This window comes from Lotus japonicus, chromosome 2, assembly GCF_012489685.1.
Source record: "Lotus japonicus ecotype B-129 chromosome 2, LjGifu_v1.2".
Lineage (NCBI taxonomy): Eukaryota > Viridiplantae > Streptophyta > Magnoliopsida > Fabales > Fabaceae > Lotus > Lotus japonicus.
The window spans coordinates 64,842,295-64,973,882 of record NC_080042.1 but is presented as its reverse complement, the minus strand read 5'-3'; the positions used below and the strand labels follow the sequence as shown (position 1 = coordinate 64,973,882).

Sequence of the window (131,588 nt, the reverse complement as noted above, 5' to 3'; positions counted from 1 at the left end):
TGTTACATTCTCGTGACACATAGTCAATATGAATATTCCAACCTCGGCCAAGACACGCCTGAACCCATGTAATAGCATTTCTCGTCTAGAAACGAGAAGAGTCAAGATTCTGATGACAAGATCGATCCAAGAGTAAAGCCGTCCAAGCAAGGGCTTTAGGCAAAAAAAAAAATCGGAGGCATTTTTTTTCCAAATATGATACAAAATGGAGCACACCAACTCTACAACATATGTAGGAGCTTGAAGAATGATTTGTACCAACCCCTCATTCATGTCACTCTTCCAAGAGAAGTCAGACTTAGAGAGAAACTAAACTCCTCTGCTCCATCAGCAATCAGGGAGCGAGCGGTCAAGCGTCTCATCCTCTACTTCACAATGTAGCCACCTTCAAGGACACACCACTCCTTTATTCTAAAATTAACATCACACCAGCACAACTCCCTTCAGAATTTTCCATATAAAATGAGCCTCCTGAGGTAGGATACACAAATTCCACATATAACTGGAGTCATTGGCTTTTTTCAAACTCTCATATGATCCACAAATTACAACTTGTTGATATTCTTTTAGAAAATTACTTTTCTATATTTGTTGAAAGATATTTTACCACTCTACTTTTGAATTCTTCAAGACTTAATTGTAGTATAGCATATGATTTTTTCATATTCACAGTGAATTACTAATACAAATGTCGTTCTTTAGTAAAATTACATTAAGCAATGAGTTCAAAAAATGTTGATTTGCTAACACATGGAAAAGTAAAACAAGCAAAATTAAAAACAAATTGAAATCAGATAGAGAAAGTTGTTGGATTAGAATTCACCGATTGACTCCAATCCATTCTAAGAATTTAAGTACAAATATTGTTCTATGGTTGGTTTCCTGAAATCATTTCCTATTTTACTACACGGTTACCCAGTGCGAAGATTATCAAATCACTAAATAAACCCTCAAACTCTTGATTGATTAAGAAAGCAAGAAGGATTAGACGTAGATGTTTCTTTGACTAATGATCTAACCCTATCTCTAGATCTTAGATTCATTAGATGATATTACCTAAGTCAGATTCAAATATCTAGTTCTCACTATACTATCAAACTCAAACGTATGTTCTAGGTGATCAAGCTAAAACAAGCATTAAGCACAAGGTATATCATTGAAACCATGCATAGAAATAAAAAAAATTATGTCGAGATCAAAGTTAATACATCAAGGTCAAAATGCTACAATCAATTCCAACAAGAAAAGTTTAGCTATCCATAGACGTGGATGCTATATAGGTTTACAAAGAGAACTAAGAAGAATTGACGAGTTCGTGTCATCCTCGGCGTGTCTCCCGCCCGATGGAAGGTCTTGGAACCCTAGGATTCTACCTTTCTAGCTCCTATTTGAGTTTGTATTTATTTTCTCAAGTTTCTCTCTCTATCCTCTCTTTTTAATTGCAAGAACTCTCTCAAAATATCATATTCGTACCTTTTTATAAGCTTGGTCGTCCTTAGTTCGCTCGAGCCAAGTTACGTACGCTCCAGCGAACCTGTCTTCAAGCTGGAGTAGTTTGAACCACCTTCAGTTCGCTCAAGCGAACTGAGCGAACTTTACTGAAAAGCTTACTGTAAAATGATCGCTTGAGCTAACTTTGGGCGAAGTTCTTTCCTTTTCTTTTATTGTTCGGCTTCTAGTCCGCTCAAACTAACTTTGAGCCAACTTCTTCACTTGCTTTTCTTGCTCAAGAATCAAGCCTTCTTCAAGTGATCAACTCATTTCTACATCAAAATTAGGATTAGAACCGATATTAACATACAATATAACCAAAACCTAGATATTTACTAAACTACTAAAATGAGGGTTAAAATGATACGAAATGGAAGCAAACAAGTAGGATAAGTGCATATATTGAAAAACACGTTAAATTAACACTTTTCTCTATCTAGCATAATTATATTAAACTTATTTTTTAACATAATTTTATCCAACCAAAATCAAACGACCAAAAACTCAAGATTTTTTTGGGTAAGAAATCGGGCTAAACGCCCGAACAACAAAACAAAGAACTGCCCACTCATCCAATAACATACAAAGGAGATGTCAGGTAATGTTTAAAGCAATAAAATCATGAATAACATCAAAAATCTTCAAGGAACAATTGAGCCCGAGGTCATGCTTTGTCAATCCATCTGCAACAGAGTTAATCTCTCCAACACTGTGTTTGGTTGGGTTGATTTTGTGTAAAAAGAGAAGTTTGTCATGAATTTTAAGAGGAAAACATTGTTTTCTAGTTGTTTGGATAGCAAAGAAAAGGAGAGGGCAAGGATTAAAATCCCGTGCATGTTACCACCAACTCCAAGCTTTTTTTTTTGGTTGAAAGGGGGGATTAAACCCAAGAAACATAGCTACACACGAGTAGAGCGCAGGAAGGTAACTCCCGAGACATCATACAAAAGTAAATGCGAAACCGTCGGAGGTGGGCTCTCCAACAAATGGTTACCCAGCTCCAAGCTATTTTAAACTACAAAGATGCTACATCATACTAAAGGTTGAGTGTGTACACTCGCAATGCACCCAGAAAATAGTTCAAATGTGAAATTTTAATTAATTGTTAACAATGAAGTGTTAGATTGATGAGTAAGTTGTACCAATTTTTCTTAAAATTTATCATATTATTACATTGAATTCTCCTTCATTATTTAACTAGATTTCACCCTTTTTTTTTTAGATTTCAGCGTTTTGTAAATAAAACAGTTTGATGTGAAAAAAAATTGAATTACTTAAATATTATCTCCAAATTTTGAAAAACTGAACGTATTACATTTTATTTAACATTTTTAAACTATATGTGACATTACATTACAAATGTAACAAAAAAAACATAACAAAAGGATGTCAGCCATGAATTTGAAAGTCAACATGGTATTGTCCACTAGCGTTCATACTTCATAGCCTCATACTCAACTGGGAAATATCATTGGACCTTCGTACATGTGGTGTGCGCGCATCCAACATGGTCAAAATCAATGGGCCAAATTAATTTTTATACCTACTCATCAACTTATATTTTAATGTTGACCAAAAATATTCAGCTTATCTTAAATGTGCTTATGAAATTCAAGATAACTCTCAAGTCTCAATATATTATTTGTAAAAAGCATAGGGACAATTTCTGCAATTATGTCATTCTTTCTTCGGCTCAAAATGTTTGACTTTGTCACACTCACGACTTTGTTCAACAACGTTAATTGACAATAAACTATCGTAAACAACAAGAATTGCGGATATGTTATTTGGTGAACATTATGAAGGGTAATGGACGAAAAGGGAAAAACTTTTTTTTCATAGCATTTCAACTAATTTAAAACTTATTTAAATAGTTTTTTAGAAGTACTTATTAAACTAGTTTAAGAGAAAATGACTTTTAAAAAAAATAGTTTAAGAGAATATTTTACACCCAGCTTCTCTAAATTTTATCATTATTGCATTGATTTTCTTTTCCAATTTGTAAAATGCATTGACATCTCATCATTCCTGTTAGTGCAGATGTGGTGTGTTATAATGATAAATCTTATATAGAACGTTAGTGCAATAATCATAAACAGAAGCGAAGTTCGTGCAAAATTCCAAATAAAATAAGGGTGGTTTGTGTCTTATTAAAAAATAGATGGGAAATCAATGCCACATTAATAAACCTATGAAGGTTAGTGCAATCTGTAAGTGTTTGGTAAATAAACTTATTTTAGTAGGTTAAAATTTTTGCAATAAGTTACCTGACGTAACCGTTTCAAGCTTAATGAATCTATTTTCATTTTTATCCTTATCATTTTATTAAAAATCCATCATTTCCTTTATTAATCATTTTTGTGCATCGGAAAACAAAAAGACAAATGACGGGGAAACTAAGGAACCGCAAGAGAGTCCTACAACAGAAATGTCTCAAGCTCAGAAGAAGGCGTGTCAAAATTCACAAGACTAGACGCGACGCGATTTATAAGCCCACCTTCTAGCAAGCCAATCCGCAACATCATTCCTTATCCGGCGGATCCAACCAAGACTAAACCTCCAATTCTTGTCAAGCAGGTCTCAAATGTCACGAAACCCTAAACCCTAATTATTTTTATTTTAAAATAATTACTATTCAATTTTGAATATGAAATTTTAAAATATATTTTTTCAGTCTAGAAAAATATAACCTAAAATCTTAATAATATATAAAGCCCATCCACCAAAGTGGGCTGCATTATTACTTAATATCCACATGTTTTCATTCTATTGGTTGTTGCTATTGAATTTCCAAATGTCATATTCTGATTGATCCACATTGTTTAATTTTCATTGGTCGAATTTAATGAGTCAATAAATAAATTAATAAATCAATACATAAAAAAGTTATTAAATCAATTGTTTCCTAATTTGATTTGTGATACATAACTTTTAAATTATTTTTTTTCCAATTAACCGGTAGGTGATACATGATTTTAATTTTTTTTCTAATTCACTGTTACAAAAATTAAAGTCTAAAAGAAGCATCTTTTTACTAATTCCTTCATTCAAAAAAAAGGATGACCAGTTCATAAAAAAAGAATGACCATGGTGATACCGATTGAATGGATACTATATTTTTTCCCATGCATTCATGGCCACATTGCATTGCAGATACATTATTTAATTTTTTTTTTTCCAATTAACCGTTACAAAAATTAAAGGTCTAAAAGAAGTATATTTTGACTAAATCTTTCGTTAAAAAAAAAGGATGACAATGAATGGATACTATACTTTTTGCCCATGCATTCATGGCCATTGCATTTTTGTTGTTGTTTATAATTGGTAATTTTGACAAAATATTTGTACCCTTTTCCAAAATTTTAAAATTGAGATTTTTTAGAAAAAAAACGAAATCAATGTTTACTATTTTAAAAATATTTAAATTTTTTAAAAATACCGTTTTTTTTTTCTTCATTCATTCAAGGCTATAAAAATCTACATTTTCATAACATTTCCAACAACAAAAAATACCCTGAACCCATTTTCCATATGTTTTCTGCATATATTGTTTTGGCTTAATACATATATAAGGCCCCTAGAATTGTAAAGGGAATCAGTTTCAGGGCCTGAAAATTTTTCGCATCAAATTGGGTCCCTAAGAAATTTTTTTTAATTCAATTAAGGCCAAAGTGTGCCAGACCTCACTTTTGTCCTAGTCATAATTTACACGTGGCTTTTATAACTTTTTTTAATTAAAAAAAATTAATTCCAACTCATCTCATTTATTTAAAGAGAAAAATTAAAAGTTAAAAAATTCCAATTTATTTAACTTTTATCCTAATTATATCTTTAATCTTATCTCCCTCAATCTCCATGGAATCAACAACAACAAATTCAGAAGAAAAAAAAATCCTCAGAATCATCAACAAATCTAACATCAACCACCATCTTCATCTTCATCCTCAAACCCAGAAACAACCACAAATTCAACATCACCCAAAAACAACTACAAATTCAACATCACCCATCATCTTCATCTTCAGCCCCAAACCACCAAAGAGTCAAATACTGATTTCAAATCAAGGTTTCTTCACATAAAAGTTCTAAATGTCAAGAAGCCACAATCTTCAAGCTGGACAACCCATCAAAATGAACATGTATGTTTTAAATCATAAACATGATATGTGAACCAAATCACAAAACTTCTAGCTCATTAAAAAATCACAAACCAGATTCAACCCCTCTTTTGTGTGCTGGCACGCAGTACAAAATCACAAACCATATTCCACCGTTGAGAAGCTCCACAACGCGATCCACCTCCTCGAGAACCAGCTCCGCTCCGAGGTGCTCTCCCGCCACGACAACCTCCTCTCCCATCTCTCCTCCCAACAACCACGCCGACCACGCCCTCTCCACCCTCCGATCCTCCCTCTCCTCCCTCCAATCCTCCCTACGCCGCCTCCGATCTGAACTCTCCTAACCTCACCGCTCAATCGCTACCAAAACCTCCCACCTCTCCAACCTCCACGGAACCACCGAGCTTCTCCAGCACTCCGTCCACGCCCTCCGCCTCTGCAAGAAGAGCCTCCGATCTGAACTCTCTTAACCTCACCGCTCAATCGCTACCAAAACCTCCCACCTCTCCAACCTCCACGGAACCACCGAGCTTCTCCAGCACTCCGTCCACGCCCTCCGCCTCAGCAAGAAGCTCCGAGACCTCATGGCAGTCGCCGATCCGGATAAGCTCGACCTCGCCAAGGCCGCGCATTTCCACTCCATGATCCTAAGCCTCTACGACGAGCACAACCTCGCCGGCATCGACGCCGTAGACGAGGAGCTCCGATGGGTGAGGGAGAGCGGCGAAAGGTTTAGGAGCGAAGCAATGAAGGTTCTGGAGAGGGGAATGGAAGGGTTGAACCAGGCAGAGGTTGGAACTGGGTTGTAGGTTTTCTATAATTTGGGTGAATTGAAGGGTAATTAGATTTAGGTTTTATTTTTTAGGAAATGAGTTGGAAAATAAAATAAAAATATTAAATGGTGTTTAAAAAAATTATAAAAGCCATGTGGAAAAAAAATTTAAGACATATCAGCAGCTGACACACTTTGGCCTTAATTGAATTAAAAAAAATTTCTTAGGGACCCAATTTGATGCAAAAATTTTACAGGTCCTGGAACTGATTCTCTTTACAATTTCAGAGGCCTTCTGATGTATTAAGCCTATTGTTTTTTATGTCTCCGCCTTTCTCTCAACCAATCAAATCACTTCACTCACTGATTTTTCCTCAATTATCTCTTCAACTCATAATAAATCTTATTCAATACACCAATTTGAATTTTAAATCCAGCTCTGTTTTTCATCCCAATTTTAACACAAAATTCTATCTACAATTTACTACGTGCAACACATTCTCTCTAAACTTTCAAAAAGTTTCAACCCCAATGAGAAATTCAATCTTCTCTGCTATGATTCATCTTCCTTCCCGGCGCCAAGACGCAACGTTATTTCACATTCTTCAATTTCACTTTTTTATCTTCTTTTTCTTTTACTTCTCCTTTTGTCATCCATGAATTGAACTGTGTTGTTTGCTGTGTATGATTTTCATAAGGGCAATGGCACGAAGCACTCCTTCTCAACCTTCTCAGCTAGGGTTTGCAATTTCTCTCTCAGAGCTCCCAATCAATCGACAAACCTTCCATAGTTTTACTTTCAGATAACTGCACGACATCAGGAGACTTCGAAGGCTCTGCGAGGTACGACACTATTTTTGTTCCTTTTCATGATACCGATTTAAAGATTCATTTTTTATCTCTTTTTTGCTACCATTCTATTTGGTTGTTCGGTTTTTTTTATCTCTTTTTAGAGTGTGTATATATATATATATAACTTATATTTTTTATGTTCATATTATTGGATGAAGTGATGGTGATAATATGAAATATAAGATTAGAAATTAATACTCTCTTGAGGAGAAATATTCTTACATGAAAATACATCATGTTAAAATAATAAAAAATTATTATCAAATAATTTAAGAGCAATAGCCTTTACACGCACGCGCGAGTAAATAAGTGCGAATTAAAGATTTTGGTCACTTAAGATGTAGCTTTACAAAACTAGAATCTTTTCTTACCTAGGACCTTTACACGCACGCGCGAGTAAATAAGTGCGAATTAAAGATTTTGGTCACTTAAGATGTAGCTTTACAAAACTAGAATCTTTTCTTACCTAGGATGTAGCTTTACACTGAGATTTGTTTTTCTTATCTAGACTAATATTTTTCTAATCATTTAGTTTTCATCATCTTCCTTGCAGGGAACTTATACTGAAGATCTATATTAATGTTGTTTATGACACTTTGCTATTAAGAGCTAATTCAAGTTTATGGTTATTGGTATTATAATAAGGTAATATTTTTTATGTTTTTGCTCTGGTCGATAGCAGGGGTTTCCTTGATTGTAACTCTTAGATGTTTGTTTCGCAGTTTTGTTAGTTCATAGATGATGGAGATGTCAAAACATGATTGTCATAGTTCTGCTCCCTTGTGTGACTATTCCTTTTGTTTTGCTTTCAAATTCCATTTGAGAACCATGTTTCCAGCCTTTAAAATTGATTTTTGGGAAATTAATAGTTTCCCTTAAAATTGTTATTCTGGCTAGGGAGAATTCTATGATTTTGGGTTGGGAGTTTATTAATGAACATTGGTACATAATTGATCCTTTTGGTGGCACTATTCAAGTAATAATCATAATTGTGTTTTAACTCATTAGATATCTACTGAAAAATGTACCCTAAGAGCCCTCCAATTTTGAAATTGTTCTAACACTCATTCTGATATGCACATACACTAGCAATACATCTGAAGGAAATCTTCAACTTGCCTTTAGTCAAGGCGTCATTGAGCATGATAGAAAAAATGAAGTTAAACCATTAATATTCATGCACTTGCTTCTGATGGTTTTCTTGCTAGATTTATTCCAAGCTTGCTCCAGATTGATGGTGTTGAAAAAGGAAACCCCATTTGATCTGAACATTCAGATGCAAAGAAATTGCAAGTGTTGGTGGGCACCAAGAAGAAGAATTGGAAGTCAGATCGAAGTACATAGAAAAAAGACCAAGACCAATTTTATCTCATGTATCTGTAATTATTTTTTTGCTACCTATTGATTTAATACACCACATTTATGAATTAAAAATATTGTGCATTACATTGAGGTTTATTTAGATTTTTTGAACTGCCTATGTTTTAAATGTGGAGTTGTGCATTCATATAGCAAGGGAAGCTATGGTTGCCTTAGAGAGGCCATAGATAACATTGGATATGATCCAATTTGAAAGACGCTCAATTGAGGGTTTGAGACTATAATTTAGGGTGCCGGTGTAAGATCTATCATAAATCATCATTGCACAATTCATTGGAGATATGTCATCTCTCAAAGGCAAGGGGCTTGATACTAGCGCACCCATGTCCTGCAAGGAGCTGTTGGTTTGCAATCATTTGATGTTAGACATCACTTATGATGTTGATGACAACATGAGGTTGTATTCTTTATGTTGATGGACGTAGAAAATATCAATGAGCTTGAATCAGAATTCTTGCATCCCATCATACTTATTCTTTTAACTTTATGCATAGAATTTCAAAGGGAGAAATGAGATGAGACAAAGGCTTGGACAAAATATGAGCCTTTTGAACCCTATAGCCTTTTGAGTCTATGAGCCTTTTTCAAGTCGAGAGAGTGATTGTCTTGCCATAGCAAAAAATCACACCAATAAATCTAATGTAAGAAACAACAATGATAATGGATATGATGAACACATTATTGAAATATTTTTAAGTTCGAATTTAAGTATGTTATGCCAAATTGATGGATTATAGTTGGATCACATGACATTACCTTTTTTCACTGTTCGTGGAAGCAGTTAAACAAATTTAGAGTATGCTATTTTAATAAATTCATTTGTAAAGTAATTTTGAAATTGTACGTAACACTCTCCTCTTTCTCTTCTTCACGGTCAGTTGTACGTAACACTCTCTAGAGTATGATCAAAGTGGGGTTCTTAAAATTTGTATACTCTTATTTTCTCTTCTTCATGGTCAGTTGTTCCTATCACTCTCTAGAATACAATCAAAGAGGGGTTTTTAAATTCGTATATTGTATGATGCAATAAACATACAAACTTCTACTTTGAATGTATTGTATAAGTAAGTTTTTGGTAAGGTTTGTTGTATTTTTTTTCTGTGCATTGAAAAATTAACGTTTGTTGTATTGAACAAACATGTATTTACTTATTTTTTATACTAAGTAAATTATCCAGTTTACATATTGAATTTTTTACTATAGAACAACATAACTAACATGTAAGATATATACTATCACGCTTTCTTCAACAACAAAAAAAGATACATACTATCACAATTTAAATAAATTTAAGTTAATTCATTCATATATAAAAAAATGAACAACCTAAAAATTTCCGTGCAACGCACGGGTCATCACACTAGTAAAATATAAGGTTATAACCTAATATTATTTATATTTTCATGTATTATTAAAAAAATATTATTAATGTAAACTTTTATCATTGGTATAAGTTGTGTCTTACATCATAACATAATGCTAGTAAAATTATTATAAAATAATTATAACAACACTATAAATAAATCTATCAAAAGAGATAACAGTAAAAAAAATGATATGTAAACTATTAATTTATTTTAATAAATTATAGAACTCATTCATATATCAATAATGATATATACAGACCTCATTTTTAAAACACTTCATTCCACATATTTTTATTTCTATCTCTTTTCTCTTATCATCTATCACATCTCATACTTTCTCTCTCTTACTTTTCATTTTCTTCCTATCTCTCTCTTCATTTCACCTCATTCCACCTTCAAGAGAGGTGTGAATGAAACATTATTCTTCATAAATTGTTTAATCTATTTTAACAAATTGTAGAATTTCCAATACTAGTTTGTTATAATTGTTGAGACTACACCGTGATGGCAATGTTGCGGCTGATTGGTTAGCAAAGAAAGCGTTCTCAACGACCCTCCTTGGAGTCCAGCTAGTAGAGAAACCGTCGCCGGAGTTAGAAGTCTTGATGTTGCAAGACTCATTAGCCTTGTCTTAGTTTTTGTTTCTTGTTTTGTTAGTTTTCCGAAGCACCAAAAGAACTGCATCATACAAAATTCTTTCATAACCTGCAAGTTCACAAACGAGCCAATTTCAATAACAATTAGAATTAATTGACAAGAGAGTAGTTGACCGGTGACCTACAAGTTCACAACCGCAAGGTAATCCATGAGTAACTCTCAACAAGCAATCGCATACGCCGCAGGCCTTCATTCTTTTCTGTTCAGCGTGAATGAGCTGCAGGCCCTTATTGGACACAAATCCTCTAATATTTGAGTAAAATGAGCACTTCAAAAGGTGATCGATTTTGTGAATACTGCGCTCGAAAGATGCTACTATTTCAATGTGTCGATTCATGGTCAACCTAAGCGACGCATCCCATGAAGTGGTCAGGTCACACATGCTGTCTCCTAGCATCCTCTTCAAGCTGGCATGTGCACATTCGGCCCTGCAAACAAACAATGCGTCTTATTACTTTCTAGTTTAAAACATATAACAATTAATAAAGCAAATCTATCAAATGAAAAACATATCACAAGTAATAAATTATGCGCATGAATATTTTGTACCTGTTACTTGTTGTTGTTCCAAAATACATCACATGATTTGTCCATGCCTTGACAAATTTCTCCTTGTAGACCAACTATGTAGTAGAAACGTAACTGTTAAACTCGTCGTATTTCTCCTTTCACATATGGAACATGTCCATCCAGTGACCATTAAATTGTTCAAATGTTTCAACATTTATCAAGGCGGCCCACTTCTCCATAACAAAATCAGAAAAATAATCCGTGCCAACAAACACTTTGCACTTTGCCTGAACACACTTGTTAATATGAAACATGTATAATAAATGGGTAGCGATGAAAATGCTTTGTTGACCAGCACTTGATAAGACCAGATCTCGGCTAATCACAATTACTTTAGGCAACCTTATATGGTCGGAAATAAGAGACTTCATACACTCCAATGCCCGGATGTAGGCATTTGGGCCCTCATTAGCCATGTAGCAGAATGCTACGAAGAATGACATATTTGTGGAAGTCAGGCCAACAATCTCGAGCAAGGGGATCTGGTATTTCTTTGTCTTGTAAGTGCAATTCATGATCACCACATAAGAGAATGTGTTGAACAGTTTGACAGCATCAGGATGAGCCCATAATACATCTTTAATGACGTCCAATCCGGGTTCCTGTTTTTCAAAGTGAACATACTCATCACCGTCCAACTTCTTCAGCAAGTGTTGCATTTCTGTCAATGGCCCACGAAGGGTTTTTCTATACCTCTTGCAAACACCATAAACTTGAGAGATGGTAGACAAGTTTGAAGGATTGTTTTCCTTCAAAGTCAATAGCATGTTTCTCGGTGAAACCCAACCCTTAGCCATTTTTCCACTTGCGTCTTCTCTTCGGAAGTTAGTTGACCAACGTAATTGTAGCCAAGTAGTGACCTAGCTGGTTCATGGTTGTGTATACTTCATCATTTTCAGCCACCAATCTCTACCTTTTTTCGTAGGTCTTCCTTTTAGTCTAAAAGGACAACTTGTCTTTATTGTTCTTGTTGCTTCAAGCTTGAATGTCTAAGGGTCTTTGTACGGAACATACTTATCGTGCTTCTCGCACCCCAACATAAAATATTCAATTCTTCCCATCCGACCACTGTCTAACTTTGTGATCACCACAACATATGCATTTTTAGTTGCAACTTTCTGAACCCAATGGAGAAGATCATCACGGGTAGGGAAAATATGTTCAATGATAAACAAGGCATCATATATAAAACATTTAAAAACAGACAAAAATCTGTTCAATGAATACCTGATCAGTTGCAAATAAATGCGAGACATCTATACTTATACACGGGGGTGCAAAAGGTGGTTGCACCTCTGTAGTTTGAGCATTGTCCAATTCAGCTTGAAGCAACTGTGATTCCCTAAATGAAAATGAATATGTCATCCCTGAAAGTAAATACGGATGTTAAAGTTTCGCATCCCATACGAAAATTTAAAATTTCGTATTCGATATGATATTTAAAATTTCGTATTAAATACGGTTTTTAAACTTTTGTAATGTTCACGAAGCAGAACCTAGAAACCACATTACCACCAATAATACACTAAACTAACTGAACTAAACTACTTAAACTAACTACTCTAACTACCTATACTAAAATAGACTAATCCAAAATAACAACACTTACCAACAATCTTGCATCCAATGGTGGAATGTTGGAGAGGTTGGCCAAGGAAAGAGATGGTAGTGGTGATGGGAAGAAGAAAAGTGAGGGAGAAGAGGTGTATTGGGCTGTGTAATGGAGTCATGGGGGCTGGTGGGGGTTGGTCGTGGAGGAGTAATGGTGGAGTGAGGGGAGTAATGGTGGAAAAGGTGGCAAACATGCTCAAATACAGTACGATATTTAAACTTTCGTATTTAAACTAGATACGGAACATTAAGTTCTGTAATGTAGTGTTCACGAAGCGGAACGTAGAAACCACATTACCACCAATAATACACTAAACTAACTAAACTAAACTACTTAGACTAACAACTCTAACTACCTACTAAAATACACTAACCAAAATATCAACACTTACCAATAATCTTGCATCAAATGGTGGAGAGGTTGGCCAAGGAAGGAGATGGTAGTGGTGGTGGGAAGAAGAAAAGTGAGCGAGAAGTATTGGGCTGTGTAATGGAGTCATGGGGGATGGTGGGGGGTTGATCGTGGAGGAGTAATGGTGGAGAGGTTGGTGGAGTGAGGAGAGTAATGGTGGAAAAGGTGGCAGACATGCTCAGATACAATACGATATTTAAATTACCGTATTTAGCCTCGATATAGAACTTAAAGTTTCGTAGGGTAGTTCGGGGTTTTTTTAAAAAAAGGTAGGGTGTCAAGCCCCATACCTAGGGTGGCAAACCCAAATCCCAAGATCTACCCATCGTTCATGTGCTTTTGTGGTAGTTCCTTGTCTTGCAAATCTGAGATTTATTTCTTATAATTTCATTCCTCTTTATATTAAATATTGAATGTTTCTCCACATCTTACCTCACTTATCTCACTAAAATTGTTTTTTGGGCTCATATTTTAATTGTACGTTCTTTTGTCTCATCTCGGAAACCAGAGTTACACTTACAAGATTTTCTGATAATTTCATTTCAAAGGTTGTAACTAGTCATTGGATTGAAATAGATTTTGTTCCTTGCTTACTAATGTTTCGTATTTTTAATTCCTAATTTATTAATGTAGCCAACAATGTCTCTTGCATGCTTATGTATTTTTCTGCAATTTTCTCTGTTTCATTCTTTTGTTCTTCAAACCATTATTTTCTTGAAATAATGATCCTGAAATATTAGATTTTTCTGTAATTTCCATTTTACTTCTTTATGTTGTTTTTTCCTTAATTCCCCTACTCATTGCTTCAAGTTTTTTCCTGAATTTTATAAGTGGGCCGGACCGTCGGTGCACCCTACTCTTTCTTTCACTGCATTTCCCCTTCATTTATAAATCGCTCTCTGTAGTATGACCATTTGTTTTTCATATTTCCTCTCTTTCTCTCATTTCGTTTTGCTTGCTCTTCGTTTCTTCAAACATGGCAGGGTCACCAAACGCCACTGAAGAACCACCTGAGCTACCTGTGATACTCACTGATGGCTATCGTGAGTTCCATATCTCTTTCTCTTCTTTGCATTTTAATTTCGAGATGTTTTTCTGATATTGCTGGCTAGATCTAGGATTTTATTATATTATTGTTTTCACTTCCTTGTCTTCTAATGTTAGGTTTTGTTTGTTAGGTTGCTTTTTTGCACATTTAATTTCAGATTGATGACTATTTGTTGTTCTTCCTTAATTTATGGTTTTATTTGTCACATTATTGATTTCACTTACTTTTTTATCGTTATGTTTTGATTGTTATGTCATTGATTTCGTTTCTAAAGGTTTCCAAATTTAACTTCAAATAGATGCTCATGAGATGCACTTGCCTTTTTAGGGTTTCACTTCCTTCCATTTTAGTTTTAGTTTTTGTTTTTCAGCTTATTAATTTCAAATTCTTCTTTTTTTATGTATGAAGGTTTAAAATGTTATTTGTTTCACATTTGGTAGTGTTCCTTGTTTTCTAGGTTCTGTATAGGTTTTGGATGTTTATGATTTCTTATTTGGTACTAGGACTTGTCTGTTGGAATTTGATTTTATGTTACTGATATCCGATTTTTCATATTCCATGTTTTGTGTGTTCCATGATTTGTATGCTATGATATAGATTATTCCTTTGGTTTTTCATAGTTCATGTTATATTTCATATTTTTATTTTGATTTCACATCACTATATTTTAACCAAGTGTGATTGAATTAACTTCATTTATTCTTATTTTTAAACTTGAAAACTAAAACATTGGATTTTTCTGCAATTTTTAGTACTGGTAATTGATTTTCTTACGAATGTAATCTTTCAATTGATGCCTTTGCTTGCATTAGGGTTTCGCTTCCTTCCTTTTCAGTATTTGCTTGTGAAGTTATTGATTTCAATTCTTCTTTTCCTATGGTATTAGTTTTATTTGTTATTGGTTTCACATTTTCGTTGCTCATTGTTTGCTAGGTTTTGTACTTGAAGTTGTTGATTTTGCTTTTAGGTTTCATATGTTACTGATTTCTCATTCATTTATTGCTTCTTTTATTTTGGAATTTATTATTTAGGTTACTACTATTGTTTCTTTTCTTTTGCTAGTTTTTGTGTGTTCCATGTTTTGTATGTTATAATATTGATTTTGCATATGGTTTTGCACAGTGCATGTAATCCTTCAATTGATTTGCGTGTACCAGGGTTTGGTATTAATAATAGTTTCTTTGTTGATGTAATTTAATTGCAGTTGTCAAAGATTACATTATGGGGCTGGTATCAACCGACCCTCAGATGATATTCCTTGATTTATCAGGCGACCTAACTTGATCTAACTCATCCTATATATCTCCAAGAACTGCTGAAATCTTAATACATGATATGATGTTATTGATTTTTATGTTGTCTATTGCTTGTTTTAGCCCAAAGTCGTATTTCGAGGAGACATCTCTTGTGGGAAGAGAACTTATGGAAATGTGACCATAACATCAGGTTAGGTTTGTAACCATTGTCATAAATTGTTCATATGATTGTTTAAGTTATATTTAATGTTACATTTTTTAATTGTAAAAGGGGCTGCAGCGGTGATGAACAAGCTTATGCTAGATATGTTGGCGATGGGCTTCTCACAGTAGCTATATGTGGGGATGGTCTCTTTGTTTCATATTAATATCATATATGTATAGATGTGTAAATAAAGAAATGTTAAATAGAAAAGAAATTATATAAGTATGTATTTCTTAAGGCTTATATATGTTTTAGGTCCCTGACTTTGTAAGAGGTATCAAATTGAGTCTCTGATATTTATATCCTCTGAATGTTATTTGTGACAATTTTTTTAATTAAACTAAGTCCAATTTCCTATGTGTCATTAATTTTGACTAGTCAACAGTTCACTTGGCGAACCTAATCAACTAAGGAGTGAGCATATGGATTTTTAGCATAAATTTGGTATCTTTAAAATATTTTAATCACTTCAACTCCCACCTCTTCTTCTTCTCCATTCTTTCTCTTCTTCTTCCTCTATCACTCAAGTCCTCAAAGGCTCAAACCCAACAATTTATCCAAAATCTCAATCTTCTTGCTGCAACCCAGAAAATAGATCGGAAGAAATGAAGAACTACGTATCGCACGTTTCAAAATTGACGAAAGCACTCTCGCGGGTGCGTGTCAAAGTATTTTGCTTTTAAGTGTAGTACAAGGTGATGAACATCAGGATTGTTCTCACAAGGACTTGATGAAGTATTAATTGATATTAGAGTAAAACAAAAGCAAATAAAAAGGGAAGATTTTGTTGATTTGGTTGCAAGGTAACAAAGCTATAAATAAATATATTAAATTTAGAAGAGAGAAAGGGTTAGTCATCGGATTATAACATTCAAGTGCAACAAACCTTCATTGGTTACAAAATATTAATTCTTCCTTATTAATTCCCTAATTCGTGAGAACTAATTAACTAAGCGGAAATTAATTCACAGTTTCCTAAACTAAGCGATTAAGAAACAGTTACGAACTAACATGAACTAAGCGAACATGCATCAACTCTTATTTCTAAAACTACGGAATTAAGCAAACCCTAGATCAGAAACAGAGATGAAGATGATTAATATGAACGAATTTGCATGAAGAACATAACCTCAAGTTTGCAAATACAAGAATATTAAAAACCCTAAGACTAACTAAGGAGTTTAACAAAGCATACTAGAAAAGAGGGAGAGATAGGAGAGGTCTAACAAAAGCCCAAACCTCATTTATTTATACTAATAAATATACTTGTTCATCAAGTAACAATCCTTGTTATCTAAATCTTCACAAAATCTGGCCCACAAAAAGGAGTAAGCTGCTTAACACTCAGGCATTCACGGGTCCCACAAGAAGTCTGAAACTTTAATTGGGGTAAACATAAGAGTTGTATCTCTTTAAGTCAGCTTCACGGGCCTTCAATCGGATCCTAATTCAGATTTCAGTAGCCCAAGATATGATGATTTTAGTGCAGATTGTTCCAGACTCGCAAGGTTAGCGGCAACAACTTTGCAAGAAAATTATGACCAAGTCAGAGGCTGGTTCTCGAATTGTGCTGAACATGAAAGTTGTAGTTATTCGAGTTATCTTTCTAACGACATATTATTCAACCTATATATGTAGCTCCATATTCAACCTGTTCTAGCGTAAAGGGTCACAAAAGCCAAGAAGAAAGAATTAAACACTAATGGTCAAAACATGCTAAGTCATAACAATTAAGCACAACAATGTATATAATGAAGCTTAGAAAGACAGACATAAAGTGCATTAATTATGCGCTTATCAAACATATTTCTTTGTATTTAAAATTTATGTATACTTTTTAATTTTTTTTCTCAATATCCAATTGGTAATCCACAATCAAATAGTTTTTCCACTTCCACTTTTCAGCTAAGTTATTGATATAGACGTGTCGAACATAATTTGTGTTTTTGTATCTTACCATTTGGTATTTTCCTTCATAATATCACAAATTAAATGACCAAACATAATATCAAACACCTAAATTTAGGAATACCTAACCAAAAAAAAGTCTACCATAAAAAATATATATATTTAGGAATCAACGGTGGCTGATTCAAGTAATACATGTTTAATTTGCATTAAATAAGATATCTCATTTGAGTTATGTAGATTAAAAAAAATTGCTATCAACGAATCTAATACTTTTATGTTGTGAGCAATATATGTACATATAAAATTGTAAAGAGAAAAACATAATATATTGCTATTAGAATTTGAAAGAATATTATAGTTGTTCCCTACGTGTAACTATACAATTTTGAAAACTCGGCACCATTTTTTCATTCTCAACACTATCAAATACATCTTTTTCTATATAATTAGTAACTAAACAATCATCTAATTATTCATCTCTCATACGATTTCGCATTCTATTCTTGATGCTATCCATAGCGGAGAAGGTGCGCTCACAACCTGCCTTGAGCAACCTAGCTAGGGCGATTTTGCGTCTGAGAAGGTCCTCTGCTGCTTGATGAATGGAAGGAAAAAGAGAAAAGGTTGGTGTTCCCTTCCCTCGTGAATCTCGATGTTGCAAAATGAAAGAAAAGAGGGAAACTGGTGGGGATTTGAGGGTTATGTTATGAGCCAGAGCCATGGTATTGTAACTGGTAAACAACAGAACTAAGAGTGTGATGGAATGATCTGATGAACAATTGGACGTTATACATCGATAAAAAAAAATTAAAAAGATGCAGTATTTGGTTTAGCAAATGACGAGGTTCAGCTTTGCAGATTGATGCACTTCAACAACAACAAAAAACTTCGCAAATTGATGGGTGTGATTATATTTATAAGGAAATTTGTACGTGATGGGGGCAACATATAACACACAATATCACTACTTAAATACATGGTCAGAGTTTTTTTTCTATCGAAATCAAGTGAGGGAAGCTACTCCTATATAGTGTCTAACGTGTCCGTTTTTACCTGCTAATAGTTAATCTCACTATAATATCGTGTTAACAAATTGCTTAGTTCGTTGTGGATAAGCATGCACATGAATCATGATGTGTAAATGATAGATTTAAGTTTCAAGTTAGTGTGTGTTTGGTTTTTATTGGAAAATGTAAGAATCAGTTATGGTGGGGAAAATAAACGATTTCATGAACATAAATATTTCAGAGTCATTTTTGCCTTTTTGGAGAATTAATTAATTTCATTCTCAAAATTAATTTTGCTAAAAAGTTAGAAATTGTTGATGAGTTTAACCAAAATCAATTTTATTAAGTTTGTTTAGTGATAAAAAGAAGTTAGATTATAAATTAATACTAGTGTTTTTTTACCCGTGCGATGCACGGGAAATACATGTCGTATTTTATACGTAAATTAATACGTTAATTTTTTAAAATATAATAAACAAAGTTTAATATAAGAGTCTGAAATGCGATGTAAACGATTGCTTAACTAATAAAAAGATTGGTTAACGAAATATGAAATTCTCCAAAACATATAAGGGGACGGATTTGTCGTATTTGATACATCAATCAATACGTTTTTTTTATACGTGAGTCAATACGTTGATTATTTAAAATATATTAAACAACGGATGAAATTGAAGTGTCTGATACGCTGAGCATAGTGGCGGAAAAGTCTTAAATTGAATCACTTGTTTGAAACTCATGCAGTTAAATAACTAATAAACAAAGATGAAATAGAAGTGTCTGAAATGCGAAGCTAACGACTGATTAACTATTAAGAAGATTGGTTAACGAAACCTCAAATTCTCCAAAACATATAATGGGATTGTTTTACGGTGCATAATAAACAGTCGTCGAGTTACTCTGCAGTGAGCGCGATTACGCGCGTCAATTTCCGCTCACACGTTCTCAAAAACTTCTTTGTACACAACATTGCGCGTGGAGGTGGAAACCACCCCTTGCTCGACAACAATGAGCACCTTCAGTCCTTTTCTAGACTTCACCCTTGAGAGAGCGACATACAACTGTCCATGAGTAAACACAGGCCTCGGAAGGTACAAACCGACATGAGAAAGGGACTGGCCCTGACACTTGTTTATAGTCATCGCGAAGCATAAAGTCACCGGAAACTGCCTTCGAGAGAACTTGAATGGAAGACCAGAGTCAGAAGGCGTTAAGGTTATCCTCGGAATGTACTCAGTTTTCCCCAGCCTGATTCCTGATAAAACAGTCGCAACAATTATATACTGAGTAAGATGAGTGACCCTCAACCGGGTCCCATTACACAGACCTCCAGCTTGGTCTATGTTTCGTAGAAGCATGATCGGAACCCCTTCTTTCAATATCAGTCTGTGGTTTGGAATTCCCGAGCACTGAACGTCGTTTAAAAACTCAGAGGTGAACCACTCCGCGTGAACCTCAGAATCCTCATCTGACCTACACGGGGTATCGTAGCTCAAGTACTCTCTCTCGACACCAGGAAGCTTTGACAGGATGTAGTTGTTGACGTGCTCAATGCTCTCGAGTGTAGGGGCGAGAATCACCCTTTCCTGGAAGCACGATTCGCTTTCCAAGTTCGCCACTAAGTCCGGATAAGCAAAATTGACCAACTCAAGAAGAGGATCAGGACCCTGTCCGATCAACAAATCCGACGGAATCTCAATCGTGGTCTCATCCTCGTCGATGGTGTCAACAGTTCCGTTGCCCACCTTAAGAATCCACTGAGCGAACTATCTTATCTTTGCAGGAGACGCTGAGGATGAGGCGCTTTGTAATCTCATGTTCACCGTCAGTTTCATGACCTTGCAATATGTCCATAAGTAGGACGAAGTGACGGTCGACCCCACCATATCAGCCCTGCTTCCCTTTGAAATAATCGGAAGAATTTGCCTAAAGTCCCCTCCCAGTACGACAACCTTACCCCCGAAAGGCCTGTCGTTGCCGTAATTTGCTCTTGTTTTCATAACGTCATTCATTGACATGTCCAACGCTTCAAAGCAATGTTTATTCATCATTGGTGCCTCATCCCAAATAATAAGACTCACCTTTTGGAGCAATTCAGCTTTAGGCGACCCCTGACGAAGGTTGCACGTGGAGACTTCGTTTATTGAGATGAGTGTTGAGAATCTGGAATGGGCAGTTCTCCCTCCGGGCAACAGTAAAGAAGCTATCCCACTGGAGGCAACATTTAAAACAATTAAACCTTTAGATCGCACAGCGGCAGACAATGTGTTCTACACGAAAGTCTTACCGGTTCCACCAAAACCGTAAAGGAAAAAGAACCCTCCCTTATTAGACATGACGACATCCAACACCTTCTTATACGCAGCCTTCTGTTCGCCGGTAAGTGAACGGACCAACTCCTCATGAATTTTTCTCATCTCTTCCTTGTTGTAGTTGAGCTCGTCCGCAACGAACTTATTCTCAAAATTCATAATTTCCGCAAAAGTAGGATACGGCAAAGACGGGAAATCTTTTAGAGATCCGGCATTGCACTGCAGCTCCTTTTCAATTTCAATCAGGCACAGATTCATCAGCTCATCGTCGTCGATTTGGAGATCTGCATCACGCATGAAGTGAGGATTTAATAGCACGGTAAATTAAATTAATAAAAATAAGATTAAGGCAGGTAACGTAATTTTTAGGGATAAAGCACCTGAAATATTAAGAGCTTTCCTCCTTTCGTACATAATTCCATCACTCAGAATCCTCCATGTTTTTTCCCAAACTTCTTTCGGCCTGCTCATTGCGTTTGTGGTCAGGATTCTAGTAAACAAATTCCTCAAATAAGCTCCAGATCCCAGCACACTTACGTCACCAATTCCATCGATATACTCCTTGTCATCGTCCATTAACCCCATAGCTTCGCATGCATCGTGGAATGTGGGATAGGCAATTCATTTAACGGCCCTTATGCTCTCAAAGCTGTCACCACCTCTTTGACGCGTCAGCAGAACCCTTATGTAATACACCTCGCCCATGCCAGGAGCAATATATTGCACTCTTTCGAGCGAGAGGCCCCTTTTTCTAGGGACCCATTCATGGGCGCCTTCCCTGTATACAAATTTAGATGGGAACTCTGCATAAGTGAGATTCCTCCCCTCTGGGTATCGCTTGTTGGCTTTCATCCATGCCAGAAATTTGGTTTCCTTCTTGGAGAATTTTTGAACAACCTCTTCCAAGTCGTCGGATTCTTTGAATAGTACCCTTTGCTGGTTAGGGAGATGGAATCCTAACCTGACAACTGGCGGCCACCTATCGTGTATATCAAATTTGAAAGTCCTCCACGCCGCCTCACATGGAGTTAAGTACCTGCATTTCGCACCAACAATTTGGAATTATCATTTGATGTGCGATAAATTCAGTAGATCTATAACAGGACCAACGATTTAAAATTACCTGCTGTCGTAATACTGTTTTATCTCGTCTTGCACCTGTGACTTGTCTGGACCTCCACCATCTTTTGATATTTGGACATTGACCCTACCAGGTCCTTTGTTGATATACTTAAACAGATATTTGATAGCATTTGACTTGTTGCAGTACTCAACATTGATGTGACCCTGGTACTTCATTAAAAGTTTAGGATTGTACGGAACAACAAACCCATTGTCAAGAGGAACACCTTTTTTCGTGACGGTAATTTTAGTGGTCCTTCTCTTATATATTGGGAATCCATCGTCATCAATAGCGGTGCAGTTCTGGAATTTTTTCGGAAAATGCTTAGAGCACTTGCCGTCCACCATGCAAACAGATTTCGGATCAATTGGACCACACGGCCCGTGAATCATGTAAGACGAAACCGCCTCGTACAACTTCGGATATAGCTTGGGGTCAGGAAGCTCTGCTGATATGTGCTTGTCTATGTCATCTCCTGTTTTGATTTTATGTTGTGGTTTCAGCCACAGAAGGATATGCACGTGCGGCAAACCCCTCTTCTGGAACTCTATTGTGTGCATTCCTGCGGGAAAATATGAAATCTCAAATTCAGCTCGTTATGTACAAATCTCGGATGTTATTAGTGATGTTTTATATTGGAGATTCGAGGTATAAAAATCTTGGGCACGACATACCTGCATCAGTTTCTTAAATCAGACATGAGTCTATCAAGCTTCATTTTGAAAACACGGACACAAATGTCGGGTCGGTCCTCCGGCTTGAGATTCCTAGGTTGTAGAAACCTTTGTATTTCACACCAAGCTGAATTGCAAGTGAATGTTATGAAGAGGTCCGGGTAGACAAATTTCTTGCATATGGCCATTGCATCCTGGCAATTGTTAAACATATAGCGACGTCCCCCGGTAAAAAACGGTGGCAAAATAACTCGCTTTCCAACAGATGAGGGGTCTGTCTCCCCCTTGTCGATGGCTTCCGCAATACCATTTAAATAGTCTGTTCTAATCAATTCCTGATTCCGCTGAATGTAAGAGAGCCTGCTAGCTTCAATCATGGTAAGCGTGTCGACGAAAAACTGTTGAAACAACCTTTTAGCATTGACAACATTTCCGAACTCATTGTTCCTCTCCTTAAGGCGAAAAGAAATAAATTGCCTCATAGAAACGTTATGTCTCTTATAGCTTCCCATGTTCCTGAACAACTCACTGATGGGGATATCTTCTCGAAATCCGTCTTCACCATACGAGAAAAGAAGCGGGTACTGAAGAGGAATGAAAGCAGCATGTGTTTCGTGTATCTTTTTCAGGTTACCGTCATTCATCTTAACAACGACATCCCTCCCAACCTGCATATCGTCAAGGTCCCCCACAATCAAAGCTGCCACCTCATCCGCGGCAGGCATGTTATAAGTCCTAGGGTTTTTTCCTCTTGCCCTGAAAAGACGGATAGGCAGCTGCGTTGTTCCATTGGACTCTAAATAATCTCTGACGCGCCTGAAGGCACCGGCAAGCACATTATGCTTGTCTAACATCCGTTTGAGGTCTTCAACCAATGAGGCATCAAGTCCTGCCCCTCTCCCATTTGAGCTACACAACAGAGAAACATATAGTTACAAATATTGGAAGATATGTAATTTAAAAAGGGCGGATAAATAGACACGGGAAGGAAAAAAAAAAGACTTGAAGGCAATTCACACCTTAGATTTTTCACCCTATTTGTATTTTCATTTCGTGTGTCGTATATATAGAGTTGGGCAAATTTAGGTGTCTGGCCTTCCCGCGGAACCAAACTGCCGATCCTGTGATAATTTTGCCCGCTTAGAATAAATTGGGGCGGTCCACCGCCGTCATTTATAGAATTCTGGACCTTTCCGCCCATAGAAGTAAAAGCAAACATGCTGTTGTACGCCCTTATGTTGTCCTTAAAATTGTTGGACCTAGGATCTTCGTCTGTCCACAAATGACGAAGAAGTTTAGGCGGTTTTGGAAGATACGGAAGATCAACCTTGCCCTTCAGACAGCACAAAGAAAATGCAGCAGATCCGGTGCTTTTTACCTTGCCGGATTTCTCATCATCCCACATTAAAGCGTTGCAGTAGAAACAAACACATGTCGGATCGCCGAGGTCAAGAATCTCTGCAATTGGACTCAAATGTTTAACCCTATCTTAATAAACGTTGATCGATTATAAAGGCATATTAGTAATAAAAGAATAAATAGTTTTATCACAGTACATACCGGTATCATCTGCGATCTTGAGCAAAACAGCAATGTTAGCCGGGATCTCAGGAATTGGTTCTGAATCGGAGTCATTATCTTCAACCTCTGTACGGTCGTTATCTGAAATGAATCAAGTTGTAACCCAATTAGTTATGCAGTTAGATGAAAGAAGTTAACGCGTAATCATGGCTACCGAACGCAACGTAACATCGATTTATTAATTGATTATTAGAATAACTACGGATAGAACGTACCCGAAGCGGAATTGTTTTCATCCTCGCTGAGGGCACCAACTTCGCAAATGGAGTGTACTGGTGGACCATCGGGTTGTATATTTGCCGTGTTTTGGTTTTCCCTCTGCTCTCTTCTACGTTTCAAAATCATAAAAAATGAAAGTTCAATAAAAATACCATAAAAATTCATTTATACTCTAAAAAGAAATCTAAAATAAATAAAATATTTCTTGAAATTAAAATTAAATAAATAATGAGATAAATTAAAATAAAATTAAGAAATAAACAACCTAAATCTCAATCAAATCTAATATTAAAAAAAGATACTAAATAAAATAGATAAAAACTAACAAAATCTAGCAGATCACAATAAAAACTCATAAAATCCCGAATTAATAAAAAAATTCGAAAATTCAATAAAATTAATTAATATATTCTAAAAATAAATTTAAAATAAATTAAAAGACCAAATCTTATCTTTTAAAATAATATCAATCAATTATTTTAGAATATATAAAATTAAAACATATATCAATTGAAAATTATATCTTCTAAAATAATATCAATTAATTAGTTTAGAATATATAAAATTAAAACATATATCAATTGAAAATTATACCCTCTAACTAATTGACACGTGGAATAATTTTTATGAGAATTAATCTGGTGCTGACACGTAAACAAACTAAATCCTAATCAAACCTAAAATTTAAAAAGTAGTAAATAAAGAGAGATAAAAACTATTAAATCTAGCAAATCACAATAAAAACTCATAAAATCCTGAATTAATTAAAAATCCGAAAATTAAAAAAAAAATAATTAATATACTCTAAAAATAAATCTAAAATAAAATAAAATATTTCCTAGAATTAAAATTAAATAAATAATAAGATAAATTAAGATAAAATTAAGAAATAAACAACCTAAATTCCAATCAAATCTAATATTAAAAAATGTACTAATTAAAGATAGATAAAAACTAACAAAATCTAGCAAATCACAATAAAAACTCATAAAATCCCGAATTAATAAAAATTCGAAAATTCAATAAAAATTAATTAATATATTCTAAAAATACATTTAAAATAAATTAAAAGACCAAATCTTATCTTTTAAAATCTTTTAAAATAATATCAATCAATTATTTTAGAATATTTAAAATTAAAACATATATCAATTAAAAATTATATAATATTATACTCTCTAACAAATTGACACGTGGAATAAATTTTATGAGAATTAATCTGGTGCTGACACGTCACTAAGAATTAATCTGGTGCTGACACGTCACTATGGACATAGGGGAGGGGAGAGGGAGAGATAGACCTGTCGGCGACGGTTGCGGTAGACGGAGACGGAGACGAAGACGGCGACGGTGCAAGGAGTGAGCCTCAGAGAGTAGAAGGTTGATGTCGAAGTGAGTCCATCGGCGACCGCAAGGAGGGGCGGCGCTAGGAGAAAGGCAGTGGAACCCTAGCAGACTTTTTACCGAGATGCAATTGAAAAGATACAATGAGCTGTGCAATTGAAAAAATGTTAAAGGAGAAATAAGGTAAAGAAAAATCATGGCACATATGGCAAATAGGGCCAAGGTGGAAAAGCTGATGTGTAAATTATTAAATGAGAATTAGGCCCAGTTTGGAAGAGCTTATTTGAGCTTATCTGACAGCATAAGCTCTTATACCAGTGTTTGGGAGAGCTTATGCAAACAGCTTATGGTCTGCCATAAGCTATTTTCAGCTTATTTTCATAAGCTACTCAGGATAGCTTATGAAAAACAGCTTATACTTATACACAACTTATTTTTAATTTATTTCAATAAATTTTTAAAAATAACTTATGAATAAGCGCTTATGTCATAATCGCTTATGACCATAAGCGCTTAATTAAGCTGTTTATCCAAACGGGGCCTTAATAGGTGGAAAAGCTGACGTGTAAATAATTAAGTGAGAATTAATCTCGGAGCGACACGTCACTAACTTGGCCTGTGAGAGCGACACGTCATGCTAGAAGTTGTTCTTTTCTAATATATATAGATAGATAGATATTGTAACGTAGTCTAGTGGTAAGCAGAGTAAAAATTTATCTTCCCATGTATAAAAAATAAATAAATCAATACTACACTTTTATTTCTCTTTTTATGTAAACGTGATTCTCGGCATTTCATGTTCTGAAAAAACAACCTTAAAATTTTCTCCGGATGCGCCGCCACACCACATACAAAAACGCTTCTCTGATTAACACGTGCCCCTCCACCCTCAACTAATTCCCACCGTTTCGCACTTTCCCCCACCTCACCACTTCTTCTACTCAACGCAATTCCCAAACTACCCCTTCTCAATTCTCACCACACCAACGTGTCAAAACCCCATTGGCAAATACACTCACCCCCATAACAAAATTTGCACGTACCATGCAAAACCCATAAAACTAATCAATTTTATACAACACATTATTCAACCTTCCAAATCTGCTCAATCATCTCCACAAAGCCATAACAATATTGCAAAACCGTAATCTTTATTATTTTAGTTTCATTTTGTTTTCAAATTTTTGACCCATATATAAACTAGTTAATAACCAAACCTAATTTCATTCCTCTTTGTTGTGGATGATTGATTTATTGCCCTCATTTCAAAACCAAAATCATGAGTCCTTCACAATTCCAGGCAAAGAGAGAAATCACCACCACCACCACTACCACCACCGTCTTCAGGAATGGCAATGGTTTGTCGCCGCCATCCTTAAAAATTAATAAGGATTCACATTCCATTAAAAAATCACCATCATCATCGTCATCACCACCACCACCATCTTTATCTTCATCCTCATCATCAATATCATCCTCCCTTGTTAATAGCGTGGCGGGATCAAACAAGCCACCGCAGCAACGCCAGCCGGTGATAATCTACACGCATTCTCCCCGGGTCATACACACAGACCCTAAGAGTTTCATGGCATTGGTGCAAAAGCTCACCGGGCTCTCTCGCTCTCAAGATGATGGCGGGTGCAACAACAACCCGTCATCTCAATTAAAGCAAGAGCCCGGTGGTGGCATAACAGTGACATCAAGGGACAAGGAGAGCGACCGGAAGATGGTAGTTATGGCTAGGAGCGAGGACAATGAGGCATCTTCGGGGATCACCGATGAGAACAATTGTAGCAGCAGCATTGGTGAAAATCAGGTTAACTCTTGTTTTGTGGGGGCGGAGCCTCCGATCATGGAGCCTCCGCTGAACCCTTACATGACAAACTTTGCAATGTTGCCGCCAAACTCGGCTGATTTCATGTGCTCGAGTCAGCCATTTTTGAATTACTCGGATTCGTTATTCTTCTCTAATAACATGAGGGCCTCTATTCCAAACTCTGCCTCCTTGGAAGGGATTAAAGAGTTTCGTGACTATTGACAATAGTTGAAGTCTCTTTCCGGATTTAATTTTTGATGCCAATAAAAGTTCTAATTTTCCAGGATAGAACTTCAAATTGTTTTTGAGATTGTTGTTTTTTGTAGAAAAAGTGGTGGTTACAATGAATTATTCCATTTTTTTAATGCTTAGTTTCATAGATTAATTTGTAGTCCAGAATAATAAAGGAAGGTTTGGCTTTCTGTATATGTTGCTATGTGTCTATTTCTTTGTTTTATGTATGATTTCAGAGCTTTGACATGCTTTTCTGGGATATTTTCGTATGTGTTTCAATTTGTATAACAGTTTAGGATAAAAAACCAATTAGTTGTGTATCGAAGGAACCTTGCAAAAGTTTTCAAGAGATGCAATGTAATTATGGGTTGCAAAAGCATAAAATAATGAAAAGATAAAATTGTTGGAAGCATATATTTTCCATTTATAATTTCTGTGAGTGGTGATCGATTACAAGGAGGGTCTCTCTCTCTCTCTCTCTCTCTCTCTCTCTCTCTCTCTCTCTCTCTCTCTCCATTTTTTCCCCTTCAAATTAGTAGTTTCAAATCAGAAATGATAACTCAGAGTTACATGGATGGAAAAAAGAGATACATTAGACTAGGGAGCAATAAATTAGCTTGAATACAAATACACTTTTTAGTGTTTGCTTAAAAGTTGAAAAAAGTAAAAGCACATTCTCTCAATTCATCCATTTGGTTTCATCGTTTTTTTTGCATTGGAATGATGCAAATGTGCTTTTAGGATGAACTAACTGCAATATGCTTAATGTGCTGATGGCAGCTTTTTTTGCCTTGAAGAAAATTTACATTTATTTTCGGAAGGATGAAGAGTTATTAAGAACTTAAGTGGAGCTGGATCATAGTGAAAAAGCCTTGGGGGCCAAACAATAGATTATCAAAATTCTTTGACCCAACACATAGTTGGAACACAACAGAAATCCTTTCTCAATTCACCAATTGCATGTTAACATAGTGTGTGTTGGAAAACTCAGTTTAAGTGATCCTGGGAGAAGTTATCAAGAGTAACCCTTATGAGAGGGAGAAGTGATTATGAGGAGATTAAGGTCTTTGGAAAAACTTTTGATCTTATCTTATACCCAAGTGTTTGAGATAACATATTTAAATAGTTTATGGCCTACCTATAAGTTGTTTTAAGCTTATGTGCTTATTTTTCTAAATTGTTCAGAATAGCTTATAAATAAGAGTTTATACTTATTTATAACCTATTTTCAACTTATTTCAATAAATTCTCAAATTGGCTTATGAACAAGCACCAACGGCCATAAGTGCTTAATTAAGTTGTTTTCGCAAACGCCCTAAAAGTGGATCCAAACTTGCTTTGAAAAGGTTGTGTTGCTCTAATAAAATTGTAGACACCTCTAAGGGAAAGAGATTCATTTCATTTGCTAATTATTTTTCTTACACTGTTCAGTTTTACACTTTAAACATCTGTATACATAAGACAACAGACAACAAAGAAGTATTCAACATGAACATGTACACACCTCACAAAAGATTATACCATCACTTTTTCTTCTTTTCCTCTTTATCTCTTTCAAGTGTAACAGGAGCTGCTGGTATGCTAAACCACCATTCCCTCAGTCTCCTATTCCATCTCTCTGTGCTAGCTTTCCTTGGAGGTGAATACATTGTAAATACCGCCAAGAACACTAGCAGAACTAGGTATTTACAAGGCAAGAGAGCCAAAACCAAGGCTGCTGATAGAAGAGCAAAGGCTAACATCTCTGTCGCCTGATGATTATCATATGGAAGCAAGTATTATAATGTGACAGCAGTGCATAAACTTCTCAAAATAACTTTTTGTAGTCAAAAGCACAATTCAGCAGGAAGGGAATGCGACAACACCTGAGGAAAAATGGACAACAACAAGCCGCGGAGCTTGAGCAGAATTATGTTACCATCCTGTATGAGTTGTTCAGCTTGAGAGACAGCATTCTGAACAGCCAAAAGCTGTTCCATTGTGTTCATTGGCGGTGGGGCTATTACCTTAACTTCAATAACAGGCCTACCTTGGCTAAAACATCGGGTAATTATCATAAAAACTGCGGGTAACACAAGCCCTGCTGCCATTGCATAGCCAAGCCAACCCCTGCAATAATATGATGATCTGAGTTATCAAAAGAAGGCAAATATATCATCATTGTTGTCATCTAAACCTTTTGCTATTTGGTAGTTCGGCTACATGAGTCAGATGATAGAGACCTTAGAGTGGGCTTATTATTAGTGGGCTTAGTGTTAGTGGGCTTATAGCCTATAAATAAGGGATTGCTAGAAGAGTTTAGGTATCTTTTGGGATCATTTAGGAAATTGGGACTTGGGAGAGAGCAGAGCCTCTCGAATGCTCTGCAACTTTGTACATTCTCTCTAATTCTTATTTGGGAATTAGGGTTCATATTCCACAATATCATAGTTTCTATCTTCTTCTTGGCTGGGTTCTAACATCAGTCTAGACCATAATACTCTCAAATCTATCATCATAATAAGAACACAAAAAAGGTTAAAAATGAGAATTCAAATTATTCAGTAATTTTTTTTCTTACAGAATACTTGTTACCCAATATACTTTATCAACAATAGCAGAAACTAAAAATTACATTATACAGGAACATGTAGAAAAACACTGGATAATATAGAGAGACCAACTGGACTAAGAAAAATCTAAGAGACCAATTTTATACTTGCGAGCTTGTACATAAGACTATTGGAAAGAATTGAGAAGGATGTGCCAGGGCTGGGTTGATTTAGAGGGGAGGTGTATTGAGGTAGGGTAGGTAAAATTAACTTCCCAGATCTATTTACCAATTTTCAGAGAAGTTATCTTGATTAACAAAAGATTACTGTTTTATCATTCATAAAACTAGGATTGGAATTTTCAGGAATCTGGATATGAACCATGCAAGAATTTTTAAAAAAGATCTCATAATGTCATAAGTATCATAAAAGTTTTTTCAGTATCTTGTACTATATTCCTTAGGAGAGATTTTCATATTTCTTTAATTTCATGATTAGTTTCTTGAGTTAATTAGGACCAAGAGTCTACTATGCAAAATAAATAGGGGGTCTTTTGTATCATATAAATAGATATCAATTTCAAATTATTCAGCCATGTATTCTCTTTCCTCCTTCTCCAACTAAAAGACCATATAATTTCAACAAATCAAACATATCAATGCTTAGCAAGCTGCAAATTATGATCATGCGTTCTAGGTTCATTGAGTATTTCAGTTATCCCCAAAACTTTCCTTGTTTGATAGAACTGGTGCCAAAAAAAGTTAAGAAAACTGGTTTAATACTAAAAAACCCTAATTTCCAATCTGCCCCAATGTTTATACACACTGGGAATAGGACAAAGAATGTGTACAAGATCACTGTCTGGTCGAGAGACAGTTCTGCCAACCTCTAAAATAAAATTTGAATAACCCTCTCATTGGGTTTCCCTTCCCTTTTCTTCCACCAACCAATCCACCGGTTACTCTAACTGAATAACTAATCTACACTTAACTAGTTAGTATGCATTTATTACAAAAACAGACCAGTTAGGGGTTTTGACTTTTGATCCCCTCTAACACTCCTATTTCTAGACCCTTGTTACTGATGGTGTATTCCTATCATGATTACAATTTAGAAGAGTACCCATATTTCAGTTTTTCCCCTCAATTTTTTTTTGTTTTTAATTCCGATTAAAATTGCATAATATTTCAATTAAAGCTATCTCCATTTTCTTCCACCTCTTAACAACTAAAAGGTCAATAGAACACTGATCAGTCTATGAAAGTTTTACCTGCAGATGATGTAACTGAAGAACAGACAGAACCCAGAAGACTTCCACGGATCATCCCAATATGCCAAGGACTGAAGAGACTTCCTTAGTTCATCTAGAGGAGAAAGTAACTCCTGAAAGTAGAGATAAATGATAAGTGTCAGAGTCAAAATAGGATAAGTGATGGAAGCTGAGTTAGCTATTTTGAATTTGGAATAAATAAATGGGAACAGAGATTCAGTTGTGTGTGGTAGCAGCACTATAGGGCCGTTGGGTCATGGTAAACGGCCACTACAGGTGCTCAGTCGCTTACAGCCAGTGTCTCAGAAAAAGAGTAGTTTCAGCAGTCACTATGGTGAACAGGGCTGAAGACCCACATCTGGCCAGTATTTTTAAGTTTTAAAACCAATTTCTTTAATAGTCTCCTGATTTCTTGTGTTTTATGCTTCAGAAACATTAATATGGTATTAGAATTTGGGAGGCCTAACTCTACCCCAATGCTAGCTAAGAGGTGAGGATTCCCTTCTCATATATTAGGGCTAGCTAGGCCATATCTCTAGTCAATATGGGACCTCTCAATATATGGCTTGAACTTTGAAACCCTTCATCCTACTTGATCATTCGTTCAAAGAATTTACCACTTTTTCAAACTCAATTGTCTGACCCAGTGATTCACTGGTCACCGGTCTCTGTTTCCAGCCAACTGCATTTTTTTCTGATCAATGACCTGCTGTTTGAAGGACTTCTTCTTTTGGTATTCATGCATCAGAGTCAGATCACAATCTCTGTTTATGCTTCGCAACACACAGGTTTCTGTCTTCTGTTCTTTCTTATTCCTTCAAACTTCTTAGTTCACGTTCTTCTATGTTTCATCTAAATTGTTCTATTTTTTTCTATTTACTCAACCATCTTTGTATTTGACTTCATACTTATGGTCTTGTTGCTTCTAGATTGATGGTGAGTTGGTGACTGTGTTTAGACTTTTGACTATAATTTATGATTTAGTATGAATGTCTTTAACTTTGGATACTTTTATTTGCATATTTACGTGTCGTAGAAATTACATGGTTTGCATTATAATTTTGGTATAGAAGCCAACCCCTATCTCGCCATAGCCTTTTCGGATCCATCCTTTATTGTTACTATGTAGGATTGACTGCCGAGTAAAAGCCGTACAGCCTGGCATAGGATTCAAATAGCACACTACTCCAAGTGAGAGTGGTCATTCAACAATTTGGCTTAATTACATTATTACTACGTCATTTAGAAACAGAGAGAGAAGTTTGCAAAGCATTCACGTCACATGACCTACCCAAACAGTTGCAGTGCGGATTTTCCTATCAACCGTAAATAGGATCTGCAGTCCAGTACTCCAGTGTATCTTTACAAGTTACAACCAAGATGCAATACCTTTTGTTTAACTATAATTCATTATCAACAGTATAGTTGCAGCAAAACTGTAAAAGCTTGACTAAAAGGTAAAAGAAGATGATCAAATTAGTACCTTCATAACAGCCAAATTAGTGTCAAGACCATCAACTTTAACACCATCAACTGTTGCTTGTGCAGATATGACCTTTTTATAATTGCTCTTAGATTCTTTAACAGCTATTTCCAACGAAGTCATTTCTCCAACAGATATTTCACCCACAGTAATGCTGCTCACATTTGAGTTGCTTGAACTTGTTCCAAATCCAAATCCCAGGTTAGAAACCATGTCCGAGACTGAGATAGAATGCATTCCACTTACAGCCCTGAAATCATTGTTGTGACCTGACTCCCTTAAATTTGGCATATCTGCAAGGGTTTCTAATATCAAGTCTCCACCTGGAAGCTGATCGCATAAACTAAACATGAGCAGAGAGTCATTCTGTATAGGGATTGCAGAACTAATATCTTGGAGGGCTTGCAAACGCAAAATTCCTAAAACAGCCTTCCAGAGTGCTTCATCCCGTGCAACCCCTTGGATTCTGTATTTGCTTATGAATTTGTGAACAAAAAGAATCTCTCGGATGATAGCTAGCCAATAATCACGACGAGCATGACCTTTAAGCTCTGGAAATTCTAGTACAACTGGCTCTGATCTACAAAAGAATTACATTTAAAAGTTGATGGCAAGATAATCAGTCAGCAGTTATCCATTATCTATGAAAATAAATGTACAATTACTTACAGTGATACAGAGCTATAGAAGACTGCCTTGTCAAAAAGTCGAGTACCCCATGGTCCAGTCAATTCAGGTTTAACAACTTGATTTAGATCGTCTGATAAGTCATATTTTTTTGGTTTTTCATAAGATACAACACGATGCGCTTCAAAATAAAGTGCATGATCTGTCAGGACTAACCTTCCTGCATGCATGCCACAAAGACGTTAAGAAGATTCATATAAGTTCTTAAGAATAAACAATGCATACATCTACTTTATCATAATATATATATTACAAATTTTAAGGGAACACAGGCTTGATAAAGATGGTACGTAAATGTATTTTTTCATACACTTACCAGGCCAGGTGGATATTCCTACATGCTCAAGGACTGGCTGTGTTGTGACTGTTCCATCAACCTCAAGAACCTTCTCACCTCTAGAGGATCTTATAGCAGAAAGGAGAGAGGACTCTGAATTGCTCTTCATTTTTTTTATTGCTCTGTAAAGATTAAAAAATGTGGCATGAGTTTTTTGCACCTACCTCTGACCACATACTAAATAGTAAATATTTCAACAAAATTATTAACTCTGTTGAACCAGAAACAGAAGCAAATAAATAATACAAATGCTGCAACTTTGAAATTATCAAATAAACTGCACTGAAAACGTATCACCCTCGTTTAGTACTTAATTTTTTTTCATAATTTGGTCATTTCCGGATGTGATTAGAAGCAATGAACCTGGACTTTGGTCCACGAGCCTGTCTGGCAGAATTATGTACATACACCAACCTGAATTTTCAGTATAAACTACAAACTTAATAAGGTGTTCATGCACAAATACAGGGCAGTGTTGTTAAATAGCGGTTATAGCGCCGCTATGCCGCTATAACGTAGCGGAAATTCGCCGTGCCGCGATCGCGTCGCCGCGACGTAGCGGCAAACGCGATAAACGCAATAGCGCCACAAAACTGAATAGCGCCATGACGGGCAAAGCGAAAATAGCGGTGGAAGAGAAGATCACGTGTGATTTTAGGACTTTTTTTCAAAAAGGCACCGCTTGGGAGGTGGGAATCAGCCACCGACTGAATTAATTGTACCCAATTAATGGAAGAAAAGTTTTATAACTTAAAATCTTCACTCTATAAAAGCCTCAAAACCTTTCGGAGTTTTCCCTTCTCTCTTCCTCCTTCTACATCAAGCTTCTGACCCTCATCTCCGGCAACCCCAATAGCTTTTCTGATGACTTTTCCGGCGAGTTTCTGGCTCCCATCTCTTCACTCTGCCATGCTCTGTTTTTTTGTTTTTTTTTTATTTCTTTCTTTTTCTTTTACGTACTCTTCCGTTTTATGTTTTTAGCCTCTGTTTACTTTTTCCATACCCTGTTTTCTTTACTTTTCTTTTTCCCTTCCTTCTTTCTGCACATTTTCAGACTCTCTTTTTTTTTTTTTTTTTCACACTCTGTTTTCTGTTTTTTACCGTCCTGTTTTGTTTCTAATATCTGTTCTTCCTTTTTCTCCTCTCCCATCATGATCTGTTCTGTTTTTCTTCTTCCATTGTGAATGTGAACCTATGTTTCTAATATTTGTTCTTTCTTCACATCATCTTTTGTTTATTTTTGTCATTACATACAATGTTTTTTTATTTTCTGTTTTTTTTCCCCTGTTTTGTTTCTAAAATTTGTTCTATCATGATCATTTTATGCATTTCATTAGATGTCTTAATTTTATTTATTTTTTGCAACTGTTTTTTACTAGCACAAACAGCACAACAAGCTGTTTTTCTATATTTTTTTTTACTTATTTTAACCGCTATTTGCCTGCGACGCTATCCGCTAAATGAAGTAGCGGATTTTGGCCTCGCCGCGATATTCCGCGATCGCGATTTGATAACACTGATACAGGGTAAGGGTCTGCTAAATAATAAGTTTTCCTGTTGAGTATTTAAACTATACTGTCCCTTTTCCTATTGTTAAAGAATACTGGTAAAGCCAACCAAGTTCGAATGCTTTTTACAGGCCAATTCTTCTGTGTCATCAGCACAAACATTAATTCTCTAGGTTCAGTAAAGTTTTTGAAAACATTACAAATGAGTATATGAGCAGAAGATGTGCTACTAAAAACATGTAATAGGGTTTTTTCAATGCTACCTAAGCTATTAACATGATTAGAAAAGAAGAATCAAAGTACATGAGCAGAAGACGTGCTCCTTATAACTATTGACCCATAGTTTATCATAACTTGATTAGAAAAGTGTTACTGGTTAAGTGCATGTAGTTGCTTATAGTGCACCCATGTCAAAGGGTATAATTGAAGGTGTTATGTCAGTGTTTGAACATAATTTTACAAAGCTCTACTACTGAATTATATTTCATATTGTTGCCTCTCTATCCCTCTTTCCCTTTCCATGTTCTCAAAATTTCAACAGGTATTAGAGCAAAGCAGTACGATCTATATCTTTGTAAGCCAACTCTCCCAAAGTTTTACTCTTCTCAAATCAGAGATATTTGTTGCAGACTGCAGTAAAATTGACAAGTATTCCATCAAATTTTTTCAGAAAATATGGGATCATATTTGGCAAGTAAATATATAGGGAACTAAAAAAACATTTTGAAACTATTAGTACTAAAAAAGTTAAAATAAAGTTTGGATTTTGCAACAAAATTGCACTTCCATGTGCCAAATTTAAATGTCTTTTTCCTCTTTTCTTTTAACTAAGTAGAATTCTACGATCAATGAGAAAGGAGAGTAATCCGTCAAAGCAGATGTATATACAGTCAATTTCCCTTTTAAAGTACAGGGAAACGGTAAAAGAGACATACGTTCAGAACTCCTACTTACAAATATGCTCTATGCCTTCTCTAATACTTGAATGAAATATTCTGATTGATTATTTCATGAAGCTGAGTACATATATATATACAAGAGTTTAGGGATAGCTAAATAAGGAAAAGATCTATCCTAATAAAAGATAAAATATACTAAATATATTTATTCCCTATTTATTTAATCTACATATCTCAACACTCCCCCTCAAGTTGGAGCATATAAATCGTATGCATCCAGCTTGTCACATATATATTTTATTCGGGGACCTCGTAAAGACTTGGTAAAAATATCAGCCAGCTGATCTTGAGAGCAAACAGAAGAAGTCTTGATAGTACCACAAAGAATCTTCTCCCTAATAAAATGACAATCAACTTCTATATGTTTTGTTCGTTCATGAAAAACCGGATTAGAAGAAAGATGTAAAGCTGACTGATTGTCACATACTAAGTTCATAGGAGTAATCGCACAAAACTTCAACTCCTGAAGTAAGTGCTTCAACCACAAGAGCTCACACGTAGTATGAGCCATAGCACGATACTCAGCTTCGGTGCTTGATCTAGCAACAACACTTTGTTTCTTACTCTTCCAAGAGATGAGATTTCCACCAATAAAAACACAATAACCAGAGGTGGATCTCCTATCACCTGCATCACCTGCCTAATCCGCATCTGAATATCCAGTAATACTAGTATGACCTCTATCAGTATAAACAAGACCTTTTCCAGGCGACCCTTTTATGTATTGAAGTATCCGAATAACAGCCTGCCAATGACTCTTACAAGGAGAGTTTAAAAACTGACTAACAACACTAACAGAGAATGATATATCAGGCCTGGTCATTGTGAGATAATTCAACTTTCCTACTAACCTCCTATATCTTCCTGGATCAGAATAAGGCTCCCCCTGGTTAGGCAGAAGCTTCACATTAGGGTCCATAGGAGTTGTCAAACAACCACTTAATCCCAAAAGCTTAAGCTGTTGGGTAAGGGTCACTTTAATGGTTTTATATTATATTCTAACACGCCCCCTCACGCAAGAGCCCTTTGGGCTTGAAGTGTGGATAAATGCACAGACCCGCCTACCATGTGCTTAATTAAATTCCACTTTTAATTAGAAAGTGAGGGGAGCAAGGATCGAACTCTAGACCTCTCGGTCACAGAGACTCTGATACCAACTTGAATGAAATATTCTGATTGATTATTTCATGAAGCTGAGTACATATATATATATACAAGAGTTTAGGGATAGCTAAATAAGGAAAAGATCTATCCTAATAAAAGATAAAATATACTAAATATATTTATTCCCTATTTATTTAATCTACATATCTCAACACTAATGAAGAAGAAAAGGAAAAATAAATACTCAAATATACACAAGATCCAGGAAAGGTGGCTTGTATAAAAGAAACTTGGAAGTCAAAGGAATGTTGGACGAAGGGAAAGCAGTATATATTTCAAGTTATTACCTTTCTAGGCCAGAGAGGTACTTGTCGTACATGGGGAACTGAAGGCGACCACCAGTTGTCGAACTCAGCACTTCAAAAAGATTTTCACTAATAATGACATTGGCAATGATAGGAATTGCAGGAGCTATTCGACAGAAAGCTTCTAAACCAACAGATACATCCTCATCGACCTTCAAGAAAGTTGATGCCCATCAATAATACTAAAGACACCACAAACAAACCTATAGTATGTATATAAAATAGAATAGTGTGGATAATTAGGAGGATAGACACTTAACAATAGCAAATAATACCTATTTGATATGACCAATGGAAATTAACAAAATATCATGTTCAGAGAATAACCAAGGAGAAATTTTGAGTATAATTTGCATTCACTAATAGATATGAACAGAAATAATTAATATCGACAGAAACTTATTGTTCTTTTAAAGATATTACTCCAGTTACGTGTTTCTCGTGATATGCCACAGTTTATTGTAAAACGCCCGCCAATCGCAACAACAAAGGCATTAGATAAGAGAAGATTCTGTATATGATTTCCAAACTAATTCCTGATACATCAGTCTTCAACACATGACTTCAAAAAAAATCTCACTCGTACTCTGTAAACATACATTAATTAAAGGTTGGCTGGCAGTAGCTGGGGCTTCCCAAGCAATCATCATGTCATATGTCAAGCGCCGGAATGTTTTATCAAAGAGATGACCAGACATTTGTGTAGTCAAGGAAAGTGCTTTGAAACAGCAATATTCCAATAAGTTCCTCGCATATCGTGACGGATGCTTTATAGAATCAGAAGCCTCTTGATTGAAGCTTTCTTGAAGCTCACTTGAAGAGATCTTAAGGATTCTGCATTATTTGTTTCTTGTTACAGTTGAATTTTCAATCAAAATTCCAGGCACTTCTAACAAAAAATCATGTGAAGGGCCACAAACTAAATCTAACAAAAGTGAAAACTTGAAAGCAGATAATGAAGCAACATTGCCAGGTAAATGAGCTGAACAGAAATGCCACTTACTTTGAACATCTACGAACAACTAAGTTTGCAATTGGAGATAGCTCTTGTATCAAATTCCTCCCAGCCGAGGGTGATTTTTCCATCTCCTCAAACTCTTCACCAAAGTAGCTCTTTTTGCCGAGCAACCATTTAAATGATCCTTCTTTTACCAGACCTTCAAGCATATTTCTAGTTTTCTCAGCTACAGCCATCTCTTTTCTCGCCACTTTATCTTATCGAGTTGGAAAACAAGACAGCCAATATTCAGTTCTTAACTATACCGCATTTACTGAAACATAAAGGTTGCCAACGAAATATTAATGAAACTGCAAAAAGATCAACACATCAATCACATTAGCATGATATATTGATATATTACAATTGGAGCAGAATGAGCAAAATTACAAACTACAAAAAGTTCTTAAAATTTCTGAAACTTCTTTATTTATCAAAAATCCTACTAAACTTTGAATCAGCAACTTAATGAAACTACAAAAAGGCCAACACATCCAATCACATTAGCATGATATATTGATATTTTACAATTGGAGCAGAATGAGCAGACTTTAAAACTACAAAAAGTTATTACAATTTCTCAAACTTCTTTATTCATCAAAAATACTACTAAACTTAGATTCAGCAACAGGGGCAGTGTGCCATTAACCCACAAAACAAACATGTAAAAATTGAGGATAGATAAACACCAGGGTACTCAACTCAAAAAAACTTGTACACAACACAATCACACTTCCACTTGCACAAACACATCAAATAAACTCATCATGACCCCAAATTCATCCAAATAAACTAGAAAAAACAAAGAACAGACATTGTATTGCATCACCGACTAACCCCAGCAAGCAAGCAAAACCCAAGTGACCCACCTTGAAATGCAGCGAAAAAATCTCAACTTTGGCAAATGGGGTAGCTTAAAATCGTGAGATTTTCCGCTATGTCAGAGAGCGAAGTGAAATTCTAAGGATAACAACATAGACCCAGAACTGGGTAACTCTGGGTTAGAACATGTAAGGTGATGTGAAGAATCTGAATTTGATGAAGAAAAACAGTGATGAGTGTTGAAGAAGCATGAAGATTCGGTTTGTCAATGGGGGAAGAATTGGAGTTGTTACCTTGTTGGGATAGAATCACGAACTCGCAGGTGCAGGGAAATGGATTGCGTGTGTTTCTCTTTCCCATTGCAAGCAGGTTCTATTATTCTTTCTTCTTTTTTTTTAATTACAATTCCAATTTTTAAATTTGTGGTTACCTTTATATATCTCTTTATTTAAAAAATATAAAAAGAACCAAAATGAGAAGAACTAATGTCATGTTATTTTGAAATATGAAGAAATGAAATAAGATATTTTTATGTATAAGCTGTATTAATGGTAGCAAGCTAAATCCCGTAAAAGTTATGTCACAATATCAAATCTCAGAAAAATTATTTGTTGAGAGAGTCTGTCAGTCTGTGTTACTGTATCCATAACACCATTGAACATCTTTATCATTGGGGTTATTTAAGTTATTGTATCTCCATAATCCGATTGACTCATATATTTTAACAATTATTGGTCCACTTAGAATAAGACTACGTAACTTCATGAGATGAGATACACAATGCTTTATCTTTATCTTTATAAAAGAAGAAGGTTAAGCAATTTCCCCTTTCCTCAAATGAAGATTTTAAATGTAAACTACTAATTAAATTCGCGTAAATCATACATTAAGTTAGGAAAAAATCAAACAAAAAAAATCAACTCATTTTATAATTTGGGTTGAAGGTTTTTTATTCTTAGGAGAGAGTGTATGAATGTGAAAGGAGGAGGAGGAGAAAAAAGAGTTTTTTTTTTGTTATTTTTAATTTTAATTATTTTTACTTTAATAATTATTAATATGATGTGGTAATGGGTAAAGTAAAGGAAAAATAAAAAGAAAATCTAATTCAACCTCATTAAACAACACATGGTTGAACTTTCTACTGTACAAAAAAACACATGGTTATAACCATGTATGTTCGACGATACCATATCACAGTCATCGAAGCTCAAATTTTGACAAAATTAAAAGTGAGATATTTCCCTACACCGAAGATGCTCTCCAAATTTAGGGAGAACCTAATATGCACCATTTTTAAGTTGTGTAATTTTACATCACCTACTTTGACCGGGTATAGCAGGTCAACACATTATTTTTTTTAAGAAAAAATATCATTAAAAATTTGTCATATATTAAATTTCTTTAAAAAAGATGTGTTGACCTATTATAACAGGTTAAAAAAATGGTCTAAAATTAGACCACTTTAAAAGTGGTCCACGTTAGGGGACACCCCAAATTTAACTCCAACAAAAAACTAAAATCGAATCTCACATAAGGCCAAAAACATATTTAACTCGTCAAATAACCACATTGCATAGTATGACTATGGTGCTTTGCCCTACCATTTTGCCCCTCCTCTCTTTCTCCCTTCCCATATTGCATTAGTATGATGCCTTGTACTATTTCGGCCCTCTTCTTTGGGCCGTGTTTATGTTAAGCCTCTTCTTTGTAATCGTATTACAAAAAGAATCAAGAAAGAAAGGTTGACCAAAAAAAAGAAAGAAGCATAAGGACGTGTGAAGGAAAAACAGAGAAGCTTAAAAAAAACCAAAAATCCCCATCAACCATGAAGTAAGTGGGATATGCATTGTTTCATTATGTCTTCAATCAACAAATTTGATGTATGTACATAGGAATCTATGATGCCTTTCCCACTTACAAATATATTTCCAATTATGAAGGATCTTCATAGAAGTAAACACCTAAAATAATATATTGCTGCTCGTATGGAACTGCTTATTTCAACTGCTATAGTGTTTGCTTTTCATTACCCTCTCATGCCAAGTAGGGTCTCCCTGATCGCAGTTTTTTCAAAAAGACAAATATCTTAATCAGTTACAAAAAATTGTGAATGAGAAGAATCAAATTATGTGGTTAAAAGTTAATTAATTGTATTCTGTTTTTACCGATTAAGTTGATCCTAATAATGACCGATAGTGTGTTTGGATCGATAGCGGATAAACACTTTAAAGCACGACAATCCCATAAAATACACCTTATATCTCTAAAAGTTATTATAGGACTTCAAATGGAGTGATTATAGGACTTCAAACGTCCACTCTAAGTGTCTATGGGAGAGGCTAGAGCTATGAAAATGGGGATTGATGTGAAGTAGATACAATTACCATGAATCCAATAGCTGATTTCAAATTCAAAATCCCTCAGCAGTGGTAAGCAGAGACAACCATTTTAGTTTAGTACCAAACTTATCCCACCCATAGTCAACACCACTTGACCTTAATAGTGGGAGGTGAACATCTTGCTTTAACTAGACAAAAACAAAATGGGGGTGACAGTGCTTCAATTCTGGAATGATAAACTTTTATTTTGAATATTTAATCAAAAGTTCATACAAACAGATGCTGGTGGTTTTGGTTCCATTAGGCAAATTTGGTGGGGTTATTGTATACCTGACCAGCTAACAACTTCAACTTTCACTTCAGCAGCTGAATAGTGAGCCCATTGTATACTTGGGTCCTTGAACTTGCCCAAGTTAATTTCTGGTCTCCTCCCAACTACTACATGTATACATGTATGTGTTTGGTTTGAGATTGGGGCAAATGCTAATAATATGATTTCACATATTTTAATGTATCAACAGACAAGTTAGAAGTTATCACGTTGAGTTAATGTGAATTCGAGAAGTAAGATTTTATCACGTCGAGTTTAATATAAATATAAATTTACGTGTTGAGTTTAATGAAAATACAAACACACACTATACATGTCCCCAAATTTAAATCCATTTTGGAATATATGATATACCATCAACTTAACTTTAAGACCCTTTAAGTCCACATTCCTCTTCCTTGTTCATGCATATATGCTAGTTCTAAGAGACAAGGAAACACCATGGTCAAAAAGTGGGTCAAATAAGAAAGATTTTGAGTTGGAGTGAAGAGTGAAGAAGGAAAAGTGGCTTTAAAAGGCTCACAAGTTCTTATCATTTTGCAGTAAGTTGGAGAGCCCACATTGCCCATCCTCTTATGGCCCATTTGAGCTGTCCTCTTCTCCCAATTTCATGGATTGATGCAGTGCATCTAGCTCCTCATTCCCCTGAATTAAAGAATGACAAGAAATATGGTGTAATTTTATGAGCATTTTCTCTCCTCAATCATTCACTTAATGAATTGGCAACATCCACAAGATTTTATGAATTTTTTTAAGTGGGTTCCATGGCCACTATTTCTCTTGGATTTGGCTGGTGGTTTGTCATGTTACTATATTTTGTTGCATTCACGCCTCATTACACTGCCAAAATATATGGATTATCAGTTTCCTTGCTTTACCTACAAATTAGATTTTTATGCTACTTTTTGACAAAGCACAGGTCAAAGATGGATTTTTGTGACATGACATATCTAGTTACTTATAAATTAAAGGAAGTCTTTACTTTTGAAATCATGATTAAAAGAAGGTTGAAACGTTCTAAACATATATAATTGAAAGTTTGGATGATTCTGCCAACATTTTTTAACTGCCCAAGCACACCCCATTGCAAGCTGTGAATTCTGATTATGGCACAAAATTACAAAAATGGATTGTTGTTAGTGTTTGTGAGGAGACATACTTTTGAAGTTCCTGTTTGACAGAGGGCCCTTGATAGAGTAAGTGAAAGAGAATGTGAAATAAAGGAAAAATAAACTTTTTTAAATGGTTGATTGTGTATAATAAGTGAAAGGATTATGATGAGCTTACGCTCTCAATGAAGATTTTTTAATAAGCAAATTTTAATAATTCTGTTATGAAATAAAGCTTTATAAACTATATAATAACCCTTGATTTTTAAATATAATTCTTTATTTTCTTGAAAGTGTCGCGCATGTGAACTCCACAAAAACATATGATTTTCTAAGAATTTTTTCTATAGAAATAGAAATATTAGAAGTTATAAGATTTTTCCACAGAAAAATGTGTAGAAAATTCGCATTAACTTGTTTTCTTTCAATTTGTGACGATTTTAATTGTCATAAAAGAAAAATTTTAAGGTGTGACTAGGTGTTGTATAACTTACATTTGAAAACAAATGGTAAAATTTCCGTTCATAAACTCATGCATGTAGCTAGGGTCACGTCATCCAAAATTTTACATAGTGTTTGATTGGATGAGAAGGGAGGGAAGGGAAAGAGTTGTTTTAATACTATTATGTTTGATTGATTTTTTAGGAGTGAATGAGAGGGAATGGAGGGGCCAAAACCCCTCAACTCAATTTGGTCTCCCCTTATTTTAAATATTCATAATAGATTTTGCAAGTCAAATTTGCCAAGAGTTCTAGCAAAGATTAATATGGAATTAGATACGTTTGATTCATGTAAGAATTTTCAATATCAACCAAAAAAAAAGCTATACACACACACAAGCTTGCCAAATACACAATCAATACTTGAAGAGTCTCAAAGTTAAGAGTAGATATCAATGACAATTGACAAGTGAACTCTCACATTGGATTCAATTGCTAAAATTTAAAATTGAAGACCCGGGCTGTAGCATTTGATGTTTTTTTTTTTACGAATCGAAGCGACAAGGGCTGAATCTCAGTGTATCGTGGCAGCAAGGCCACTCTGCCACTCACAATACCCCGTCGCGTATTTAAGTCGACTGCAAAGGATTCTACCCGCCGTTCGATGAGAATTGCGCTTCAAGGCGTCCCGCAATGTGCATCCACCTAACGGGTGTCGCCAACGGCTCGTGCCTTTGGGGAGCATAAGCTCCCTACTACTGGTCGGCAAACAAACAGCGGACACATGCATCGCTCTAGCCCGGATTCTGACTTAAAGGCGTTCAATCATAATCCAACGCACGATAGCTGCAATTTGATATTACTAATATCATTGTTACCGCAACCATGATAAACTAAAGAAAAGGGAGATAGTGAATAGTGAAAAAGATTTGAAGAAATTCAATAATTTTTAGAACTTGATGGAATATGTGATGGAAATAGAAGACAGACACATGACAAGGTGTGACAAAACTAGGACAATCTTTTGTAATTTGTGTGATGATTATTGGCCTTTGTATATGTGCACATTCCACAGATATATATGAAATATATTGTAGGCTATTATTAACTTCCATTCATTTCTACACATGTTTGAAGCATTGTACAAGCAAGAATATGTCCACTTGTGCTGGTAGCATGGAGTGGAAACAAATTGTTCTTTTAAACTTGAAGTAAATAATTAATAGACGAGTCTTCATGTCATTGTATTGTTGAAGAGATCCAAAACTGAAGTCAAAGGGGCCAAGTTGGTTGAAAGCAAGAAATTCCCCCATATTCTTCTCTCTTATACCTGGCTAACTCTTTTGCCTCTGATGCCCTTGCTCTCTGCCACAAACCAAATAAATACATTAAATAATTTCTCTATTTTGATAATCAACTTGAAACTACTCATATCATACCTGTCTCAAGCATATTTTAAATTCACCAACTCTAGTAACTTTCATCTTATCTATCACAATAGTTTTTCATATAAATGAATTAAGAGGCTATCATGCACACTAACCATCACTAGCAGAATGAGCATATAAGTGCGTGTTTGGAAATCATTCTATAACTGATTCTAATTATTAATTAAGGTGAAAAAAGATTATGGGAAGAAGGTTCTGTAAGTAGCTTGTGGATACCAAAATTGATTTTGAGTAAGAACAAGTTGATCCAAACACGTTATAGTCTATTTTTCCCCAGTAAGGAAGACCATGGAATTTTTAGATATGTACCTGCATTGTTTCAATAGCATCTGTCTCAGAATTGAAGTCATAATAGGTACTTGCAGCTGTAAGCTTCAAAGAAAGGAACTGCAAGAAAAGCAAAACATAAGTTGATAATTAAGGCCATGTTAAAAGTATATTTTCTTGGGAATTAATCAACACTATCTTGTCCTTATCTTCTACTTTTGATCTCTTACCTCCACTTGATGCTGCAAAGACTGCACATAGTTTATGATTTCATCCAACATTACTGCCATGCCCATGGTCTGTAACCATTAATCAAAAAGAAAATGTGAGAGTTTGAACTTTGAATAATGAAGTTACACACTAATTGGTTTTTGGAAGGAAAATAACAAGACCTTGTAACATCCAGGAACAATGTTCTGTAAGCACCTTAGTTTCTCATTGATTTTCCCTCTTCTGACCTGAATAACAATAAATGTTGGTTAGTCCACATTTATCTGAACAAAGAGGCAAGAAAATTAGCTAAAGCCATTGAGTTTATTCATATTTGATTCTTTTATTTTTGTGCTGGATTTTGAAAATTTCTTTCTTGAAATGAGGTGAGGGGATTTAGTAATTATATACCCTTTCTGCTAAACTGTGACTATCAGTAGCTTGACCTCTTCTGGCTCTGACATGAACCACTTCCTTTTCTTTCTCCTCTTCTGTTACATTGCTTTTGGCCCTCTTTCCTCTTCCAGAATTCTAAAATTGTTCAGAGAAAGTAAACAAAAAGTCAATTTCTGAACAAAAACATGGTAGATGCCCAAAATAATAGAAAATTTAAAGGAAAAACAGCAGAAAAGATTTACATTTTTTATCCTGCTTCCACTCTCAGAAACTGCAGGAGTAGAGTTTGCTGAACTGGTCTCCTGAATATCCATTATCATCTTCCTCTTTTTACCTTCAATGATTTCATCTTCTGCTGGAAAAATGGGAAGTGAAACTGGAAATGCATTGTGACTTACATGATGAACAAGACCAGGGAAGGTTCCTTCTAAGTTTTCAGGAAACTCTGGCTCTTCAGGGCCCAAAATGCTGTCACAGGAGAAAGGCATCAAGTTCTGCATGTTCATGTTCATGTTTGAGTTGTCCATGACATGTTGTGGATTCATCCCCATGAATTGGCTTAGGAGTTCCATGCTTGGATCAATGTCTAAGAAAGGAAAAGAGGGTCTGATGCTCTGCAAATTCTCAGTGAATTCAGCCATGTGATTTTAAAATGACTGTTTTTCTAAGATGTTTATCTGGATAATGTGGGTTACACTTGTTCTATTTATACTGTGGAATTGGCAGCTATGTTGATGTTGATAAATAGATGAAGCCTGAGGTGGCCACGTGGCAGCTCAATTTTCTGAAGTTTTTGTTCCCTTGGTGGGACCCACATACATGGAAAAAATGTCCAGTATCAATAAGGGCCCTTGTTTTGTGAGAAAAGCACTGTCTATTTTTGGAGCTTTTAGACCTTTTAGTGTGTGTTTGTTTACGTGTGATAATCAACTCAAAGGTATTAATTGAGAAATTAGAATTTGTTATATTGAATTTAATGTAGATCGAAAAAATAAAATTTTAACATGTTAACTTTAACATGAATCCGTGTTAGGTTCAGAATGGTTCAGAATCGTAATAATTAGTTGTAGTAAGATTTAGAAAAAGTGCACTTGAGCATGGAAGCATAGTCTAGGTGCAAACTCTTCTTTTCCCATTCCTTGTTGTGTGAGTGTGACTCTGTGTGAGCATCAAAATTTTATTTATTTTTAATATCAGCTAGTAGAATGTAATTGAATGTGTAATTTTAACCATGCTTTTGAAGCCTTAGCACTAAGAATGCATGAAAATTGTTTCTCAAAACAGTCACACACTTTTATGTGCAGCACTAGATTGCCCATTATTGTAATAACCTGCAACTTTTAGTGAGATCTTTCTTCCAAGTTGTCCATAATTGAGGCCACAAAAGCATGGTCCTTTTATATTCATCTTTACTTTACTTGAAAATATACAGCCATATAATCAAATTGAACATGAATGTAAAATTTAAAAAGATGAAAATATGTATATAGTTTTCTTAGTGAGCAAGATGTATTAGCTGTTCAACATTTCAATTGCTAGTACTGTTTGCCACAACACAATTCACTCTCCTTTGTTTCCTCACCTTTGCCTTTGATTTGAACTGAAATATGAGAAGTGAATGCACCAAACTTTACAACATGCCTTCTGACATGTGGGGTGCGTGTTTGGCATACAGCAGTTTATTCAATTCTCATAAAAGGGTTACATTCCTTGGTCTCGCAGTCTAAAGAAAGCATATGGGCACTCAAAAGTAGGGGTTTCCCTATATACCTTATTATAGCCCTTAACCAAAGTGCATATGGTTTTAACTTTTGTTTCTAGTATTGACGGCTCACATACAAAGACAAAATGTTTACTTTGTGACAATGTTTCCTATTGCAGTAATATATATTTTATTAGTAGACTTTTAGACTATCCACAATGGTTTCAACTTTCAACACCACTTTTTCTCTTCCCAACACTCCACATCACCTTCTCTCTCCAGTTCAACACTTCATTCAACTTTTACCCACTCCAATGGTTTTTCATTCAACACCCTACCCCCTACCCCACCACTTTTATTTCATATTTTGATTTAATTTTATATTTTTCTTTTTATGATTTCATAAAATTAAAATTTACGATAAAAATTAAATTAAATAAACTATTATCGATTTAATTTAACTTAATTTTTTTTATTTATTTAAATTAAATTAAATTAACGTAATATTTTTTTAACATAATTTAAATTAAAACACTTAACAATTTAATATTTTTTAAAAAAAATATACACAATATTTTATTTTATTTTATTAACTTCAAATGGAAGAAAAGTAACAAAGCACACAATAATACATTTTATTTGCTTAACTTAAAATGCAAGACAACAAACTAAACACACAACACATAAATAACGTAATTAGTACGATACAAAGCATATTTAATCATCATACATTCCAAACTTTGCCCAGATGTGCTTCACTAGATCTGCTTGTAGTTGGTGATGGACATTTGGATCACGGAACTCGGATCTAGCACGCACGTGATCCGCAAAAGCGGGTAACACCTCGGTCGAGTATGGTTGCGGTGTACTAGATCCACTTCCCTCAGCTTGCTCAAAATCGGTCCATCGTTGAGCATATGTATCTCGTTCATCCTCAACAATCATATTATGTAATATGATGCATGACCTCATGATGATACCCAAATCAGTTATGTCCCAGAAGCGAGCTGGTTCACGGATGATTTTAAAACGAGCTTGAAGCACTCCAAATGCACGTTCGATGTCCTTCCGACATCCCTCCTGATGTTTTGCAAAGCACTTATCGGGTTCAGTTTGAGGAAGTCTAATAGACTTGACGAAAGTTGGATAAGAAGGGTAGATACCATCAGCTAGATAGTATGCCATATTATAGGGACGTTGGTTCACGATGAAATTCACACGTGGAGCGTTTCCCTGTTCCAATTCATCAAACACTGGTGACCGGTCTAGAACGTTTATATCGTTCAAGGTTCCCGGACATCCAAAAAAAGCATGCCAGATCCAAAGATCAGGAGATGCAACTGCTTCAAGAATAACTGTGGTAGTTCCCTTATCCCCTCTAGCAAATTGACCTTCCCATGCTTTAGGACAATTTTTCCACTCCCAGTGCATGCAGTCAATACTCCCGATCATGCCTGGGAACCCCCGCATTTCACTAACCTGTAGTATTCTTTGCAGGTCCTCTTGGGTTGGTGCTCTCATGTACTCTTGCTCATACAATCGTATGATTCCTTTACAGAATCTACGTACACACTCCAATGCTGTAGTCTCTCCTATTTTGATGTACTCGTCGACTGCATCTGCTGCCACACCATATGCTAACATTCGCATTGCTGTGGTGCATTTTGCTAAGGGCGATATACCTTCTTTCTTCGCTGCATCGACTCGCTGGGTGAAGTAGCTATCACTACTTGAAAGGTCCGCAACGATTCGAAGGAACAAATGTTTTTGCATCCGGTACCGGCGACGGAATATTCCATCGTCGTATGTAGGCTCATTGGCAAAGTAGTCGTCAATTAGCCTTTGGTTTGCCCCTGCATGATCTCTACTGAAATATTTTCTACCACGAGGTGCGCTACCCTCCAATATTATATTTCTACGCTCCCTAAAGTGGTTGAGTACATAAGTGTCTTCTCTCTTGCTTTTTTCAAGGTAAGCTTCGAGATCAAACTCTGGTGGATCCATTTTTTGTGAAATTTGAAGTAGATGGGAAGAGATGGGAAAAGATGGGAAGTAGATGGGAAGAGATGGGAAGTAGATGGGAAGTAGATGGGAAGAGATGGGAAGAGATACATTGAATGGTGGATCTATGAGTCCATATATATAGATAACTTGAATGGTGGACATTGACGGATTCGAAATAATATGAACTATAGTTAATTATCGGATAAGGACTAGATTCGAATTGAGTGATGCATATTCAAACTCGGTAACCCATACATTAAAGCCACTGACAACACCGACAAATTATTAAAGTAAACAGTACAGACTTGACAAAACACTGACAAATTATTAAAGCAAACACTACAAACTCGACAACACTGACAAATTATTAAAGCAAACACTACAGACTTGACACCACATGAAAAATAATAAAGCAAACACTACAGAAAATTAATTTCCAAAGAGCTCTTGGGACAACCGCTTCAACAGCTCTTTCTTGTGGTCACTGAGATGCTCCTCTTCACTTAACTTTAGAAATAATTCCATTTTCTTAGCTTCAGTCTCCTCTTTCCTCAATCTATTAGTCTCTTGTTGCATCGCCGCCATCTGCTTCAATTGTTCAACCTCTATCTCCTTGACTTGTTTGTATGCAGTCCAATCTTTCTCCATCGCCTCCAAGGCAGCTGTTGTGCTCTTCTTTTTACCCTTTTTTTTAGCTGCATCCCTACCCATTGGACGGGGAATCGATCCTATAGAGTTTGAGCCACATGCATCACTCTCGCGAGATCTCTTAGATCCACTACTTCCTGAGCCAACACTTCCTCCTGCTTGACTACTGTAACGTGGTTGATCGCGGAGAGCCTCCCATTCTGCCATCAAATTAAATTGACCCTTCTTCCCATCTGCGTATAATTCTTGCGCTTGGGTCAAAATATCATTCTCCGACCAACCGCTTCGTTGCATACGCTTAGCGCCTTCATAAGCGCCAATCCATTTATTTATTTGCTTGCTCATATAATTATAACGGTTTCGGCATGCATTTCCATCCCGCGGAGGATTGAATGAGCAATGTTGATTACAATACTCAGCAATTTGACCCCAAAATGTTTCTCCTTTTTGGTTTCTCCCGACAACACTGTTTGTTCCATATTTAAGCCACCCACTAATTAACACCTTATTTTGATCAGTGTTCCATGCTGGTAAGTGACTTCTCCTGCTCGTAGGAGTTGAATCCTCTTCATTTGGAGTGGCTTCATTACCAGCTGTCATGCCAGTAAGATTCATTTGTGTTGAAAACTCGGGAAATTCAGGTGCACCATCATTAGACGACGGTGTTGGAGATGGATATCTGAACATAGATCCATGATGGGGATGAGGACGTTGGTTGAGAAATTGAGTTGGATCTTGAAAATTGTTGTGATTTTGGTAGTTGGAAATTTGATTTGGATGTTGATAAATGTTGGGATTTTGGTAGTTGGGAAACTGATTTGGATGTTGATAATTGTTGGAAATTTGGTTGTTGGGAAACTGATTTGGATGTTGATAATTGTTGGGAAACTGATTTGGATGTTGATAATTGTTGGGAATTTGGTTAGAAGAATTCTGGGTGTTGAAATGGTAGTTGTTGGGATCCATTTCAAAGCAAAAGGGATAGTTGAAAGATAATAAGATGAATAAGATGATGGAAAACTTGGTTTTTTTTCTGTGTCCAAATCAAACGAACCAAGTCTCTATTTATAGAGAAAAAAAAATCATGAATTTTGGTAATTTTTTTATATTTTTTTAATTTTTTTTTTAATGAAATAATTGAGTTGGAAAGATTAGGATAAAAGAAAATCGCCCGGACGAATTAAAACGCGACACGTGTCAGCCATCAGAACATATCTCTCTCCTCTGACGCGTGGCACGCACGCGCCTGTCGGTGCCCAACCGACGCGTGCCACGCGTCCCACCACCGCAGTCCCTGGGTCCCACAGCCTGCCATTTCTGCAGGTCACGCGTCTTGTTGGCGCGTGTGTGGCACGCGCCTGGCATTCGCCAACCAGGCGCTGCCACGTGTCACCGCACTCAGGTTTAAGCTGTGTTGAAAATTTTCAACACCTCTCTCCTCCTTTCAACTTTCAACACCACATTTCAACACCATTAATCACCCATTTCAACATTCAACATTCAACATTACACACCATTGCTGATAGTCTCAGGTTTAAGCTGTGTTGAAAATTTTCAACACCTCTCTCCTCCTTTCAACTTTCAACACCACATTTCAACACCATTAATCACCCATTTCAACATTCAACATTCAACATTACACACCATTGCTGATAGTTTACAAAACCTTTTGGGTCTGGATAAACAACTTAATTAAAAAATTTCAGTAGAAATACTTATCGCTTTGATAGGCTAATTTAATAAAATAAACATAAAATAATTTGAGCACTTATGAAAATAAGTCGTGAGTTGAAATTAGCTTCCCGGTAGACTATATAAGCTAAATAAGTTCTCTTGAAAACTTATATAAGCACTTAAACTACAAGATAAGCTGAAATATGCTCTGACAATGGAATATGAGACCTGTTGAGATATCAAGTGTGAGTAAGAAGTCTCACGTTATGAAAAAATATATTCAATAGTTTATAAATGACATAGCTCATATATCAAATGTCTTTTGAGTGAAGATGTGAAGTCAAATCAACTTATGTTGATTGCTCTTGTAATTCAATGGTGAGATTTTCCTGAGTTTTAAGCATTTTGCTACACAACAAAACCTTGTTGGGTGTGGGTTCACTACAAGTGATTTTTGGTTGCATTGTCACACACCCCAATATCTTGCATGTTTTAAATGTTCACTAGTGAACTTGCCCATGCATATGCCTTTAAACCTTGGTATGATTCAAAGGTCTAGAACCAAACTAGTTAAAAGCTTGAAGAGGATGCCTTACAAACGCGGCCTACGGATTTCTACTAGGTAGGGCGGATTTACCTAACACATAACCACAATTGTTTTGACTTTTGACCATTGGCAGCTAATTTGATGCACTGTCTCATTCTCCCTAAATTGTCCTTTTTTTTTTTATCATGCCTTGAATTTTAAGGTAACAATTCTCATAACCACTAAAATGTTTTTCAAAGTTAGGAGAGTATATATTGTTGATCCTGGAATAATTTCAGGCATGGGGCGTGGGGTACTATGTGTTAGATAGTTGATAAGTTTTCTAAAAATATTTCTTTGACTTTTCCCTACTTTACTAACTTCTATAATTCCATTTGTATTTTTCAAAAATTGACATTCTATTAATGACTTATATACTCGAATTTAAAATTTTTTTAGTAAAAATAATTATAATTTTTAGTCTATAACTTATACACTTGAATTTATATTTAAATTTTTTTTAGTAAAAATAATTATAATTTTTAGTCTATAACTTATACACTTGAATCTTCTGAAACAAATAAACTAGTCTTGCAATAAGACCAATACCTAGAACTAGGAGGGTGCGGTGGGGAATGGGAAAAGGAGGGGGATGATGCGGTGGGGGGAAGGGGAGGAGGAAGGGAGGTCGCAGTAGGGAATGGAAAGGGGAGGGAGGATGCAATGGTGCGATGATGGTTCTTTGTTGGTTGTGACAATGGTTCTTCGTTTGGATGTGATGGTGGCCTGGCAATGGAGGTTGGTTGTAATGGTGGTATCGATCTAATGGGGCAAGATTCGAATGATGATGGTGGTAAAGGTGAAATTTATTTCCCTTTCTTTTCTCGTCTCTTTTTCTTCTATCTCACATTGTCTCTCCCCCATTCTTCATTCTCTTATTTTGTGGTGGTCAAAGGTACTAGATTGGAGGAGGAGTTTTGGTTGTTGAAAGTTTTGGGTTGGGGGTTGAGATATGTTTCTGGGTCGGCAGAGAAGATGAAGATGTTTAGGAGATGAAGATCATGAAGAACTTATGGGTTTAAGGGTAGGGGAAGAAAAGAAAGCGGTCAATAAGTCAATAAAATATAATATTATTGTCCATCTCACCTGCCAACACATTAAAATATTAACACATAAGCAAAAGCGTTAGTTTTTTGATAGAATATAGATGATATGGCTAAAACTGCAAGCGACAATAAATGTGAAGGATTACAACTATGATTTATAAATTTTAGGGATTCAATTTGCATATTCGCGTAAAGTGGATGAGTAAATCTTGCTTTATTTTATGTTTCCTCTAAGGAACTCCAAATAATGTATTGCTCAATTTCATTCCATTGTAGGTAATTACTTACACAAGCTTAGGCATAGGATTCCTTTACGGGTAATACATCAAGTTCTTAATTGCTAACATCTTTTATTTGTACTTTGATCCCAAACTATTACCATAAACGTGTCTTTTCCTAACAATGAGGAACTGGACTATGTTATCTTTTAAAAGAAAACAACAAATTACATTTTTTGAAAATATGTAATCCTAGTCCTACCATCATCATATCATACCAAAACAGTGTACCCCTATATTACTCATATGGGCTATTACGTGGCTCAACTGCATTCACATCAATGTAGTCCAAATATGACATCTACAGCCTAACCAAAATCATAGGATTCATCATTCATCTTATTAAATCAAATTTTCCTTAAACGTTAATTTATTAAAAAAACCATGATCCAATCATTCTTGATCTACCTTGGAAAGATGACAGATTAAGTGGCAAGAACCTGGTTAGTTTTGAACCAAAAGATAATTTGATAATTAGTGTGTTGCCCACTTCCTTATATTATGTCTAAATGCATCTATGTTTTTGTAAGTGGGTGTGTAGGAAATCAACTATAAACGGAAAAGAATGCAAGATCAATCTCTCAATATTCCATTGCTTGGTTGCAAAATCATTGATTTGTTAAATATAAAATAGTTATGATCTGGTTCACTGAATTGTTGGGATTTGAGGGAGTGGCTGCAAAGTGATGAATTGATACAACTATCTTTTGTAATAGTACAACAATTACACTCCAAGTTTTACATTTTTTTTAGCATATACTGTTTTAGACTTTTAGTTATGGCACAAATTTCTGCTATGTGGTTCCACTCACCATATATTATGGGTCCAACACTTCAACTTGCAAAGTCATCCTTAGGCAACATAGAGTGGATAGGACTTGAGAGCATGACTAGTATTTCAACTTGTAATAAAACCACCCTAATCTAACTTTTGCTGGGCCAAGAACTAGTTCATTACCTTAGTTCCAAATCCAGTTTGGTTCAGCAATCTCCAATCTGAATCACCAAAAAATATATCCACTACTTTTCAGAACCAAAACAGATTCAAACATACAAAAGTATCAAAAACTTTCTTTCAAAAGAAAATCCAAATCTTTAGAAAAATAAATTAGTGCCTATAATATCAGTGTTTAGTCCCTATAAAAAATTTATTTGTTTTTAGTCACTAGAAGATAGGAAAGCAATTGTTTTTAGTCCCTCTTAAAAATCAAAGTGTCTCAGTTTTACAAGACAAAAACATATTTTGCCCTTATCTTTATATATAGTGGCTACCAATGAGAAAGATTTAATCATATCATCATAGTCATCCTCTTTTGACCACATTCTCATTATCCTTGTTTTCATCTAATCTGAATTACTCATATCTAATGGCCCTGCATTGATTCTTGCTCTGACCTTTGCAAGCAAACTGCTAAGGTAATGGATCATACCAGCCCACTTGGCGATTTCACTGTACTAATTATGCCTACTTTTTTTTTGTCAGAATCACCATACTACAATTGCATCACGACAAACTAAAATGAAAAAGAAAACAGTGTGATAAGGTATGAGACTTGAGGCAAAAGAGGAATGGGCTGGGCTTGCTATTTTGGATCTTATAGAACAAAGATTGAATGGGTGCAAATAAGTTACTCCCAAGGAAAAATAGGCCTTATGACTAACTTTATCAAGAGGTACTTGTCCTACAACCACATTGATGCAATACTCGTAAATCGTAATTCATGGTGTTGAGTCTTTCCTTAGCTTATGCAGACTAAGACTATTACCAAGCTTTTTGATGTATGCAATGACATAATGCAGAACATGAGTAGATAGGTTGCTTAATGTTCCTAAATGAACAATCAGAACATAGATAGGCCCCAAACCCTAGCAAAAGTAGGGTGAGATAGTGACCTAACCGTTTTGTAATAAATGTCAAAAGTCCTCTTTCAAGGTACAAGAGTTTCCTTTTATAGGGGGTAAATAGAAACCTTAATGTCTAAACTAATTGGGCTAGTTAGATCTTGCTACCCTCGGTCCAACCGCCTTACATGCATTATCCCGCCCCTTGGAGGTCGTTTCGTATTCGTCAAGTGCTGGTTGAGGCATGTCATTCTCTGTCGCCTTTGACTTAGGGGCTTGTTCCTTTGTTGGACACCTTGGGGTGGGACCTCTTTAATGGCGAGAGGTCTCTCACAGTCCACTTAAGTCGTTTAACTTTTTTCTAGTTTCTAAACCATTATCTTGTAAAAAAAATATAGCATAAAACTTAGCACAAACTCAATGTAACTATTTGGTATTCAATTGATGAAATAGTAAATTTATGCTATTCACCTACAAAGCAGTACGGTTTGATCACAAGGGGATTGTTAGTGAGAGAAAAAAATAATTAAGAAACTCTCAATCTGAAAAAAATATATCTCAAGAGTTTATGGGAAGTGGTAGAAGATGACAAACTCATCCCTTTAACAAACTGCCTAAAAATAGGACTTGAGAGCATGACTAGTATTTCATCTTTTAATAAAACCCACCTATCCAACTTTTGCTCAGCCAAGAATAGTTAAGTGCTTTAGTTCCTGATTCAGTTTGGTTGAATAAGCTCCAATCTCAATCGAGTAATGATTTACTCACAGTCCATTTTATTTCACATATCTTTTTTCACACATCTTAACTTATTTATTTGCATTTTTTATCATAACATATATCATACATATAACTCTTTTTTCTTCTTATTCCTTTGAGGTGGAGGTGGAAAAGAGAGTAAACAAATATTTGATATGATAGAAAATACGGAAAAAAATAAGTAAAAAAATGTATGAAAAAGAGATATGAGAGAAAGTGGGATGTAAGTAAATCATTACTCTAAAACTCGAGGAATATATCCACTACCTTTTTAGAACCAAAACAGATTCAAGCACATAAAAGTTGAAGCCCCAAGCACATTAAAAATAAAAATAAAAATATATTAGTTTCAACGTTTACCCCTAATTTCTCCCAAATTAGGAATTCCACCCCAAATACTTTCATCATCCCCTTCCTCCACCCCATGCTTACCCAGAATGAAGAGCCTAAACCAAAACCACCACCACCGCGGACGAACAAGGTGGTTTGTTATGTTATGGCTTAAGTTTTTTGCTTTCAAATGGCATGATTTAGTTGGAATAGCTTGGAGAAAGAAACATTCATGTTGGCTTTGTGGCATTGGGTCCTAAAAAAATGATTTAATTGGCTAAACTTATGATAGAGGTCAAAAGGTGTTTTGTGCTTGGTAGAGGGCTCCAGTTGTTTGATTAGACTGCATTTCACATTATTATGATCACAAACGTCTTACTGGTGCACGGACCTAAGTCAAAAAGCGCGTGGTAAATAGTAAAAACAATAATTTTCATGAGTTGGTGAGTGAGTGTGCTTCTCATCTTGAACTGGAGTATGAGCTACACTGCCAGCAAGAAGGAGAAAGTGGATAACAAGCAGGTAATCCTCTCACTCACTTCTTATTTTGGTTTAATTTATATTCGTCATCATTTATTATTCCTAAGTTAATTGTTAAGCTCAAACAATTTGTTAGAAAACTCACGTTGACTAGAGATATTACATAGATAGTCTTTATAAAGGGAAATGAAGGAATTTGCATGGTGAAGGGTCAGAGTTTAAATCTTGACGAAGGAACTAATTTACTAACAATTAACATGGATAGCCTTTATAATGTGGAGAACAACCTTAAATCTTGAGTTAGACTTTCGGTTGAGTTAGGCCTCGCAAATTCTATTACAATACAATTTCTTGATTTAATTTGTTTATTGTTGATTTTGATTCACATGGTTTCAAATTTTGTTTATGGCACTTGTTTCAATCAGAGATTCGTCGACTAAGAACTGAAGTAAACTCATCATGACTGGACTTGGTTGCTTGGTGGCTTCTTCCTCATCTGCTCCGAAATCAAAGCATGATGTTTTTCTCAGCTTTAGAGGAGCAGATACACGCTGCACATTTACAAGCCATCTCTATGCTGCATTGTGTCGGAATCAAATCCAGACGTTCATTGACGACAAGGAAATTAACAGAGGAGACACACTGTCACCGACACTCCTTTCAGCTATTGAAACCTCAAAGATTGCAATAACAATCTTCTCTCAGAATTATGCTTCTTCTAAGTGGTGTTTGGATGAACTCCAGAAGATTATTGAATGTAAGGAGAGGAAACAACTTGTTGTGATACCTGTTTTCTATCACATTGATCCATCAGATGTGAGACACCAGAGGGGAAGTTATGAAGATGCATTTACCAAACATGAGGAGCATTTCAGGGACAATCTAATCAAGGTAAATAAGTGGAGAACTGCTCTGCGTACAGCAGCCAACTCAGCAGGATGGGATTCCTCAAATACCAGGTAATACACCCAGAAATGAGTTTTCACTTTTGGTATGTGAATGAAAATTTTCAAGTAAGTGCAGGTGGCATCCATTTATCATCTATCTAAGGTTTTGTGTTATAAGTTTATTTTGATACTTCTTGGATACCCTGTTTACGTGCTTATATATAAAATTATTTTGACAAGGGAATGTTTTTTGTTTTCTTTGGGAAATGTTTACCAATAGAAAAACTGTATTTGAAAGAAAAGTAATACATGATTACAATGATTATATTAAATTATTGATTTTTCGCTCCATTTGTTGGCTGTCTCCAATTTTCATCTATCTCTAAAGGGTTTTGTGATAGATACCTGCATCCCATAGTTTAGTTAGTTAGTTAGTTAGTTGAGGGAGTTTAACTTATTTGGAGATTAGTTAGAGAGTTAGATAGAGTATTATCTTATCTCTTGGATCATTTGATTTAGGGAGAGGTGCTGGTCAGCAATTTTGTAGATTTCTGTTTTCTTCTTATTCTTGGTTTGTTCTTATCACTTTTTTCGGTAGCAACTAAATTACAACCTGAATTACTTGCTTATATATAGAATTATAGTATTCACTAAGAAATGTTTTTTGTTTCTTGGGACCAATAAAATAATTGTTTTTGTAAAAAAAAACAATACGCTGATAACTATTTTTATGATGATTTCTCTCCCCTTTTGTTGGTTGTCTTCGATTTTCTTCAATCTCTAGGGCTTCATTTGGATTGGGGGAAGGGGATGGAATGGAGCGGAAGAGAGGGGATGGAGGAAGAGGTCCCTGCTGAATGGAACCTGGTGGTACACATTCCATCAGATACCACTCCATTCCCTCACTTTTGTTCCCTCCCAATTTGAGAGGAATGGGATGGAACAAAAAAGTGTTGAACCTTTACAATTATAAAATTACTCGTTTACTCTTAAAAAAGTGTCAATCTACTGCTTCAAACTGCTACCAATTTGTGACAGTTAAGTTCTCTTCTTTACTTGACTTTGAACCTGTTGAAACATTTATCTGTCCTCTCGTGTAAGTTTAGTTTTGTACTATTTAATAATTGACAATTGAGTTGCATGCTCTGGAATTTAGTCTTATTTTGTTGATAATAGACACCTTAGTTCGTAATATAAGTTAAATTCAGAGTTGCATATATGTCTTAAGTTAATTCAACCACTCTATACAGTGTTGTTCTTTTGTTTTTCCAAAGCATTGCAGTTTTGGACTGGATGAAGAACATTTCATTCTAGAGGATAGTCGCTGTTGACATTTATTCTACAACCCTATCATACGGTGGATATTTATATTACCTAACAAATTGAAGCTAAAAAAATGAATATAGATTACACTGTGTCATTCCCTGCTAAGAAGGGAAATTGTTTAAGCTGTCAAAATTAATTGGAAGGGAAATTGCAGTGCATGATATATGCTTTGCCTGCAACCTTTACGAGTCTTTTGTGTTGTTACAAAGCTGTTTAGATCTGATATGTTATGGAATTGGCAGTGTAAATAAGTGATATGTGGAGTGCAATTAATATTTCTATAATGAGGGTAATATAAGAATAAAAAAATTATAAATCATTTTATTTCGTTCATTATCCAAACACTAGAGTGGTAAATTTGTTCCGCTCCATCATAAAATACTCAAACAACATAAATGAATTTTCATTCCATTCCATTCCGTTCTATTATGTTCCATTTTATTCCACTCCATAATGTTCCATCAATCCAAACGAAGCCTAAAGGGGTTTGTTTTGTAGCAACTAGATTATAGCCTAACTTAGCCTAGTTTGGAAATAAGCTGTATGTGTTTCAAGTATAATCATACAAAGAAACTGTGATTATTTAATTGTCATGTGTGTGTCTATTAATTTGCAATTTTTTCCCTTTTCATCTAGACTGGAGTCCGAACTAGTTGAAAATATTGTTGAAGATATATTACAGAAGTTGGGTCGTATGAGCCCACATGTTTCAGAGGGGCTTGTTGGAATTGCTAGACACATTGCATGCGTGGAATCATTGTTGTGTTCAGGGTCAACTGATGTACGTATTGTTGGAATATGGGGTATGGGTGGCGTAGGTAAGACAACCATTGCAGATGCTCTGTGTGCAAAACTCTCTTCTCAATACCAGGGATGCTACTCCGTTGCCAATGTGAGGGAAGAATGGAAAAACCATGGAGAAGTTAATTTACGGAATAAACTTCTGTCTGGAATATTGGGGATCCAAAATTTACATGTTAGCAACCCTACTATGAGTTCCACGTTTATTGTAGAAAGGCTTCAACACAAAAAGGTCCTTGTTGTTCTTGATGATGTGAGCGATTCAAAACAAATAGAATATCTTGTTGGAGAGAAATATTGGTTTGGACCTGGGAGTAGAATCATAGTGACAACCAGATATAAAGATGTGTTTGACCAAGGGGTTGGAGTATACCAGGTGATGGAAATGAATTTTGATGAAGCACTAAAGCTTTTTAGCTTGAATGCATTTCAACAAGACCATCCAACGAGGGAATACATACACTTGTCAGAGAGGGCAGTAGAATATGCCAAGGGCATTCCTTTAGCTCTTAAAATTCTCGGTTCATATCTTCGTTCTAAACGACCTGAAGAATGGGAAAGTGCTTTGGAAAAACTGAAGAAAATTCCCAAAGCTGAAATTTATGATGCGTTAAGATTGAGTTATGACGGTTTAGACCATGAAGAGCAGGATATATTCTTAGATATTGCATGCTGTTTGAAAGGAGAGACAAAAAGCCGGATCACAAGAGTATTGGATGGATGTGGCTTTTATACAGATATTGGGATGAGAAGCCTTCAAGATAAGTCTCTTATAACTGTTTCTAAAGACAACACCGTACAAATGCATGATTTGATACAAGAAATGGGTTGGCAAATTGTTCGTGAAGAATCTATGAAGCAGCCTGGAAAACGAAGTCGGTTGTGGGATCCTAAAGAAATTTATGATGTTCTCAAGAATAACAGGGTATGGATCAATACACTTATAGTTCACATTTCTAAATACGGGAACAAGTTAGTAAAATATTATGTTCATAATCAGTCTATTCCGTTCTTAATTTCCTTGTTACTTCTGTTTTGCAGGGAACTGACAATATTGAAAGTATAGCGTTGGACACATCTCAAATCAAAGAAGTGACAATAAGCCCTCAAGCTTTTCACAGAATGTACAAGCTAAGGCTTTTGAATTTTCATATGCCCTCATGGGAAAAGAGAAGCAATGTGCTTATTTCTAGAGGTCTTGAATGTATGCCTGATGAATTAACTTACCTCCGATGGGACTGCTTTCCATTGAAATCCCTGCCACCATCGTTTTGTGCAGAGAAGCTTGTTGAACTTAATCTAAAACATAGCCTCGTTGAAGAACTTTGGGATGGAGTGCAGGTATCTTATTGAAACTTGTTAACTTCATATTTAAAAATATGATAAAATCCACAACTTCTCAATTAAGTTTAACTTTCTGATAATACAGGATCTTGCGAATTTGAAGTCATTATACCTTAGTGGTTGCAACCGCTTGATTGAGCTCCCAGATTTCTCTATGGCCCAAAAACTTGAAGAAGTACATCTTGATGACTGTACAAGTTTGTTGAAGGTTCCTTCATCCATTTTGTCACTTGATAATCTGTTTGCACTCAACCTGAGAGGCTGTAAACAGCTTCGTTACATTCAAAGTGAGAAGCAATCTAGATCTCTTCAATGGTTTACTCTGAGAGGGTGCTCAAGACTTGTAAAGTACGCATTTTGTTCAGAAAAACTGAAGTACCTGAGTTTAGATGGCACGGGAATTGAAGAACTGCCTTCATTAGTTGGACAGGTCAAGGACTCCTCAAGCATCTCTCATGATCATTGTGAAAGACTTCAAAATCTTCCAAATACCATCTATGAGATTGGTTTAGATTCTTCCACTCAGCTTCTTGACTGCCCAAAACTTGAGAAATTACCTCCAACATTTGACTCCTCATTTTCCATGACAACTCTTTATCTCGATAATTGCTCAAATCTGTCACGACTCCCTGACAACCTTGGCATCTTTTCTACACTAAATAAACTTTCATTAAGAGGAAGCAATATTGAGAACTTGCCCAACAGCATAAAACATCTTTCACAGCTGAGGGCCCTAAATTTAAGCAACTCGAGGAGGCTTCGCTCCTTGCCAGAGCTCCCATTTTTGCTACAAGACTTGAATGCAAGTAATTGTGTCTCCCTAGAAACAGTATCAAATTTAGGGATCACAGTGTTGAGAGATTCCTTTGGCAGATTGAAGAAGTTCTCTTTGCTTAGACAGATTCAAGAAGAAGAAAAGATGTCCATTCGTCAAGGTAATTACTTGGGAAGATTTGAGTTTTATAACTGCATAAACTTGGGCCTGATTGCACGCAAGACTCTTATGGAGGAAGCGCTCATTAGAATTCAGCTAGCCGCTTACCTGTCGTCAATGATTGAAGAGTGTTGGGATCCTTATTGTCAAACTGATGAACTTTCTAAGGTCGTTACCCCTGAAGATGTTCAATATATTTCTCGTCCAGTTTATACTAATTTTCCTGGAAATGAAGTGCCAGATTGGTTTATGCATAAAGGAACTGACAACTCAATCATAACCTTTAAACTTTCTGCATGGTGGCATCGTTATTTCAATTTCTTGGGCTTTGGTTTCTGCCTTGTATTAGGACCATCTTGCTCAAATAGGGAGAAAAAACATCATATTGGATTCGTGGCAGGGTGTAGATGCTACTTTGGTGGCAAATTTGCTGGAACTTCCATTATAAAGTCTTCTTGCAGTGATGCTAAATCAGATCAGGTGTGGCTTTGGTACGACAGATTGCTAACAGAAGAAAAAACACGCAAAATCAATCGACATGGTGTGGAGGTCTCCTTTGATTTTTTTGTTAGGCCTCATAGTTTAGGCGTTGTGAAACAGTGTGGGATTCGACCGTTGTATGCTCCGTTTCGTTGGGATTTAAATTCCGATTTGGGTCATATGATCCCACATCATGTTCAAGAGGGGCTTGTTGGAATTTCTCGACACATTGCACACGTGGAATCATTGTTGTGTGCTGCGTCAACTGATGATGTCTGTATTGTTGGAATTTGGGGTATGAGTGGCATAGGTAAGACAACCATTTCACATGCTTTATGTGCAAAACTCTCTTCCCAATATGAGGGATGCTACATCATTGCCGATGTGAAGGAAGGATGGGAAGATCATGCTATGAGTTCCACTTTTATTGTGGAAAGGCTTCAAGGGAAAAAGCTCCTCGTTGTTCTTGATGATGTGACTGATTCAAAACAAATAGAATATCTTGTAGGTGGGAAATATTGGTTTGGACCTGGCAGTAGAATCATAGTGACAACCAGATATAAAGATGTGTTTGACCAAGGGGTTGGAGTATACCAGGTGATGGAAATGAATTTTGATGAAGCACTAAAGCTTTTTAGCTTGAATGCATTTCAACAAGACCATCCAACGAGGGAATACGTACACTTGTCAGAGAGGGCAGTAGAATATGCCAAGGGCATTCCTTTAGCTCTTAAAATTCTCGGTTCATATCTTCATTCTAAACGACCTGAAGAATGGGAAAGTGCTTTGGAAAAACTGTAGAAAATTCCCAAAGCTAAAATTTATAATGCGTTAAGATTGAGTTATGATGGTTTAGACCATGAAGAGCAGGCTATATTCTTATATATTGCATGCTGTTTGAAAGGAGAGACAAAATGCCAGATCAAAGATATCTACGATTTGTTGCCATACGGGCAAAAATATTCCACCCATTCTACAGATATTATGATAAGAAGCCTTCAGGGTAAGTCTCTTATAACAGTTTCTGAAGATCACACTATCCAGATGCATGATTTGATAAAAGAAATGGATTGGCGAATAATGGACTAATGGAGTATTAAAATCTACATGCTATTTGGATGCGATGCTACTCTTGGTTGGGTTCCCCTCGAGTGTGCTTCTCATCTATTGCACCATGAGCTTTGGGGGAGGAATAAAAATCAAAGATTGCGGTGGAGAGCTATTTGGCTTGATTGCATTTGGAGTATTTGGCTGCATAAAAATGATGTTGTTTTCAAGGAAGAGCAGGTAAATCCAGAATCTGTGGTGGATTTGATTAAGTTAAGATCATGGGTTTTGCTCAAATCTATGCTAAAAAACTTCAAGTTTTCCTATTATGAATGGGAAACAGAGCCTTGGATTTGTATTGTGGGTGCATGATGGGATTGAACCTGGCTATTGTTTGTTGTTGGGTGCCGTTTTCAGTTGTTAGTTTTGTAGGGGCTTTGTTTATCTTGTCTAAGTGGGAGTGTTATACTGGTTATCTATTAGAAAGGGAGGGTTATATTGTTGGACTGCCAATCTTCTAGTTTTGAATCATTCATGTAATTGAATGTTATGTTTGTGCTGAAGCACCCCTTGTGCTTCCTATCAATTTAGGGAAAATAAGAAATTAGCCCCCCTGACGTTCTGTCACGTCATGTGAAATTTAGTCATTGACTTTTAAAATGGTATATTTAGAACCTTATACTTTATAAAGTGTGCAATTTAGTCATTGACTTTTGGGTTTAGGAAGAGCGTTGGGTCTCTCAATTTGGAGAGTGTTAGGTCTCTCTCTTATATCTTCTATGATCCCTGATTGGGAATTAGGGTTTTCATCAATCTAACTCCATAATATTCTGGGTTCTATCACTACATCACTGAAATTTTATTTGGATCTCACACTAAGAAGAAAAATAGAGCATGCTTGGAGTAGATGTCAGAAGGAACATGTGTAAATGTGATTTAACTAGAGGAATATCCAAGTATGACATTCTTGCCAAAATCTTTTGTGAAGGTCTGAATATCTCTTATAAATTATTATACTTTCTACAAGAGGAATTGCTTTGAGTGTGCTACATATGTTCTTTCACCAAATACTTTTACATGAAAACATAAGATACTTTAATATGATGCTTTTTACTTCTCCTTTGCAGGTTGACTTCTGTCAGATTTTTCCATAAACAAGCTGCTGGAGTTATGATTTCTCTATCTTGTGACTTTGTCTGAGACATCAGTTGTGCCTGTGAAAGAATCTCTTGATGAAGGAATTTATGAATTTAATTCATGCAATCCCTGGCAAGAGACTTTGTTGCTAGGCCTTTGAAGATCTTGGTGATGAGTCATTAACTAATAAAGGAGGGACATCCCTGCAACTTTAAGTCCAAAGCTATTCCAGAAAGAATAGTAGATAACTCCATAGTTTGCAAAATTCATTACAATGCTATGTATTTTCACATTGATACTTTCCATGATCAATATGAAATAAAAACTATTCAAGCTACTCTACTCCTGAAAGAAAGAATTAGGCAGTAAAGTTGCTGCAATGGTTGATAAGTGATAACTCAGCAAAAGGCATAAGACTGAGAAGGAAAATAGTAATGAGAACATAAAACCTGGTAGAAGGGCTATTTCTAGTATAAGCTCATCTTTTTTGTTATATGTTTTTCTGCTGGAAACCTGTATTTAATTTCAACTCTTGTTTCTTCTTCATAATTGTTTTCTCATATTCATTGTATTTACGTTGAACTAATGCGTTATTGTGGCGAAAAATAAAAAATAGCAACCATTGGAGGAGGAAATGGCGGAAGGGGGTGAGTGTGTGGGTGATAGGGATGTTTGTAATCAATAAAATCCAAACAAGATTAAAAAATCGAGATCCAATCAAACCAAAAAAATTGATTTTTTTATTGGATCGGATCGGATTTTAGATTTGATTTTCAAAACCGAACTAATTCAATCCAAATTGAACATTTGCAAATATATATATTTTTTTTGACAGTTATAATTTTATTTGTACCTATATCATATCATATATATTTTACATCCTTATATGTTATATATTTATTATATGACACATACATATTTATAAAAATATATTTCAATAAAAAGAGTTTCAAGTAATTATTTGAATAAATATGCATCAAAGTGAACAAATATAATTATAAATTTAGAAAAATATTGACTATATTATAATTTATAAATGTTGAGTTGATGCTATAAATTATATATTGTTGTATTTATTATTTATCATACATTTTTTCAGATTTATACTCTATATTATCAAAGGGTAAAAAGTTAAAAGAAAACCGAAAAGATTAAATCCAATCCAAACCACTATAAATTGGACTAGTTCGGATTTGAATTTTGAGACAAATACATTGGATGATTGCATCATCAAACCAATGATATTGGATTAGATGATTTTTTTCTCCAAAACCGAACCAATCCAATCTGCGAACACCCTTGGTGAGTGAGTGATTGAGGTCCTCAGATTAGTTGAAGGTTGAGGCTTCCCTACAAGGAAAACCATTGGAGGCTAGCCTATATGCTTGATGCTTCACCTTAAAAGGAGATGACATAGACCAAAGCCTCTTCCACGGGAAAAGGGACGATGGCAGAGCCATTGGCTGCATTGCTTGATTTAACCTATTGCAGATGGCAATACGTGGAACGAACACTGAAATCTATGTTCCAGCTACACCTCCAGTAATGTTTGTCGGCTAATGATCCCCAACTCAGCGGTATCATCTTTATAGCGCGTGCCTCCACGATTGAGAAAACTTGGTAAATGATCTAGGTCTTCCAAATCCTCAGATTCTCATTAAGTAGGCCCGAAACTATCCTATTTTCCGACATAGGGTCCGGGGGAGAAACAACCAAGCCATCACCAGTGTTAGGCAGCCAAAAGTCCCTTTGAATACCAATATTAATTGTCGCCCACTCTCTAGTGGTGGCCCTCCCTTATGGTTTGAAAAGTTTCCCATACACTCCTCCATGTATAGCTAGGTTGATACCCACTCCGACCTTAAGTAAGCCTCTTGGGAAATGTTTGACTTTCCAAATTTTGAAGTGCAAGGAGTCTTTATTAGATAACAACCTTCATGTTTGTTTACATAATAAAGCATGATTAAGGTCCTCTAGATCTCTAAAACTCAATTCCTCACTTGCCTTTAGGCTTACATAAATGTTTCCAACTGGCCCAATGGATCTTCTTTTCATTTTGCTTTTGCCCCCACCGGAAATTAGCCATTAAACTCTCTTATTTTTCGAAAAACCCCTGATGGTAACATTCCTTGGATAGACACATGTAAGTTGGGGCTGTTAGCAATTTTAAAAAAATTATAAAAATAAATTGAAAATAAACTATATATAAACTTAAACTAAGCTCAAAACAAGTTATGATAGGTCATAAACTATTTTGCATAAGTTCATCCAAATTGCACAAGCGCTTATGCTATCAGATAAGCTCAAATAAACTATCTCAAACTAGACCCATATTGGTGCAATTAAATCATGACCCGTGGAGATAACCAGAGCAAACCGACTCAAACTTTTATTCATTTTAAAAAAATGTTGGTGCAATTAAATATTATTTGCATTAAAATATATTCATAGTAAAAGGAAAAATGGAACCACATCTAATAAACAGAGTCTAATCGGACGGTCAGACACTCATTCCTTTTACTGAATCGTGATCGTCCATTTCTTCTTTATAAACCAAGATTAGGGTTTATACTCCGCCGTGGAATCAAACCTAGGACTCACACTTTGCAGCTGGTCTCTCAGGAGTTTGCAGATTCTTGAGGTGAGGTATGAATCTGAAACCCTTTTAGAATTTCATGCACACTGCGAATTCTCTTCCGAAATCAATGGTGAATTGAATTGAAGTTCTCTTTTTTTGAAATTCTCTGTGTAATTCAACTGCCATGGAAACTCGATTGATTGTTCTGTTTCGTTTTGTTAGGGTTATATAGAACTCACTCTAGAAAGGGAAAAAGAGGATCAGTTTTTTGTTTTTGTTTTATTTGTGTTCTTTCAATGGGATTCAGAGACATGGTAGTTATTGTAATCCTTGATGTTTTGATTTTGTTTGTCTGTAATCTGATATGAGTTACACGAATCTGGGTCTTAATCTGAGGTGGTTGGGTTAGGTTCCTCTGTTGTTTTTAGCATTGGTTTATTATGGTTGGGTTTTCATCTATGTATCCATGGTTTGGAATTGGATATGCTAAAATGCAAATTGATGTTTGAATTTTAAGATAAGGCAATAGGTTTTTGGGTAGAAGTTTTAAACTGTTGTATCATTACAATGCTGAAAATATTTGGCATTTTCATGCTGGAGTGTCCTGTAATCATGACAGTTGGTGATTATGATGGGAGATGTAACTAGGAATTGAAGATGCCATTAACTTTTTTCTTGAGTGTGGTATCTATGAATTTTCTGTGCTTGTTGATGTTTCTGTGGTGATTTTTTTTATATATAAACTAACTGTAGATTTCATCAAGTTATCTTCTTTTTGTACAGTTGTGAAGATGTTTACATCTAGGAAGAAAATCCACAAGGATAAGGATGTCGAGCCAACTGAGTTTGAGGAAACAGTTGGACAGGTTTTATTTTAATTATTATGAACTATTTCTGTTGCGTTATCAGCTAGTCAGTTTTCATTGGAATTCACAAATAATTTCTTTTGAAATTGGTTGTTGCAGGCATTGTTTGATCTGGAAAACACTAACCATGAGCTGAAAAGTGAGCTGAAAGATTTATACATTAATTCAGCAGTGTAAGGATGAGTATTGCTTTTTTTTTTTGTGTGTGAATGCATGGGGTTTCTCCTTCTCTCACTCTGGCATTTTTTATGACCTACAGCCAAATTGATGTTTCTGGCAACCGCAAGGCTGTGGTTATCCATATCCCCTACAGATTAAGGAAAGGCTTCCGGAAGATTCATCTCAAGCTTGTTAGGGAGCTTGAGAAGAAATTTAGCGGCAAGGTTAGCAGTGTTTTTAGACCTTCTGATGTAGATTCATTAGATTTCCAATTATTCACCTTCTGATGTCGATGAATTAGATTGCCAATTATTCTTTCTATCTTCACCTGTTATAGTGATCCTTTTCCTAGTTTTTTTGTGCCTTTTCCTTTGTCAGCTACTCGCATATTTACTCCTTAGTTGCTTGTTGAACTTTCTAGTCTTTTCAATCTTTGGCAATGTCCTTGGTTTTCTAAGTTGCTTTGTGTTTACATGGAACAGTTTTAGTCATCTATAAAAAGCTGAAATTAATCAAGCTGCTATGCAGTTACTGTAATGATTCAACAACATTAGTCAGCCTTGAATATTGCATTTTCCTTTCCACGTTTTTTGTTGTGATACTTAGTGTTATTATATGTTAACGAACTCTAAACTTATAGGATGTGATCCTGATTGCCACCCGGAGGATAGTGAGGCCACCAAAGAAAGGTTCTGCTGCTCAGCGTCCTCGCAGCCGCACACTCACAGCTGTGCATGAGGCAATGTTGGAGGATGTTGTGTTGCCTGCTGAGATTGTTGGGAAGCGTGTTAGGTACCGAGTTGATGGAACCAAGATTATGAAGGTATACCTATTTTAACTAAGTTTTTATAAAGTTGCTCGTGGTTTTTCAATCACCTATCAAGATTCATATGAATTATCTCTAGTTATAACCATTGTGATATTGGAAAATAAAATACTGATTGTTTAATTTCTGTGCATGAGAATCTGTCTTTTATTAAAAATAACAAGAAATCAATGTCACTTAAATTAATTTTTGTCCTTGTGCATAGGTGTTTTTGGACCCCAAGGAGCGAAACAACACTGAATACAAGCTGGAGACTTTTGCTGCGGTATACAGGAAATTTTCGGGCAAAGATGTTGTGTTTGAGTATCCTAATACCGAGGCTTAGGTTCTATTTGTCAGTTTGAGATTTTTAATGAATTGCATATGGTGGATGCTGGTTAAAATTTTGTTCTAGTTGCCTCTCTGGGATTCCTTTGGTGACTTTTTAAGAATACTGCAGCCTGGTCTATCAATGTAGGATTTGATATTTTCTCAAGTGAATTTAAAATTGTTCGTACTTCTAATTCTATTCAGTGTTTTGATCTGGTATGGAAGTAAACCTCTTTTTGTCTTGTATTTTGCTTGCCATAAGAAACTGGCATCTGCACCTTCCCAACAGCGTGCCTAAGGTTGCTAATCTGTTAGTTGCACTAAATTTGAATGGCTTAAGTAAATTAAGCTTCATGAGCTTATGCTGCATGGCTTCAAACTCTGGCAGTGTCAGGGCTAATATTCATGTCTGGAAGTTCAGATCATCAAAGCATGCTTTTACCTGTTCAATCTCAAATGATCTTAACTTATTTGATAGTTATCTCTTTTTATTCAATGAAATTTGGACAATCTAATGGAGAATGGGACTCCTTGAGAATTAGGTTTGTTCAGTTTTTACGCCCTAAAATCCCAATCTAGTTTGATGTGAGTCGAATAGGTGAGGCGCATCTTTAGTGGACCTCTAATGAAATTGAATCAATAGTGTTGGATAGTGTTACAAACATTTTTCTATATGTTTTTATTACTTCAATTCCTAATTAAAAAAATTATACAGAGTTAGAGACTCAGTTTAGTGATGTTACTCTGATTACTTGAGAGATGTAAGACTTGAGTTTAAAGCTGCCCGACAAAAAAGAAGTCGATTTAGCTATATAAAGATGTAAGACTTGAGTTTAAGTCTACATTAGGAAAAAAAGAAGTCGATTTAGCTAAAACCACACTCTGGCTATTCAAAAATTATTGTTTATAGGTTGGTTTTTTTTTCTGTAACTAAGTTTTTTTTTAAACGTAACTCATAATATTATTAAGTCATACTAGGCATTGAAGTCAAACGATCAACATGCAAAAGATCCAAGAGGCAAGGGGCCCCTCTTCAAGCCAAACAACATTGGATAGAGAGGAAGCCTTACGAGCTATAAAATCGGCACAAGTATTGCCTTGTCTACGGACAAAAGAGAGATCAACTTGATCAAATAAAGGGAAAAACTGAGAACAGTCGTGAATTAAAGCATATAAATAAGAGCCACCCTCTCTCATCTTCCATGTTTGATAGAGGTGCAAGCAATTCGTCTCAAACTGGACCGTCCAGAAGCCTAACTAAGTTATTCCAACGGGATGATGACTAGTTTTTTCCACATGTAAGAGTTAGGTATTAAAGTGTTAAATAGGTTGATCTATTTAAATTAATTTAAGTGTATGAATTTATTTTATTATTTCTAATTTTAAATTATATTTCTACGATGATATTTTGAAATTATATATTTATTGACTTATTTATGCATTTGAACATGTTGACCTATATAATGATTTAAGCTTAAAAATCTACTTTTTTTTTAAAGTAAGAATCTACTTAAAAAATAGATTTATAACCTATTTAAATACTTCAATATGAGGTATGGTTTTAAATAAGCTTTTTAGTCTGAAGAAGTCCAACACAAGATAGATTGGTTTATTTTTTATTCTTAACTATGTTATTCCCACAGGGATATCCGTGAGTCTGTGACTAGTTTTTTTCCATACATAAGAGTTAGGTATTAAAGTGTTAAATAGGTCGATCTATTTAAATTAATTTAAGTGTATGAACTTATTTCATTATTACTAATCTTAAATTATATTTTTACGACAATATCTTGAAATTATATACTTATTGACTTATTTATACATTTGAACATGTTGACCTATATAATGATTTAAGCTTAAAAATAGATTTATAACCTATTTAAATATTACCATTTTAAATAAACTTTTAAGTCTTAAGAAGTCCAATACAAGATTGCTTGCTTCTATTAACCTATATTATGAGGCTTATTTACAAATACTCTTGTTTTAACGTATATTAGTTCATTAGGCTATAAACTAGTCGACTTATTTGTTTTAACGTATATTAGTTCTCAGAAGACAGTATGGAGCTCTGAAGATGGAGAAATCAGAGACGATTTCTAAGTTTTTCACTCGACTTCAGACCTTGACAAACCAAATGAAGACGAATGGAGAGACCATGAATGATCAAATGCTTGTAGAAAAGGTTCTTCAATCTTTGACTACAAGATTTGATCATATAGTCACTACGATAGAGGAGTCTAAGGATCTTGAGACTATGAAGGTGGAGGAGCTTCAAGGTTCATTGGAGGCTCATGAAATGAGGTTAAACCTGTGAGATTCTGAGAGAGAAACTGAGCAGGCACTGTATGTTAGAGGCAGTACTAGCAAGAAGAAATGGGGTAGCAACTCTAAGACCTCCAAGGAGAAGAATTGGAAGAACAAGGATTCTGGGCAGTCTTCACATGAGGATGAGGGTGAATCCATGAAGAAGTGGGATTCCAAGGAAAAGAATCAGGACAAAGATAAGTTCAAGAAAGGGAAAAGCAAGAAGAGTGTTCAGTGTTATGCATGTAAAAAGTATGGACACTATGCTTATGAATGCAAAAATAAGAAGAAGGGTAACAAGACAAGTGGTGATGATCAAGCTTATTCTGCTCAAGATGATGAGTCAGATTCAGAGCAGGTACTCTTTGTTGTCCCTGCTAATGATGATCATGGTAGTCTTGATGAGATCACTTGTAGTATGCCTGGTGATGAACAAGTTTTTCCTGATCAAGTTGATGGTTCAGAATCAGAGCAGGTACTCTTCATTGTCCCTGCTAATGATGATCATAATTGTCCTGTTAAAAGCTCTAGGAGTATGCCTGATGTAGTGATTAACTCAGTAGTAAGTTCTTATAGAAATGATGATAGAACTTAGTACTTAGATTCTGGATGTTCTGCTCATATGACTGGTGATAAAAACTGGTTTGTTGATCTTGATGAAAGCAAGACAAGTGGTGTGAGGTTTGCTGATAATAGTGTGATTACATCTGCTGGAAAAGGTAGAGTGTTAATCAAAAAGAAGGATGGTAAACAAGCTTTTATTCCTGATGTTTTGTTTGTACCTAGTGTAAAGCATAATTTGATAAGCATAGGTCAACTCATAGAGAAGGGATACTCTATGAAGACTAACGGGAAGAAACTGATGGTGTTTGATCCAAAGAGAAGATTGATTTTGCAATCAGTTTTATCAGCAAATAAGACATTTCGTGTTGTCTTAGATACTATCAATTCAGAGTGTTTCTCAACTAAGATACAAGGTTCAGATTGGCTGTGGCATTTGAGATATGGACATCTCAATTTTAAGGGTCTGTACCAGTTGCATCATGAAGAGATGGTAAAAGGTTTACCTCCAGTTAAGGCTTCTGGACATTTGTGTGAAGGTTTCTTACTCAGTAAGCAACCTAGGAATTCTTTCACTGATAGTATGCCAGTGGTTTCCAAAGGTCCTTTGGATGTGGTTTACTCAGATGTGTGTGGACCATTTGAGGTTGTATCATCAGGAGGAAATAGATACTTTGTGTCATTCATTGATGATCATACTAGAAGGATGTGGATTTACTTACTGAGCAAGAAATCAGAAGTGTTTGAAGTTTTCCAGAAATTCAAGAAGCTGGTTGAAAAACAAAGTGAAAGGAGTATCAAGACTCTTATGACAGATGGAGGTGGAGAATATGTGTCCATTGTGATGAAGAATTTCTGTGAAGAAGCTGGCATTATCCATGAGGTGATAGCACCATATACTCCTCAGCACAATGGGGTGGCTGAGAGGAGGAACAAGACTATTGCTAACATGGAGGGAGTATGTTGAAGAGTAAGCTACTACCAATGAAACTGTGGGGAGAAGCAGTGTCAACAGCTGCCTATATTCTGAACAGATGTCCTACCAAGAAGTTGAAGTCCATGACACCTGAAGAGGCTTGGACAGGGATCAAGCCAATAGTTAAGCATTTCAGAATTTTTGGTTCACTATGTTATAGACATTTGCCAGATCAGAGAAGAAAGAAGCTTGATGATAAAAGTGAGAAGTTAGTGTTAGTTGGTTATCATTCAACTGGGGCATATAGACTTCTAAATCCTACAACTAATGCTATTGTAGTGAGTAGAGATGTGGTAGTTGATGAAGAAGCTACTTGGCAATGGAATGAAAATGATGACCAACAGCCTGAGATTTCAAATGCTAGGGTTTCATTTGACTTCCCTGAGCTGATGTCTGCAATTGATACTGGGAATGCAAGAGGTAAAGATCATGGTAGAGCCAGTGGTCAAGACTCTGGTGAGATACATTATGAGAATAAGAGTAGTAGAAACCAAAGGGTTAGACAATTACCTTCTAGGTTGAGTGACTATGTGTTATTTCCTGATAATGAAGTCACTCATGAGGGTGATTTGATTCACCTGTCACTTTTCATTGAAGCTGAACCAGTGAGTGTTGATCAGGCTTTTAAACATGAGAAATGGGTTACAGCTATGAAAGATGAACTTGGTTCTATTGAGAAGAATGGAACCTGGAGCTTGGTAGATTTACCAAAGGATAAGAAGGCTATTTCTCTGAAGTGGGTTTATAAAACAAAACTGAAGCCTGATGGATCTGTGTCAAGATACATGGCCAGGTTGGTGGCAAGAGGTTTTCAACAAAGAGAAGGATTGGACTATACTGATGTTTTTGCTCCAGTAGAAAGAATGGAGACAGTGAGGATGGTGGTTGCTACTGCCAGTTTGAAGAATTGGAGATTGCATCAACTGGATGTTAAATCAGCATTTTTGAATGGTCCCCTTGATGATGAGGTTTATGTTCAACAACCTCCTGGTTTTGAAGTTCAGGGAGATGAGCACAAGGTGTATAGATTGCATAAAGCTCTATATGGGCTCAAGCAAGCTCCTCGAGCTTGGAATATGAGAATTGATGGATTCTTGAGTCAGTTGGGGTTCTTAAAATGCATTTCTGAGCATGGTGTGTATGTGCTTAAGACCAAGAGAACTAGTATGCTTATTGTGTGTCTTTATGTAGATGATTTACTAGTCATTGAAAGTGATGAGACTGAGATAAGCACGTTTAAAGAGAAGATGCAATCAGAGTTTGAAATGAGTGATATGGGAGAGCTAACATACTTTCTGGGAATAGAGTTTATCAGAACTGAAAGAGGAATTTTCATGTGTCAAAGGAAATATGCAACTGATGTCTTGAAGAGATTTAATTTGGCTGAGTGCAATGTAGTGACCACTCCAGTAGAGTGTGGTGCTATTCTAACCAAGTAAGATACAGGAAAGCCAGTGGATTCAACATTGTTTAAGCAGATAGTGAGTTCACTAAGGTACCTATGCAGTAGCAAGCCAGAAATTAGCTACGGAGTTGGATTGATAAGCAAGTTTATGGAGAGTCCAAAATAATCACATTTCCTGGCAACAAAGAGGATACTAAGGTACATTAGAGGAACCCTTGATCATGGAATATTGTTTCCCATTAAGGCTTGCAATGTGAGAAATGAAATTACTGGTTATGTAGACTCGGATTGGAGTGGAGATAAAGATGACAGAAAGAGTACAACTGGTTATGTGTTCTTGTGTGGAGATGCACCTGTGTCTTGGTGCTCAAAGAAGCAGCCTATAGTAGCTTTGTCCTCGTGTGAAGCTGAGTATGTAGCAACTTCTTTCAGTGCTTGTCAGGCCTTGTGGATTGGTATGGTTCTGGAAGAGATAGGTCTGAAGGTTCCTGAGATGATGAAGTTACTGATTGATAACAGATCAGCTATTGATCTAGCTAAACATCCTGTGGCACATGGAAAGAGTAAACACATTGAGACTCGTTTTCATTTCCTCAGAGATCAGGTGACAAAGGGAAAGCTTGAGCTGGTTCATTGTCCTACTGAAGAGCAGTTGGCAGACTTGTTCACTAAACCATTGAGGGCTGAGAGGTTTAGTGTATTGTGCAAGAAGCTGAACATTATGTCTGCAGTTGAGGTTTTGAATTAGGAGAGAGTTTTGTGAATTCTGAATTAGGAGCGAGTTTTAGAAATAATAATTCAGAATTAGGTCCTCTTAGTTTGTTAATGATTGTATGTTAGTCCCTAGAGTTTGTGGTCATTAACCATTTAGTCCTTGTGTAATTGACTTTAAATAAGACACATTGTGAGAGTGTGTGGTTAATATAGAATATTCATTCTCTCTCTCTCCGATTAGTTTTTCTGTTAATTGCATTACTTCTTCCTCTCTCTCTGTTCTTGAATGTGTATGAGTGTATCAATGGTGTTGTGTAGCCATTGAATTCTGAGCACTCAATTGAGGTTTTGTGTCTTCTTCATTCCTAAAGATCTAACATTATTTACATACACATGTTTGATGGTCTTCAAAATTGATTTATTATGGAATATGCCTTTGAATAGGTTAGTAAGTTATATCAGACTTTCAAAAAGATCAGGCTAAATAGAGAAAAAGTCTATGACAAATAACAGGTTAGACTCAAATCTTAATTTTTTTTTTTAAGTAAGCAAAACCTATTTCTTACAAATCCGGCAAGGCCCTCGAAATGACAGTAACTAAGGACTTGGTATAGGAAAATTAACCAAAGACATGTTTTGATGTCAAATAATTTTAAGGAGATCTGTTTTTATTTTTTTGGTATCATTATGATAGTTTGTGATTTTATGAGCAAAACATGCTATGTGTGTTATGTTATTTTATTCGTAAGCATTGTAGATTTGTAGTATTGCCATCTGTGCTTATTAAATTATCTTCTCTTGTTTGCTTAATGTAAGTGTCATATGGCTGTCATCATGACTTTAAAGTTTAATCCAATGACTCTTGACAAAAAAAAGTGACGTGAAAGAAGAAATTTAATGCCTGTTATTGAAAAATCAACACGCGATTGTTAAATCATTCTAAGAGAAAATCAAGAGAGACCTTAGCAATGAAAGTTGATGATAAAAAAAGACCAATAACCAGAGGTTGGTAACGTTAATGAAAGGGAAACTCCAAAATAACTATCAAGAAAGATCTAGATATGAATAACTTCAAAAAAAAAAAATTAATCTTTGACAAGAGTTGAATCACATCCTCTTTCATATCTTCCTCTTGTAACAGAAAAAAACATCCTATTTCATATGATTGACGCACATAACCAATCCTACTTGATAAAAAAAAACCAATTTTCATCATATCGCTTTATACAAGCAAAGTTTGTTCGAAAACGCAGTATATTTCCACATTTGAGGGGGAAATAATTTGAGAGAAGCTTCTCGTAGTAGCTTTTGTGGAAAGAGACGTGATTCTGGGAGAGGATTATAAGTAGTTCCAAACATCATGTAAAAAAGCTTCAATCCACATATCATGTACATCAAACAATTTATGTACTAGTACAAAATATGACTTTACAGAAAGAATACCCTTAAATAAATAGAGAACTGGTTACAATTTTATACAATGAATGTAGGTCATCTGCCTTCATCAAAAGAAGAAGTAGAAATAGAGTTTCTCGAGTAATCCTCTACATAGCTACTACCTCCTGAGACCCGGGTTGCAGTACTAGCATTAGTATTGGAAAATGCAGAAGTGGTAGTTGTAGTCCAATGTCCTACACGACCTTGAATTCCTGGTTTACCTGGTTTTGGCAAGGTGAAGGAATCACTTGAAAGCATGAGATGAACAGAGTTCATGTCAGGTCTCTCGCTTATACTCGCTTGACAGCACAACAGACCCAGCTGAATGCACATTGCTGCCTCATCACCATTGTATTTTTTAATAAGGGTTGGGTCAATTGTATCCATAATCTTCCCAGCTTGAAAAAGCATCCATGCCTACAAATGCAAAAGGTGTGAAAGAAATGGTCACATTATGCTTAATGATCAGAGCATGGGTTTGAAGCTCATTTTAATTTCCTTTGACCACATAAGCCCATAAATAGAGGATCTACTATATATAATTTCATAGATGCAGGTTGTGTTCACATGACACAAGATGCTTGATACCATGTCAATCCAAAAGTAGTACTCTTCTATCACTCTATCTACATATTTCAAGAAAGCTATGAGCCAGTGAAAATCTACATCAAACGCAATGTGGTCATAAACACGACCATTTCCTTGGGAAAAGTAGGTAAACATGAATATTGTAAGTAATAACAGTAGGCACTATGATAGGTAACCATTGTTAGTAGTTGTAGGCATGTAGCTATAGAACACACCAAAGAGCACTTATTAGAGTTTCTCTATTAGAAAAAGCACTAGCAGTCTGTTTGGATGCAAATCAAATAGCACAGCCTATCTACTGCTTTTTCTAGTAGATAAGCTTTGATAAGCACCAATAAGTCTGTAGCCAAACAGGCTCTAGAGAACCTTCAATAAGTGCTCTTTGTCTGCACCCAAACGGGCTCATAGTCAGTTTGAGAGAGTTAGTTAGAGAGTAAATGTTATAAATAAGACATAGTTAATAAAAATTTCATTTTTGGATATCATTTGTAATTGAGACTTAAGGTGAGGTGTTGAGACCCTCGAATTATGCAACAACAATTGTAGTTTCTATTCTTGAATAATATAATTTTCTTCTTCTCATTGGCTTGTTCCTATCCTACTATCACAAGCTCACAAGCTGTCTATACCTCAATCTCTTGGACAACTTTACCTTGTTTACTAAATGAGTTTTTGTGAAATAAATTTTGACAAGAGACTGGCCTAGTGCACAAGATTCCACCATTATGGGTCAAAGGAGGAGGGTGAGATATCCACAATCTTACCCTTGCGGGTGGAGAGTCTATTTTGCGACTAGAATCTGTGACCACATCCACCAGTTTTTATCAAGGCTCACCCTTAAAAAGCTAGACATGGTAACCAGGATAAAGACAGTGAATGCTGTCAGCAGAGTTTATTCAGAAACATGCCCATTTGAGCACTAATATTCAAGAATCTACATTTTTTGGTAAAAGAAAATGTGTATACTAAAGCAGCTGATTGTTAATTTATCACAAGAATAACAGTTCAGTTTGTACTAAATTTGCATTCATGCATCCCATGTGATCGACTTACATAGTTCAAGAGGTCTGCCTTTTCTGAACCAAGCTTCACGTCATGGTTTTTTCTCCCACTAACTATTTCCAACACCAGAATTCCAAAACTGAAAACATCTGCCTTTACAGACAGATATCCACGCATCGCATACTCAGGAGCCATGTAGCCGCTAAATTCATCAAGTATAAAAATCATAAGGATGCCTACATCAGAATACAAAAATAACAAGAGTTAAGAATCTACTCACTGTGTACCAGAAATCTTAAATGTCTGCAAATGAGTGTCCTCCCCAGGAAACAGCCTAGCCAAGCCAAAGTCTGCAATTTTCGGACTTAATTTCTCATCCAGCAATATGTTACTAGCTTTAATGTCTCTATGAATTATTCTTTCCGGAGCCTCTTCATGCAGGTAGAGAAGTCCTCTTGCCACACCTGTTATAATTCTGAATCGTGTTGCCCAGTCCAATGACCTCTTTTTATCTGAAAATTTGTTTTAATTGTTGTTAATCACTGTCCAGAAACAACCAGAAAACAAAGGGGATAACAATGCAGACATCTTCATCCAGGTCTGACAGAAATTGTTCTAATACCAAATAGAAAGTGGTCAAGGCTTTTGTTTGGGAGATACTCATAGACAAGCATCTTTTCAGGTCCTTCTACACAGCAACCCAGTAACATAACCAAGTTCTTGTGCTGAAGTCTGAGTAGTAGCTTGACTTCATTGGTAAATTCTTTAACTCCTTGTCTAGAATCCAATGACAGCTTCTTAACAGCCACTTCTTGACCATTTGGCATCAATCCCTGCAAAAAACATACATTATTTCATGAAATTTGCTTGGGGATGGGGAACAAATCAACCAATAGCCAACCGTTAAAACAGTCTCAGGGTAGGTAGAAAGCAAGCAAGGAAGGTTAGAGGGATTTGAACACTTTCTTTTAATTTACTAAAACCTCAATGATAGTGATTAACAACACACAAAGGGTACCTTGAAAACTGGACCAAACCCTCCATGGCCAAGCTGGTTGAGATCAGAGAAGAAATTGGTGGCGAGCTGGAGAGTGTGGAGGCCGAAGATGAGGTTGAAAGAGTCATCTCCATCAATGGTATCACCTTCTTCTTCATCAGCCGCGCCTCTCCTCTTATCCAAGCAGGGGCACAACCATGACAGAAACCTCATGGCGGTGGAGAACAACGTCGTTTATAGTGACTATGTTGTAGTCCTCCTGTGGTCATAACAGAATTGCTGCTCCTTCTTCATCTTCAACTTCAACTTCCAGTGCTTGCTATTTATTTATGTCATCAAAAGTGTTGGTTATGTATTTGACTTGAACAGTTGTGAACTTGTGACTTTGTCTTGTTGTTTTCTTTGAGCTTTCTTTGAGTTTCATTTACACATCATACCATCAATCAAGTGCTTGGTAGTTGTTTCTGTTTTGGATTCTGGTTATGTGGTCAAATAGGTAATGTGATTTTTTAATGGTGTTTAGCAGGGGTAGGACGTTTGGAATCATATTGTTCGCTGTTTGCCAAGTCAACTGGAAAATCCAGTCTTTGGTCTTTGCCAATGCAGGCCAGCTTTTCATGTAACTAACGTATATTAAATAATTTCAACCATTTTCCCATGTTGACAAATATCCTGGATACATGCAATGGTTTAAAGAGTTTATCCCAACTCTTTTATCAATAGGAATAAACTCATTAATGTGATCATTGTGAGACAAATGACTAGTCTCATATCTATTGACGATTGACATATATTGATTATGACAAATTGTATTAAAGGAAGTATAAGAGATACTCCAACGTCCAACCCATAATATAAAGAAAGACACTAGAAAAGATGAACACACCATTATTTTAATTTAAGATATAATAGATTATGTACAACTAGCATATAATTTATGTTATATCATCACTATATATACTTATCTTCATTATGTCCTTTTCCCTCACTTAACTCAAAGCAAGTTCGCTTAGATTTATAAATTTTACACATTTTATTAAAGTTGAATGCTAGTAACACTTCATTTATAAGTTAAAATTCATATACGTTTGCTAAATTAAGATTGTGATTCATATAATTTAAAAGACCCTACATAAATTTTGACCAATAAAAAAATAGTATAACTAGCCTTTCTTATACCAAATTTTTTCAACAATGGTGGCAAGGAAATAGATTTTTTTTTTTTTTTTTGAATAAAGGAAATAGATCTTCTAAGTGAAGCAATAATGGTTATTTGTAACCTAGGATTACATTTTTCTAATTTAAATTTAATTAAATGTAGGGATATATTTATACTAACTTTTATGTGATTCACAACATGCCACTTGTATCCCACAGTTTTACTATATCACCCCTAGCATTCATTCATGCACCCAAAAAAACATCCTCACTTTTCCACTAGTTCACCCAACATTACAACATGAGAGCAGCCGCTAAACAAACCTTACATTACCATATACACCCTCACCACAAAATCCAAATTCCAATCCTATCCCCTGGTGTCAATCGCATTCTTCTTCATCCCCAATCCCCTGAACCCTATTCAAAGCAGCCATTGACGATCGCTCCGAGTTCGCTCACCAACATCTCCATCCTCATCTCGATGTTGCTGTGAACAACAAGAAGAAGAAGAACAAACCACGATGACTTCTTCTTCTTCTTCTTTGGGCACGATCAACATCGCTGCAAGTGCTCAGAAACTCGATGTCGATAACCGAATCGCTCTCCGTTTCTACTTCCGGATCGCCGATAACATCCTCCGTCAGGTTAATTTCTCTTTTTCAAGGTTTATCGATCAATAGGAAGTTAGGAACATGCTTAGGTACTTGGGGTTTTAGATTAGTTTCCATTTTGTTGATAAAATTTAATGATTTGAGATTATTTATTTATTTATTTACTTGCTTTTTTTGTATTGGGTGTAAATGGGAATGTTAAGGAACTCTAGTGCTTATGGGACATAGGGTCTAGTTTGGGTTTTGGTGGAGTTCAGCTGGCATTTTTGGAATTGGGGCATTCAGGCCCTTTAAATTTCATAGCAGTTGGATAAGGGAGAATGCTTATTATCGAAATAAATTTAGTATTGCTAACAAGGTTTAGTAGAGCATCTAGTCCTGGGTTGGATTCCTGGGCGGTGCGTACGGAGAAGCATTTGTTAAGAGAGACCTACCCCCTTAACGTGATCTTAGAGTGTTAGGGATTAGTCTCATGGCTAACGGACGGGTGTGGGAAGCCAAAAAAAGTAACTTTAGTATTTAGTGTTTACCATTAGATAGTTAATGAGAGTGATATGGAAAATGGCGTGCATGAATGTCAGTATAGTTTCACCTCTGCCTTTTCCTTGCAGTGCTGTTATATTATGCAGCACAATGCTGGTAAGTAATTGATTTATTCTTTATCTCAAGATATGCTTGTGCTGATGTTATATTTTCTACTCCTGAATGTATTGTCGCACGTTAATTTTTGTTTTATGTTTTGAGATGTTTATGTGGTCATGGTTCTTTCTTTTGAAGATGAATTTATTGTTTAGTTGCTTTGCCTGACTCTAAGCTCCTACTTTTGATATAAAAAATTGCAGGCTGATATCTTTCGTGCGGAGAAGAATATTATTGACCTATATGTCATGCTTCTAAGATTTTCTAGGTAAAACTAGGTGGCTTGTATTATTATTTGACTCTTAAGAGGACTGGCTACGGTTGAATGATTTAAAACTGGTGGACTTCATTGCATTTGTTATTTTGTCATCAAATTGCATTGAGGATCCTTCTTTTTGTTTTCTTTTAGTTTGGTGACTGAGACAATACCGCGTCACCGAGATTATAGATCATCTCCACAGAGCAGGAAAGAATCATTGAGAAAGGTTGATTACGACTCTTGTCTTTCGATGAAAGCGTGTTATAAAGTCTTCGATTTAATCTGATTTTCAATTTCTTCCTGTAGAAATTGTTAATATCTTTGAGTGAACTGGAGAAGTTGAAACCACTGGTCCTACAGAAGATCAATGAGCTTAACAGCAGACATGTATACCAACAAAATGGGAGGGGGAAAATTCATTCAAATAATTCAGTAGCAGCTTTTTCACCTGTGAAAAAGCAAACTTTGGCTAGTTATGGCCAAATAAAGGTAAAGTTTACTGGAGAGTTTGATTTGGAGGTTGTAGTTTACAAGTGATAGTATTTCCATCAAATTATATCAATTCTCTTGTTGATTGCATACATCTTTTCTGTTTTTCTTTTCCATTTCAAAAGAAGTTTTGCATTCATACGTTGTATATTTAAGCAGACAGTCAGACCAACGGCGAGGGAGTTTGTTTACCAAGGATCAGGTGGCCAACAGTACTCTTATGTCAGGCCTGTGGAGGAGCAAGTGCGAAGACTGTAAGTATTATACTCATATTTCTTGTATAATTGGCCCCCTTGAGGTGATAGGTAAACTTTCATTAATTTGTTTGGTTACTTTTTCTAATATCATCTTAGAAAGCTTCTTCATTTGAAAGTGGATAATGCTAGATGGTCTTTCTTTTATTGTGCAATGTTGGTAGTTTGGGTATGAGGGTATCTACTTATCTGAATTTTGTAGCAAGAATAGTTAAAATTTACTTGGTTATTTCACAATACTATGTTAATTTTAAAATTAAAATAGAAAATTTGACGTAGTCAAGTGAGCAAGAATTCAGCAGTTAAAACATTCCTTTTCTAGGGTTATACCACCTGGTTGAAATACTATTTATCTTTGTACCAACAGTGTAGTGTGTTGGGTGACTGATAACAGTACACTATGAAATTTTAAGATGTCAGTTGACATGATTTCCTGTTTCTGAATTTGATTGAAAAACCTCTGAAAAAATTATGTCTGCCAAAAAATTGAAAAAGAATAAGTGATGACTGATGAGGAATTTTAAACTCTGTAAATAACTTAAATAACCATAACCAAAGGAATCAGGACATGTTCAAAATTGAGCAATTTAAAAACACATTTGAATCTTCAAGAATTTGCAAGCAGGAGCCTGATAAAGCAAGATCTAACGATGATAGAATATGAGATGCTTTTTGTATTATGCATGGCCGGTTATGTAGTCTCTACTCAGCATGCATTTGGTTATTTGCATTTCTGTCATTATACAGCTGTAGTTAGTTATACTTATCACTGTTGTAGTTTGTTAGACTTAGCTGAGTTTGCTCAGCAAGCTGAAGCACTCCATATATACTTGTAATGTGCCATATTCAGCAAGCTTGAATTTCAGTTCTTGCAAAATCTCTCTTTCTCTCATTTTCTCCCAACTATGATTTCTATCAAATGGATGAAATGCATTAGATATGTTTAATTTTATCATTTAGATGTAATTGTACTGCTTAGAAATTATAAAAGTTCAGTCTCCTTGAGCTTTCAGGATATTTCACAAACTGATCATCCTGCAGTTTCAGAAAAAAATTGCTTGACTAATATGTCCCTTCCATTTTTAATTTTTGTAGATCTCTAACTCTGCCTCCTCCAAAGGAAGAAACTCTCTCTAGACATTCTATCCTTGGTCCCAATGGGCTCAACGGGCAGTGGCGGCCACCTACTACTGATAAAGGGGTATGCTGGTTTATATCCGAATGTTTCAATTCTATTCTATTCAAAGATCATCCTGACTTCTCTCTCTGGATGTAGGTCAGGTATCCAACCAATATAGATCTGTCTCCAGTTGACATACCAAGGTTATTGCCTAGTACTTTTCTCTATTATTGGCCTTCCAGTTATTGTAACTGATGTTGTGTGTCATATTCTAGCCTTTTTACCATGATGGAAAATTATCTTAATTTTTCTTAAAAGGATTCATTGATCTATGGGAAGTTCAATGTTTTAAAAGTAATTTTGTAGTCCATGATGCATCTGTGAACTGCCTATCTATGAATTTTATATATTAACCACATCCATCCTACTGGGTTTTCTCTCAGAACACACAGCCTACAACATTCCTTGGAAGATGAATCTCTGAATAAAAAGGATAATAGCATTGCAGAACCCTATAAATCAGATTTAGATTCAATTCTTACCCAGAGTGAGGACAGCCAGCCCCAGCAAGCTCAGGAACCTCCTTCTCTTATCTCTTTTGAGGCGATAGAAACCCCTGCTCGAATAGAAGTTATCAGACAGCCTTCTCCTCCACCTGTACTTGCTGAAGTGCAAGATTTGGTCCCTGCAGTGTCACCTCAAGTTAATGAGGCAGGATGTTTGACAGATATTCCATCATCTGATAGTTTTGTTCGTGCTGAGTCTCCTCTGCAATTGCACATTGTAAGAGTCAATTACATTTGCTTACTATATCTAATGTATTTTTCTTTTAGGTTGTCATTTCTAGGAAGTTCATGTTGGGCATTTAGTTTGTTTAAATATACTTACAATTTCTAAAATACTGAATGGGGACAAAATTTGAAATTATTCACCCTTTTTCTAATAATTGTTTCTATTTGCAGTCAACTGCTATGATGGACAGTTTTATGAAGCTTGCCAAGTCGAATACTAAGAAAAATTTAGAGACTTGTGGTATTCTTGCTGGCGTACTTGTAAGTGTTGTTTACAACTTTTTTGTCTTAAACTAAAGCAACATGCAAAGATAGATCCTAAGGAGCTTGATACCCCCAAGTTTAATTGTGGTCCGGTTAACTTAGAAACACTTCATTGCTCTACTACTTGCATCTAATAATATATTTGAAAAAAATAATGTTTTGTATAGTTACAGTCTTGTGTACTGCAAATCTGTAATAACCTTTTTCTTTTTACTTTCTGAATTGATTTTGTGTTTTATGTATCAACATGTTAGATGCAAGGTATTTCTCTATACTAGTTTGCAAAATTTTCCCCAATATTGTTGGGCTTCCTAAGCTTTTGCCTCTGGTACCTTCAATACTTTAGATCAACTGTGAGATATTGATTGTTATTTTGCAAAACACACCTGATCTGCAGAAAAACAGGAAATTTTATATTACTGCTCTGATAATCCCAAAACAGGAGTCTACATCAGATTCTGTAAGAATTCTTTCATTACAATTTTTTTTGGAGAATATGTATTAGTTCTATTTAATTTGTAAATGTTTCATTTATTATTGTTCTTCCTGAGCAGTGTCAGGCTACAAATGAAGAAGAAATATTTGAAGTGCAGGATAAACGATCTCTTTTCCCCCTTGGGTGGATCCATGTGAGTTTTTGAATTTTGTGTATGGAAGAAACTTAATTTTGTTATAAAACACCATAAATAGATATGAGAAGTGACATTATTTAAAATGAAATTTATCAATTTCTGATTAGTTTCGTTTGACTTTTTGCAAGATAGTTTTCATCTGAACTTTTTTTCACTTCACTAACGTTCCATTGTTTTATAACTGAAATATGTTGTTCTGAATTGGCAGACACATCCTACACAATCTTGTTTCATGTCATCGATTGATCTGCACACCCATTATTCATATCAGGCGAGTTCATTAATTTTGAGTAGTTGGTCATTGATGTTCTTTGCTCTGTCTATGGAGATGAATTGCGTTGTTTTCTATGTGGAAATGGTGGTTGAAGAACTACAAATGATGGAACTGTTTTATAAATTACTTGTAGTTGTAACTCTAATTTCTTGTACTATTTTATGCAAATGAATGATCGTAATTAGCCATCCTGAAGTCAGTTACTGATCTTTATTTTACCGAATATATTGTTTAGAATATAATTCAAATATATATGCAAAATCCTTTTATTTACTCTACCTTGGCTTTGTAATCAAACTCTTATATTGGTATTTCTATCATAGATGGGACAGTCCTGTCACTCGTTCACACATATCCTGCATTTTCTTTATAGCTTATATTCATTTCTTATGCCAATGCTTGTCTTTTTAGATTATGCTGCCAGAATCTGTTGCTATCGTCATGGCGCCCAAAGATAGTTCAAGGTAAGATCATCCCATCTCAGATGTATTTTGATGTATGGATGATGGCAAAGAAAGCATCTTCATAACGAAATTAAGTGGGTGAGATCAAATTTAAAATCTATGATTAGAAGCGGGTTGGGATTGAGTTTGGTTTTTTCCTGAACTTGGTCAAAGCGGGTTTTAGGGTCTAGGTTGGGGGGTACCCACAGGTTCTGATTATCAGCATATTCACTAACCTTTGCCCCTAGAAACTGTAGTATTCTTCTATTTTCATACAAAGAAAAAGTACTTAATTTTGTATACTATTTCATAACAACTTAAATGTTTATGTATCTTGAGATTAGGTTCCTTATGCTAGCTGTCTTTCAGAAAACTTCCCTACTTTGATATTAAGCCTGTCAATTTGCATGCTGCACAGAAACCATGGCATTTTTCGGTTGACAACACCTGGTGGAATGTCTGTGATCAAACAATGCGATCAACGCGGGTTTCATCCACATAATCAGCCTCCAGATGGTGGTCCTATCTACGATACCTGTACAGATGTTTACATGAACCCAGATTTAAAATTTGATGTCATTGACCTTAGGTGATACAACTTGACAACATACACACTGTTATTGTCCATATTCATAGACCCTGCTTTTTTCCTATATATAGGTTTTTCCTTTGCTATTAAAGCGGCCGTGGCTATAAAGCATGTCCGGCTGTGTTTGTATAAAGAAATCTTGCTCTATGGAATGACTGTTCATTCTTTGGGTTAATACTACTCACCCTTGTGCTGCAAGCATGTTCATTTTACATTAATGTCAAAAAGGGTAGCATTTGGGTGCTTTGATCGAGTCCTCAATTTGTCTAGTTATGTTATGGTGAGGATATAATTTGAGTATTTCACCTCATGTAAAATTAAATTAAAAGGAAACATCTTAGCTACAATGAGTAAGGATGTGTCGGAGTGATTTTGTTTCGCAAATAAAAGAGCTTTCAACTTTCTATTATGTGTAATACAAACATGCTAAACTTATTACATCTAAGGTATTATGAAGGCATCAAGGGTCTTGCGATATAAACCTCAACAAGTGTGACATTCATTCAATAGACATATATGTTTTCTGGTGATTTTGGAATGCTAGTAATGTGCATTACTACAAACATACCTACATGAAATTAAATTTTGGAATGCGTTTTGAAAAATACATTTCATAAACTATATTCAGAATGCAATTTTTAAAATTACATTTCAGAATTTAGGGGAATGTATTTTTAATAATGCATTTTGGAATTTAATTTTGGTTAGGTGTTTATGTTCTCTGCTGCATCAGTATCTGTTTTATATTTATTTCTCTTAGATTATCTTTCTATTCCTTTGTTCCTATAATTTTCTTTCTCTATGTATTAAGGGTTGAAGTACCCCTTTACCCCCTTTAATGCATTTCTTTGGTTCATATAAAAAAAAACTTTACACATTATTACCAGTTTTAGCCTGATGGAAATCGCACAAGTTGATTGAAGGGTTTAGAAATCAGATATCAATTTAAAAGTAACCTCGATCTATGAGGGGTTGACAAAGGATATTTTTGGCTAGTCAAGAATATTTTTAATATTTTTTTAGTGTATGATGGTAGGCTGTAGTCATTGAATTTGAATTTAAAATCTCATAAAAACTATTTAAGTCCCTTATCAGTTATCACTAGTTCAATAATATCAGGGGCCTTTATTTATTATTATATTTTACATGTTTAATGTTAATGTTATACACTTTATATAATACTGTTACCAACTAAGATAACGGTTGTGATTTGTGAAGGAATTCAACCGTTTATGAGCCACCCTACTCGTTAACCAATTTGTGATGTGGCTATTTGTTAAAAATAAAGTTTAACACAATTGGTAGATAACTGAGTTTCTTAAGCATATAATTGAAAGTTCTATCTTAGAACAATATGTATAGTGAAAGATGTATTGGAATAAATCTACCCACTTAATGTGATAGGGGATTAGTCTAGTTGGTGCAACCAAGTTGTGGCTATTTGTAAAATAAGTGCTACCGTTGCACACCTCAGGCTGAGGCATAGAAGGTTGAATCACTGTTCTATACTATACGTACTTAAATATTTTTACACACCTTTCAGATGTCAACTCAAGAAAAATAAAAAATAATTTTCATTTCTGCTTCAAAATACTTGGACAATGTCTTACTCTTTCGTGATCATATAGACAAGGAGTTACCGTTTCATAAAAGTTTGAAAAAGAGCACTTAGCTAAATTTGGTTCAAGTGCCAACAATTCTAACCCCACAGTTAGGGATGGCAGAGAAGCCCGAACCCATGGGCACCCGACCCGACCCGATTTCTTGGGTGAAAACCCGAGTTAAATGGGTTCGGATTCGGGTTCGGGTTTTACCCGATCACTTTCGGGTTCGGGTTTGGGTTTGGCCAAACCCGCACCCGAACCCTACCCGAACCCGGATCTGTATAAGTGAAACCTAAGTATTCTGCTTGTGCAGTACAATATATGCAGCATCTTGCATATTAATTTAACAGTAACATGGCAATTACAATGTTACATTACATAATATAGCTCTCTTCACAGTCTTTTTCAGGTCGGGTTTCCGAGTTCAACTGTTTGTTTGAGGTTGTGTGCGGGTGTGGGTACGGGTCGGGTGAACCCGAAACCCAATGGGTTCGGGTGTGGGTTTAAGTTCACCACCCATTTCGGGTTCGGGTGCGGGTGCGGGTGTGGGTTTTTGATTTCGGGTTTGGGTTTGGGTTTGGCAAAACCCGCACCCTACCCGACCCATTGCCATCCCTACCCACAGTCAAATCTGATTCTAAATTTGTAATTGTATACGGTAGTAGGTGATGGTGTGAAGAGTTAGCATCATGTGATGTGTCTTACTTTTTAGGTGCTGGGTCATTTGTCATGACTTTGATTAAACAACCTTATTTAAAATTCTCATTTGCAAATTTGAATATATCTCCATATAATATATTCAAAATCTGATCATTTTGGGTACTAATATGTCCTTTATGATGAAGAAATTTATATTAGTCAATGCTTGGAAGTAGTTATGTTTCTTGCTGATGTACTTTGGATTATGAAATTAAGGCTGAAATAATGGGTGATGGCCACAATAATGAAGATGGCCGTAAAGCTAGTTGGGGTCATACAACTATTAAGTATAGTATGCTTGAATCTCATTAACTCTAAATTTTTTGGGTCTATCATATTATATGAATACATCGGGAAACAATTATGTCCGAATCGAGACATGAATGTAGTCTTACCGACATAGTTTTTCCATTCATAACACCTAGTAAAAAAGAATTGAGACCTAATAAAGAAAAATTAAATATGTATCACTTGAAACAAAGAAAATCAGAATTAATTTCAACTGCATTTACAATAGTTTCAGTTTTGGAGATTTTCAAATTTTGGTCACTAAAAGTTGTGAATTGTGATGGAATTGATGGTGGAACTATTCCCCTCAAGGCTTGCTTTTTCTCCCATTGGCATATTGACAAGCTATTTTCTTCAACATGAATAAGGCATCTTAACGGGCACCACCGCATAGATAATCGATTTATTCCATGCTAGTCCATTTGCTGTTTCTATGATATATTTTCCTATGTTTGGGTCCACTACAGAAACCACCACAGCCAAGTCTCCTAGCTTGTTAGGATGAGAGTTGTCAAAACTGATTTTGGATAGAATTATGACAAAATTAATTATGCTAAAGCGAGTTAAAGTGAAGTGATTTATATTTTAATACGTTTATAAGGAAAGTAATTTCTAGAATGATGTTGTATAATTCAGTTATGAAATCCATAATTTATTATGTCTACAGTAAAAGTTACTATTTCTAGCTTCTCCATATAATTGATTTTGATGATAAAATCAAGAAACATAAGTACTAGATGGTGCTAAAGCAAATACAAACGGGCTATATGTCCATCGCTGAACATCTTTAAAATGATTCTACTTTTGATGAAAATTGATTCTAAGGCAGCCCAAACATTATGTGTGTGTAGGGATTTCTGTTAGGTGCATATGAATGCACCTTTGCCCAATCCAACAAATGCATTTTGTTAAGTGAATGTGTATTGAAAATCGTAATCATTATCGACAAGTATCAAAGTTGTTTTGAACTGAAAAATTAAACCTGCACTAAGGCTTCTAAGCATGAAATCAAACACACACTCCATCCGCTTTATAACTTATACAGAAGATGAGTCTTACTCTAAAGTCTAAAATGCATGGCAATTCTAATGCAGGTTATGGTTTTGGTTTTACCTTTTGCAGCACCAAGCAATTGTTACTGGTAATGCCACTTCTGGGTTTGGTGTGGTCCCTTGAAATAGTGGAAGAGTGGGGTCTCATGTTGTGGCAAGTATTGAGCATCCCAAATAAGGATTTAAGGACTGTTTTGTCATCAAGGTTCTGGGCTTATTCATCCTTCCACGTTGGGAGATTGCTCACATGGCAAGTTGACAAAATTGGGTTATCTGTCTTGCTAAAAAGAAGAAACACTAGTTATCTTTTTGGGGTCCATTCTCAAAGACGACCCCTACATCCCATGCTATATAAAGTTTGCCCCATCAAGGTGTCAATCTATAGTCCTCCTCACCCATATTAATTTATCTTATACCTAACATTTTAACATTAATTTGCCACTCTCATAGTAGGAAGAGCCTTCAATCTTTCCAAGCATCTATCATATAACACATTAGTACTAGTAGTGCCATTCCTTTAATCTTAGACTAGAGAAATAAAAATTCTGATGCGTTTGTTTCGTTGAGCTCAAAACCAGATCATGTTGGATTAATGCTATATGCAATGGAATATGTGGAATCATGTTAGCAAACAGATACACACACATCCAATTTTCTCAAACCAAGTACATATATAGATATATTGTCAACTGAAACATTTTTAGAAGGAAGGAAGATCATAGATGCATTGTTATTTCCTAATTCTTGTTGGGATACCAAGTGCGAGTAAGAAATCCCTACATTGAATGATAATGAGTATGTATAAGTGAGAGAACTCATACACTCAATACCTTGATATTTTAGGTGAAAAATATAATGTACAATCTACTTGTATTGTTTGTCTTCACCTAATACAATGATCAACCGGAGTTTTAAGCATCATCCATTCCAACCCAACAATTATACACACACCTATCAATTTATGTTTTTGTATTTAATAATTTAACATGGTAATAGGATATTGAGTGGACTACCCTGCCGCCTAAAAGGCTTATGTTAGTAGAGTGTCATGAAATTATTATCTCGTTATATAAAACACATGAATAATTTTATACTGTATATCTTGCTTGATCCTTGTGAACTTTATTACCTTGCAAAAATTGTTAAGGCAACATCCCACCTAATGAAGATTAATTTGGTTATTTAAAACATTTTTGTACCACTCACTATTAGAGTGGTTGCTGAATATGACAGATTTAGTTGGCAGGTGTCAAGTTCTTTCATGATGCAATTTCACTATTAATAAGCCAGATTTAGAAGATCCAGCTTCAAAAGTTATTGAACCAATGGATATTTGTTTCTGTTTCCCTTGAAACTCTCATTTGACCATGTTTCAATAAGTCAAGCACATTTTTCTTTACTCACAAAGGTAATGATAATACTTGTTGCCTTAAAACTGATGATGATAAGTAAGAAGAAAATAACAAGGTTTGTATTATCAGTGAAATGTTCTTGTCCAACAGCTTTACTGGAACCTCATAATATTTGAGATACTTGATTTGCAGGCTTCTAATTGATTGATCTGTGACAGAAAGAGTAGAATTGTATGAAAACTACGAATTGCCCTATTGTATAATTCTATCCATGGAGGGTGTAATTAACCCAAAGTCCATTTAGATTGTGATGTTTATTTTCTAACACATTTCCCACAGAAGATCCCATTGAACTTAAAGCGTGGAAATTAAACCGCAATTGTGCTGAAATTCAGCTTTTATAAGAATAATTGCGATAAGAAGGATCGTAATTTAAACCACTTGATCATAGAGGTTTTGCAACCATGTCATGAACCAATTGTCTCACAATTTTAAGCTATTATTAGGTGAATGACAGGTGAAAAATTTATAGTATCTTTCCAACAAGATATACAAAACAAAATGTGATCAAAAGTCACTATAATCTTAAAATTTGTATTATGCAGTACCTTTCCAACTAATTGATTTTTGCTTTTGTGATTGTTTTAAATTAGAGATAAGAAAATGTTCCTCTACCTTAAAACTATATATAAATATGCAGGATATGATGGGGAAAAGATCAAAGGACTTAATCAGTGGTTAGGATGATAACCCCCAAATTCTGTGTCTTAGAGAGCAAGTCTTCTAGCTCCTTGTTTTATTGACAAAGACTAAAAATATTTTAATTCCTTAAATTAAGCATGATTAGATTGTGGTTGCAGTCACTTTCCTCGAATCAAGCAGCACTTTTACTGACTTGAGTGTACACCATTTTTAACAATTCCAACTTGTCCCACCCAGGTAACAATTTCTCTTTTAAATCACATTTTGTCTTCCTTTTTTGTTTCTACTCTCCAACAATAATAAAGAGAATCAATCTCTTTCTTTTTCAGAGAAGAATATTTAGTAAACATTGATTCTAAAGTCAATTTCTAGTCTTTAGAGAGAAGGTTATATGAGTAGCTTTTGAGTGTCAGATATGATTCGAAGGAAAACTAAGCTGATCAAAAAATGCTATAAGTCTCATTTGATCTTCCAATTTTCACAGATTCTCTTCAGTCCTCGAAACTTGAATACATGCTGATCGGTTCTCTTCTTGTTCTCCTCCTCTATATCTGAAAGACCATGAAGAGTTTCTCTTCCTGTTCCTCTGTCTTCTAAACTCCTGAATCAAAAGCTACTTTATACTTCCATTCTTTAAAGCCATGTTGTTTTAGTCTTTGCCTTTGAATTTTTTTCATACTCTTTTCCCCTCACCTCACCTACATCATCATATGTTTGAAACTTGAAATCCACCTTGAATTTTGATTTTGTTTCACTTTATTTTCCTCCTTTTGTGTCTGTGGAAGGAACCTATGCTAATGTGTTCAGAAACAAGTCCTCCTCGTCTCTCTTTCTCTCATGATCTGTCTGAACTACAAGTTCTGCCACTGATCCAAGATGTTCATTTCAGAGACACTTTGCTTCTGGACTCAAATCCTGAATTTGAGTTTAGCACAAGCAGTATCCTTGAATTTGAATCATCTTCAGCAGATGAACTTTTCTCCAATGGAGTGATCCTTCCAACTCAGATACAAGACAACAAAACCACCACTCCAAAACACAGTCATCATGTGGAGCCTCCTCATTCAAAACTTCCTCCGCGTCCATCACCAAGTGTTGACAAAGTGAAGAAAGAAACCATTAGAGAACTCATGATAGATGTCAGTGCTAATGGTGAGAGAAAGAAATCATCTTTCTGGGGATTTAGTAGAAGTAAGAGTCTCAATTGTGATGATACAAAGAAGATTATGGTTTGCCCTTTACCTCTTTTGTCAAGAAGCAACTCAATGGGTTCAGTGGCAAATTCAAAGAGAATGAGTTCAAACAAGGCAGCTAAGTCATCATCATCATCATATTCATATCCTATGCAAAAATCTACTTCAGGTAAGACCTATGGAGGATCTTTTGGCAATGGTCATTGGGTTAGTCCTGTCTTAAATGTACCAACTCCTTGTGTTTCAAAGGGAAGTTCAAATCTCTTTGGGTTGGGTTCATTTTTACGTGTAGGCAAGGTCAAGAGGAACAAGAAGTGATTGTGTCTGTTTGGAAACTTTTCTACAATTGATTCTGAAGGCGTAATTATGTGGAGAAGCTTTGTTTATGGGTTTCAGAATTAATTCTTTTGAAAGAGAAGCTGCTTATCCAAACGTGTTATAATTAGTCCTATCATCATATCATGTCATGAATTCATATTGGCTTATTATCATAATCATTGTTTGTTATGATCAGACAAGAAAGTGAGTGAATAGAAGTTAATTAGCATGGTAGTCTGTGAATTTCATAAAGTTGCATCAATATAATGATTGTTATAAGATGAGATTACAAGAAATATGTCATGTATCTTGTGAAGGCCAAGTTAACGAGCTAGAGAGACAGAACAACTAGAATCCATATTTAATGTTTTGTCCCATTTGGCCTTGTTTTGGGATTACTCCTAACTATAGAACACTGCCTTTTGGTGCTTGTTCATATTAGCACTGGTTTATTTATGAGCAATGAGCCATCTATTTAACTAACATTTTGTTTCTAATTGCAAAAATGACAACAAAGGTGATAGGTTCATGAATAAGCAAACAAATCTCTTGATGAAATCTTTAAAAGGGCAAGCTTAGTGCTATGAAGCTCCCGTTATGTGCGAACTTCAAAGATGGGTCGGATCCACTTTGTGGATTTAGTGTAGATAATTTCACCTTATGTTTTTGCAAGAGATTGATTCTACCGCTCGAAGCTGTGTCAAAAAAAGTACATGAACCGTTGCTCCGAGCCTTACCTTCTTTTGATGAAATGAAACCCTTACCTGTGAAATAATTATCTGAACTAACTCACCTATTCATGGACCATATCCTTTGGTTTATCTATAATAATGGAACATATAGGCTTCCATGATGCATGTTACATAGAAATATACCCAATCCTCCAAGTTTCAATGTGTTGTTTCATGATTCCTAGTTTTCATATGGAGAGGGGAACCAGGTTTCAATCACTGGTTATTCTGTTTCTTTAGTAGTTGAAGAGTATGCTTGGATTATCCACTTTTAATTTTTACAGATTCACTTTTATCCCCACAAAAGCTTCTTATTAATTTGGTAGCTGATTGGTTAGCTAACGCAGCGTTACACCTCCTGCTTGGAACCCATGCATTCACTTCTCCGGTTGGGGATTGTCACCGCTTGTTTTTGTTAGATTTGGAAGAGGGCTTGTCCTCTTGGCCAGTTGTGCCTAGTGACTAGTTGTTTTCTGGGGCTAAGCCCCACCATGTTACCAAAACAAAAATGCTTCTTGTTAATAACTTTTTCCAGAATCACTTCTTCCCAAATGTGTGAACTCAAAGTATTCCCAAGCACACATGAAGTTTTGGTGAATTATATTTCTTGACTGAACAAGCTAAAAGAAAATTAAGTAATGATTATCTTTACTTTTACTAAGTCAAAAACAAAATCCTTTAAAACTTATTTATTTGCTTTTCTTTTCCATAATGTGCGGAGTTTGGATTGAGTTCATAACAACATCATTGATCATTTTTGTAATGGATTTGTTTTTGGGCACATTTCACAGGAATTTGAAGTAAATGGGTTGTGTGTGATTTTACCAGCTAATCCAATAAATTTATTTACCAACAGTAAAAACCTGAATTATTAGTTTCCTGAATGATAAATGTACTTTCAAACTTCCAAGCCATCATTGATCTTCAGTTTGAGGTTGGAAAAGATTGATCAAATTGTGAGGGAGGGGATAGCGATATTTTGGTAGGGTGGAATATAAAGAAACTACTTTGTTGGTTTCTTCAATTTGATGACAAACAACAATCATGGTTGAATGAATGGGGTAGTTATGATCGATCATATACAAGTCCAATCAATTTATCAATCACATTATTCAATTAGGTGGGGGTAGAGAATTTATTTTTGTCTAGAAATAAACCCACCCAATGAGTGGAGTGTAAATGAAATATTTTAGAGTTAACCCTATTAGATTTCCATTTCAAAAAAAAAACCCTATTAGATAATTTATTAACACTAATTATTTTATATCCTATTAAAATTAAATTAAGAATAAAATATGATGTGAAAATCAACAGTCATTGGGTTTATGGTTATTGTTTTATTTTTATTTTTATTTTTTATTATTTTAATAATTATTTAGATTCAAAATTACTAAAAAATAACAATTTTCCTATGTAATTTATCTTATTTTACATATTAAGTAATAAACATATATACAATTGTCACCTCATTATAATTCTTAATGTTTTTTTAATGGAGAGGGTTAGAAGCCCGAAAAAACAACCTAGGACAACCCTAGGGAAATGCGCTCCCATGAAATCATGGAAAAGAAAATCCCTACAATCTTAAAGGTGATCGATCATCAAGAGCATAAGCCCCAAAGTTAACTCATGAGAGATACCCACAAAAATCTATGACTTAGTTTTCTTCTCTATGGATGACACAACAAATGATAGCCCAATCCTTTCGCAACTAAGGTCGAATGTGAATCCAGGAAGCAAACAGATGATATTGCTCGCAAGTCTCATTCAGTAAATTAGCAGCTGAGAGTCGCTCTCAACAACAATATGGCGGTGACCACTATCCCAAGCCAAATCTAAGACAAAAAGGATCGCCTAGAGCTCAGTATGAAGGACATTACAAACACCAAATTGCAGGTAAACCCAAACAGCCAACGCCTAGACTCATCTATATACATCCCACCATAATCTTTCAAATGCGAGACACTTGAAACAGAACCATCAACGTTGCATTTAACCCAACTTGGAGGAAAACCCTACCCAATCAAGACTTTCCTATAGATGAGAACTTGGTTAGGAAGCATAATTGCACGCTCAAGATCGCTGCTAGCAATCTCCTCATGCAACTGAGAAGCTCTACAAAGCACACCATGAAATTCGAAAGGTTGATGATTGAAAAACACCTTATAATAACTTTTTATTTTTTAGGGTAAAAAGTCATTTAATATAAAACGACATCTATCTAGTTAATCTCTATTCAACCAAACGAGGTGATATAGCTATTTCTCTACTATTTATCTTCTATTTCTATCATACCAAATAACCCACAAAATCAACTCTATTTCTCACATTTTTCTCACTACTCAACTTCTCTCTTTGTCTCTTCTCTCTTTCTCCCTTCAACCAAACAAACCGTTAAGACTTAGAGGAGTGAGAAAATAAGGGACTGGGGCAGAATAAAGAGGGAAATGACATATAGGGAGGGTGGAAGGTAATGACAGGGGGAGGAGGAGGATATAAGAAGTAAAACAAAAAAAGTCTACATAAAGAATAGAAAAACTATCATTCTCGCTAGAGAGAGGAAACCCTAATTGTAGTGGGTTGAAGACCTCCCATGAGGAGGAGGGCCTCCTTCAGCCGCACCAAACTAAATCCTTATAGATATGTACTGACATTAGAATCTAATGGAGGGGTAAGAGGAAAAAGATTGAGAAAAGAAGCAACTAAAGCAGGAAAAAAAAGATGAGATAAGGGACGATGGAAGGTGATGACAAGAGGAAGAAGGGGAACATATGAGGTAAAATAAAATAACTTTTTATAAAGGATAGAAAAACTCTTTCTTAGGTGAAAAAAATCAAGCTAAATTGGGTTGGAGAAGAGTCCGCCCTGAAATTCACTAACAACTTTTTAAGAGTGCGGTGCACGGAAAACGTAAGGAGAATAATATGATAGATTTTTAAGTATCGCGCCATTAGAGGAAGTACCACCCCAACTTGTGTCCACAAACTTCTACCACCTAAAGTACTGAGACCATCTTTCTTTTGTGTTCGGGGAGGGGATGAATGAATTTTTCCACCGCAAAATTCGAAACTTGTCTCACGAATGCCTTCCAGCTCTTTTACCAGGTGAGTTATCTAGAGGGAACAACTACTAAGACTTTTTTCTTCCCATCAAATAGTACTAATATCTTTTTAGTTTTTTTTTGGTCAAATAATATCTTTTTAGTTGTTGTTATAAGTTACGTAAGATTAAGGGCCCGTTTGGTGATCAGGATAGGATATGATAGGATATGATATGTGAACAGGATATCAACAGGATAGGATAAGAGCAGGATAGACTCTTATCATATCCTGTGTTTGACGTGCACATGATAAGGACAGGATATGATAAGGAAAAATGTATCAGATTTATATTTGAATAAAAAATACATTTAAAATTGATCATTCTATTAAATTTAATTTCTTTACATTTTCATGAATGAGTCTATATTTTAAAATAAATAAAATTAATTTAAATTTTATTAATTAGCCTATATTATTGTTTTGAAGATACCCTATATTTTAAATAAAATTATGCAGTTAACCGATTGGTTTTCACTTAGTTGTGACACGTGATAATTAACAATAAAAGTTAACTAAATTAAGAATATTATTATTTCAAAAGTATTTTATATTTGAATTATAAATTATTATATAAGTAGATAAGTAGTTTTAAATAATAGGAGATGAAAATAAAAAAATTAATCTATTACTATTAAAAAATCAATATTTGTAATCAATGTTTTTCACTTAGTTGTGACACGTGATAAACAATAAAAATTAACTAAATTAAAAATATTATTATTCCAAAAATACTTTATATTTAAATTATTATATAAGTAGATAAATAATTTTTAAATAATAGGAGATGAAAATATTAAATTAGTCTATTATTATTAATAAATCAATATTTGTAAGTTAGTCTATTTTACTATTTATGAATAATAATTTTATTTATTTTTTATTTTAGTTAAATTAATATTTTTATATTTATTAATTAATATTATTATAAATTATAAATTATAAATTATAAATTATAAATTATAAATTATATAATATTAAAATAAATTAATTTGGAGTTAGGATACTGAAAGAAAATATATAACTGGTATCCTATCCTGCTCTATCCTAGCTCCCCCCTCAGGATAACTTTTACACATGATTGACAGGATAGGATAGGATACAGGATAATGTTATCATATCCTGCTGGCGCAACAAACAACAGATAACAACAGGATATGATTATTATCCTGTCCTATCCTATTTTGTCCTGGTCACCAAACGGGCCCTAAGATGTGTTACCTTAGCACAAGAAGCGATCCTGTGCTGTGATTAATAGGGACATTGGGTTCTGTTGTATTGTTGTATCCTTGTATATAAGCCTTTGGGCTTCACTTTTAACGAAAGAACTTTTCACAAGAAATACTTCTTCACTGATACTTTTGGAGATCTAAAGGCCTATATTGCCTTGACAAAAGAGAGACCTGTATAATTGAAGAAAAAAATTGTTTCTACTTTTACTCTTTCTAAAAATTAACAAAATACTATCTATTTTTCTTTGCTTCCTATTTTCGAAAATCATATTAGAAAATATGAATATTTTTTCATTTATTTTTGATATTTTCTGTATAATATTTGAAAAAACAGTGAAAATAATGGCATTTTTATAATTATCTACTAAAATACAAAATACTTCATCCAACCAAACAGGACCACTTCTCCCACAAATGGAATGTGGCCTTGATCTTTGGCTAAGAACACCATAGACTAGTTTGGCAGGTTAGAACAAGAGAAAAAATCTAGAGATAGTAGAACCAACATTTTACTGTTAGGCTTTCCCATTTCCCAATTAGTTTAAGGACCCTGATATTTGATAATCATTTTATTGATATAACTTTCCAATACCTACCTAGGGATTGTTAAATTTCTGCACATAGAAAGTTCCTATATAGGAACCAATCCTTACAAGTGATGCACAAAAGCTAAGTACACCAAAAAAAATGATGTTCAAGAATCATGCATGTTAATTGAATACATGAACCTACAATTTTTTTTTTATTCTCAACAAACCTATTTTTGGTAAGCTCAATGTCAACTAGTACAATCCAATGCTTGCTGATATCTGACATTGCAGCAGAGCCACTTGAGATCTCTATGGGATGAAAGAAGTTTTACACAAGAACACCGATTACTAGCAACCACTTGAATTACCGGAATCATCCGCACATCTAAAACTACTATTGTTGGCTTGTTTTGATCAGCTTAATGCATGTTTTGAAATTACTCAACTATTGATTATAAAGTCATAATCAATTCTTATGAGAAACTTCTGCTAGTAGCTTCTGAGTGTCAGAATTGATTCGGGGGAAAAATAAGCTGATCAAAACATGCTATTATTTCATTTATTTGCAATCCTAAGCTTATAGATGCTACTCCCCATATTGACTTTAGAATCAATAGCAGAAGAAATTTTCAAACACACTAAGTGTCTATTCACCCAACAAGTCCACACCTTTCTACTTCTTAACAATAGCATCTGTTTTTGTGCTTATGTAACATGCAAATGACAGCATAATTCTAAGAATTATCACAGCAACATATGCAAGTGCAACTGCAGTTGGAATAGTTGCTTCAACTGTACTGAGATATGGGATAACATAACCCAGATGAATTCACACCTATCAGGGTTCCTGGGGTAACAATGAATAGGAAACTGACGATAATTTCCTGTTCATGGAGAAAAAATCCTTAAATGCGATGTTGCTATTTTATTTGAAATCCATCATAATCATAACCCATGAGCTAAAGAAAAAAATTCCGCTGTGGATATTTACTAAGATGTTTTTCATGTAACAGATGCAATCAACACTATGGAATGTCCCAAAGACAGGAATAAAAGACAAAATCAAATATGTTTTCCTATTTGGTGTCCAGAACTATCACAGAAGGTATTTTCTGAACAAAATTTGAACTATTTTCACCTGCTAAACAGCTTATGAATATTTCACCCGTCACCTCGTATGTGAAGGACTTTAGGACTCCCATAATCCATTTCAACGATGGCATTGCTTTCCAAATTCAAAAAGTCAACCACTATTACTATTACACGTTACAACTAACTTCTCATTCATTTTGTTTATTTGTTCTAAGGCTACATTTAGGCTTGCTTATATAGCTACAACCTTATGTGCAAGTGTACGTGGATAGAATGGGAAATTTAATAACACAAGTGGAGAAGTTTGGTGTGAAACTTCATAAATCTTTCACTTGGCAATTGGCATTTAGTGCAACTGACAAAGTCAACCAAACCATTGTATTTTCCCTTTTTTCCCCCTTGATTTCTTCAAGTACAAAGGAAAAAGGCTCACCTTTCATCATGCTTACACTAGAAGACATAACATTGCATTTATATGCATTTTTGTAACAGTAACTGATAAATGCTTAGGAAATCTATACATGCCAAATTTTCTCTATACTTACAGGTGGTTAAATGATTTCTAATAAGATTCACATAAAGCCTTATCACTAACATTATTCGCGATTCATCTAAAATAAATATCGGATTTGTTCTGCAATGGATGAACTACAACTTGATGCTTCCGAATTTTGCAGAACACCAAAAGATTTACTACAATGCACCAAAAAAGATTGTTCATTTCATTGAATGAGTAATACTGAATTAGATAAACAAATGATAACAGCAGGAATCTAACAATTCAATGGTGGATTGAAGATTTCAAAAGAAATATTCAAATAAAGTTTATCTGTAGAATCTGCAAGCTACAACATTCAGATAACCAATTGCAAAATTCCAAAACATCATGACTACTGAATTAACCTTTTGATTTACATGGATGTTATGGGAATTACCATTATTTATGTGACAATGTTGCAGGAAGTCAGCAAGTAAAAATATTGGGGACATCCAGAATCAAGTTTTGCCATTCCTTCATCCTCTGCATAGCATAGCATAACTCTCCATTAGTCAGTCCTGAATTATAGTTAGACACCCTATTGAAAATTCACAGCACAGTCACCAAAATTCACCTCATTCAGGAACATCAGCCACTTTGTATGAATCTGCAGTGATCTCTGATAGCCACAACCCAGGATAGAGTGTCTGCAAAAAAACATCAAACCAGAAAAATAACATAAGACCACCCACCAAGTGCAAACAAATGTCTAAGGCTGTGTTTGGCTTTCAGCTTGGAAGTCACGAATTCCAATGCCTCAAACGTGAAAGAGGCTTTGGACCTCTGTCGCATGAAATCACTTTCAAACTGAAAACCAAACAGACACTAATTCCTTCAAATCCAGAAATCTATCAAGCACTAGAAACAAAAAAAACACCAATCAACAGAATCAAAAACAGAGATTTCAATTCATTTCACAATCCAAAGTGATTTGTCAATTGATTACTCACAGTCAATTGCTTCTGCACATTCCTAGGCCTCTTCTTAGGCCTTCTAGGAGGCCTAGTCCCAGCCAAAGCCCAGAAATCCTGTTCCACCTCCTCCTTAGAAAGAGAAACAGAGAACTTGATCTTCTCATCCATCACCATCTTCTTCTTATTCTTATCCTTATCCTTATCCTTATCCTTCGCCGGCGACGGAGAAGAACACCCCACCTCAAAAAACCTACGCTCCTCATCACGCGGCGGTGGTCCAGTGACCGGCGCCTTACACGCAGCTCGTCTGGTCCTCAAATTCCACGGCCTAGCAGCAGCGGCATTGGCAGCAGCAGTACCACCACCACCAACACCATCATCCTCAAAAATGGAAACCTTGAGCTTCTTGGCCGCCACTCTGAGATCCCCCATGATCTTTTCCCTGACGGCGTCGACGGTGGTGTCGTCGGTTTTGCGGGAGGGAAGTCGAGGAGCAGGGTCGGATCGGCGATCAGGGGAGGAGGAAGAAGGTGGGTCGGCGTTGACACAGCGGAGTAAGCGTTGCGTGCCCCATTTCAAGCAGGGTAAGGAGAAGTTGTGTAGTGGTGGCTTGGATCGTTCAGGGGTCATAGCCATAGGAGAATTCAACAACAACAACAACAATAACAACAACAGTGTGTGGGTGGGAAGAAGAAGAAGGGAAACAGTGAATTGTGAATTGTGATTCCTTGTTTGAGTGATTCTGAGGAAGAAGAAGAAGAAGAAGAAGAAGAATTGAAGATGGATTGAAATTGAGAGAAGAGAATGGAGTTTTGGTTTTGCAGAGAAGAGAAGGTTAGGCTTATGTATGCATTATGATGAGAAAGACAGACACACAACACAACAGAGGAGAGGAGAGACAAGAGGCTCAGACCGGTTTAACGTTCGCCTAAATATTTGCTGTTATTTTTTAACCAACGTTTCTATTTTATTCTTGTTTTTTCAGAATTTGTTGCAGATTGTGATTTTGGGCCTGTTTCTCTTGTCTTGAAGAATAAGTGATTTTGCTTTTGAATCAAAAAATAATTTTAACTTTTAAGTGATTTTTTCGAAAAACAGAAATACATTTTTCTATGTACATCGGAAAACGAAAAAACGAAAAGGATAACACATTCCTAGCCAAGATGGGAACAAGTTGTTGAGGCGGAACATCAAGACAAGTATGGGAACACTAAAAAAGACTAGCTCCTAACCTAACAAGACAATTTGCTGCTCTGTTTGCATCTCTAGAGATGTGCAAGAGACTTACACTCCAATCATGGTCCAAGAGGAGCCGGAGATCAAGGAAATTTGAAAGCTTTGGTGGATGATGAATTCATTTTTGTTTGTTGACAAATATAATTTGGTACCAATAAAGTGTTAGTCTAGTTGTAAGCAAGTCAAAGCCTGTAAGGATAAGAGCATAAGTTCGAATTGTGCGAAAGACATTTGTCGGAAGGGACATGTAACATTTTCCCATATAGATGGCGACATTTGTAAATAAACTTTTTTGGAAAAAAGTGAAATAATTCACTAACAATTAATGACATAGATTCATTAACAAATATAGCATCATCCTACATCATGAAGATCATGGGCAAAAAGAAAACCAAAACTTCATCATTGCATGAGGCATTTAGAGGTATAAGAAGATTTTGTTTTCATTTCAACCAAAGTAAGTGTATATTACTATCAAAAGTCATTTTAAATTGTTTGGAATTTTTTTGGGTGAGATAATCTCGTCCTACGATCAGTGTACTAAGCAGTATAAATTTGTCTAATTTTTTTTATCAGCAATGATAAATTTGTCAAATGAGTTTTTTCCATTATGGATATAAGAGTTCTTTATGGATATAAAACCATAAAAGTGTCATTTTTGGTACAAAATAACATTAAAGGACAAAAAATATCTTTCATATTATTTTAAAGAATTATTTAAGGATAAAATCGTAAAAATTTGAATTCAAAGTGAGGTACTATGAAAGTAGGGTCGGATTTCTCTCTCCTCAACCATAATTGATTATTTCAAAAGCTACTAAAAATAGCTTAAGAATATAATCAGTATTTTACTTTTTTTAAATAAAGAATAAAACTTTTGTTTCCCATGGGCCATGGTGATTTAGCCGAAGAAAAGCATAGAGTACTTAAACAAAACAAAAAAAATTAAACAAAAAATATAAACTCCCTTTCCTGTTTTTTTAGCATGACGTGGAGTCCCTGTTGTTTGGGTTGAGTAATTAATTAATGCTGTGTTTGGATAGATTTGGACTAATAAAGATATTTGTTTCATGGCCCAAAGCATTTAGTCTTTAAATGCAACCTTTATGAACAGTTTAGTCTTTAAAAGCATTTACTCTTATGAACAGTTTTGTTTTTTGTCATATCTTACGAACAGCTCAACTTAGCCTTGCTCTTGAAGAAAGAGGAGTTCCTGGCCCAACTAAAACTAACTTAATTATAATGTTAATTATAGAACATTACACAAATTAAATTATAGAACAAACCAAACTTGACTAATCTAACCTTGTTTATTCTGTGAACAAAACGATCTACATATGCTAGTTTAGTATATATAACTATATAAACTGTCAAGGTAGAATCAAGCATGTCATAAATATGTGAAGTTTTAACTGTCACAAGTTGACTAATTGTTATTCATCATATACGCATATTTTAAATTTCAACTGGTTTGGAATGGAGAAAAGTAAATCAAGGAGGCTATATTTTATGAAGACGTGGCTTTTCAATCATTAAACCTTGTTCATCTGTCACTATCCAAATTGATAGAGCTATTACACAGTCGTTCTCAAAATGATAGTGTTATAAATTGATGGAAGCTCCTTAAAATATCATAACTTAGACAGAAAAAAATTCTAACAGAAGCTGGCATAGCTTAATTAGTCTCATTCCACACACAATGGGTGAATCAAGTAAATTTCTTAACTAGAGAAGCAGAAAAGGAGGAGCAGCAGCTAAAGTGTCTATTGAAAAAACATGTTTGGAAGAAAGTTTGTCTGTACATGACAACTATGGAACTGATCTGGTGCTTCTATCTCCGGGAAGACAAACTCATACTCAGTGGAAGTAACTCACTTGCATCATGTGTAAAATGAAACTCAACCAGTGGAAAATTGGAATGACTATACAAGTATTTACAAACTCTGTGCGCTTCCATTGTCAAATGAAGCACACACTAAGGGCAGCTGGGATTTGTTGCCTCAGTCTTGATCACCCGGGTATTGTATGATCCGCAAAATCGGCATTTGTGATATAACCAGTGGAAGCGTGAAGCACTCTTTTTATCACAGTCATTGCAAAGTATGTCCTGCATTGCCATTACAGAAATGATTAACAGACAAGACTTGCCAAATCACCCCTGCTATGAGGTATCTTTGCTCCATTAAAATTCTCTAGAGGGTTGTTATTGTTATTTTTTTATGGAAAAATAATTCATATAAAAGTAAGGATGGAAAGTACAACTAGGTAGGTGGAGAAGGAAAATGAAGACTCAAATACCTAAAGCACGCAACACCAAACAAAATTAGATTTCTCATTTTAAGATTACACTAAAAAACATTTGCAAGTCAAGTAGATAGCCATAACATAACCACACTAACTTTTGACAGGAAAATAGTGAAAGAGTAATTTAACCTGGTGGCGGTCTCTGTATTCTTCGGGAAGTACCTCAGCAGCCAACAAAGCATCAAGCATACCAAAGTAAACCTGGAAGGTAGAGAAACAGCTAAGTATTGCATGCGTGAAACTTTAGGCATTTCCATTTACACTTGAAAGCAGCATCAGTATTGTTCAATAGGCGGTAGCTTTTGACTTAATAGGTTTGTATCCCAATACCCAACCAATATTACAACTGAACGACCAGCACAACAGGTCTATAATGAACTCCGTCATGAAATCATATCTTAAACGAGAAAGGAATAAGAAAGAATATAGAGATGAACCAAATTTGACTTTCTATAGTTAGTCATTCATGTCTGAAAATCTAAGGTTCTGAGATTTAACATGAGCATTCTGATTATATCTCTTATCTCAAATTCCTTATAGTGGTCCAACACATGTAAAGAGTTGTTAACGAATAAGGATCAATAAGTGCAAAGAATTGTATGCCTAGAAACAAAACAACTTTATAATATTCAACTTCATAGTAGATATATAAAAAGAAATTGTTCTTACCGCCATATCTCCCAAGGATTTGCTGCAGATTGGACATGTGTAGTGACCAACAGTGTATGCCTAACATTTTACAAAAAGTATTAGATTGAATCCAAAACCTTCTTTGAGAACACATCATTTGGGGAATAAAATTCAACTGCAAAATTTCTTTTTACTGGTCTAAGGGAGGCAAAAACCTAAAAGTGGCATTACATACCTGAAAGCAAGATGAATGCATGTAATGTCCACAAGGTAGAGCTCTGACAGTTGCACTTGATGTGAACAAGTCATCACAACAAATTGGGCAGTTCATTTCTAAACCTTTCTCTAGGCACTTGTGAGACGCAGATTTTAAACCCAGGCAACAATTACATTTCATACAGTGAAAGTAATCAATCCCAAGCCCTTGTCCCACACGGCATATATTGCAAAATGGGCAATGATAAACACTCCTGAGAGAGAATGATGCAGGTTAACAGCAGAAAGGTACATGGAAAATAAAATTATAAACAAACAGAGCTGACAGATTAATAAGCAATCAGATCAACGAGGGAATCAGTTTCCAAGTATTTCTTGCTAAGACAATCATATATCAATTTTTTTTATCAATATAAAAAAAAATTGAGACGAACAGAATAAAAAATTATGCAGACAAAGGTCTCAAACAAAAAGGACAAAATGGAAAACAACCAAGAAAAAAGAAAGTAGTGTAACAAAGCTTCACAATCCTTCAACATATATGGCATTGTAAGCCCGTTCAAAAGGCCAAGCATACCTTTCATCGTCAAAAAATTTGCAAATGTTGCAATAATACTTTGCCATCGAAAGTCCATTGCATGAAGGTGACATGCACACAGGCCCAACTGGCTGTACAGTCAGGCACTGCATACACATCATTTCCATTGTTGATTTTCTGAAAGCATCAAACAAGTAATAAGAAATACATAACATAACATTATACAATATTAACAAATCTCATTATAAAAAATTACCTATCCATTGAGTGATCACTTGCATTATCATGGCAAAATCTACATGTAAATAACTTCCCACAACAAGCAGCTCGAATCTTGCAATTTCTCTTATAGTGCTCACAACCAAATATTTGTTTCTCTGGGTCCCGAAATGAAGGTGAACATCCTTCTATTTGTTTATTAGATGATTCTCCAGATACAGCTTTAGGTAACTTCTGCTGGGCAGCTATCCAGCGACTACAATAAACAAATAACTAATCAACAAGAGCTTGAAGACGGTAGGCTAAAGTCTGATTAAATGAACATGCAGCTTATTACTTCATAAATAAATAGAACAAGAGAATAATGGAAACTGGAACCAACCTTGTCATTAGATTCTGCACAAGATAATCCTTGCGCCTTGGATCAAGAGTCGTGTCACGATAAACCTTCCGGATCTCTGACTCAAGTTCATTCTGATTCATCCGGAATATGTCTTTCCAACCAGGCTTAAACTTCTGATCATTCAGGTCCAAGCTTTCTTGATAGTCAACACCTATACAAAACCATAACACACTATGTTTTTAACTATCCATCCTGCAAATTACAAGAAACATGAAAGAAACTCAAAGCACGTTAGAAACCTCTTTGAGAAGTACTATGCTCTGATGTTTCTGTCTCCGATATAGATGCTGGACTCTCTATCAAGCACTCATTTAGCCATTCATTGAACATAGTGTTCTTAGTTGCCTGTTTCCACGTGTCCATCATTTTGTTCTGTTCATCTTGTGTGAGTGCAGAAGTTACCCATGGTAACATTGATTGGAGAACTTCAGCACCTGTAGTTCCAATTATCCGGCCCACTATCTTGTCTTGTTCTTCCACAGAGAAATGTTTCCCAAACAATGGCCAGAGCTCCAGCTCTTCCCTGTAAATATGCTGATCCAGGGTCACTCTTATAGATTTGCACATCCCTTGAAGCTTAGTTGCAAGCTCGTTGTACTTTCTGATATTATCACTATCATTGGCATCAGAAATTACAAAATTACTTTTACTAAAATCGTCTGACATATGGGCTCTCTGCATGTCTTCATGAAGGACAGAAAGCTCAGAAAGAACGTGAGAAATATCTTCAAATAATTTTTCTTCCTGCTCATGGTCCAGCATGTAAGAATGGCTCACATTATGCAGTGCCTCTTTGGATTCCAATGCAGGAAATACTATTTCATCTTCAGCATTACTATGAGCTCTATATAAACCCCACAAAAGACGAAATCTTCCAGTAAATTGCTGAATAATTGTTTCATCACCATCACAAAGCTTCCCAGATTCAACATCTAAATACTCCAAGTCTTTGCGTATAGCTATGTGGAATTTAAATATGGTATCAATTGGTCTCTCTGCAGAGCCAACCGCACATAAGCTGCTGTCTGTTTCCCATACAAAAAGACTAGAATTAAGAGATGGGGCCGAAGAGGTGAAAGACAGGGAGCGTAAGGACTTGGCCGTAGAAAGTGAACTCAACCCCAAATTGTTACTGCTGACTCCTAAAGCTGGCACACAACAGGGCTGGGCACTACAACATATTTTCTGGATACTTTCAATTTCAGGAGTCTTGAGGACATCTTCATTTTTCTGCAACTCCAATATGTTTCGCTTGACTGGTCTTTGGGTCCCATTTGATTCAGCTAATACTGAACAATCTCTTCCAGACAATGCAGAAGGACAAGTATTTTTAGCAGGACAGCAACCCGATGCACTGGAAGACAAGCACATACCATCTTTACGAGCCTTGCAAGCCCAACCACAAAAGAGTGTGACTAAAGCAGAATCTGTTGCTGGAGCTGGAACAGATTGACAAATTTTCAGATATAGAAGACACTAAAATAAATTTCTCAAAAATACAATTTCTTTCCTAGAGAAGAAGATTCAAAATAGACACAGAACCTGCCAATTGCATGTTTTTCAGAAACATCTCTGCTTCATCTTCGGTTAACGATCCAACCAACCATGGCAGAACACGCTCAATCAATTTCAAAGGCATCAGGCACAAGCTTTGATACACAAGTTCACGTTGCTTTCTGAAGCTAAAGTGCTTCCGTGCAAGGGGAAGAACCTACAGAATTGCAGATGTGAGGAATTAGTCACTTTTAAAAATAGATTAAAGGTAGCTTCACGTTGCAACTTTCTTGTCAAACTCTTGCCATAAATATTGAACTATGGATTAAGAAGTAAAGAACCAATGCCATACTTCTCTCTCAAAATAATCATAATATTATCAATGATAATTTATCATTAGTTAGTATAAGAAATGCTCATACTTCTCAACCTTTATAATCAATGATGTAACTAAAAATATGATACTCAAATCCCACCAACCAATTTACTAATCATTCTCTTAAATATTATCATTGCATTACTCAAGAAATTGATGTCTCGCTTTAACAACTTTCAGAAGTTCTATTGCATCAGCAAAGAGGAATCACCTGAACTTCTTCATTGCAGAAATGCCTCTGTATGGTTTCCATTATATGATCAGCCTGTGAGCACAACTTGGAATAGAATTCAGCTTCCGAAGTAGTTGTTGCTCCTTCACTTTGAATACTTTCAATCAAAGACCGAAAGTCATTAAATTGACTTTCTTCTTCAGCATGCTCCTGAAAGAAAGAAAGCTCTCCATCTACCGCTGGAAAAATAACCTTGTCCTCAGCAATACTGCATTCAAAGAATTAGTTAATTAACCTTTCCTTGTTGCACACTTATAACACTAGATAAGTAGCTAGCTTCTTTTTCTTTTTTTAAACAATCATTTTGTCACTCTGTGTAAATTAAATATCATGAGAAGATCCCTAGCAAGGAATTACTACATCCAGCATTCCATGAAAGCTTATTTCTTAACCATTTCTTGTGGTTTTGACACACTTCTAACACTACATAGATAAAAGAATATACAGAAGATAGCATTTAAGAAAATACAATACTGTCTTTTATGAGAATCATTTTGTAAATTAATATATATGATGGGCCATCAAAATAAAAAGATCATGAGAAGTTCTTCTACACAAGACTAAATCTGCGATCTGTCAAAGCTTGACAGCTCATAGTACATCTCCTTTACTCATTTTTATGATGAATTATTTTTAGAGATTAATGGATATGCACCTAGGTGTAAAAAAGTTTTACACTGACGTCCAATCACATTATGCCATATAAGACTAAGTGGTTACAAATCTTTTTAATTTTAATTAGTAAATTAATAAATTACTGATGTGGCGGAAATCAATTGGGTGCATGTGTAAAATAAGTTTGCACTGTCAGTGCACCTCCTATTTTCTCTTATTTTTATCTCTTTTCATTTAGTATTACTAGTCCATAGATTTGCACATTTTATATAAGTTGGAGAAAGTAAGAAGCAACAAATGAGTTCTTAATTTTGTATCAGAAATCTTGCATGTTGAGCATTTCATATACTATTTGGACAAAGTCGGAGCTACAGATTCCCTTTTCCAATAGATTTTTTTTTACGTAATTTTTTGGCTGTGAAATGAGAACAAAAATTGCAAAGAATCGGGATCCAGCATTGTGGAAAAGGAACAAGCAAATGTGATAAGTCTAAAAAGAACTCAAAATAAGGAATTTTTTACTGAAGAAACAGAATATGCTTTCACAAGAAAGAGAATTGTAAAACAAAGTTAGAATGATACCTGTGAAATATGAAAACTTCAGCAATGAATTGTAACCTTTCATTAAAAGCTGACAGATTAGTAAAATCTCCAGAGCTTTGTATTCTTCTGGTCTCTGCTGCTATCTCATTTAATTCTTTTTTTATAGCATTATGCCAAAGCAGTATTTCATCTATAGGATGTGTTCCCATTGTATCAGAAACATCTAGGATACATCCAGAATATTTTCTTTTCCCAGTCGCTGTGGACTCACAGGCACAATTTTTCTTCCCATTCTGATGGGTTGAAGGACTAGGATTACATCGGACCTGAGAATGATCTACACCATTTTCAACTGTAACGGCACTACTTCTCCCTTCCATCCAGGTGAAAATAACCTTCAATAAGCAAAAAAATGATCAGATAGATTATCATGACAATCAGATGTATATATAAAAAAACTTCCAACCCATAAAGTAGCATTAAAAAGGAAACGGAAAGAATAATATTCTAGGACAAAATTCAAAACCACACCTTTTGAAGAAGCTTTTCCTCCGGCACTATCTTGCTTAAGCACTTCCGCAAATCCTGAGATTCATCAGGTGATGTGGATGTTGAAAGCCATGGAAGAAATTCTGCCATCATATTCACAGGAATACTGCACAGGAACTGCCAAACTAAGGATGCCTGTTCCTCAAGACTGAACTTCTCAATAAGAAGTGGAAATACCTGATATTGCCCAACAAAAAATAAATTCAACCATTCAGAGAGAAGTCAGACAAGAAAATATATGTAAGCACAACACATTGATTGTTTGAAATTTCTGGCTGATAACCTTAGCCACACGTACAACAATTCTCTTAAAATTTTATCATAAGCATGCACAGATGTACGTTTTTTTTTCTCCTCTACTCTCGCATCAACAAATAAAACAAAACAGTGAGGTTTATTCCAACTTTTGTAACATGACAAAGCTACTTTTCTTTTTTGGACAGAAGATAACAAGTTATTATAGTCTGTAAATTTTGTATTACACTAGCAGATGAATGTGGTTATGGTATGAGATAAATCAATAATCCTATAATTGTTAAATTTGAAGACACTGCTCGCTCTGTAAAGCTAATAAATGTCATACTATTAGTAACTACAGTTGAACTACTAGTTGAAGACCACATGTTGGTTTAAGGGAAACAATCACCACAAGAATATCTAATCCATCAAATATGCACCAATAATTTTCACAGTTCTTGAACAAAATTTTTAGCACCAAGCCTGCAATAACCAAATAGTATATAGTAGTATTTTTTGTTGTTCCTTTGTTATGATTGTCTGCATTTTAGCTAATGTTATTTGAGTACTGCTGTTTGTGCATGTTTGGCCTTCAGTTCATGTTTTAGGCAAAATTTGCCAAAGGGGGAGATTGTAGTTCTTTTGATTGGCTGCATTTTGCTCAAAACATGATGTGCAACCATATGTTCCAACATCTGGAACAACATGGTGTGTTTACGTATGTTGGTGGTTCAATCGCTGAAATCAAGTTATTTGTTGGGCTGCTGACTGTAAGGGGATTCAGAAGATTTATCCTATGCTGTGTGTTTTATCTTCTGAAGGCGTGTTTGTTTTAATCTTGGCTGAAGTAACAAGATTGATAACGTGTGAACCAAGTATATCTCAAAGTTTGAATTTAAACTTACTTGGTTCTGTTATTTTATTCTGGTAAGAGTTGATTCCTTGAAGATTCTTTCTAGAAGTGCTGTTGTGGACTCTATGACGTTCGGCCCATTGAAGATCCAAGCCTCACGTGAACGTCTATATAAAGGAGTTTATAAACCCTAGCAAAACAGGGATTCTGAGGGTGATATACTGATCGTAGGGTTTATTATTTGAGTCCTGTTGTGAGTATTGTAACAACTTAGTGATTCCTGTGCTATTGCAAGTACTAAGTTGATATGTTTAGTTGAGTTGTAATCTCATCAAACTTGTTTATTGATAAACATGTCTTGATCGCTGTGGCAGTGGTCTTTAGGGGTTAGAGAAAGTTTTCTCATAGCTTAGATGAGAAGGGCTAAGCTAGATTCACTTGTTGTAATAGTGGTAGACATTGAAGAGGCTCTATACTAAGGGGTAAGTATAGGAGCGACTTTCATGTATGACCTGAGAGCTATTACTAAGATAGTGGATTGACTCCTGGATTGGTATCCTCCAGACGTAGGTGTTTTGACACCGAACTGGGTTATCAATTCTCTGTGTTTTTTTCGTTGATTTAATTTATGTACTGTTGTGCAATTGTCGAACCAATTGTCCCAACATCGCGTTCGACATCTGTCCTGTGCGAGAACCAGAATTTCAATTGGCATCAGAGCAGGCACCCTATTCTGTTTGGGTGAGTTCCAGGGAATATGTATTCTGGTTTCATGGACAACATTAAAGAAGGAGGATCACTCCTTAGGCCACCTTTATTGGATGGTACCAACTATGATTATTGGAAGGCTCGTATGGTTGCTTTTCTTAAATCTATGGACAGCAAAACATGGAAAGCAATTGTGAAAGGTTGGAAACATCCAGTTGTAGTATCTAAAGAAGGAACATTAACAGAAGAATTAAAGCCCGAAGAAGAGTGGACGAAAGAAGAAGATGTAGAAGCTCTTGGAAACTCCAAAGCCTTGAATGTTATTTTCAATGGAGTAGACAGAAATATGTTTAGGCTAATCAATACATGCACTGTGGCTAAGGATGCCTGGGAGATTCTCAAGACAACTCATGAAGGCACATCAAGAGTTCGAATGTCAAGACTTCAGTTGCTCACAACTCAGTTTGAAAATCTTAAAATGAAGGAATATGAATCCATCTCTGACTTCCATATACGCTTGCGTGATCTAGCCAACACATCCTTTGCGTTAGGAGAAAAAATGTCTGAAGAAAAGTTGGCAAGAAAAATCATCAGGTCTCTACCTAAGAAGTTTGATATGAAAGTTACTGCCATTGAAGAAGCTCAAGACATCAGCAACATCAAGGTTGATGAACTCATTGGGTCTTTACAAACATTTGAGATGTCTCTCAATGACAAATCTGATAAGAAGAAGAAAAGTATAGTATTTGTTTCCAACGCTGAAGAGGATGAAGAGAAATCTAGCAAAGGCAGAGGGGTCCAGTGTCTTGAATGTGAAGGGTATGGTCATATCAAATCAGAATGTCCAACGTTTTTGAAGAAACAAGGAAAAGGGATGATGGTCACTTGGTCTGATGAAGATTCTGAAGGAGATAAAACTAGAAATCAAGTCTTGGGACTTACTGTGAAATACAATTCTGAGACTGAGTCCAGTGATGGAGAAATTTCAGAAGAAGAACTTGCTGAAACATACAAGTTGTTATTCAAGAAATGGCAAGAAGCGTGTGACTATGGTAAGAAGCTGGAGAGAACTGTCAAAGGTCTTGAAAATGAAAAACATAATCTGCTGGATATCAATAACAATCTTCAAGAGGAAGTATCTGTGCTGAAATCTAAACTTGAAGGTATGATAAAATCTGTACGTATGTTGAATAATGGTACTGATATGTTTGATCTGATGTTAGAAACAGGAAAGACAGCCAAGGATATGAAAGGTTTGGGATATGAGAGTGACTCTGCACCAGAAGAATCCAAAAAGATCACTCGTAAGTTTGTTCCTGCAGAAAGAAAAACTGAATTCAAGATGTCAAACCAGATGCCACAACATTGTGTCAAACATGTGTATCAACAAATACCATATACTTACCCACAAGGCAAGAAGGCAAAGAACTTGAGTTGGAGATGCCATCATTGTGGAAGATATGGACATATAAGGCCCTACTGTTACAGATTGTATGGATTTCCTCATCAACATGATCAACCAAGGACCAATTCACGTGTTCAAGCAAGGAAAGAGTGGAAACCTAGAGGGCTTAAAGAGAAAAAGATTGTGAAGGCTCCTAGTCATTTTCCCAGAACCAACAAGGATGTTGCTGCTGTACTAAATAAGAAGGAAGGAAAGAAGGAAAATCTGCATACCCAGACAAGATCTTTGAAGTGGAAGAAAGTTTCTGTTAATGATTCAGAGACAAATGTTGAACCAGATGTGCAGAACATTGTGCCCACTGCTAGAAAACAGATAAGAGGCAAGGGAATTCCTGTTAATGTTCCCCCTGCTCCTCTGGATAATGTGTCATTCCATCCTGAAGCAAATGTTCAGACGTGGAAATCTGTGTGTCAGGAAAAGATTGGCTGTGAGAAAGAGTGTAGTCAAGAAGCTATGAAGTGCAAGGATATCATGGAATTTCTTGCTGATGTTGGGTTGTCATAACTCTATGACTATCTGTTATGTGCACTTTGGCTGCCTACAATGGTCATCTCTGGTAAGCATTTGTGGATTTAGTCTTAACATGTTTCCTGGTTTCATCTAACTACCTTTGTCAAATTGTGCTAATAAGGGGGAGTAATAGTATGTGTAGTTTGTGCTGCTGTGTTTGTGTCTGTGGTAGCTTGCTACTGTGAAGAGGTTTGCTGGTCAGTTGTGCTTGTTTTAGAGCAGCATCTTGCTGCTTACAGGGTGTTAAGTGTGTGCTGCTGTGCTGAACTCTGATATGGTTTTAATACTGCACTGAGTATGGAGTATGGTTCTGAGATTGTGTTTGTGCATAGCTACTGCAAATAACTATGTTGAAGTGTGCTACCTTGATATATTCTGGTTACTTTTCTCTGATGATTCAAGCTGCTATTCTGAAGAGTTTTTATGGTAGTGGATTGTATTAGCTAAAATTTGACAAAGGGGGAGATTGTTGTTCCTTTGTTATGATTGTCTGCATTTTAGCTAATGTTATTTGAGTACTGCTGTTTGTGCATGTTTGGCCTTCAGTTCATGTTTTAGGCAAAATTTGCCAAAGGGGGAGATTGTAGTTCTTTTGATTGGCTGCATTTTGCTCAAAACATGATGTGCAACCATATGTTCCAACATCTGGAACAACATGGTGTGTTTACGTATGTTGGTGGTTCAATCGCTGAAATCAAGTTATTTGTTGGGCTGCTGACTGTAAGGGGATTCAGAAGATTTATCCTATGCTGTGTGTTTTATCTTCTGAAGGCGTGTTTGTTTTAATCTTGGCTGAAGTAACAAGATTGATAACGTGTGAACCAAGTATATCTCAAAGTTTGAATTTAAACTTACTTGGTTCTGTTATTTTATTCTGGTAAGAGTTGATTCCTTGAAGATTCTTTCCAGAAGTGCTGTTGTGGACTCTATGACGTTCGGCCCATTGAAGATCCAAGCCTCACGTGAACGTCTATATAAAGGAGTTTATAAACCCTAGCAAAACAGGGATTCTGAGGGTGATATACTGATCGTAGGGTTTATTATTTGAGTCCTGTTGTGAGTATTGTAACAACTTAGTGATTCCTGTGCTATTGCAAGTACTAAGTTGATATGTTTAGTTGAGTTGTAATCTCATCAAACTTGTTTATTGATAAACATGTCTTGATCGCTGTGGCAGTGGTCTTTAGGGGTTAGAGAAAGTTTTCTCATAGCTTAGATGAGAAGGGCTAAGCTAGATTCACTTGTTGTAATAGTGGTAGACATTGAAGAGGCTCTATACTAAGGGGGAGTACTTAGGTATAGGAGGGACTTTCATGTATGACCTGAGAGCTATTACTAAGATAGTGGATTGACTCCTGGATTGGTATCCTCCAGACGTAGGTGTTTTGACACCGAACTGGGTTATCAATTCTCTGTGTTTTTTTCGTTGATTTAATTTATGTACTGTTGTGCAATTGTCGAACCAATTGTCCCAACATCGCGTTCGACATCTGTCCTGTGCGAGAACCAGAATTTCATTTTTAATTTGTAGAGAAGGGGGAAAAGAGTCAATCTTGCTGTTATCTCAAACTTTGCATCGTGCAGTTGGAAGGTCAAGGAAATCAAGGAAAGAGATATAAAAGAAAAACTTATACCTGCTGCTCCTCCTTAGCCATGTGTTGACTAACTGATGTCTGCAGAGCTCCCGTGCAGGATGCTAACTCCTTTGGGAAACTTTCATCGTTGTGGATGGAAGAGTTTAACAGATCAAATAGATGATCAAATAGATCGCTCTCCCCCTTGTGTTCAAGAGAATATGTCTGTGCTACATTCTTAACTCGTTTATCTAGAGCTGGGAAAATCACCTACACTCCAGAAGAGATTTCTTCAGAATTGACCATAGAAGAAAAGCAGGAGTGATAAAGCCAAACCAGTACAATGATTCTTTTGGAAATTATGAGAGGTCCATATGCAAAACATGAAGCAGTAGCATATAGCCTTAACATGATAAAAAAGCAGAAAATGGACTCTATCAAATATAAAGGGACGCCTAGCAATTTAAATCTGCAATTGACAAAATTCAAAGCTTTGCTGCTGAAATTAGAAAATACATCGCATGGCATATGCTGATAAACTCTTCTTGGTAATACTGCAAGCCTTTTTGTGTATGGATAATCAGAGATAGACCATCCACTCACATTAACTAGAATTAGAACGTATTTTTTTGCCACAAGCTTTTTTACAAACTACATTTAGTAAGCTTTGTATAAAAGCTCAATTCAGCCATGAATCAGAATACAATAAATTTGATTCTAGCTAGTGACAAGCAACATCACACTGCCAGTTTAACCTTGGAAAATCACTATACACAGTTCAAAGATTGCAGCTTCGTGGATACTATCACATTAGGGGGGTCCAGAAAAGGAATCTATGATCCTAATACATATCCAGTACATGTAAAGCAAATTGTGGGGAAAAAAGAAGCAATGGGAATAAGAAAAGCACTTAGAGGAAAAGAATAGCTCTTTTTTTCACTTCTCAACAAGCTAAAAATTAATATTTTTTCAGAAGAAAAGGAATCTACTAAATAATATTTTTCAACATATGTTAAAATTAACTTCTAAAAAGGTTCCTCATCTAATTTCTCCATAACCACTTTAAAACTTGACCCAAATGATTATATCAGTTGAATTGAGCAGCTCTAATAAGCTGGAAGCTAATCCAAACTAGGTCTATACTCTATACTCTATATACACTTCAATGAAAAATGAAAAACACCACTGTGATTAACAAGAATAGTAACAAAAAAAATCAATTTCAAGATAATTTTGTGATGAAACCTAACCTTAATTCTTCCCTAAACTAAATTGCCAAAGCAAATGAATAACAAATCACAGGGCCAAAAAAGCTTCATTTTCCTACACCAATCCCCACCCATACGAAACTCAATTACTCAATTCAACAATGAACAAACTCCAACAAAAATTCAGAAAAAGAAATTTTCATATTTTGAGGAAATGGTTCCGAAACGTGCACCTCATCTTCAGCATTGGTGTGGTGTCTGTACATGGATCTAAGGAAATGGTAGCGCTGGAACAGTGGCTGGATATCATCACGGTTCCCGGTGGCGAAAGCCATGGCCAATCGATGCAGCGCGTCGAGCTCGCTCCGAATCGCTTTGTGGAAGAAGCAGAAAATGAGAATTGGCGATTCCAATAGGGAACGGTCGAAGCCACCGCCGGAGACGGAGGAGGAGGAGGAAGAATCAACCCTGGCCACACGATTCGACAGCACTGCCACTCCTCCCCCTCCGTCCAAGTGCTGCAGCCCCGTTAACGGCGTCGCCATGGTCCTTATCCTGAATTTTCTCGGAGCTGAATTTTCCCGGAAACTGAAAATTTTCCCGGAAAATTTCTCTAGATATTTTATTTTCTTCTCTTGTGCAGTGTTTGTTTGTTTGTGTGAGAGATTGATGAGTTTGTGTTGTGTGAATTTAGAGAGAGAAAATGAGAGAAGTTGTTAGTTTCTCTCTCTAACTCTTTTGTTAATTTTTCTTTTTCGTTGATAAGATGATTATTATTAAAGACACAACAACAACAACAACCTGCGAGTGAGCGATGATGACCAAGGTGGGTGAGGTTTATTATATACTTGTGTCGATGCCACGTGGATGGTGTCTGCCACGTAGGATGGTGATGTCATGTGTTAGGTTGGCGTGGATGGAATGGAATGGAGTTTCGTTCCTTCGGATTGCTCCTTTCTGCGGAATTTTATTCCTCCATGTGAAAATGGAAAGGGAAAGAGAGTCATCAAAGAGGAAATAAAAAGGAGTAGGAACGTGAGAAGCTGAGAAAAAGGAGAATAATTTTTGGGTAATTTTTTATCTGGTGAGATGAAAAAATAAATGTGTAAAAAACTGAAAAAGTAAGTGATAATGTTTTCGGAAAAATATGCGTTTTCTCCTCTAAAATAGCAAATTGTTGATTTTAGTCCCTTTTTAATTTTTCATTGATTTTGGTCCCTAAAATAGGGAATTATTTATTGATTTTAGTTTCTTCACTCATTTTTATGGTGGTTTAAACCGTCCAACATATTTTTGTGACGGATTTTATGCATTTGACGATTTTTAAACCACCACAAAATATGTTAAGTGTGGTTTAAACTGCCACAAAAATTGATGAATGGACTAAAATTAATAAAAAAAATTAAGGGGTGCCAAATTTAATAATTCGTTAATTAGGGGAAATATGTAACCCTAATATTTTAAATAAAATTAAGGTTTAATTGAACTTGTAATCCCCTATTTAACATGATTGTGCAAATGAGATCTCTACACTTTGGAAATCTCTATTTTAGTCCACCACACTGTCGTTCGTTCGGAGCTTTGGACTTCCATCCATATTTCATAAAAAGAACACTAACGATTTAAGTTTAAAAATTTAATTAAAAAATAAAAGAATAAAAAACCAGAATATGGACGGAAGTTTTGGACCACAATTTTTTATTTTCTTTTCGGTTTAATTTAACTATAGAGAAAATGATGAAGATGGTGGAGAAGAAAATGAAGATGATAAATGTCTCAGAGTTTTTATTTTATTTTTATAATTATTTTTTAAGCACAAATCGTCAGTTTTTGGAGGAAATATGAATGGAAATTCAAAACTGCAAGTGACAGTAAATGTGGGATTAAAATTGGGATTTTCAATGTTTACCTAGGTACAATTATTTTAAATAGAGACAAAAATGCAATTAACTCTAAAATTAAAGTTTTGTTAGCTTTAATATCCGGCATGTATTATTTTTAGTTTCAAAAAAAATATCCTGTATTTTTCTTTTTGAAACATAATATCCTGTATTTAACAGTTACGTAGTATGTAATTTAAAAGGTCTTTTTCGTATGTGTGCATTGTGCATTAACATTAGATTAATATAATAATCAATGCAGGCACCTTCTCCATATTTAATCATAGAACCAACTTTTCTAGCCGTGCTAATAAAGAACTTTGATTTATTATAGTCAGCATTGCCAGTTTGGCTATTCAACGACAAGTACAGATAAGCATAAATAAAATATACTTATTCATTTTATAAATAAGTGTTTGTCTATTATAATTTCTCTGTCTACGAAAAAAAAGTCGCCCCCATCAAATATTTGTTAAAAAAAAGTATTGACATATGATATAACAAATAAAAGTTGCCTTTATGAGTAATATGTATAATAATATTTTTAATTCTCTCTTCATGCGTATAAAACGAGAGTGAAATGAAACAATCCTCTGTAATATATACAAGAGAAAAGAAGCTGAAAAATTCCAAATAAATAATAATTTATTAAAAGCTAAAATAAATTAACTCTTGTAAATATATAAATTGTATTTAAGTTATTACAGAGTAAATTAGAAATAAAACACATGCGGTTACAGTGTGAAGATTTTGTATTCTGTCAACCAATTACTAGATAGTATAAGATATTAAAGGTGTGACGCATTTTAATTTAATTGATAAAAATGGAGCACTTCCCCTAAAATGATTGTGTGCTTGATTTCTGTGGTTGATGTAAAACTGTGTTGGTGGCAATCTGTTAATACGTTTGCAATGTATGGCCCTAGACAAATATTCCGAACTACTCCATGGTAATAATCATAGTCAAACTCACTTAAACTTTTTATTCATTAAATTGCATTTAATTAACATAAGTGGGTTGAGAATTACATTATTACTAGAAATTAAACTCGTGCAACGCACGAGTTTGTTTTTAAGTTATGTGTCTATTATTTGTAAAAATAATTCATGTAATATGAAAAATTATTAAAAGTAGATAATTAAGAATATGATAAACATATGTAATGTAATTACATTAATGAAACTTTTTGGTGCTGATGCATCCAGGTTGTTTCTAATCTCTACTTAAGTGTAGCTCTCAAGCTTTTGCTAATATGCTAATATATTTTCTCCTTTCTAAAAAAAATTAATGAAGCTCAATAAAAAATTTATTGTACTGGTCACCCTTTGGATATACCGACATATTCGAGATTTAGTCACAATTAAGGCTCTTCATCCTTCCCTAGAGTGTATTGTGTGGGGATCGAACCCGAGAGCTCTTTACAAACGCTCAGCCTGCGTTGCTAACTGAGCTACCCCTCTTGGGTTAATTTGTTTAGTATATTAAAGCACATATTTAATATTTTATGTTTCTTTAATAAAAATTATTTTCAATTTATTTCGTGATTATATGTTTAAATAGTAATGCACTCTCATTATTAAGTAAAATGATGAAAATATATAATTAGAGCGGAATAATTTAGTCCGTGTTTGTGTAAAATTATCTCTAAAAGTAAAAAGACTTAGAATTTAGTCCTCATAAGACAATTTGAAAACACAAGTCATTCAACCTAATGAATGTCTATTATAATGGTTAAAATCAACTCTTTGAATTCCTGAGATTTCTCTCCTTAAGGAATGCACTTTATGATATACCTTTAACTTTCACTACACTTAAGTAGAACATGATTCCCTCAGTAGAGGATACATGTGGTTAACACAAGTAAATTATAAGAACTTAGTTAAAAAGATTCTTAAACTCGTGTTCCATAATAATGTGCAAAAGTGAAAGTTGCTTACGAATGATTGTTATTTTTTATCAATGAAGAAATATTGTAGCTATATCAAATATAACTTCATTTAGGAAGTTTATTAAATACTTCATTGCATACTACATTTTTAGTCTATTGTAGATGAGTGCAACAATAATAAATCTCATAGGAGGTTATAAACTCATATTAAATATTATTAGAAAACATATTTTAAATCAAAATTTTAAAATTAAACTATTTTAACAAATAAATTTAATTAAATTATTCTAATATTTTTTAGGCTTAATTCCACTTTGGGCCCCTGATCTTTCAAAAATGAGCGATCGGGGCCCCCCGTGTTTAAACGTAGCGGTCAGGCACCCCAACGTTTCAAAAACGTGCGTTCCAAGCCCTTCTGTAAAGTGTCGTTTGTTTGACCAAACAGAGCCAGTGACGTCACTTAACAAAAGGGCTTGGAACGCACGTTTTTGAAACGTTGGGGTGCCTGACCGCTACGTTTAAAGATCAGGGGCCCAAAGTGGCTCCGTTTGGTCATCGCTCATTTTGGTCAAGTCACCGGGGGGAGGGGGGCGATCGCTCATTTTTTAAAGATCAGGGGCCCAAAGTGGAATTAAGAATGAAAAAGAAACGCCACGTCACTGGCTCCGTTTGGTCAAACAAACGGTACTTAACAGAAGGGCTTGGAACGCACGTTTTTTAAACATTGGGGTGCCTGACCGCTACGTTTAAACACGGGGGGCCCCGATCGCTTATTTTTGAAAGATCAGGGGCTCAAAATGGAATTAAGCCTATTTAATATATATCTCCTAATTTAATTAACTTAGTTTTTAATTTATTCATCATCATATATGTAGTTAAATAGAAAAATTACTCTATGATAATTTTAACTATCAATTATTAGTTAATAACAAATATTTATTAATTTTAAATTGATTTTATTTATAATTAATTAATTTTAATTCTTAATATTTGTCAACTCAAGTTATTTTTTTAAATTATAACTATTATTATTGAATATAGGTCTTTTTGTGAATATTTAATGTGGGTACTTGAATAGCTTTTGACAATACAATTTGTTTTTCAGTTTTTAATCTTATTATTTAATATACTTATTACAAAGATAATAATTAGTTATTACTTAATGCATTATAATACATACAATCTTTACTAATGTATTTAATGTAATGGTTCAAGTGTGCTTTACTTATATATATAGATTTTATAATTAACATTATTGGTCAGTCTAATTTAATTTGACTTTAATTTTAATGCACTACATCGTCAGTCAATCACATTTTAAGGATGTGAAAAAATATCTCTTTTTATTTAATTTTATTAATTGACGTGACACATCATTGAAATCTGATTGGTTTATGGTGTAAAAAAATTTTACACTGTCGATACATCATTCTTTTTCTCATTTAATTTAGAACTCTCATCATTTAGATGCAAACTAAAGAAGAAAGAAAAAAATTTATTTATTAAAGCTTTATTTAGTTTTTTTAATAAATAAGCTCCAATAAATTATAATAAAGTTATTGAACGTCTCTGAATCATATCGCTAGGATAAGTTCGATAATTTCATAAATTGCTATGAAGTATTTTTATTTATATAACTTCAAATGATTAGTATTTGATCTATGATAATTCACTACACTATGCGCACTCGACATTTTAGTCTTAGATGATCTCATCAAATGAACTCTTAACACAATTTTATGCATTATGAACTAAGTGCATACGCCATCACCATACGTATACCAATTTTTAGGCAAAATTAAAGTTTGCAGAATTTAATGAAAGTGAGACCACTAAAAAATTAACGACCATAAATTTGTTGGGGGAAGTCGATAACCATAAATTGGACACTAATGAATATACTGATATATACAATCAAATGATCGTGTGTATAGAATCTCAAATTGAATTTTGCGATTATCTTATAACCAAAAATGCAACATACTAGTATGTAATTATCAGATAACGTTGTTTCCGTCACAGTTGAAATTGAAAGTGGAATTGGAACACTAGAAGACAAAAGTGGAAGAATTAAAGTGGTGTGACGTGGATCCAACATACATCACCTCACTCGAATTTGTAATCGATTGAGAGTTTAATTTTAATACACTTTTTGTGTAAAATTATTTTACACCTACCACCAATTAAATTATGTCATCTGGAACTAAATTTTTTTATAACCATATAGAACTAAATGAGTACATTTTTTTTAATTTTAATTAAAAATAAAATAAATTTCTCATGTGTCATATTAATTGGATGTTTGTATGAAAAAGTTTTACATTGTTAGTGCATCGACTTTCACGGAGCTATGACAATGTACAAACTAGTTACTTTCACTACTTACACCAAAAAATGTTAAATAGTGTCGGTTTATGATGCCATAAGGCCTAAAATTGATACTACATCTAGTTTAGCGTCAATGTCGAGGCATATGTTAAAAGGGATAAGGCTAATTCTTCAAGTCGGCCAAAAGGCCGACACAAAGTTTTAGATTAGGCGGGGCATACTCTAAGCCGATGCAACTCGTTAGAGACTCTGGTCGAGGCTAAGCAACACCCACTTAGCGTCGGTCTAACGATCGACTCTAAAACTGAAACGTTAGAGTTGGCTATGACTGACACTAACAAGAGAAAATTTGTAAAAAGAACTAATGTGGCTTTGTATTCAGAACAAATAAAATATTATAAACTTATCAAAATGCTCTAAACATATAATAATAAGAACATACTTCTTGCAATAGTCTCAAAGGCATTAACGGAGGTTTGTATTTTCTATTAGTGCTTGAGACTCATCATGAGTGGTTTATTCCTATTAACATACACTTAGAGTATTTCGATAAGTTTCTCATATTTTATCTGTATTACAATACAAGACATTATTATATCATGTTATTTACAAATCATAAGTCATATTACGATGAACATCTTAATATTGAAGCTAAAACATTTGAACATTTAGCTCAATCTATAACAACATCTCAACTTATACCACATATTCTAATACTAATATATTACAAGATAATATTGTAAAGTCAAGTGTCTAACGTATCATAACATGAAGTTACAGTTTTCAACCAAATCATTTGAAACATGTTATGGACGCCAAATGTGAAGGTATCAACGACGTCATCGGTGGCGACAAGTTCCATGGCAGCGGCCAGACAACAACCAAGGAAACGATAGCGGTGGAGGTCGTGGCAGCAATAGTAGTTGAGTAGACACTATGGAAGTAGCCAGAAAACACTAAAAGAGACAATAGTAGCAGCGATCGTGGCAGAGGAGGCATGACAACGACAACAACCGTGATAACAAAGGCTATGGAAGCGACGAGACAACACTTGAAGAGACAATATCAGTGGAGGTCATGGCAGATACGTTGAAAATTGGTGGATGCGACACCGGAACTGATAATAGCGGTGGAGGGATATACGACAACAAGCATGGTGGTCGACAGTGGAGACAATGTCGACAGAGATGAGGGTTTGTGAGTGTGAAGGTGGAGATACGGGGGCGGGGGAATATGTTGGTGGTAATGGCGAGCGAATACAGTCAAACGATGACACATATTCAACGAGGCATCATAGGTGGTGGTTGAAGAAGGAGATGGAAGTAGATGTGGCAGTTTGAGAGTGTGAAGGTGGAGATGTGGGGGCCAAGGCGGAGGTAGAGGTTGGTCTTAGCGGCGAGTAGAGGCGGTGGAAGCACTAGGTTGATGGTGGTTCGAGGGTGGGCAAAGGAGGAGACGAGAGGCAGAGGTTGAGGTTAGAATTTTTGATAATGTTGAAGAGAGAATGCTTATAATGAAGTTGGGGCAAAGACACCCCTTGGTGATTCTCCATCAATCTCAATTGTTGCTAGTGTTCCATTCCTTCCATTTAATCCCAACACATTTATGGATTCAATAACCCAACATTTATCTAAAGCAAATTTTCCATCTTGAACTTCTGACCAAACTTTCACACTTCCTTCTTTTACAGTTGCATAAAAATCAATGTAGCTTGCAAAGCCATTTCCAAGCTTCATTTCTGGAAGCTCATCATCATCAAGGAACAAGTTCCCTTTAGCTTCTCCTTCAGCAACATCAGCCGAAAAAGTCACTATGAGGCTAAAGGGTGTCATTCTAGTCACAATAATGTCAGATATGGACTGTGTAACATCGGTTCAATTTCAGGTGATGCTCAATGGTAGCCCTCAGATGCCTGTCGACCTTGGAAGAGGGTTACGACAAGGGGATCCCTTATCCCCTTATTTATTTATTTATTCTTTGTGGTGAGATTTTCTCTGCACGTATTCAAAAAGAGATTGAAGCATCGTCACTTCATGGCATTAAAATTGCCCGTTCAATATCTGCTCTTGTCATTTCACATCTTCTTTTTGCAGATGATAATGTGGTCTTTGCTAAAGCCACAGTGAAAGAAGCAAATATCATTCTTAGGATCCTTGCTTCCTATGAGCGAGTTTCTGGCCAGGTCATTAATTTTGACAAATCGATGCTATCCTATAGCTGAAATGTGCCTAGTCCCCGTTTAAATGAGCTTAAGACGCTTTTGGGTATTAAGGCGGTGGATATCTATGACAAATATTTGGGGATTCCTACCATTATTGGTAAGTCAAAAACTCAAATATTCCAGTTTGTCAAGGAACGAGTTTGGAGAAACTCAAGGGTTGGAAGGAAAGATCTATATCCTGTGCGGGTAGGGAAGTCCTAATTAAGGCGGTTGCTCAGGAAATACCATTATATTTTATGTTTTGTTTTCTTTTACCAGATGGTTTATTTGCAGATATCGAGCAAATGATTAGCAAATTCTATTGGAGTAGTGACGCTTCCCGACGTGGCATTCATTGGATCAAATGAGATTCTTTGTGTCGATCAAAGCTGGATGGTGGTATTGGTTTTAGAGATTTCGAAGCTTTTAACACAACTTTAGTGGCAAAGACTTGGTGGCGAATTTAGCAGCGTCTAGAGTCTCTTTTGGGTCGTGTGTTTAAGGTCGTTTATTTTCCTCACAACACTCTTTGGGAAGCAAAGAAACATGTGCGACCAAGTTACATTTGGACAAGCATTACTTGCACAGCGTGGGTGTTTGAGGAAGGAGCCCATTGGAAAGTTGGTGATGGTAAGTGATATTTGGAAGGATAAATGGCTTCCTAGTGGGTATTCGTTGATTTAGCGGGATGATTTGGCTCATAAGGGCAATTTAACTCATGTGTTAAACTTGATGGTTGATAATATGCATGTGTGGAATAGAGACTTAATTGAGCTTGTTTTCTGGCCACCCACAGCTAAGGAAATTTTAGCTATTCCACTATCTTTGAGGCCTTCACCAGATGCTCTGTTTTGGCCATGAACGTCAGATGATAATTATAATACGAAGTCAGGTTATTCTTTTGTTCGCCAACAGCGAATTCGTGGCGAAGCAACCACATCTTCGAGTGATGCAGCTAGGGGATGAAACCAGCGTCCTAGTTATTGGAAGTCCCTATGGCATGCCCCGGTTCTTCCAAGAGTCAAGGATGCGGTTTGGCGGACAATAGTGGGAAGATTACCGGTTAGGCAAGCTCTGCGGAAGCGTGGAATGGAGGTGGATGGGGCTGTCCTTTCTGCCTGGATATTGAGGAATCAATCACGCATGTGCTGTTTGAGTGCCCCATTATGGTATGCTGGTGGTTTGCAAGCTCTTTGAGCATGAGACTCACTCATGGTGTTGAACCAGCGGATTATATTCAGCAATTCTTGGACAACAAGGATCCAAAGGTAATTGGCATTGGTTTTACTCTAATATATGTGACATGGGAACAACGAAACAATATTGTGCACAAGGGGATACCAACCAATTTCAAGGTGGTTTTAAATCGGATGGCAGAGCTAAGATGCTCGTGATTTTGCAGCAGTTCCGCCAGCCCATGAGGAGGCATCACGCGTCACTAGGAGGAGACCTGAAGGGAGAACGATAAAACTCAATTTTAATGCTTCATGGGTAGCGAATACAGGTGCATCTTTTGGCATGATAGCTAGAAATAGCTAGAAACTCCAATGGAGAGGTGATGGCAGCAGCATCGCTTCATTAAGTGGATGCTACGTCTGCTCTAATGGCAAAAGCCTTGGCTTTTCGATGGTGCTTGTCATTGGCAAGGGATCTTGGTTTCTTCCGAGTGGTTCTAGAGACGGATTGCAAGCTTTTATTTGAAACTTGGAAGAAGAATAAGCCGGGTTCATCTTATTTGTTTTCTACTTTGAATGATTGTCGAGACATGGTCTCTTTCTTTACTTGCTTTGATTTATCTTATGTTCGTCGTTTCGGAAATACTGTAGCTGATTTCTTGGCTAATAACTCCTCAAAATTTTCCAACGTTGTTTGGATTGAGGAGGTTCTACCGGAATTAGACCCTTTGGTGGATTCGGATGTACTAGTCTCTATGGCCCTTTGATTTTAATATATCATCTACTTTTTTAAAAGAAGAAATGATGTGTCATGCCACATCATCACTTAACTAAGTGGATCCTAATAGCAATGACCGAAATCACCTATTTTATTAATATTTGAGATTAAAATTTATGAAAAAAAATGGAGGGGGCACTTCGAATTTACTCAAATTTTACAGAAACTAAAATCATATTTAACCCAATATCAACTTCTTTATCTTCACGTTCAAAAAAAAGAAAAACTTCTTTATCTTCGACTAGTGCGATAACCCGTGCGTTGCACGGAATTTTGTGTTGAATTTTTTTAATAAATAAATTAGTTTATATATATGTATTTATAAAATTATAAATAAGTCAATCGTATATAAGTCAATAGTGTTATAATATATGAAGAGAAAAGTAGAATAAATAAATGAAATTGTGTTGTTTATATTAAACATTTCCAAAAACTTCCTTAAACATCAGTTTGTTGTTTGCCCGACTCATCCAGTATACAAAGTTTAAGACCCTTTCTTGAGCGTATTATAGAGAGAGCTGCATATAACTGACTATGATTGAAGGCGGGCCTCGGAAAGAAGATCCCAACCTGAGATAGTGTTTGTCCTTGGCTTTTGTTTATGGTCATCGCAAACCATACTGTAATTGAAAACTATCTACTTCTGAATTTAATTGAAAATTTGGAATCAGAAGGAACCAAATCTATTCTTAAAATGTGCACTTTGTCATTAGCATTTGTTCCCGTGATAACAGTTGCACCAATAACACGTTCACCAAGGTCATCCACAATTAACCTGGTTCCATTGCATAAACCTGTTGTTTGGTCTATATTTCTCAAAAGCATGATTGGAGTACCAACTTTCAATAATAGTTTGTGGTTTGAGATTCCTGAACTTTCAATGTCGTTCAAAATTTTGTGGTAAACCACTCACATCAGATTTCAGAATCTTCAACAGATTGCAAGGCAGAGTTAGAGCTCAGATATTCATGCTCTGGTGCAGCTATCATGCCAAGCATGTAAGTGTTTATCATTTCAACAGCTTCCAGTGTAGTGGTCAATATTGCTCTATCTTGAAAGAATTGCATATCTTTCATTTTGTGTGGAAGGTTAGGATATGCATATTTAATCAATTTCATTAATGGGTAAGGACTAATTGGGATGAGCAGATCGTGCTGGATTTGAAAATCATACTCTCTTGGTTCGGAATCAGGATTATCGTCATTTTCAATTTTAAGAATCCAATATGCAAACTCTTTGATTTCTTTTGTTTCATCAGCCGTCTCAACTGCGATTAGCTACATGTTTTTAGACAATATGACCCACTTTGAAATGCTTCCACAATGATAAAGAGTTTACAGTAGCTTCCACAACTTCCTGTCTGCTTTCTCTAGTTATTACATGTAGTATTTGTCTAAAATCACCTTCAAGTATTACTATTTTTCCTCCAAAAGGTTTATGTACGTTGTGAGATGTTCTGCCTCCAGGCAAGAGTAATGATGCTATGCCACTGGAAGCAACATTAAGCACAATTAGTCCTCTTGATCTAAGTGACGTGGATAAAGTGTTCAAACAAAAGTATTTCCGGTTCCACCATAGCGATATAAAAAGTAGAAGCCTCCTGAGTTTGACAACACATATGTGACAACCCTCTCATATACATACTTTTGCTCAGGTGTAAGCATATTAAGAAACTCTTCATATTGTATCTTTAATACATCTTTGTTATAGTTTAGTTCATCGACAATAAGTCTATTATCAAATTGTAGGACTTCATCATATTCTGGAGATGACAAAGATGGGTAATTATTTAATGACCTACCATTTCTTTGGAGAAACTTCTCAATTTCAACGATACATAAATTTTTCAAATCAGCAACTGAGATTCGCAGTCATGCAGGCGAGAAGGAAGATTGACTAATGATTTTTAACTGTATCGAATATAACTAATGTTTTTCACACACTTTGCATAACTATCATGTGCAAC

The 131,588-nt window shown here is 35.5% G+C and overlaps 13 protein-coding genes across 21 annotated transcripts; 5 read left to right on the top strand and 8 right to left on the bottom strand.

Annotated features, from left to right (window-relative positions):
• Positions 1 to 19,592: 19,592 nt before the first annotated feature.
• Positions 19,593 to 21,554, bottom strand: LOC130736848 (uncharacterized). Its single transcript, XM_057588625.1, has 4 exons — positions 21,350 to 21,554; positions 20,977 to 21,253; positions 20,739 to 20,868; positions 19,593 to 20,402 (listed from the first exon to the last, which is right to left on the bottom strand). The coding sequence occupies exons 1-4, from the start codon at positions 21,552 to 21,554 to the stop codon at positions 19,593 to 19,595; spliced, it is 1,422 nt and encodes a 473-aa protein (XP_057444608.1).
• Positions 21,555 to 21,590: 36 nt separating this feature from the next.
• Positions 21,591 to 22,652, bottom strand: LOC130736847 (uncharacterized). Its single transcript, XM_057588623.1, has 2 exons — positions 22,093 to 22,652; positions 21,591 to 22,005 (listed from the first exon to the last, which is right to left on the bottom strand). The coding sequence occupies exons 1-2, from the start codon at positions 22,650 to 22,652 to the stop codon at positions 21,591 to 21,593; spliced, it is 975 nt and encodes a 324-aa protein (XP_057444606.1).
• A 4,461-nt stretch (positions 22,653 to 27,113) lies between these two features.
• On the top strand, positions 27,114 to 28,370 carry LOC130738872 (VQ motif-containing protein 20). Its single transcript, XM_057591052.1, has one exon. It carries the CDS (start codon positions 27,190 to 27,192, stop codon positions 27,946 to 27,948), a length of 759 nt encoding a protein of 252 aa, XP_057447035.1. The 5' UTR covers positions 27,114 to 27,189; the 3' UTR covers positions 27,949 to 28,370.
• A 969-nt stretch (positions 28,371 to 29,339) lies between these two features.
• LOC130738870 (uncharacterized) lies at positions 29,340 to 40,432 on the bottom strand. 6 transcript variants are annotated; one of them, XM_057591048.1, is made up of 11 exons: positions 40,317 to 40,394; positions 40,071 to 40,230; positions 39,208 to 39,512; positions 38,804 to 39,038; positions 38,187 to 38,356; positions 34,248 to 34,390; positions 33,914 to 34,091; positions 33,245 to 33,824; positions 31,762 to 31,874; positions 29,826 to 30,069; positions 29,340 to 29,711 (listed from the first exon to the last, which is right to left on the bottom strand). In XM_057591048.1, exons 3-11 carry the CDS (start codon positions 39,396 to 39,398, stop codon positions 29,484 to 29,486), a joined length of 2,082 nt encoding a protein of 693 aa, XP_057447031.1. In that variant the 5' UTR covers positions 39,399 to 39,512; positions 40,071 to 40,230; positions 40,317 to 40,394; the 3' UTR covers positions 29,340 to 29,483. The 6 variants fall into 6 exon arrangements, with proteins under 6 accessions (XP_057447031.1, XP_057447032.1, XP_057447033.1 ...); XM_057591049.1 differs by lacking the exon at positions 40,071 to 40,230 and having other exon boundaries at positions 40,317 to 40,432; XM_057591050.1 differs by lacking the exon at positions 40,071 to 40,230 and having other exon boundaries at positions 39,208 to 39,475; positions 40,317 to 40,432.
• A 4,773-nt stretch (positions 40,433 to 45,205) lies between these two features.
• Positions 45,206 to 47,254, bottom strand: LOC130735558 (transcription factor BEE 1-like). Its single transcript, XM_057587501.1, has 6 exons — positions 46,806 to 47,254; positions 46,579 to 46,698; positions 46,350 to 46,415; positions 46,188 to 46,256; positions 46,000 to 46,077; positions 45,206 to 45,607 (listed from the first exon to the last, which is right to left on the bottom strand). The coding sequence occupies exons 1-6, from the start codon at positions 47,202 to 47,204 to the stop codon at positions 45,515 to 45,517; spliced, it is 825 nt and encodes a 274-aa protein (XP_057443484.1). The 5' UTR covers positions 47,205 to 47,254; the 3' UTR covers positions 45,206 to 45,514.
• Positions 47,255 to 48,954: 1,700 nt separating this feature from the next.
• Positions 48,955 to 52,035, bottom strand: LOC130735557 (uncharacterized). The gene is made up of 2 exons (XM_057587499.1): positions 51,065 to 52,035; positions 48,955 to 50,185 (listed from the first exon to the last, which is right to left on the bottom strand). The coding sequence occupies exons 1-2, from the start codon at positions 51,881 to 51,883 to the stop codon at positions 48,983 to 48,985; spliced, it is 2,022 nt and encodes a 673-aa protein (XP_057443482.1). The 5' UTR covers positions 51,884 to 52,035; the 3' UTR covers positions 48,955 to 48,982.
• A 5,276-nt stretch (positions 52,036 to 57,311) lies between these two features.
• On the top strand, positions 57,312 to 66,460 carry LOC130738869 (disease resistance-like protein DSC1). The gene is made up of 6 exons (XM_057591045.1): positions 57,312 to 57,954; positions 58,338 to 58,871; positions 60,762 to 61,851; positions 61,968 to 62,267; positions 62,356 to 64,971; positions 65,859 to 66,460. Exons 2-5 carry the CDS (start codon positions 58,372 to 58,374, stop codon positions 64,483 to 64,485), a joined length of 4,020 nt encoding a protein of 1,339 aa, XP_057447028.1. The 5' UTR covers positions 57,312 to 57,954; positions 58,338 to 58,371; the 3' UTR covers positions 64,486 to 64,971; positions 65,859 to 66,460.
• A 1,899-nt stretch (positions 66,461 to 68,359) lies between these two features.
• Positions 68,360 to 70,852, top strand: LOC130738868 (40S ribosomal protein S7-like). Of its 3 annotated transcripts, none has more exons than XM_057591041.1 (6): positions 68,360 to 68,514; positions 69,230 to 69,312; positions 69,412 to 69,485; positions 69,572 to 69,695; positions 70,112 to 70,294; positions 70,503 to 70,852. In XM_057591041.1, the coding sequence occupies exons 2-6, from the start codon at positions 69,238 to 69,240 to the stop codon at positions 70,620 to 70,622; spliced, it is 576 nt and encodes a 191-aa protein (XP_057447024.1). In that variant the 5' UTR covers positions 68,360 to 68,514; positions 69,230 to 69,237; the 3' UTR covers positions 70,623 to 70,852. The 3 variants fall into 3 exon arrangements, with proteins under 3 accessions (XP_057447024.1, XP_057447027.1, XP_057447026.1); XM_057591044.1 differs by having other exon boundaries at positions 68,367 to 68,509; XM_057591043.1 differs by having other exon boundaries at positions 68,452 to 68,514; positions 69,211 to 69,312.
• Positions 70,853 to 77,915: 7,063 nt separating this feature from the next.
• On the bottom strand, positions 77,916 to 81,094 carry LOC130738867 (cysteine-rich receptor-like protein kinase 43). Its single transcript, XM_057591040.1, has 5 exons — positions 80,615 to 81,094; positions 80,219 to 80,429; positions 79,877 to 80,108; positions 79,648 to 79,798; positions 77,916 to 78,423 (listed from the first exon to the last, which is right to left on the bottom strand). Exons 1-5 carry the CDS (start codon positions 80,804 to 80,806, stop codon positions 78,061 to 78,063), a joined length of 1,149 nt encoding a protein of 382 aa, XP_057447023.1. The 5' UTR covers positions 80,807 to 81,094; the 3' UTR covers positions 77,916 to 78,060.
• A 967-nt stretch (positions 81,095 to 82,061) lies between these two features.
• Positions 82,062 to 88,372, top strand: LOC130738866 (AMSH-like ubiquitin thioesterase 1). The gene is made up of 14 exons (XM_057591039.1): positions 82,062 to 82,398; positions 83,208 to 83,272; positions 83,414 to 83,489; positions 83,570 to 83,752; positions 83,912 to 84,006; positions 85,102 to 85,207; positions 85,283 to 85,329; positions 85,570 to 85,909; positions 86,089 to 86,178; positions 86,579 to 86,641; positions 86,736 to 86,810; positions 87,022 to 87,084; positions 87,499 to 87,551; positions 87,949 to 88,372. The coding sequence occupies exons 1-14, from the start codon at positions 82,276 to 82,278 to the stop codon at positions 88,121 to 88,123; spliced, it is 1,554 nt and encodes a 517-aa protein (XP_057447022.1). The 5' UTR covers positions 82,062 to 82,275; the 3' UTR covers positions 88,124 to 88,372.
• A 5,731-nt stretch (positions 88,373 to 94,103) lies between these two features.
• Positions 94,104 to 95,763, top strand: LOC130738864 (uncharacterized). The gene has a single exon (XM_057591038.1). It carries the CDS (start codon positions 94,608 to 94,610, stop codon positions 95,325 to 95,327), a length of 720 nt encoding a protein of 239 aa, XP_057447021.1. The 5' UTR covers positions 94,104 to 94,607; the 3' UTR covers positions 95,328 to 95,763.
• Positions 95,764 to 102,217: 6,454 nt separating this feature from the next.
• Positions 102,218 to 104,393, bottom strand: LOC130738863 (uncharacterized). 2 transcript variants are annotated; one of them, XR_009019624.1, is made up of 4 exons: positions 103,499 to 104,393; positions 103,123 to 103,195; positions 102,946 to 103,031; positions 102,218 to 102,703 (listed from the first exon to the last, which is right to left on the bottom strand). XR_009019624.1 is itself a non-coding variant. In XM_057591037.1 (3 exons), exons 1-2 carry the CDS (start codon positions 104,096 to 104,098, stop codon positions 103,124 to 103,126), a joined length of 672 nt encoding a protein of 223 aa, XP_057447020.1. In that variant the 5' UTR covers positions 104,099 to 104,393; the 3' UTR covers positions 102,785 to 103,031; position 103,123. The 2 variants fall into 2 exon arrangements, 1 of the variants encoding a protein (XP_057447020.1); XM_057591037.1 differs by lacking the exon at positions 102,218 to 102,703 and having other exon boundaries at positions 102,785 to 103,031.
• Positions 104,394 to 106,283: 1,890 nt separating this feature from the next.
• Positions 106,284 to 120,141, bottom strand: LOC130738862 (zinc finger protein BRUTUS-like). Its single transcript, XM_057591036.1, has 14 exons — positions 119,606 to 120,141; positions 118,225 to 118,434; positions 112,800 to 112,994; positions 112,308 to 112,663; positions 111,090 to 111,318; positions 110,551 to 110,719; positions 109,248 to 110,447; positions 108,988 to 109,159; positions 108,643 to 108,861; positions 108,426 to 108,563; positions 107,868 to 108,102; positions 107,672 to 107,731; positions 107,132 to 107,203; positions 106,284 to 106,805 (listed from the first exon to the last, which is right to left on the bottom strand). The coding sequence occupies exons 1-14, from the start codon at positions 119,915 to 119,917 to the stop codon at positions 106,674 to 106,676; spliced, it is 3,699 nt and encodes a 1,232-aa protein (XP_057447019.1). The 5' UTR covers positions 119,918 to 120,141; the 3' UTR covers positions 106,284 to 106,673.
• Positions 120,142 to 131,588: the final 11,447 nt, after the last annotated feature.

Coding starts and splice junctions, on each gene's coding strand:
- LOC130736848 (XM_057588625.1), bottom strand. CDS start 21,554: ATGGGGTTAATGGACGATGACAAGGAGTATATCGATGGAATTGGTGAC. Junction 21,254..21,349: donor GAAAGCTCTTAATATTTCAG/GTGCTTTATCCC, acceptor TGCGTGATGCAG/ATCTCCAAATCGACGACGAT. Junction 20,403..20,738: donor AAGCTGAATTGCTCCAAAAG/GTGAGTCTTATT, acceptor TGGATTCTTAAG/GTGGGCAACGGAACTGTTGA.
- LOC130736847 (XM_057588623.1), bottom strand. CDS start 22,652: ATGCACACAATAGAGTTCCAGAAGAGGGGTTTGCCGCACGTGCATATC. Junction 22,006..22,092: donor AAACAGTATTACGACAGCAG/GTAATTTTAAAT, acceptor TGCGAAATGCAG/GTACTTAACTCCATGTGAGG.
- LOC130738872 (XM_057591052.1), top strand. CDS start 27,190: ATGAGTCCTTCACAATTCCAGGCAAAGAGAGAAATCACCACCACCACC.
- LOC130738870 (XM_057591046.1), bottom strand. CDS start 40,383: ATGGGAAAGAGAAACACACGCAATCCATTTCCCTGCACCTGCGAGTTC. Junction 38,357..38,803: donor CCAGCCAACCTTTAATTAAT/GTATGTTTACAG, acceptor ACTTTCTTGAAG/GTCGATGAGGATGTATCTGT. Junction 29,712..29,825: donor TGTTGTCCATTTTTCCTCAG/GTGTTGTCGCAT, acceptor GATAATCATCAG/GCGACAGAGATGTTAGCCTT.
- LOC130735558 (XM_057587501.1), bottom strand. CDS start 47,204: ATGGCTGAATTCACTGAGAATTTGCAGAGCATCAGACCCTCTTTTCCT. Junction 46,416..46,578: donor GTCACAGTTTAGCAGAAAGG/GTATATAATTAC, acceptor ATTGTTATTCAG/GTCAGAAGAGGGAAAATCAA. Junction 46,257..46,349: donor TTGTTCCTGGATGTTACAAG/GTCTTGTTATTT, acceptor TAATGGTTACAG/ACCATGGGCATGGCAGTAAT.
- LOC130735557 (XM_057587499.1), bottom strand. CDS start 51,883: ATGGATCCCAACAACTACCATTTCAACACCCAGAATTCTTCTAACCAA. Junction 50,186..51,064: donor GTAGTCAAGCAGGAGGAAGT/GTTGGCTCAGGA, acceptor CACTTTAGGGAG/CGTAGAAATATAATATTGGA.
- LOC130738869 (XM_057591045.1), top strand. CDS start 58,372: ATGACTGGACTTGGTTGCTTGGTGGCTTCTTCCTCATCTGCTCCGAAA. Junction 58,872..60,761: donor TGGGATTCCTCAAATACCAG/GTAATACACCCA, acceptor CTTTTCATCTAG/ACTGGAGTCCGAACTAGTTG. Junction 62,268..62,355: donor AACTTTGGGATGGAGTGCAG/GTATCTTATTGA, acceptor CTGATAATACAG/GATCTTGCGAATTTGAAGTC.
- LOC130738868 (XM_057591041.1), top strand. CDS start 69,238: ATGTTTACATCTAGGAAGAAAATCCACAAGGATAAGGATGTCGAGCCA. Junction 69,486..69,571: donor TTATACATTAATTCAGCAGT/GTAAGGATGAGT, acceptor TATGACCTACAG/CCAAATTGATGTTTCTGGCA. Junction 69,696..70,111: donor AGAAGAAATTTAGCGGCAAG/GTTAGCAGTGTT, acceptor CTAAACTTATAG/GATGTGATCCTGATTGCCAC.
- LOC130738867 (XM_057591040.1), bottom strand. CDS start 80,806: ATGAGGTTTCTGTCATGGTTGTGCCCCTGCTTGGATAAGAGGAGAGGC. Junction 80,109..80,218: donor CCTTGACCACTTTCTATTTG/GTATTAGAACAA, acceptor ACAAATTTTCAG/ATAAAAAGAGGTCATTGGAC. Junction 78,424..79,647: donor AGGCAGACCTCTTGAACTAT/GTAAGTCGATCA, acceptor TTGCATTTGTAG/GCATGGATGCTTTTTCAAGC.
- LOC130738866 (XM_057591039.1), top strand. CDS start 82,276: ATGACTTCTTCTTCTTCTTCTTTGGGCACGATCAACATCGCTGCAAGT. Junction 82,399..83,207: donor CCGATAACATCCTCCGTCAG/GTTAATTTCTCT, acceptor AAAAAATTGCAG/GCTGATATCTTTCGTGCGGA. Junction 83,753..83,911: donor CTAGTTATGGCCAAATAAAG/GTAAAGTTTACT, acceptor ATATTTAAGCAG/ACAGTCAGACCAACGGCGAG.
- LOC130738864 (XM_057591038.1), top strand. CDS start 94,608: ATGCTAATGTGTTCAGAAACAAGTCCTCCTCGTCTCTCTTTCTCTCAT.
- LOC130738863 (XM_057591037.1), bottom strand. CDS start 104,098: ATGGCTATGACCCCTGAACGATCCAAGCCACCACTACACAACTTCTCC. Junction 103,196..103,498: donor ATGTGCAGAAGCAATTGACT/GTGAGTAATCAA, acceptor GTTTTTTTGCAG/ACACTCTATCCTGGGTTGTG.
- LOC130738862 (XM_057591036.1), bottom strand. CDS start 119,917: ATGGCGACGCCGTTAACGGGGCTGCAGCACTTGGACGGAGGGGGAGGA. Junction 108,862..108,987: donor GTGCAGAATCTAATGACAAG/GTTGGTTCCAGT, acceptor TGTTTATTGTAG/TCGCTGGATAGCTGCCCAGC. Junction 108,103..108,425: donor AAATTTTTTGACGATGAAAG/GTATGCTTGGCC, acceptor ATTCTCTCTCAG/GAGTGTTTATCATTGCCCAT.